The sequence below is a fragment of the Cuculus canorus genome, chromosome 10 (assembly GCF_017976375.1).
Source record: "Cuculus canorus isolate bCucCan1 chromosome 10, bCucCan1.pri, whole genome shotgun sequence".
In the NCBI taxonomy this organism is placed as follows: Eukaryota; Metazoa; Chordata; class Aves; order Cuculiformes; family Cuculidae; genus Cuculus; species Cuculus canorus.
The window spans coordinates 15,852,810-15,972,710 of NC_071410.1; the positions used below are offsets into that span (position 1 = coordinate 15,852,810).

Genomic DNA, 119,901 nt, shown 5'->3' on the forward strand with positions numbered 1-119,901 from the left:
AGTTTTGAAAATTATTAGGAGACGTGGGCTACAACCACCAAAGAAAACAGCCTGAATAGTTCTGTCTGACCTGGAAAATTCCAGCCCAAATACATGAAAAGGCTCATTTGCTCAGGGCCACGTGTTAGTGGCAGATAGGAATGGTTGGACTCAATGATCCAAGAGGTCTTTTCCAAGCTGGTGATTCGATGACTCTATAAAATTTGAGATAGCAGGTGAGAATACGGTGTACCAGTCGCTGGCAAACTCGTTAACGCAGCACTACGCTGTGATTTACGAGCAGGGGCTCCAAAGCAATTACAGCGCGGCCTGGGCCGTGTCCGGTGCCGTTATGGGTGGGCGCCTCGTGGCGAGCGCCGGGGGCTCCGCGCCTGGTGGGTGATTTCGCAGTTCCCTTGTGCACCCGGTTAAGAGAAGCCTATAAATGTCCAAACGGAATAACCACACTGCCATGCAACGCGTCAGCCGAGGTGGTTGTCAAGAAATGCACCTCCTCAGGGTCAGATTTGTGATTTCATTGGTACTGATCTCGCTGAGAGCATCCCAGGCGGGACGGGGGCTGCGAGCCCCGGGCTCTGCCGCGTGGAATCACACAATCACAGCCAAAACTCTTGCTGGTTTGGAGCTTTGGCTCCAGCCCTGCCTGACTTTGCATTTGAGACGGGAAGGAGGAGGGAGAGCAAGGGAGCAGCCCGGAAACCGCTTGGAGAACGTGCTGTGAGATGAAGGGGCTGCTCGAGATGCTGAGGGAGGAGAGGCGCCCTCCGACGCGGCTGGGAGGAGCTGGGCGGAACGGAGATGCGCCTCACGGCTGCGGCCGCTGCGCCCCGAGCCCGCCAGGGGGCGCTGCACCCCACCTCCACCGCTCCCTCCGAGCCCGCCAGGGGGCGCTGCACCCCCACCTGCGCCGCTCCCCCCGACCCCCCCTGAGCCCGCCAGGGGGCGCTGCACCCCCAGCCCGCCGCTGTCCCTCACCCAGCCCGCCAGGGGGCGCTGCACCCCCCCCCCCCCCCAGAGCGTCCGTCGGGGCTGCCGGGAGCCGCCATTTTCTCGGCACGCTGCGCGCTGCCCGCAGCCGGCGCGGAGGGGACGCGGTGAGTTGTCGGGCTGGGCGCGGCCCCCGGCGCCCCGAGGCGGTGGGCGGGACGGGCTGGGCTCCCCCGCAGCCTGCTCTGGCGGCTTCGCGGGGCGGGGGTCGGGCCCGGGGGCGCTGCCGCCTCGGCCTGTCCGGGGGGGGGGGGGGGGGGGGGGTGAGGCGTTGCCATGGGAACGGGCGCCCCCCCACCCCCGCGCTGGGCCCTCAGCGAGGAGGGAGCGGGGATGGAGGAGCCTGAGGGGAGAGCTCATCGAGCCCTGCAAGGAGGGTGTGGAGAGGTGGGTGTAGGTCCCTTCTGCTCCCGAGGGATGGGTGCCTTCTCCCCAGCGATAGGCGATAGGATGAGAGGGAATGGCCTCGGGCTGCACCAGGGAACGTTCAGGTTGAACGTCGAGAAAAATTTCTTCACCGAAAGGGCTGTCGGGCACAGCTGCCCGGGGAGGTGGTGGAGCCCCCATCCCTCGAGGGGTTTGAAAGGCGGGGAGATAAAGTGCTCAGTGTTTTAGTAGTGGTTTAGATATGGTTTAGCAGTGGACAGGGGCGGTTGGATTCGATGAACTCAAAGGTCTTTTCCAACCGAGCGATTCTGTGATCCCGCTCGGGTCCCCGCCTTTCCGTGAACGGGACATTTAATTCCGTGTTCTCCTTATATAAAGAAAGAAAAAAATCGTTGTGTTAGTATGGGTTTTTGTGGCCACTCTTGTTCTTTGCACGTAGTTGTCTTGCCTTCCCTTGCATCCACGCCCCCTTTTTTTACTAGACCTACCGCTTTCTGCAATGCGCTTTGTGGTGCTTATTAATAAAAACGCAGTTTTGTTCAGGTTTTCTATGGTGACAATTAAGTAGTTACTAAGAATTCTGCAGGAAAGAGTTCGCTTAGAATGGGGTTTTTTTCAGCTGTCATTCAAACCACTTCAAGCAGTTCTCTTTTGCACAATGACTATGCATTTATGCTGATATATTTCTCTTTAACAGTGTTTTTCTATTCCTACTGTCTCTCTGAGGCTCCTGTCTTCCTTGTAGAGGCCTTAAAAATAGGCGTAAGAAACTATTATTAGTCTTGGTAATTTCTATCCTTTTACAACTGTTATGAATCTGGATCTACTAAAATGTATAAATTTGTTCTTGAAATAGCTTTTAGATATTTTCGTATAACTGCTTTGGTGATCCCTTCATTGCTACAATCTTACACTGCGATTTTAGTACTTCATATAGCTAAGAGAGAAGATTTTGTTTCCTAAATGAATAATTAGAAACTACAAGATCTTAGTGGTAGACCAACTTGGAAGGAAAAGCAACCAGCTCGAGGGGACTAATCACTTTTTGATCAAATACTTTTTAAAATCTAATACCTTAATAATGAGCACCAGGATATACATTAACTTAATCTTTTTGTTTATCGTGGAGTAAATCACGTAACAGGAATGACAACAGTAAAGTATTCTCTCTAAGAAAACAAGTTCTCAAGTGATGGATTTGTTGATTAAGCTTTTGTTTGGATATTTTTTATTTTCCTGAGTACTTCATTTTGCTCTCTAGTTTATTGCTTTGCAGTTTAGTTTGAGGCCCTTTAAAGAACACCCAACTGCTTCATTCAGTAGAATGAACTTGGCACCTGCAGCATTAAACTAGGAGGGCAGAAGAATAAGTTAATGATTGCTCTGTACGTCCTCTGACCTCACCCTTTGTAACCAGCGGCACAAGTGAAAGAGTTCTGATGTGGGTGGTGGCTTGATGTGACTGCTCACAGATATGAAGCAGACTCACATTTGTTATCAGAACAGTAAGAAAATGTGTGTTCGTGTCTCAGTTTTTGAAGTATGAAGGTGGGTTTCATTTCAGGCCTCTGGGTACCTGTTGTAAGTGCTTCCACAGCTGTTGCTGTCCTCCTAGGGTGGGCAAGGCAGCTGCAGGGAACTGAAGAGTTTCAGAAAATCCAATTTATAATCAGATGCAGAATTTCCTAGCAGACACAAGAGAAGGCTGTATCCTTGCATCTTATTCTGTCTCGTGCTAGAGTTTTTCTCCTTTTCGCTGTCCTCTAGATTTTAATTCCAGAGTTTTGTTTTGCCCTCTTTGGATCTTCTGAAGTCTCCCCAGTGTTAGGTCCCTTCCTAGCTTCAGTAAAACATGTGAACCTCAGACTTTCCCTGATCTCAGATTCTTTCACCTTCAGAGTATATTTTAATTTGGATTTCTTGGCCAAAGGATGGAATTATAATTTTTTTTTTTTATCATGGTTTTGGAGTTGTGCCTTTGTGAACTGTGCTGAAGGTTATGTGAAAAGGAAAATTTTTAACCTTTGATTTTTTTTTTTTATTAACAGGAGTGTAAATCTTGATTTTTTTCCTAAAGATTGGTGGAAAATAGAGATGAAGCGAGTATCTGCCTTAATTAATCTATTACTAAACTTGATCTGATTGGATACTTTCTTTGGGGAAAAACTACTGTAAGTACTCTTTGCATTTTTTTGGTTTGGGTGTTAACAGAGTACAGTCCTTTGCTGCTTCTTATTTTTCTTAGTGTATGGCCTGTCTTGCAGGGTTCTAATCCAAAATATTCTGAACATGATGACTGAAAGTCAGGCTCCAGAAATAGCAAGATTTTTGTATGTGGAAAGAAAAATGTAACTGTGCATGAAGGTTGAAAGTATATTAAGACTGAAGAAGGCATGGTGCGAAGCTTCAATTGAAAGTCACTCCTGTCATATAGGATGTAAAATGAAGCTGTGCTGATCTTGCAATTCATTGCCCTTCCTCGTCTGTGTTTCAGAGAGTTTCTTATTAAATAAGAATAAAAGGCAAACTAAAGAAAGGCAAACTGAGGGCTTTCAACAGGTGCAACTTTCATATTTCACTTTTGGTACAATATTGTAATTAAAATTAAACTCCAAGTCATCCCAATTTCCTGAAAACTATTGAAATACAGAGGATAGTTCAAGAGAGATTTCTAAGTTTGTAAGATCACAAGATGTGTGTATACATGTACATATATGTGTGTGTATATGTAAACATATATATCCAAATTCACCTCATTCTTTAATGCCAAGACATTTGTTCTAGTGACACCAGAAGATTTTGTGATGGTGCTGCTGCATCAGGCTGAGTTAAATGAACATGAATAATGAACTAAGCAGGATTGGCTTAATTCAGTAGTGGTCAGGAGTCTTAGCTGGGTGGAAATGAACCTCCTCGCCAGTGACCGAGGCAGGAGATGACTAGCTTTTGATATTTGTGTGGTTTTACAATTTCTTTCTTTAGAGTCCAGAAGATTCAGCGGTTTTACGGTGGTATTAGTCATGTAGTTGAAGTTCGATATCATTATGTCTTCTTGATAAAAGACACTCGTTTTCCATGTTTTTCTTAAATTAGAACTTTAAGTGATTTGTAAAAGTATGTAAGACTTTAGAGCTGGAGCACCGCTTATACTCGGGAATGGATGTGTATCCCAGGACACTGCAGGTTTTGCTAGGCATTTTTTACTTGTGGCATTCTACCTAATATACCCCTATTGATGGGGTAGGTTTTTTTTTCTTAACCTGAAGAGCAGCAACTTGTCTTTTAGGGATTACATTTTTACAGTGATACACTTCATAATCACAGATTTAAACTATTTATTTTATTTAGCTCATCTGCTTCACAGTTGATAAAAGCAACTTGTTGTTTTTCTTTTAGGAACTGCATAGCCCACAAAATGTATTGGTAGGCTTTCCTGGATGGAAGTATGCTTCAAATTTTATTAAATACAACTTCCGAGCAGTTTTCTATTAGAGGTGATAGTTCTGGAAGTTTAGTCCCAAGGAAGAACTTGAAGCTAAATCAAATTCCTGTTAATAATACAGCAGTTAATTAATTACATGTTCTAAAGTTAAAACATATAAAAATTATATAAAATGTAGATTTTATATCACTTGGCTTGTACGTCTAAAATCAAAGTGTGTACTATAGAGATGAATGAAAAGTTTATTCCCCTCCTCGTATGGTAGTGTTGTAGTACTGAATTTAAAATGCATTTTCATAGTGAGTTGTGTAAGAAGCCTTTTATAACAGGAAGAACAGTAGAATAATTAAACAAATTAAGATATAGGTAGGTGATATGGAAACAGGATGGAAAAATAATTGGCTGATTTTCCAAAGCGTTGGCAGAGGGGAAAGCCAGATATGTAAAAATTATTATTTCCTTATGATTTGCCTGAAAGAATACTTACAGAAGAAACTCGGAAATCTTAAATGGCACAATTCAAGCTACCTTGTAATTAAAAATTGATAGCTAAATCATACACAGACTTCTGTATGATTTACAGAAATACAGTGCTTTTCACTAAAAATATTTCATTATATTCCTGCTTATGCCATGAATAAAACATGCATTTTACTGGAAATGCTAGAGGAATTCGAGCCCACCAGGATTGCTCCTTCCTTTTTTGTAGTTCTGTTCTGCTTTAGTGGAGGGTTATTTGAAGTGTTGTGCTCTTGGTGTTGGCTCTTCTTTTACCTTTAATCTCTCTTTCCATCTCTTTCTCTGTATGCTTGAGGTTGGGTAGGATTTTTTTTTTTTTTTCTGTGTTGGTTTGGGGGTTTATAGTATGTTTTGGTGGGTTTTTTGAGTTGCCACTCCCTGCCTTTGTCACTTGTAGACAATTCATTTCAGCTGCAGCAGCTGTCAGAACTAAACCTTTGCTTTGTACACTGATTTATACATCCTGTAATGGCTCTAATTATGTCTTATGCTTGACCTTTGTCATCTCTGTAGGCCCTTGTTACTTAGGCTACCACGTCTGGTTTTTTATTTAGCAGTTGGTATTTGCTCCTTTCTTCTCATACATACAGCTAAAACTCTTCTGAAGACATTCATCTTGCGAGTTCACAAAAACAATTTATTTTTATCCTCTGCCCTTGGCAGATGCAAATTCATTGCACTCTTATCTATTGGGACGACTGCCGTTAATCTGTTCTTCTTGTTCATTGCTCTATTCTATACCTGTAGGACTCTTTCTTGAAGAAAAACACAGTATGAAAATCATTCTGAAAATGGTATGTTTCTATTAGTCATATTTATTTCTGAGATGTAGAGTGTGTAAATGTCTTTGTGACTGGAATGAAAAATTAGGTGGATTTAATAGCCTATTATAAACTTGAGCAGCTGACTGACTTCCTGTGATGATAAATCCTGGTGGGAAGTTAAGTAGGACCTGTTTGAAAAACAGACAAATGAAGCTGAGGTGATGGATTTATGCAAGCTTTGGCACTGAATCAAAAGGTACTGTAGCTGGTACAGACCCTCTTTATAAAATGAAGCAAAAGACTATATGTAGGCAGGTTGTTTTAAAAATTACATTAATAATTTGTTGTAAGTATGTTAAGATTTATAAGCACTGTTTAAATAAATCCTATGTTTCTTGTGGTTTTAATCTTCATAAATACACTTTTAGCTAGCAGCGTGCCCCTTCCTTGATCTAATTACAGGTGAGCATGCACAAAGTGAAATGCAGTGAAGTGACGTGCGCATAATCTGGGTGTCAGCTGGTACAGTATGTTCTTGCTGCACTACTCTCGCATTTCAAAACGCAGTCAACAATAAACATTAGCGCTGCTCTCGTAGTCAGTATGTCGAGCAGTGGAAGCTCCATGTTCACGTACGCTTTGGTCAGCAACATGAGTCTGTAGAAGTAGGATTCTGACTTGGAGGTTACTGCCATGCTTGTCACGTGGAAGAATTAAAAATAACTCCTTATAATGCCAATCTGCTTTAGGATTAAGGATGGAAATACGTTTAATAAAATACACTTGAAAGAGGAAGGTGGGATCCCTGTTTTTCCTTTGAAGCATTTCGGATATAGGTAATGCAGTGATGTTGTATTTTTGCAAAAATCATGCCTGTTCATATTTTTAGCTGAATTGAACATGTTTGTCTTGCAAAGCCACAGTGTACAATTTTGCAGTTTTCGTAAGTTAACATTTTTTATATGAAATTTTACATTTTATTTTCCCTTATGAAATGTGATCAATAGACTATAAATTGGTACTTCAGCTTGAAAGTGCGAAGTGCCTTGTAAGAAATACCTTCAGTTGTTTAAAAGTGGGATTAAATTTGGCTCAGTTTCTGGAAGTCTTTCAGGCTAAAACAGGCTTTGTTTACACACTGCATATATAAGAAGATACCTAATGCTTCAGTAATCATTAAAAAAATCTCCTGGGTTTTATAAGTGAAGTTTAACATTTCTGAACCTTCTACTTTGAATTCATATGCAATTAATTAAATCCATGTTCAAAGGCTTAATTGACTTCTGTGTACATAAAGTATACTCTCTGAACTCAAGTTTGCTGCTGGTATGTATTGTAAAGTCTTGTGTAAACTAGTTGTCTTAGTTGGCTGCTTTTTGTTAATATATGTTTCTCAGCCATAGACCATTCAAAAATTTACTTTCAGTTATTTTTCTTCTGCAGTTAGCCTTTGTCTGAGTGCTGTTATGGGGCAAGGTATTGTTCTAAGTCGTTATTCCAGCTAACTAGAGGAAGGCAACTGTTAGAATACCTGTGTAGAAATTCTATTCCTAAGCTAGTTTTAATTTTACACTTTGAACAGCTGACAGTTGTCTGAAATAGAAATAATTGAACTCGATGTTGCATTTGAAGTACTACTAACGGTGTATTTAAAGCAGTACTTACACAGGCAAAAAGTTTGCCTCAATGCTTAATAAATACGTTAGTGTCTCTTTCTTGTAGATAAAATTATACTGAAATGTACACTATGTGGCTATGTTTAGAGGGCCTGTTGTAAGGAAAGGGCTTCATAATGCGAACGGAGTGGTGTTAAAGCTAGCGGGTACCTGTGAGTGATTTATCCTGCTTCCGTCGTTGCAGTATTTAGATATGGTTTTGAAAGGCTTCTGGAACAACGTTTGAATCTTTCTGTTCCTAAAATTCAGGAGTAAATAATGTGATTGATATAATTTGAGACAACTACTTCATAGTAAAGAACTGATCTGTTGTGATTGGACCTTCTGTCAGTACTTACTGCTCTTTTGATGGGGGCTTTTCATGCTGTTTTGATTGTGAGGATAGCAATAGATTGCTTACCTCCAAAGAATCCAAATGTGGCAAATATTTTGATTGTCATTGTGTTGAAGGCATAATTTTTTTATTCACAGTGTTAACAAGAGGTGTATTTCAAACAGTAGAAAATACTGTTTGAAAGAATAAAGCTGCTAATCTCGATGTTGTGAGTGATGAATGCCTTATGTATAGGTTTTTTAGAGTTATCCTTATGCTTATTTCCAGTTATATTTTTCCCTCGGTTGTTAGAACTTCCAGTACAGTAAATAGAGATTTTTTAATTTTTTTTTTTTCCTGCTTCAGGTACTGCTGTGTACAGATACTGAATTGTAGGTTGTTTTGTTAGTTTATTTTTGCATAGCATTCACAGTTAATTAAAATTAATCAATAAAACTGAAAAAGCACATCTCAGTTACCTGAATACCATCTCCATCCTGATTTATAATATTTCAGTTTAGTCTTCGATCCTCTTCTTCCTCTTTTTATGTCTTGCTCAAGTGTTTCCTTCTTGTAGTCATTATTGTAGTGTGTCGTCACCCCTCGTGTGTCGTGACCCCATATGGCATAAAGAACAAAAAAAGCACAAACCAAAGATAATCTTTGTATCTCCAGTAAATTCTTGAGGTCTGTCAGGCTTGAACCTTGGTCTGTTGTTACCCCTGATTTCACTAAGGTCAAGGGGGGCAAGTTGCAGAGAACAGCTGAGTCGATCACCTCTGATTTGGCACAGTTATTTCATATGCAAGAGATTGAAAGGGGATGTAGGAAATCTACTCTGATTTTAAAGTAAATATAAACTGAAAAAGTTAGGCATGTAAAAATTTAAGTAGAAATAGAAATGGAGATATACTGCTATTCATACATTGAAGGCATATGCATTTGTTTTGTCTCTTCAATGTACATTCTGAAAAAGTCTCTGATGGATGTGACCTAGGCTTTGTTTGCCTTCTTGTAAAAAGTCACAACATGACTCAAAAGGCGTGCAAACAAGGAAGACAGTACGCTGCTAGTGGTATTTGAGTAATCCAAATTATTCTGTGAATGCAGTGCAGCACTGATGGTGCTAGAGCAATAAGGTCACTTGAGATCTTTACAGAAACGGTCTTAGGGAGTTTAAAATAAGATTTTAAAAGGAAATAACATTAACTTTTAAACTTTTGTTATAAAAATTGATTGTTTCTAGCATACACGTGTTGTGACGGCTTTCATATTACTACATGTGTTTACAGATATTTTCTTCTTTGCCCTTCAAAGTCAAAACAAGCATGTAGGTCAGATTTGTAGGTTAGTCAATGTAATTTATTCAGAAGCTATTTTTGAATTTGCTAAGCTAAACCAGAAGACCATAGTATAATTTCTAGTGTTATTACATTAGTCACAAACTAACTTACAGAAGAAGCTAAAGCTGGTGCTCAGAAGGAGTCCTGTATCCATGATAACATGAAGCAAGCATGCTGGGTCTCTAATGTCATATTTTCTCAACCTGCTTGTAGGTTAATTATCTTTGTCATCTTGGTAAAGAATGCAGTGGTCCTGCAGTGTGTAGTAATGTAATTTTCCCTTCCCCCTTCTGAACTTTAAGAAAAATTTTCTCCTTCCAGTAGAAGCAAACTCTGACATTAATTAAGTAATTATTATAATTGTAACATCTGTATTGACCTTGCAGAAAGTATAATCAATATTAATGCAGGTATTGAGGAAGCTAAATATTTGCCTGATGGCCTACCTGACAAAGGTGGGGATTGGAAATAAATACATTTCAGGATTCGTATAGAAACAGGAGGAGGACACTTGTTCAAATAAATACATATTCTGTTCTTCCTTATATACATTTCTTTTTGCTAAGTGCTGAATTACCAATGCTTCGTGCTAAGAAGTATATTTGGGCAGTCTCAAAATAATTTAATTTACCATATAATACAGGCGTAAGTTTGAGATGTCTGTCAGCAATGCCCTGTGTTGTACCCAAGGCTTTCTAAGTCAGTAATATCACTGCACTTGTCAGGACAAGAAATGAATTTTTATTGTGTTCTGACTTTATCCGTCTTGGGCTGAAGGCAATGACTGTGTCCGTTTGTGGATCTTGCAAAGGAGCTGTGGGAACTGAGTTGTTTCCTTTCATCCTTGTGAAAGAAGGGGGTTGTCTGAGTGCTGCTAGCAGCCTTCGTCTGCAGAAGGGCATGGGGCAGGACTAACAGTCAGTATTCACCCTGGAAAAGTGTAGGCAGGGATAGGAATGTGAGACAGGTGGTAAGGAGAATGACATTCGATCAGGGAGGGAAGGGATGGAAGACTGAGGTGGTGTCAGAGACACAGGAACTTATTTGATAGAGAGTGTAGGCAGGACTTGGGAAGGTGAAAGCACTGTGGTGGGCATGATTGCGAGCACTGAGTAGTCCCAAATGCTGATATTGAAAGCAGAGCACAGTACTTTGCTAAAATGCCCCAGTGAAACATGTGATAATTTCTAATTCATGAGATATTTTGCTAAAAGGAAAACAGAGATGTCCATCTTTACAATATAACACAAGTCCAAAGGTTTTTTTTCTTTTTGATGATGTTTTTGCCAATGGATGTCCATCAGTACTGGACATGGTAGTCATGGCCTTAGTACAGGGAAAAATAAAGATAGTTGTGTTTCAGAACTGGACTGTAAAATCTTGCAAATGTGGTCTGGCTTAGATCAATATTTTAATTTCAGTAACTTCTCATTTCAGGTTCAGAAGGCCTTTAGGCAGGGTTTTTGCCTAGAGATTTTGTTAAATATTGTTGATTTCATTCTTTCAATGTTTAAGAAGTAGAACGTGCTTTTAAGGCTATAAATAAATAAACAGACCTTTGTGTTTTCCAGGTAAGCTTTTATTGGCCTGTAAGACTTGATGATTTTCCTGCCTTTCTTTATAGATATTTTTATTTTGGTTTTAATGTTCCGATGTTTGCGTAGTGAGGAAGGTGGGAAAGAGTGAGATGGGAGGGATGAGACATTATTTTAATTCATCAAAGATGGCTAGTTTAATTCAGCCAGTTTCTGGGCTTGCATACAGGTATGATCTGTTCTTCTGTCTGTGAAATTAAAACATCTATTCTTTGTTTAGGATATCTGAAAAGAGAGCCCTACTTAAGAAGAGATGACGTGCAATGGCCCGTATAACTCAGAAGCTTGTGCTACTCCAGACACGGACCATGACGAGGAATGGGCCCAGGAACACTACAGACTAGGAACTTTTGTTGGATTTCCCCTTGACTGTCCGATTTCAGTGTCAGCACTAGCACGAGCTGGCTTCGTTTATACTGGAGAAAGTGACAAAGTGAAGTGCTTCAGTTGCCATACAACTATTGAAGGATGGGTGCCTGGGGATTCTGCGCTTGAGAGACACAAACAGCTTTCCCCAGATTGCAAATTTATTACTGAATCTACTTTTCTGGAAAATAACATACATCCTCTCGCCCAGAACTACCGGCATAGAACTGAAAATGGCTCCAGCAATTCAGCCCTGCCTTGTACACTAGATGACCAATCTGATGTGGAGGCAGATTACCTTTTGAGAACTAGGCAGGTTGTGGATATGTCAGATACTTTGTATCCTAAAACCCCTGCTATGTGCAGCGAAGAGACAAGGTTAAAGTCTTTTGAGGACTGGCCCCCTGATAGCCAGTTGACACCAAAGGAATTAGCTAATGCTGGATTCTATTATACAGGTGTTGGTGATCAAGTGGCATGTTTTTGTTGTGGTGGAAAATTGAAAAAGTGGGAACCCAGTGACAGAGCATGGTCAGAACACAAGAGGCATTTTCCTAAATGCTTTTTTGTCCTGGGCCGGGATGTTGGAAATGTTCCAAGTGAATCTATTCCTGCTGACCTTGGGAGGAGTGGTCTGAACAATGCAGAGCATCCCAGGAATCCATCTATGGCAAAATATGGAAGACGCTTACAAACATTTTTAGCTTGGATATATCCAGTTAACAAGGAGCAACTTGCTGAAGCTGGGTTCTATAGCATAGGTAAGCCAGACCTTAAAATGGCTAATATCTTTTACAAATAAATTTTGTATGGGTATCTTGTTATGCAAAAAAAAGCATTTTTTTATTCTAGTAGACAATGATTTGCCAGAGTTTCTTTACTCTATAAACAGATTTTCATAGTTCTCATGTAAAATGATATACATTATGTCAAGTATTTTTAATAACAAAGTATGAACTCAGTCATACATTTATTTTTAGCAGTAAAACATAGAAGATTCCTTGCCTGCAAAATGCTTCATAATACATCTTTCACAATGGCAATTATGGAAGTTAATATTTTTTAGCAAATGAAGCGCTGTCCTTCAGATATCTACTAGATGTCTGAGGAGTGGGCTGGTGACCTATACAGAAGCCTTTGAACAAGACAATCAATCCAGGTCATGTGCTGTTTTATTTTGTTAACACGTGTTTGCATTATCATAGCATTCAAACACCCCAAACTAACAAATACCTTTACCATTACAACCTGCTGCAAAAGGTTTATGAAGACAGTGGCTCCAGTGAAAGAGCTTTTACTCCTAGACATGTAGAGTATGACTTCGATAAGGCCTCAGTGTCTTTGTGCATTGGTTTCCCAAACAGATTGAATTTCACGGTGCCTTTAAAGCTCTTTGAAATTCTTCAGTGAGAGATGCTGTACAAGTGCAAAGTGTTGCTATTATTAGGTCACAAAGAAAAGGGGATTATCTGGGATAATGTCTTGCTCTCATCTTAATTGGCTTCTCTCTTAGCAGCTCTCCAAAGAATTTTTAAATTTTGATTCCATTTGTTCCACTTGTGGCCATAAATAACACCTTTGATATATTCTTGTACGGATGATATACAGGCAATGCTTGTACCCTGTAGAACTGTGTTTATTGATTTCTTCTTGGATTCCTAGAAGTACCAAGCTTCTGACAGCCCACCGAGTTCTGTACGTGGAGGTGCACTAAATGGGCACCAGCTTAACAGACCGCATGCCTGCTGAAGGGTCTTCTGTGAAGACTGTTTCCTGTGGCCTGGGAATGATTTAGCTCTGTAGGGAAAATGTGGCAATACCTCCTTTCATTTCAATGAACACAATATCTAAGCAATTTCTGGCACAATCTTTGATTACAGTAGACCTAGAACTAGAACACAGGGAATACGATTTCTCCTAACATCTACTCAGTCTGTTGACTTGAGTTATGGAAGCATCTTTAAAGCTTTGTGGTAGACTACTTCATGGCTTGTTTACTGCTGGATTGAACTACTTGATAACAGATTTTTTTTTCCCAGCTTTTGCTTTTCTATCTGTACAATTGCTTGCTAAAATAAAATTCAGGAATATTTCATGTGCCTCTTGTATGGTATTTTTTTAAGCTCAAGACTCCTGAACATTTGTTTCTAATCATGTCCTCATTGAAAATGGAGAGGTTTTTTTAGTTTCAAATACTAATCAATAAAAGAAATATTTTTTGTTAATAATGTAACATTTTAATTGAAAAATTATTGTTATGCCTACTAGAAGTAACTTTATTCTCATGTTTCCTCAGGTAATGGTGATCATGTTGTGTGTTTCCACTGTGGTGGAGGATTGCAAGAATGGAAGGAAAATGAAGACCCATGGGATCAACATGCCAAATGGTTTCCCGGGTAAGGTGTTTTTTACTATTTTCTTGCTGCATTTCTGAGTTTTACATACACTGTATTATACTTTAATGATAGAGCGTACTAATAGAGGTCTGAGAAGGTTGACGATGACTTAATATTGTTAAGACTTCTGAAAATAAATTAATTTCTTTTTTTAATTGTCCTCTATTACCTTTTCCTTCATTTTTGTCATCAAAATACTCTGCTGCATAGTTTTCAAAGGTTGAGGATTCCAGAACCAGAAGTATTTTTTAGGAAGACTTCCTATTTTGTCTAAAGGCTGCCTTGAGGAATGGAGGAATAGTATATGACTCATGCCTTGCAGGTAGATAAAACTGTCCAAGTACAGTTTGTTTGCATATCAGCTTCAGGGGCAGCGTATCAGTCTCACAGCATGCTGTCTGTGTCCATGAACTGCTGAGGGTGAAGTAACTGAGGCTAAAGCTAGAGCACTATTGACGAGGAGCTATAGTATTATCTAAATCCTCTGTTAGGGAAGAGCTCTGCCTGGTGGCTAGGACTGGTTGGGAAACAGTGAAAGCAAGGAGGTAAGGCACCCATCTGACCAGGGACTGCTTTTCTTTATTGCAAAAGACCAAAAGAATCAACATTTTAATGTAAAGTTTTCTTTTGTTGGAGTCTTTGCTTTTATAAGCCTGTGACATCAGCTGTCATGGCCAGCAAGTCTTAGGTTTCTGTTTCACCAGAAATGTGAAAAAGATAACATCTTAATCACTTCAGTAGTACTTTTTAGAAATGTTTAAATTATGTTACTGATGTTTGTCTAAGCATTTAGAGATTTCAAAAGTAAGCATTCTGTATGATGTAGGAAATGTATCAAAGCTCTATGCAGTTTTACTATAACTAAGTATTTTCATTTATAGGTGCAGATTTGTGAGAAAAGAAAAGGGGCTAGAATTTATAAATAATGTTCACTTAAAAGATGGATGTAGGGATTCAACAGTAAGTGTCTTGCTTATTAATTAAATCTAATTTTATTAAAATAGGAAACAATGTTAATAGTTTTCATGTGAAGTTACTCTTCTAATTATCTGCATATCATTTGGTCCTCCTGCTGCTTCTTTCATTGGCAAAAAGGGAAAGACAGCAAAGTATGTTTTCGTTCTGTCATTCAGGGCTCACAGATCTCTCAGTTACCCTTAGATGGGTTATGGATCATGGGTAGGGTAACTTGTATACGTTGTGTATTTGATACTGAACAAGTGCTGGGTTTTTTTTATAGCCTGGGAACCTAAAGCTTATGATGAATAATTTCCTTGAAGTGTAGTAGATAATCTTTCTTTTCTTGTTGGTAGAGCATTGTTAAACTTGGATGCAGTCATTAAAAAGTAAAACCAATGTTACTTTAGAATTTGGTAGACTAAGAATCATGTTGATACTATTATAGCAAAGATGAGTTAAAATGAAATTTAAAGCAATACGAAAGACATAAAACACAGATCCCTTTGCAGCTGTTCAGAGCAGACTTAGTAGTTTTAGTCATTGAGGTAACTGAGAGCAAGTAGCTATTTTCTGTCTTGTAACTGTATAGTTTTCCATCTGCCTTCTGAACTGTAATTTTTTCTGTTTATTTTTCACTTCTAGACAGAAGCTGCTGAACGGACAATACTTCCTGAAGGTATTTGTTTAGAAAGAAAACTCAAATCAACCAGCCCCCCCCCTATTTTGGAATATCCATATTTGCACGCATAGTAAAGGAAATGGTTAATTTTAAAAATAACCCTATTACATTACAACAGATTGTTGGATAATACACTTCCATTGCTTCATTGCTTCTAAACAACTGTGGAATGAATTTTATTTCTCTTAGGAGAAATCTAATCATGGTTGTTGGGTAAATATTGTAAAGATTGTAAACCATGAAAGAAGTATGTATAGGATGCAGTCTTATTTTTATAGCTGGTAAGTATGCGTCAAGTATTGAATTAGTAGTGCTGTGGGATGAATGTTAAAGAACACTGAAATGAAACAATCGTTGTTGCTTTGCATGAGGCAGGAAGAGATTGTCTGTTAAATGTCAAGGACTGGGAAGCTGAGAAAGCTTAAATAGCTTGTTTTGTGTTCCAATATTATGCATTCCTGCAATGCTTTTCACGAATACCAAGCAATAAGAAGACAAGACAGTTAAAGGGGTAGTAGGAAGACAGTCAAGCAGCTTAATCACAGGGAATGATGGCTGCTCTTAATAAGAGTGCTTACACAAAAGAGATTATGGAAATCTCTCTCACACTGCTCATTTATGGGAGTGAAAATTAGGTTAAAAAATTTTGCCCTTAGAAGAATCTTGTTAAGTAAAGAAGAAATTAGTCATTTACATGTAATAGAAGAACTGGTAATAAGACACTGCTTACAAATCTATTAAAAAAATTACATTGAAAAGGGGAAGGTGGAGGTCCCAGAGACTGAAAAATGGTTTCCCAAAGTAGTGTTGTGCGTTCTCATGGGCAAGTTTACTTGCTTGCTGATTGTGCTGTGTTTGAAGTTTCTAAATTCAAAGTAGTCATTAGTTTCTCTCAACATATGTATGATTTTTATTTTCCTTCTCTGAACTGAATTCAAATTAATGTAATGTTACCAAATACTTACATGTCTATTGTGCCTTGGGATTTCGGATGAATTTCAGTTAACATTCAGTTATGGAATTTGTGATGTTATCTATGTAAGACATTTTATTCAAGAAATTGAAGTAATTGATTTAAACAGCAAATTTAGGAGGATTTCTATATTATGAATATATGAAGGGAGACTGGGAAAACTAGGATGGAAGAAATTTCAAATCTGCAGTATTTGGTGTTTGGACAATGCTGTTCTTACAACTAGCAAAATTCTCAAATCAGAAATACAGTTCCTTTGGCTACCTATTTGCAAAGGTGTCTTAGAGTACTGTTGTGAATACTGTTCGATGATCAGACTCATCCTTGTTAAATTGTTTTTTGTTGTTTTGTTTTTTTTTCTAATTTCTTGTTTTAGATGATCTCTTACAGAATCCTTTGGTACAAAGTGCCATAGACATGGGTTTCAGTTTGTCTGAGATTAGGAACACGATGGAAAAGAAATTGCAGATGTCTGGAGAAAGTCACACATCTGTTGAGGAACTGGTAGCAGACTTAAGTGCTCAGAAAGAAAATACAAGGGAAGAAGAACCAAATGAAATCCCAGTTGAGAAAGATGAGCTTATTCACTTACAAAACCTCTGTGTGTACTTTCATATTAGCTCTTTAGTTTATTTAATAGATCTTATTGTTATCTGTCTATTCTGCCCTCTGATACAGGTCTTAGGGTGAAGTTAGAGTATTGGAACTTAAAATTCAAGAGTTATTTTTGGACATAACCCCCCCTCACCTCAGGAGACTTGTAGTTTAAGACAAGCATATGAGTGAATCCAAAGGGAAAAGACCATCTGGTTTATGTGATAGGCAGATATCTTACCAGCCCACTCTTTTTAATAAGACTTTTAAGGGACATCATGGTGGGAAGACACTTGCAATGAAAATAGACATTTTTGTGTTTGGCTGTGCAGAGCTTTCCCCAAGTGGCAGGGGAAGGCAATTGAAGTTTGTATTTTCAGATGGAGTGTACTGGAATAATAAAGAGCTCAAGTACAATGCAAAATTGATTCTGTATTACAAATTTTTTAGCTTTTGAAGTATGGGCATTCTGAAAATGGGTGTAGGGAAGGAAATCACGTCCTCATTCTTTTCCTTGGGGAAACACTGGGGAAAAAATCCAAATTACTTAAGCAGTATCAACGAGCCTTTCTTCCACCTTTTCTATCAATTTTGGGAAAGCTGTCAATGAGAAGTCTGTGCAAAGAATGGTTCATGATTGAAATATGCATATCCTAAATTCTGTATCGATTTCAAGCTCTTGCAACATACATAGCTGAATTCCCTGCTTGCATTGGCCTGGGAGATGTAATGAGATGAGATAGGATTTCCTATCTCTTGTAATTTTTTTCTCTTTTTAAAGGTGTGACCTTTAAATCATATGAAGAAAACCTTATCCCTGTATGTAAATTAAAAAGAGAGATTCAGTGCTACTAAGGATGTTAAGGATCTTTTATGTGCTTATTTTCCTTAGATCTCAGTACTGAAGAAAAGTTAAGACGCTTGCAGGAAGAAAAGCTTTGTAAAATCTGTATGGCTAAAGACATATCAGTCGTCTTCATTCCCTGTGGTCACCTGGTTGCCTGTAAGGAATGTGCTGGAGCACTTACTGAATGCCCTGTGTGTCGTACAGATATTATGAAGAGACAGGAAGTTTTTATGTATTAGTGAAATATACAGCACTGTGGATACAACTGTTTCCTGCTTCACTGCTTTAAATATGTGTAATGTAACGTAAAAAAATGCAGTGAATTCCAAGATGCAATCATATGGCGGCAGCTTTTTGGGCTGTCAGGCTTTACTTTTAACATTCTAAAAATTATTTTCCTTAAGTTAATTTTTTGTATGTAAAAATCAATATTAAAAGGCAAATATATATCTATATTCTTGAATTTTTAACTTATGGACCTGATTTGGGAAAGCTGAAGTCATGCAAAGCTTTATTTATGTGACCATTCCTTTGCTTCACTTCAGTGGAACTCTGCACAACTGATGATTATGCAAGTACATTTGCATAAAGAGTCCACACTGTATAAAATTTGTAAATAAGTAAGAGAATTTTACAATTATTATATATATGTACATTGTGTCTGAGATTTTTAGCTTCTCAAAACCGCTATGAAAGATTGAAAATGTTACCTTATTTCTGTAACTTTGGTTGTGACATAATTCAGAGAAGGCATGTAAACCTCCTGCTGAAAAATCTCACCTGTTTGCTGCTCTAAGTTTGTCTGCTTTGATACGTAACTCCTATCTTCCCATTTATTTTTTTTCTGATTTAGATATATAAATTGGCTCCGGTAAACTGGTTTTAGCTATCCATTTTTCACAAAAATCCCTAAAATGTATATTTACTTCATTCCTTAAGAGAACTCAATAGGAATGAAGGAGATTTTACATACCTTGTGCCCTTCATGAAAGGAGCAGTCTCGTTTTAGAACTGCCCCTCTACTACACAGGTGTTTGTTTGATTTTTTCCTTGTGCTTTTTTTTGACCATTTAGCACTATCTTTCTCATTTTGCTAGTACTTTGCAATGTTCTCTTTGTCTGTGTTTTCTTAAGAGAAGATTAGACTGTATATGCTTGAAAATGTTTTTTTTTTATAATTTACAAAGAATATTAGAAATGGCTCTTTTTTGTTCTTGTCCGTTAAATTAAAAAGAACTGTCCTAGTGAGAGTACCTTAAAATAGAGAATAATCTATTTCATATTAGACTGATCTTTAATTCTCCAATTAAAAAAATTCAACAGCTTTGTGTTCGAGTACAGCTGGTTTACGATCACTCTGCATAATTATGTGACTTCTTTCTTTTGAGGAGCTACTACTGTGTTGCATGTATATATTTTTGTCCTTGAATCCTACACACTAATATATTTAGAATATAGAGAATATAGTTTTTTCACATGACAAAAGTTTTTAATCGAACAATCAGAAATTTAATGTCTACTTTTTCTATTTTTTTAAATACGTGCTGTGATTATGTGCTGGTGTAATGTCGTGACTATTTAAAATAAAGTGCAACCCAGTTGTCCCTTGGATCAGTGTATTCGATTTTCACATGCAAAAAAATCCATAAATGTTTTGTTTTGTAACTAACTGATTTAACTCTTACTAATTTAACCTAAGTGTTATTAAGGATAATAAATATATTTTAATTGGAAAATAAATGAAATATATTGTATAAATGAAAAGCTCCTGAATTGTAAAATTAAAATATTTTTGCTATTTTTTTGTAACTAATCAGAATTTGGTTCTTAGCAATACGTGGTGACTAGAAATTCATAAAGAATTGAGCACAGAGAAGTTTTTATTTTGCCTTTTTGTGCCTTTGTGCAGAGCTGAGTGTTTCAGATGATTCACAGATATGGGGATTTTTCAGGACAGATATGGACTGGCAGTCTTGCCAGGCTTGTTTCTACCTCCTGTTTCCACTTACAGGGAGGGATTTCTGTGCTTTCCAAGGGAAATTAAAGGGCGGAGGGGAGTGTTTGCCTCTGAGCTGGTGAATCTGGCCTGAAATAGTTTGTTTAGTCAGCAGATGGTTTGTTACCTAACCTTGACCGAAGTCATGTGAGAAGGACTACTGGGTGAGCTGGATCCAACTTGCAGCCTCAGAACTTGGCGTGTGGTGCAACAAAGCCCTGTCTGGGGTAAGAGGTGGACCAAATTTTACTTAGAACTGTTACAAAACTAAACCTATGATTTTGGATGCAAGTAGACCATGTAAACTCTGAGAAAAGCCTGGAAGTCAGTCACAAACTACCTACTAAACTGAAATGGAGAGCAAACACATTGATTGTCCAAATAATATGCAAGCAGATAGAAAAAATGCTTCATGTTAAAGCTTGTTAACTTTTAACAGGTGTGTGGTATCTCTTACTGTAACTTTTTGATACTTCTTAGAAAAGATACAGCTGCAATTCAAATGTTAATTCCTTGGGAGCATTAAAGGGTTAAACGCCTGCTAGTAAGATGACAAAAAGGTTTAGGGCTTTTAAAAAAACTACAATCAGAGTTCTATTCAGAGTAGATGTGAAAAAATAATTAGCATAGTCATCAGATTTTGACAGCTTGAATTAGGAAGATCTTTGTTCAAACTGCTTTTGATTTTCAGTATCTTAAAGAAACAGAAGAAATTCCACAGAGACAGATACTGGGCTGAGCGCTTAAGGAGACTGAAATGAAGGGTGTAGATCAATGGAGTAGAAGCTCAGGTGCTTTGAAAAGGAGGTACCAGGGTGTCTTGGGAGTTCATTTATATAGAGTTACTGGCAATGAAGAGCTATGGAATATATTCATGTGCTGGTATTCAGTAAGTTTCTTCTAGCAGCTGCTATCAAAAAGCTTTCTTCCATTTTTACTTGTGATGACAGAACTATTTGCTGCTCTAGATGCATGGGAGGCTTACAAAGGGTTTTAATAACATGTTCTGGAATAGTTTTTGTTTAGAAATTGCATGCCTAATTTAGGGACATAAGGCTAAAATAAGGGATACCCAAAGATCCAATTTTTTTGTTACACATTTAGCTTTTTCCCATTGCCTTTAAACATGGGGCTTGAAATAACACCAACCTACTCTGCTGGTTGCTGCAGCTTGTATCCTACAGATACTTAGCTGTCCCTACTCCTTTTTCAGAGCTCATATCACAATAAAAAGATTTGCTATTGGAGTATTTCAACACTTATTTTAACCTTGCCTGGTCAGTTTTGACCACAGAGCTGTAATGTTTATTTTTGTAGGCTGTATCTGCAGCCTGAAGCTACAGGACAAATAGTTTGTCAAAGTTTTCAAAGCATTTTTGTTAACCTAAGGCATGGATTTTTAAAGTCAGCTTTTATGCTTGTTTTTATTCAAGATTGACAAAAAATTAAATACAATGGGTTGTTAAACTGGAATTGTAAGTGGGTAGGAGGTTACTGCGGACTCTTGATGACCGTGTTCATGTGAAACTTCAAGCGGCAGTGGTGCACAGGAGGATGAGGCGTTACAAGGGGCAGGGGCATTTGCTGCCACAGTACTTAGTAACTGCTTGAAAGAAAACCTGTTCTGCCTTTCAAAGCATGCAAGTTCCAGTGTATGATGTTGTAAGGCCTACCCCAAGGGAAGGTCGGCTCTTCATGGAGCAACGCAGGAGCTAAAGATTTCTCTGGCTTTTGCAGTGTTTGTTTGTAGGAATACCAGCAGCTAGCTGTTGCCTTTTGGAGCCTCTTTCGTACCCTCTGCTTTATGCACGACTGACTCAGATCAGCAAGAAGGTGAGGTGTCATGGAACAGGCTAGGGAAGCGCTGCCGCTGCTGCCCAGAGGCTTTGCCTTGTGTGTCTTGGGCAGAATGGCTGGAACGGCCTTAGATCTTCAACCTACCATGTGAAGGGTGATGGTTGGCTTCTCCTTATTGTCCAGTGACAGAGACAGTTTAGTGAGATCACCTTCACTCCTCATGGAGCAGAAGTAGGAGGAAATACTCTCCCTCTTGCTTTTTTTCTTTGTGTATTTTACATGCATAAATGTCACTGAGTAGCTTGGAAATTTGATCAGAAAAAAACTTTCCTCCCCAGCGCCCCTGCCATGCCTCCATAGTGATTGCAAATGCTGGAAGCACTTTGCCATCCTCGCAAGTGCCACCGTGTCACGTTGCTTCAAGAGATGTACTGATGCTGCTGTACGGCAATTAGTGCTGCCATAATTACCATGTGGCTTTCTGTGAGGAGGCAAATGACCTGTGATTATAAAGAACCTTTGCTGAAATTCAGGTTTTATGTTTATCTTAACCAGGAATTCCTATTAAGCAATACTGACATCAATGTTACAGTAAACCTACGAGAATTAATACAGAGAATATGTTTTGTGACCAACTTATCAAAAGAACTTGCTTTGTCCTAGGACAGGCAAGAAGACAGCATGTATTCAGTTGCAAATGTCTTTGATAAGCAAAACCCCAAGGAAAATCCAGGGAAAAAAATGTTATTAATTATTTTGTGATTATGTAATATCTCAAATTAGGTAAAAACTACTTTGTTGCCTTTGGATAATTATTAATTTACAGTTTTATAGCCTGGACAGCTATTGATGATGGCTAAGGTAAACTGCTCAATAAGTTAGACTGTCTGGAAATGTATTGGAGAGAGAGTTGAATTAGAGTTTTGCTCCTTGGCTGAAAAAAGTTTTACTATCAAAAACTGAAAAGCACTTTTGCAGAGTTCCGCTGTGAAAACATCTAGGACAATAATTAAATAGCTGCTGAAAAGCCAATTTCAGTAGAAACACATAGAATCACCTGCAAATTTGGAGAATGAATTAATCTAACTTCTAGAAATCACCGAGACTGCCAGCATTAAAATTTATTCATGTTGTATCTCTTTGATCTTACGAAGTTAGATCTTGCTATAAAACTCTTGGCAAAATTTCTCTTACATCACTTAGTTGAGAGTCATCACTTAAGCCAAATAGTTAATTTTCTAAATACAGCTTTTTGAGGTGGGTGTCAAGCTCCAGTAGCCTTCTCCTTTTAACTCTTTCATAACAGAGTGAAGCTTCTGTGTCTGGGATTGATTTTCCCTCCCTTTCCTGCATCATCAGCCTGTGTGATGTTACTGGAGTCGACGTAGGGGCTCTGTTGGAGAGGATAAGCCACCAAGAAAATAACTTGCTTCAAATGTCTCTTTTGGTGTTTTGCAAAACAGAATGTACCAGAGTAACATTAATTTGACTTCTATCTCTACACCACAATTCAGCCCTTTTATAACTTGGTTAAATGTTGCTTTGTAAAGGCTTAATCTGCAAGTTTCTGTAAGGATGAACCATGTTCCAGGTTTGAAGCTTCACCTCTGCTGGAACCAGCAGTATGGAGAAAGGAGAGTGGTGGTCATTGGGAATGCTGTCCTTGGCACTTGTGGCAAGCATCCCAAGAGTGAGTGCCTTTTGCCATGGAGGGGAAACACACTTTGGTTGCAGCTGCTGGCACTGAGGCTTTGCAGGACTTCTACAATCGTGCAAAAGGCAGTTACAATCTAAAAGAAGTATTTTTATCTTAACGGTTTTGAACATCTGTGCAACCCACCACAATCTCATTAACTCTTGTGTTCCTTGCCACTTGTCATGCATTGTGCCACTTACAGAAAATCTGAATCGTAGCTAAAGACAAGATAGCGCTTTGCTTTGCTTCCAGCTCCCATTGTGTCAAAGAGCTGAGGCAGCAAGAAAGGTCTTGAGCACCAAGAAACCTTGAAGTTGGTTGACGATGAACTCTAAACCAAAGGAAATAGTGTTAGGTGTACGTGTAGGATCTTGAGAATGGGGTAGGTCAGCTGCAGAAACCCATGCAAGCTCATCATCTGAAAGAATAATCAATTCCTTGACCTTATCTGTCATGTAAGCAAGAACCCCTACTGCATACACTGCCACTTCAGCCCTCTAAGTGGTAGCCTCAGTAGTTCGTGGGGAAAAGAACAAGATAAACTGATCCACTGTCATCAACCACACCTGCTGTTTGCTGTCCCATTTATTTGATAGAGGATTTTCTTCAAAGTTTAAACATAAATGTATTGGGTTTTACTGTTTATAATTGTTTTGCTCTATGGTCCTAAGCAGAGTTTGAGCTGAATAGTGACACTTCTGTCCCAGTTCCACTCCAACCTCCTCTAACCACAAGCCAGCCTCCTTCCTCCCCTTCTCAGGCAACCCCCCAGCTCCATGTCAGAGTCTCAGGGGGGCTGGAGCCCTGGGAACTCCAACCAGCTGAGAGCAGCTTTATGTTCTGGACAGGTGAGTTGCCCTACACACCAAAAGTGTGGTGTAGAGTCACTGGTTCTTCTTCAGCTGTGGTTTAGCTAAAGCTGCTTCCTCTGCTCTGTGCTGTTTGGCCCACTTGACCTTATTTCAGTTCTTGCCTGTTTCTTGCCACAGTCCTTTCTCTGTCATACCATCTGTTCCTTCCTGCATTTAGCCATGCCCTTCCACTTATTCAGCTTACCCAATACGAAACACGTTTATCTGGTTCCTGTGCTTCTTCCACAGACTTTGTCACTGACGCTGTCATGGTGCCTGATTCATAAAATGGTCCGTGATTCATGATCCTTCTGCCTGGACTTAGCAACAGGACACAAGCATGTCTTGGTCACGTCTCCCAAACCCCTCCTATGTCTGGAAACCGCAGCAATTCATGTCCCAGATCCAAGAGAGGTGGCCTGGATGGTTACACTTACTCTTTTCTGTACGTAAGGTGAGGTGGTGCCTCGGGTGAAAGCAACTCTTGACTGAAGTTAGGAGAAGTGCAATTCATTATTTCCCACCAATAACTGGAGTGGCCTTTACAGGGTTTAGTGATGAAAACTTTAGAACACGGCTAAGGGATTTTTGGCCTCCTAGCAAGAGCACCCCACATCAAATAGGGGAAGGAGTGCAGGGCTCTGGGTAACCAGAGGCACAGCTGACTGAAGAAAGCTGTGGACAATGCGATCAGCAGGAAGGCATTTGCGACTTTCTGGGGTTCTACTCATTTCCAGAGCTGATAATGAAGGTGTTAAAACTTCCTTCGTTTTTAGTGACATAGGACAAACTGTGATTCTGTGTTCCTTTACAGGTGTGACAGCATGGCAAACAGAAACCTACCGCATCAAAGAAAATTCAGACTTGAGTTAGGTGTTCTGGAAAGACCTGGGGTGAGAAATAGGGGCACACAAGGGAGATTTACGTAAACCACAAAAAAAGGAAGAAACTATTCACAGAACGGGGAAAGGTCTAAGCAGCTACTCATGTGCAGTCTCTCTCCTGCAAATTATGGGAAAGTAACCCATTTTTTGGTCTTTATTTTTGTTTCTTATGTAATAGCTCATCTCCAGAAGGATTTAGAGCAGATTTCCCTTGGGTGACTAAGCCAGTTTCAAAAATCTGGGAAACAAAATCTGACCAGGAAGACTGCTTTTCTACTCTGTACCCAACTAAACAGATAAAAATATGGCTGTGGTTTATTTCAGACAGGCCATCAGAGTTACCACCTCACCTTGGAATGAATCCAGTATTCGAATTCTGGTTTATTTTCCAATTCTTGTAAGCAAACACTTTTCAAAAATAAAAGGAATGGTAAAGGATTGTGGCCTTTTTTTTAAATTTTTTTTTTTATACAAATAGAAAAGAGGAAATGGAGCTGCAGAGGGGGTTCCTATTCCACCGTCCTCAAAGAAAAGGAAGCAGCATGAGCATGTATCTCCTGCCTGGAAGAATGAATCAGCCATCTGGCAGCTTGAGTTTATTCTGATATTCTCTAGTGCTGAACCTCTGGCCATTAATTCAGGCATGGAATCTACCCTCTATCTACCCTCTCTTTGCTCAGTTTTTTAACCATGTGACTGATCAAGAGCTCTCTTTGGATCAAGCATAGTGAAAGTCCCTGTTTTAAAATCTTTGTTAAATCTGTGAATTGGGCTCTGTATCAGAAATGGTGGACTTTGAAGCTCCTAAAGAGTATCTATTACGAGAAAGGTGCTGTAATCCTGTAGAATACTTTCTCCTGCAGTTTTCCACAGAACTTTATATCAGATGCCAGTTCCCTCTAGGAAGGTCAGAATTTAAAAAATCTCTATTCCATATTACACTTGGATAAAACATTTTTTTCATCTTTCACATGTTTTCATTGTATTGGAAAGGATGCTAGAGTGCCAAAACTGTATAGAAATTTCAGTATGATCTTTGATTTCTTCCCAGAGTCTGAACAGACGGTACAAACCTATTCTGGAACTGTTAGCTTAGAAAGAAGTGATGTGCTAGCAGAGAAAATGCTTTTCATCTCATCTTCCCTGTTGTATCAACTGGAAGGCTCAGTCCCAGAAGCACAATCAGTTCATGGGGAAAGTGCAGAAGGCAAGCTCTTCAGAGAGCCAGTTTTGTCCCCTATAAAAGACCACAAACACAGTGGTTAAGAACTTGTTCCACTTTTCTGCCCCCTGCATTCCTACTCACCATTTCAGGGATTGTTGCATTTTCTACCTAGGTGTGTGCTCTATAAACTGGCTTATGTATTTATTTGCACGATCCAAGTGTGGTGCTATGTTAGGAATCCTCCCAGGATACAGCTAGCTTAAGAAATTCCTACCTTCTTGTCAGTGGAGCAGAGCAGAAGCATTCCTGGCTTCCATAGGAGCATATTGCACCTTCAACTTCTTCTGTCATTGTACTCTAAATAGCATTGAGAAATTACCTGGTTTGGGGAGTAAAAAAAAAATGGAACCAGTCCCTTAGAAAACAGATGTCCCTCCCCCATCCCCTGATGAGGCAACGGTTTTGCTTAGACAGCAGCCGGGCAAATAGCCGAATGGAACAACTGGGAGAGAGGAAATGAACTGGAGAATGCAAAATCCTCTTAGCTGCAGGCTCTGCACCAACGGTTTGTAACGTGCTGCTGCACCTGGAGCCTGGTCTCCAGCGATTCCATGCTTAGTTGTCGCAAGTTTAAAACAACGAATTCCGTCCTGTGAGTCAGGGCACCTGGAAATGCCATGAATCTGGGCTTCCCTGAGTCAGCTTGGGAAATACGCTGAACTCTACCACGGTAGGCACATGCGTGCTCATTTCTTCAAGAATACACCCTAAAAACTATGTCACATTTTCTTCTGTGAAAGACATTTACCTAAAAAAATTCTCAGCTGTGAGGTCAAGAGTGAACTGTGGTGGTTTTGGATTAGACTAAATATCTGATGCACATGCTAATGCGTGGACTCCACGAGCAGCTCGCTCTGAAGCTGCCTCTATGTTGTGCCTCTGACAGCCCTCAGTAGGCTACTCTAATTTTACTGAGTTTTGGATTTGAATTGTGACACGAGTGGCTCTATTGCATCTCAAGCAAGAGGATACGTTACTGGAATCCCATGTGCAGGCAAGATAGTAGTTTTGGAAGTGTGTAGTTTATGTTAATGGAAAAGTTCTCTACCTGGCAGCTGGCAGAAGGTGGCTTTGCAGGGAAGGCACAAATGGACCCGGCTCCTTTCCATCTATTTCTGTCTTTTAACAACCATCTAAATCATGGGCAAGTTTAAAATTTATTTGAAGTTTCATGTTGTTTTTTTTTTAAACATATTATCTTTTATTCACAATTCTTCTACCATTTCCAGACAGAAGTTAACAAATTCACATTAAAGATCAGCATCTGCAGCTGTAACTAAAAACTTGAATGTAGTTTTATGAGTAGGCATCCAGGACACTATTTTAAAGCGTTCCCTAAAAGGGAATCTTTTCTTTCTTATTTTTTACCCCAACCTTGACAGGAGGTGAAAAAAAAAAAAGTTCTGAAACACGAATTCAAGCTATAGAATACAATTTATTTTTGTAAGTGTGTCTCATGTACCAACTGACAGATTATATCTTGAATTGCTAGATGACTGATGTCAACTGATGTTACACTGGTTTTTCTATTTTTAACACTTCTTACCTGATCAGAATTTCCATTCTAAGTGTCATTTGCTCTGGATGCCTCATCTCAGTTTTTAAAAGACTGGAACTGATGGATACTTTTCTCTAAGTGTCCTGCCTTTGTTAGGCAGGTGAGCAGCTAACTCAGCTTAATGCCTGCTTAGTTATGCTAACCCAAAAATTAAAGTAGGATGATTAGAGACTAATTACCAGGACAAAACTACTCTTGTGCTGACTGATCTAACTATGAGCTTCTGTGCAACTATTCAGCATGAGGAATGTGCTTAGCATCACACAATACAGGGAAGAAAAACATAGAAGGAACTACTGAATTGTGTGTACAGAAAAATAAGCTTCACACAATTTATATCTGGTCACTCAAAGTGTTCTACACTGCTTATATGTGATCATTACAGATTTACATGAATCTTCACGCAGGGAGGAAAAAGGAATTGCACTTAGAGCCTAGGAGCAAAAGCCAATTTAAACTGGGATCTCTCTTCGTGACGAGCAGAAGGACGAAACATTCCATAACACTCCCAACCACAAGAAAAGCCAACACTGCTGCTGTCTGCATCGCCTTGTTCTCCATATGAGAATTAATGGATACGTTTTTGCTGCAGCTGGTTTGTATGTTTAATTATCTTGTAATATAAATCTGTCTTGTATCAAGAGATCATATGCAGACAATCTCCAGACATGGATAAATCATAGAATCATAGAATAGTTTGGGTTGGAAGGGACCTTAAAGATCATCCAGTTTCAACCCCCTGCCATGGAGAGGGACACCTCTCACTGGCTCAGGTGCCCAAGGCCCATCCAACCTGGTCTTGAACACCTCCAGGGATGGGGCAGCCACAGCTTCCCTGGGCAACCTGGGCCAGGGCCTCACTACCCTCACTGTGAAGAAATTCCTCCTTATGTCTAGTCTAAATCTGCCCCTCTCCAGTTCGTAGCCACTGCCCATAGGAACCTGAAAACAAATATAAACATACATAAAATTTATATGGACATAGACATATATATTTTCATATAATATTCATAGTATATACTATATATTTATAATAGAATATATTATATATAATATATAGTTTTATATTTAATATAGTTATATAATATGTATTTTATATATATATATGGATTTGAATTGCAACAGGAATGGCCCTATTGTATCTCCAGCAGAGCATACATTACTGGAATCGCATGTGCAGGAAAAATGTTACTTTTGGAAGTGTGTATTTTATGTTAATGGAAAAGTTCTCTATCTGGCAGCTGTATATTTATATATTATATATAACTATATAATACATAAAAATATATATATCATATAATCACAGAATCATAGAATAGTTAGGGTTGGAAGGGACTTTAAAGATCATCTAGTTCCAAGCCCCCTGCCATGGTCAGCCACAGGCAGGGACATCCCACTAGATCAGGCTGCCCAAGGTGCTATCCAACCTGGCCTTGAATTTTTTTGAATCAAGAAATTATCCTCAATGCACTGCAGGAGTCTCCTGGATTGCCTACAGCTTGCCATGCTAGCTGTATAATAGAATAGATATTACTTATATATTATATATAAATAGATAACTATTTATAACATACAAATAATATGCATTATTTATATATTGTATATTATAGAAATAATATTATCTATTATTTGTATATTATATAAACATATAGCTATTTGTAATATATAATACAGAATAGTTAGGGTTGGAAGGGACCTTAAAGGTCATCTAGTTCCAACCCCCCTGCCACAGACAGGGACACTCCACTAAAACAGGCTGCCATTATGGATTATGTATTTATATAATATATTTTATATTATATATAACATATATGTTATATAGTATATACATATAGTTATATTATATAGTTATATATTATATAGCTATATATTTATGAATATGAATAACCTGAAAGAATAAACACACTCTTAGAGTTGCAACAATGTGTTGATGTGCTTAATTGTCTTGTTGGACGCAGTTGTCTGGGGTCAAGACAGACCCTGCAGAGAGTCTCCAGCGGGGGTTGGATAACCTAAGAAATAAACCACCTTTGAGGAGTCAGACGGCTCTTTCTCTATAACTGTCAGATACACGCACTGCTGTGGCCAGACGGGACGCCTTGTTTGGAAGGGCACCCGGTTCAGCGCTGAGCTGTAAAACGACGATGACGATCCCGATCCCGATCCCGATCCCGATCCCGATCCCGATCCCGATCCCGATCCCGATCCCGATCCCCCTCTGCCCGCGTCCCTCCCGCCGCTCCCGCTCCTTTTAGGGCCGTCCCCGCGCCTCAGCTCCCCCGATCCCGCCCCGCGCGCGCGGCCCCGCCCCCTCCTCCTCCCCCCGCCCCCGCCCCGCGCACGCGCCTCACGTTGTTTACGCCGCTGCTGGCGGCGCCGCACGCTCCGCCCGGCAGGTGTCGCCCCTCGCCCAGGAGAGCGGGCGCCGCCGCTTGTCCGCCAGGTGGCGCCCGCGGCCTCCCCTCGCTCGGCAGCCGCCGCGCAGCGAACACCCCAAACAATCCCCCGCGCCGCCGCCAAATTAAACAACCTGCCCGCTCCCCTTCGCCCTCCCGAAACACCCTCCCCTCCCCCCGACGAGACCCGGGCGCCGGGACAGGACGGGCCGAACGGCCGGCAACCGCGTCGAACGGGAAACAGGAACGGAGCTACGGGCCCGGGGCCTGCTCGCCGCTCTGCGCCCGCCGCTGGGGAAGGTAAGTTAGAAAATGGCGGCGAAGCTTCTGGAAGTTTGGCGGGGGGACTGGCGATGGCGGCGACCGGGGCGGCGGGGCCGGGGGGGGGGCCGCTGAGACAAGATGGAGGCCGTGAGGCCACAACGATCCGGCCCCTCGTGCTCCCCCCCCTCGCTCCGCGCTTCCCCCCCCCCCCCCTCCCCGCCAGGCCTGGCGGGGGGGGGGAAGCGCGGAGCGAGGGGTGGGGGGGGGGGAGCGCGGAGCAGCCTCGGTGCCCGCCCGCAAGCGAGTTAAAATGGAGAACCAGCTCCTCCGCCCTTTTCCCGAGCGGAGCGGGGGCTGCCGGCAAGATGGAGGCTCGGGCATTGTGTGTGTGTGTGTGTCTGTGTGCGAGCGAGCGAGCGAGGGCAGGCCGCGCGGCGAGGGAAAGGGGTCGGTGCCCCATGGAGGAGGGCGCTGCGCCGCGCAGCAGAAAATGGTGGGGGAGGCAGAGAGGGCAGAGCTGCCCCGCTTCCCGCCGGGCGAGACCTCCCTGCGCAGGGCGGGGGGGAGGCTCTGAGCTGGCTAAGCCGAGTGGGGCAGCTTCGGCCGGCCCTGTCCCAGAGGCTGGGACGGGGGTTCTGCGGCCCCGGTGAGGAAATGGGGATAGATTCCGTGTCTCTTGGAGAGGCTGGGCCGGCGACGGAAGAGTCCCCGGCCCCAGTGGGGACTTGGGAAACCAACCTCCTGCCTCCCTCTGTCCCGCTGGAAACCGACACGCTGCCTTCCCCTGCCCTGATGGGGACTGGGGATCGACTCGGTGCCTTCTAGAGAGGCTGGGCCGGCGAGAGAGTTCCCCGGCCCCGGTGGGGACCGACCCGCTGCCTCCCCCTGCCCCGGTGGGGACGTGGGGAACCGACTCGATGCCTCTTCCTGGCCCGGTGGCGACCGACCCGGTGCTTCCTCCTGCCCCGGTGCGGACGTGGGGACCGATCTGCGCCTCCCCTGCCCCGGCAGGGACCAACCCGCGCCTTCCCTGCGGAAGCTGCGGGACCCCCCCCTGCCCCGGTGGGGACTTGGGGAACAACCTGCGCCTCCCCTGCCCCGGTGGGGACGAGGGGGACCCACCCGCTGCCTCCTCGGGAAGCTGCCGGATCCCCCCCTGCCCCGGTGGGGACTTGGGAACCGACCCTTGCCGCCCCCGCTGAGCCCCCGGCCCGGCGCCCAGCTCGGGGCAGGGCTTTGTGGGGCGAGGTTTCCCCCCCCGGGTGCCCCGGGGGAAGCTCCCCGGCGCTGCCCGCGCACAGGAAGAGTTGTGGCAGCTTCCGTGCGCCTTTCCCTGTTTGTTTTTTGTAAGGAAGGGGCCTTTGCCAAGTTGCGCGGGGCCGCCCGGTGCCGGGAGCCGCGTGTTGCAGGAGCCCCGCCGGGCTCTCGCCGGCCCTGCTGGGGGAGGGGGCAGAGGAGGAGGAGGAAGAAAGCTCCTCACTGGGGGGTTTTGGCGCCACTTTTGTTTTAGATAGCGCTTCTCTGCCCCCTCCTCCTCGGCACGCACTGAACTGAGCTGAACCCTGCCCAGGTAGGAAGCGAGACCTTTCCTGGTGTTTCTCTTTTCTCGGCGCTTATTTTTTCTACATGGGGTTTAAGAAAAAAAACAACAAAAAAACCCAGCAAAACCAAACAACCAACAACAACCCCCACACAGTTGTTGCCGTGCTGAGGGACCTGGAGAGACAGGAGACAAGGAGCGGGGACCTGGCTTTTGCGCGTCCCTGGTTTTGGGGTGTCCTGGTTTTCTCCCAGGCCGTAGGGAGGGACCTGGAGGGGCCGGGTGCGAGCGACGAGCGGGCCTGGCGCTTTGGGGGGGCCCCGGCTCTGTCCCAGCCCCGGCCGCGGCGAGGGGACCCTGGAGGGGCAGGGAGCGAGGAGCGGGCCCTGGCTCTGGGGCGTCCCGGTTTTCTCCCGGCCGCCTCTGGCCGGCCACCCGCCCGATGCGATTTCTCCGTCCCGTGGAAGCCCGGGACCCCCTGCCCCCGGATTTTGTCCTCCGCGCGGAGCGGAGGCGCTCAGCTGCTTTTTGTTTATTTCTTGCGCGGCGCTCGCCGCCCTCCCCCGGGCGGCGGCGCCGAGAGTTAACGCGAAGTTTCCGCCACCGGAGTTGCGGGCGGCGGCCGGGACCGAGTCCCTCCCGGCCGCGGTGCCCGGGGCGGGGGCGCCGGCGCGGCGGTGCCCCGGGGCGGCGCCATGGCGGGGCTCGCGTTCCCCAAGTGCGTCACGGGCGGCCCCGCGCCGGGCCCGGCCTGCTCGGGCCGCCGCCGCCCATTGGCCGCCCCGAGCGCTGGCGGCGGCGCCAAGGTCACCGTGCGGAACGGGCTCTCGGGGAAGGGAACGGCAGGAAGACGCCTTTTGTAGCGTTTCCCTCGAAGTCCTTTACGGCTGGTTTTGTGCTGTCCTGTTTTAAATTACCGTGGGCTGTCCTGTGCAGGCAGAGGGGTTGGACTCGGTGATCCTCGTCAGTCCTTTCCAGCTCGGGTCATTCTGTGATTCTGTGATTCTGTGACCGGGAACAGCATTTCTCATTGTAAGGGGTTCCCAGATGTAGGTCTGGCTGCTAACTCCTGGCAATTCAGCCTCCATTCGTGATTGATGATTTTTCTCGTTTGTAATGCTTGACTATTTAAAACAACTTTTCCGCTTTTCCATGGTTTCTTTTCTGCATATCCCTTGTCTATTCGTATATTATTGTTCCTGCAGTGTTTATTTGGTATTGAACTCAACAGACTTACAAAACACGAGTGGGCAGGCTGGTTGGTCATGTGCAGGTAAATAAATACCACGAGGGATTGTGCAACTGACGTACATTACTCTGCGGCTTTTTGGTATTGCTTGCTCATTATCCCCGACTTTTGATTTTTCCAGGAAAATCTGAGTGGTGGTCAGTCGCAGTCACAATGCCACAGGTCTGGTGTGGGTGGTTTTTCTTTTTCCCTTTGTAACCATGATAACAAGGAGAAGATAGCTGCCATGCTGGTGGCCCTGGAGCTGAATGAGGTCGAATGCCCACCGCTGGTCTGAGTAATTCAACAAAGGCTGCGAAAGCTCCAGAGTTATAGAAAGGAGTAAAATACGAGTTAATTCCTAGATCTAACATAGACCTTGGTCTGTAACTGATGGGACTCCTGTTGTCCTTAGTAAAACCAGTGGCATCTTACCGTGTCACCTACAGGTGGGTTTTATGCAACCTGTGAGAGAAATCCGTCAGTTTCTGTGGCTGTTGTTTGTATGAAGTTAGCTGTGGTCAACTTAAAGTTGGATGTTGTATAAGCTTAAATTCAAACAAACAAAAAACCCAGGCATGGAACTGGGGGATAGGAGAGACTTTAACTTTCCCGTGAAACTTCCTGGTGCTCAGCTGTCTCCCCAGTTATATACTTGGCCCAGAGTTATGTTTTTGGAGCTTTTTCATCAATTTACAGTTTCAGGAAGAGACTACTGAGTAAAGTCAATGGTCAGTGTAAGGATTTGTTAAACTTGTATTTAAGTAGGCTAGTTAAATTTTATGTACAATTCTTTTCTTTTAGTCATATAGTCTTGATGTTTTGCAGCCAAAAGCTGACATTATGGGTTTAAGTAAATTGGTTCAAATTAATGCTGTGATATTAAATTATATTTAAAAAAACTGTGTTCTGTAAAATGACAAAAAATGTGTGGGTTCATGGCTTAGTAAGATATTGGATTTTAAAATGCTTTGTGCTGCTTCAAGAGTGTTCAATTTTTAAAATAGGAGTATTCAGTTAGCTGGCCATTAATTTAACTTGAATTCCATGAACATATCACATTCCAGCTTTATGTGTTGAAGTCTTCAAAGGCATAAATGTGTGGAATGAAATCATTTTTACTTGGAAGGAGCGTAAATAGAATTGTCAGTTAAATGTTCTCTTCAGTTTTATTTTGTTTCAGTGTGACTTATCAACAGCAACTGAATTATTTTTTAAAAAAAGTAATGCAGACAGTGTCTCTTGAATATTGCATGTTACTACAGACTCCTGTAGGAAATAGCTGCAGGCACGAACTATTGAGAGTGCGTGCTCTTGCTGGTGGGAGCAACTGCATTAGACTTAGTCACATTGTGAAATAATGTTAGCGCATCAGAGCATTATGAACTTTTTTTAATTAGATGGCTCTTTGTCACTTATGGCTCAAATTTAGAGTGATTTGAGAGTCCTCATTTGTCGTATTTATTTGTGGTGCTACTCTCTCGGCTGTTTTGCTGCAGGCAAATATCATAGGAGAGATTAGGTTTTCTGGAGCTTATGTGCTGGCATAAACGGGTTGTTTAAGGTTTCTGTAAAACACTTTGCTTATGTTTACTGAACGAATCCCCAAAAGCAAATATTTCTGCTGGTTACTTAATGCTTCTTGGTTTTGTTACTGGAGTGCTGTGTTTTGTCAAATGAGAACTGTGCGATCTCTGCCTACACTGTGACCGTTTCTTTGATTAGTTTGGAAACTTAAGAGAATGTGTTGAGTGTGCAAAATGGTGCTGTTGGGTTTTAGTGTTGTGTTGTGCATGCGTATAATTAACAAAACATACTGGAAAAGAATGTGTTGTAGATTCTCTTGTCAGCTAAATGTTAGAATTTTTCCAAGAGCTTCATCTGCTTCAGTAATTGTCTTGTAATGGAAAGAAGTGATTGATAGCAGCCATCAACATATCAGTTTAATATTCTTAAATAAGCTCTGCTCGCTTTCTTAGTATCACTTAAACATTCACGTACTGACAACTTCAATTTCCTTGTGGGGGGGGAATCATTGATGAACAATGGGAGAGCATGAAGTGATAACTTAGTTCTTGGGAAACTGGGATAAGCAGAGAATTGGAGTTTTATGTTGAAAACCAGGAAGCTTACAGAGACATGGAAATAGCTGTTTTCCATGTGCATGACGAACATGTAAATGGTGACGTGTAAGCTTATTGCACTGGTTTAGATCTGAACCTATCCAGTGTTTTAGATCACCTCCACTTCTGCAGTCAAAGGGCAAGTAAAAATGGAAATTCTTCGTGGTCCCAAAGCTCTTCTACCACTGTCCCTGGCAGTCCCACAGTTTGATCTATTCTTCCTGCCTCCTGACTCTTCTGTCCTTTTGGCTATGGACAGAGGTGGAACTAAGTGGAGCTACATGCAGATTAAACGTTTTGGTTAAGATACTGGATTCATTCCTACCAGGCAGGAGTTTCTAGTGTGCCAAGTCACTCTCCACAGTTGGTTGGAGTTTGGGCTCCTCCTGGAGTAGGACCTGGATCTGCCGGGTGGGTGGTGGTTGTCCATGGCCTCGGGTTGCGCTGTTGCAGTGGCCGCCCCCGCCCCCAGGGGGTGCTGTGGGCCGGGAGGTGTGGACCGGGCGGGAGGAGCAGTGAGTGCTGGAGACTTTTGGTGATGTTTGTGGTGTTGCAGCAGCACAGCCAAAGCTGTGGCACTAGCATTGTTTTTTCCTAGAAGACCACTTTCTGGAGTAAACAGGTTAAACCCTTCCACTGTTCTGTGAACAGATTTCATGTTTGGAGATGAGTCCAGTGACTTCAGTTGACTTTTGTATTAGGAAAAAATCTGCTTTCAGAAAGTCACGTATCTTTGCGGTTTAAGGGTAAGCCTCAAAATCTGATGTGACTTTTAGCAATGTTCAATACTTACTTATGAGTGATATAGCGAAAACTTCTGTTATTGGAGTTGGAGAGGAAAAATGTACTTTTAATAGTATATTGCTTGAATTAGAATATATTTTCTTTAAGTTTTCTCATGTTGCAGTTCATAAGAATCTGATGACGTTGCTTTGGTTTTTTTATTTTGCTTTTAAGTAAGGCAAACTTCTGAAGTCAGCCCTCCTTTAGGTCACCACAGACAAACGTGGGGCTAATGCTAATGCCGACTTGCACAAGTTGGGAAGCTTAAGGGGCTATTCTGTGGTTGTGTTCTCGCTGGAGGAAGATGTTTCAGTGTTCAGGTATGAACATGAAAACTGTGTTCTCTTTTCTTGATCCTCTCAGTTTGATGCCAGGATAACTTAAGACTAGACCAGAGTCCTACATTGAATGGCTTGTGTCATTGTCATATTTCACAGTATACTCTATCCCTCTTCAGTAGTAGGTCTAAGTGTTGCACTATTAAGCAAATACCAGATCTGTGAGATAGTGGGTAGGAAAGAAGGAAAGCGATAAATTTCTTTCATCTCTTCAATGTTTTCCCTTGGCTGGTCGGATCTGAGGAGAGACCTGGCACCCAGTTTTGGAGGCAGGAATGTGGGAAAATCTGATCCCCCCAAGGTAACTCCTTGACTTTCACGTGACAGCTCTTTTTTAGCCTTCACTAGGTGCAGAGTCGAGCGGAGGAGCACAGGCATAGTCTGGTTTTAAACTTCTTCATCCCAATCTGAGTCAGAAATGAAGGGCACGTAGGACTGCATTTGTATGCAATTATCTGTTACTGTGACTTCAGAGGGAAATTAAGTTAGCTGTCATCCAACTGCTTTATTCAAGTATACATTTTATGTTCAGGTATGTACTTTATTGATGTCTATTATGTATATTTTTTGATTGTGTAACTACCTATAACTTCCCCCTCCAGAGGGCTTATTTTTGAAAAAGCGTATAATGAGAAGAGTGAGTAGATGTAAGAAGATAGGCATATATTTGAAGGTAGATTGTGATCTGTGATTGGAAACTTAACCATGATACTTGCCCCAAACCAAGTATCTAGAGATGAGTATGTGTCTTAGTTGGGTTTCTTTTTTAGGTAGATGAATGTTTTATTGGTTGGTGTATACTACAGGCCACCTGATCAAGGTGAGACAACTGATGAAGCCATCTTCTTCCAGCTACAGGAGGCTTTGCGCTCGCCAGCTCTCATCCTACTCGGGGACTTCAGCGACCCAGACATGTGCTAGAGAAGTAGCACGGCAAGCTGTAGGCAATCCAGGAGAGTCCTGGTGTGCCTCGAAGATAATTTCTTAGTCCAGCTGATAGAGACCCTCACCGGAGGAGAAGCAATACTGGACCTTATCGTCGCCAATACAAGCAAACTTATCAGTGACGTTAGGATTGGCGGCAGCCTGGGATGCAGTGATCATGCACTGGTGGAGTTCACAGTCCAGAGGGATATGGGACAGGTGAGGAGTATAGTCAGGACACTAAATTTCAGGAAAGCAGACTTCCAGCTCTTCAAGGAATTACTTGGTAGGACCGCCTGGGAAGTGGTCCTCTGAGAGAAGGGAGCGGAGCAGAGCTGGAAAATATTTAAGGAAGCTTTCCACAGGGTGCAAGAGCACTCAGTCCCCATGTGTAGAAAATCAGGCAGGAAAGAGAAAAGACCAGCGTGGCTGAGTTGAGACCTGATGGTTAAACTAAAGAAGAAGAAGGAACTGCACAGGCAATGCAAGCAGGGACAGAGTACCTGGGACGTGTATAGAGACGCTGCCTGGTTGTGTAGGGATGAAGTCAGGAAGGGCAAGGCGCAGCTGGAGCCAAAAGAAGGGCTTTTACAGGTACATCAGTCAAAAGAGGAAGATCAAAGAGAACGTAGCTCCACTGATGATTGGAAATGGAGATCATGTATCAACAGATGAGGAGAAGGCTGAGGTACTCATCAACTTATTTGCCTCAGTCTTCACTGATAACTGCTCTCATCACCCCTCCTGGGTCATGGGACAGCAAGATGGTGACCCTGGGGGATAGAATTCCTCCCACAGTAGAGGAGGATCAGGTTCACGAACACCTAAGGAACCTGAACATGTATAAGTCTATGGGTCCTGATGAGGACCTGATGAGTCCTGAGGGAACTGGCAGATATGGTTTCCAAGCGACTATCCATGATATTTGAAAAGTCATGGCAATCAGGAGAAGTCCCTGGTGACTGGAAGAAGGGTAGTGTTGTGTCCATTTTTAAAAAGGGTAGAAAAGAAGACTCTGAGAACTACCGACCTGTCAGCCTCACCTCTGTGCCTGGGAAGATCATGGAACAGATCCTTGTAGAAACTATGCTAAAGCACATGGAGGGCAGGCAGGTGATTTATGATAGCCAGCATGGCTTCACCAGGGACAAGTCCTGTCTGGCCAACTTGGTGGCTTTCTACGATGGGGTAACTGCAGCAGTGGACACGGGTAAACCGACGGGTTTGATCTCTCCAGACTTCTGTAAAGCCTTTGACACAGTCCCCCACAACATCCTTCTCTCTAGACTGGAGAGATATGGATTGATGGGTGGGCAGTAAGGTAGATAAGAAACTTGTTGGATGGTCGTATTCAGAGTGGTGGTCAGTGGCTCAAAGTCCAGATGGAGATCCACAACAAGTGGTGTCCCTCAGGGGTCTGTACTGGGACCGGTGCTGTTTAATATCTTTATCAATGATATTGACAGCGAGATTGAGTGCTCCCTCAGCAAGTTTGCGGACGACACCAAGCTGAGTGGTGTAGTTGCCACACCGGAAGGACAGGATGTCATCCAGAGGGGCCTGGACAGGCTGGAGAAGTGGGCCTCTGAGAACCTCATGAGGTTGAACAAGGCCAAGGGTAAGGTCCTGCGCCTGGGTCAGGGCCATCCCCATTTTCAGTACACAATGGGGGATGGTGTGCTTGAGAGCTGCCCTGCAGAGAAGGACTTGGGGGTGCTGGTCGATGAGAAGCTCAACATGAGCCGGCAGTGTGCGCTCGCAGCCCAGAAGGGCAACTGTATCCTGAGCTGCATCAAAAGTGTGGCCATCAGGGCAAGGGAAGTGATTCTGCCCCTCTACCCCTCTCTTGTGAGACCACATCTGGAATACTGTGTCAAGTTCTGGAATCCTCAACATAAGAAGGACATGGAGCTGTTGGAACGGGTCCAGAGGAGGTCTACAAAGATGATCCGAGGGCTAAAGCACCTTCTCTATGAGGACAGGCTGAGAGAATTGGGCCTGTTCAGCCTGGAGAAGGCTCAGAGGAGCTCTTATAGCGACCTGAAGGGGGCCTACAGGAAAGGTAGAGAGGGGTATTAGTAAAGGCTTGTGGGTATTGGACCAGGGGCAGTGGGTGTAAACTGGAGAGGGGTAGATTTAGACTGGACATTAGGAAGAATTTCTTCACCATGAGAGTGGTGAGACAGTGGAACAGGTTGCCCAGGGAGGTTGTGGATGCTCCGCCCCTGGAGGTGTTCAGGGCCAGGTTGGATGGGCCTTGGGAGGCCTGATCCACTGGGAGGTGTCCCTGCCCATGGCAGGAGGGTTGGAACTGGATAATCTTTAAGGTCCCTTCCAACCCTAACTATACTATGATACTATGATTTTTTTAATGGCTCTGAATCTGATAGTTTATTAGTCATGCCCTTACACAACCTTTTATGCATTTTACTTTCCTGTGCTTTTATTTCAGTAAAGGTTGGTTGTTGAATTAGAGTGAGGAACTATGTGTGACACTAGAAGTCAATGGAAGAATAACTTTTTGTTAGTACTTCTGTGTGGCTTCTAGAGGGTATTTTTGCATCTCTTCCTATTGTTTTAGGGTTCATAGGGCAAGCCTATGACTTTTGCTTATATTTTGAAATAAGTTCTAAGTGGTGCGTATTGCTGCATAATATCGATGGCTGTGGTGGTCTAGACTGATAAGTAGTGTAATTGGAGTCCAAACTTCAGGATTTTCTCTTAGCGGGCTCATGGAAAGAAATAGAATATATTGATATTTCAGAAAACAGAAAACGTATCTGAAACTACTGGCCACTTAAAAAAAAAAACCCCAGCAAGCCATAGGAATGCATGCTTTGTTTAGTTGGGATTATATTCCAAAATTGGCTTAGAGTTGCTGCCAGGGTTTGGTGAAATGCTGCTCACCTAGCTGGTGAGTGAGTTTTGGGAGACCTGCAGGACAGCTGACCTTACCTGCAGGCTCCTCTGCATTCATGTCTTCCCCAGTTTTTCCCTGCTCCCAATGAGTGACAGGCGTCATTTACTGTACATGCTTGTCAGCGTGATGCTTCCTGAGAAGATGTGGTGTAGTACATGTCATCACATACAAAGAGGGCCTAATTGCAGTTCTTTTACTATTGCTTGATACATGTGGTCTGCTTAGAAGAAGATGGATATTTCTGATTTGGAGGTGATGTTGCATTTCTTGGTTATGGCTGAATTTTTTTGTTTTTTTTTTTTTATATAAGGTTGGATTTCGGCCTAAGTTTTATGAAATAATATTTTCCTTGCAGCATCTCATCTGGGGAAAAAAACCGTCAACTTTTACTTAATATGCAAAAAAAATAATTAACCTATTCAAGATACTGCTTTTCTGTCTTTCATGCAATTACCTGTTGTTCATTCAGGTAAAATTCCCGGTTAGTCCCATAAGAAGGACCAGATCTGGAAATTTCGACTATATCAAACCTTAATAAGCAGGTAGTATGCAAGCAATGTAAATAGCTGATTTCATTTGCCAGAGTATGATCTTGCAGCCTGGAGTGTTCAGAATGAGGAGAATTTGTGGGGATTAGGAGTGTGAACATTGGAGATGTGAATTTTTTTGTTACTTTTACGATCGTACTATGGACAATGGAAAATATAGGTGACTGAAGTTACTAAAAAACCCAGTGCAAATCATAAAAGATAGTAACACAGTTTTATAATTCATGTAGCGTGCATGTGAAGTGTCACTTTTAATTTGAAGGTGATTTTACATAACATGAGTCCTGGAATAAGATTTTTTTTATAGTTGTGGATATAGTTGCCAGCTAATTTAATTTGAGTAATAAGCGGTACATCCTGACCACTGGCAATATTTTTCATTTCAATTCTGATCTTCTTTGAAGCAGAGAGTTGATTAATTGTGTTGTTTTTTTCAAGGGAGAAAACTGTGGAAACTTGATAAGGACTTTTTTCAAAACAAGAATGACCACTGGCTGCAGTCAACATATGGCAGTGCTATGTTTGTGGCAGGCAAATAGGAATTAAAATTTATATGGACTGTTGTATTCAATTTAGGATATAGAATACAATTTAAATATAATTGAAAAGGAAAAACTGCAATATTAGCAATTTAAGGTCAATGACACAAGTATTTTTAAGATTTTATTATTTTATGGTCTTCTGGGATGGGAATAACCTTACAGGAAAGTTCCAGTGTGGATGGCTTCTATATACTCCGTTTTTTTTTTTTTTTTTTTAAATCGTTGCTTTATGTGTATCCATTTGAAAACTATGAACTCCACATAAAATGAAGGTTTGCGTTGTGGATGGGCAGTTGCTTCCCAGAAGTGATGCTGCAATGAAAAAAATTGTGTTCTATGTTACAGTATTGTATCAGGGAGAGAAGGCCCTCTGGAGGCTTGGTCCAGCCTCGTGCTTACCTCGCTTGTCCAGTTAGACCAGGTTGCTCAGGAATTTGTCCAGTCAAGTTTTGTGTATCTCAGAGTATGGCATTTCTACAACCTCTCTGGCAACTTGGTATGATCTTTTTATTGGAAGTTCTTTTTTTTTTTTTTTTAATTTTGGATGCTGAAGTAATCTTAAATTCTTAGAAAGATTTATGCCCTTCCATACCCAGGTGTATGTTTGGAAGGTATTCTTGATGATGGAGGCCTGGGAAGCTAATAAGCTGGTTTGGAGCTGCTTGTGATTTTTGTTGGGAATTATTGAAGAGAGAGAGAGAGGTGAATGGCTACAGAATGATTTTTTTTTTTTTTTTTTTTTTTTGGTGCCTTCTTTCTTGTCCCCTCTGGTCAGGTTTACTATGTTTATTCTTCTGCTGTCCACATTAAAGCTTCGCTACTGAGTATATGACAAGGGCTTGTAAATAAAACTTCTTTCCCGAGGATTTACCTGTTTGCTTAACTGTCATTCATGCACTGATTAAAATGATTGTTCTCGCAGTTTTCATATTTAAGCAGTGATATTTTTATTCCTTCTCGTAAGTATTCTTAATAGAAATCTACAGTTCATTTGAAACTATGGTAACCAGAAAGCAAAGCTGCACAATTATCTGTCGCATCTGTGGTATAGGTCTGTCATTTCTTGCCTGATAAAAAATTGGCCAGAAAAAGGTGAAACTGGCTTTTGCATATTGATTTACCAAATGTAGAAATGGTTTGTTAAGGCAGATACTTAAATGAATATGGAAAAACATTTTGGTTTTTTTTTTCACATATGCTGCTGGATTACATTTTTGTCTTCAATATTCTGTGTTTAAGCTGCTCTTGTTTTATTAAGTGGACTTCCATTTGACTTTGGTAAGCTATATTTTCAAAACCAATGCGTTTATATTGATATTTGTTTAATTTTTAAGATGTTCATGAATTAAAAAATATTGGTTATGTGTCAAGGTGTGTATGCTGCATTAATGCTCTACTGTGAAACTGAACAGCTTTTGTAAACCAGAAGACCTGTGGCTTGACAGTTGAAAAACAATCAGAAAAATCAGCCTTTAGGCATTTTATTTCTCTTGCTGTGTTGCATTGTCTTTCTGGTTATACTCTTCAATTTCTATTCAGCAATGTAATGGTTTTCTGAAAGTTAATAAAGTTGTGTACTTCTGAGAGTATATTTGTGCCTCAGAGCAGTAGTCGCTGCTAAGCAAAAATTTCCAAAGGTGGTTGTATACATCAGTATGATAGAAAAGGTCAAAAACATTTTTAGAAACTCTCTGTTCAGTAACACTGGATAGAAGAAAGTACAAGAAGCCACACTCTTCATATGCTGTGTGTCGGGCATTAGGATTCTTTATGCTTATGCCAAATGCGGTAATAGTCTCTGTAAAACTAAATTCTTAAGTTTTTCCCTTTTTCTGCTAAGGGGGCATTAACTATATTAAATGCATACTTGACATTCAAAACTGGTTAGGGAAGTTTTGTATACATAGAGGATTTATGCATTCTTGCGTAAACTTGGTCTTAGCCTTTCCCTGTCTCCAGTGAAGAGAACATGGGAAAATCCTGACAGTTCTTGGGTGCCAGATTGAGTCCATGTTCTTGATAGCGTGGGGTTTTAAGAAACTAATGAAATTTTACAGTTCCTTTGCAGTAAGGACTATTTGACAGTGTATAAGGAATTAAGCGTCCTAGAAGATGCACTTGGATTACCAGGATGGAGGGAAGTGTAGGCATATGTTGGTGCTTACTAGAACCATTTCAAAAATATGTTCTGTGTCCAGTTGCATCACCTTCACTTTTTTGTTTCTGTTGTGGATTACGTTTGCACCGAATTATTAGGTACATCAAGAATAAATAACTACTTTTATGTAAAATCTTAATCTTGGAGTGCATTGTTCTGTCAGAGTGGAAGGTGCAAATGGTTGTCTTAAATACTTGGTCAAGTTAGGGATTAAAAAATAAAACGTTAAAGCCTTTTGTTGTGGGTATCTGGAGGAGAGAAATCAGGGTGGCAATCTACTGAAAACAAAGTTGTTTTTTACCATGAGGATAGTTGATTGAGAGGCTAGTTACTTATCTGGTGTGAAAGAACAGAATTGAGCAGTTGGGTAACTGGAAATAATTTTTGAACAGAACTCCACATGCAGAGTTTCCTCCCTCTTTCATAGACTTCTTCCTTCCATTCTTGTTCCCTTCAAGCTACTGAAGCGGTTCCTTCCCAGAGTCGCTAGGCCAGTTCAGTGGCTTACTGCTGCTAAAAAGGGTGGTCCTGTCTCTGTGGTCTTGTCACATGCTTCTGCAGTTTGCCTTGAGCCTGCGCTTTCTGTCTGTTTGAGCCTCATAGGTGAACTGCCCTAAAGAGCTAAACTGCAAAGAAGAGGAGTTTTCTGTGGAGTCGAATGCTGCTCCTACATGGGGATGAGTACAGGAGCTTTTGGCCAATAAATGTAGAATTGAGGAGGGTTGCCCTTTTCAGCAGTTGAAGTGTTGTGTTGATTGCATGGTCCAGCAGGAGTGGCAATGTTTTCCACAACTGTAGGACAGGGAAAATAAAACTTTACTCCTGCTGTCATGTGGTGCTTTTCTACCCAGTTTTACTCTTAAAAACCATCTGGACAATATGCCAGTTCCAAAAGTAATCCACTAATCTTTGCAGCAATATGAGTTTTACCTTTTTTTTTTTCTGAAAGGTTGCATCGTCTGTCATAGATCAATTAGAGCTCTTAAAGGAAATTCAGGACTGCTGTTGATTTACATTAATTTATGCAGGCATGAAGATCATGTACATTTTTCCTTGGTTTCAGTCTGTGCGCTGGTTAGAAGTTGTGCAGCTGCTACTTGGAATGAAGTGGCAGCGGTGAGAGAAGATCTAGGAATGGTTAAAGAAGAGTTTCCTCCCCTCAAGATTTTCTTCCAGCCTTAGCATGGTTAATCAGATGCTGTTGTCAAAACCCTGCAAGACCTCCTCCTTCAGTTGGATGCTTACCAGCCTGTTGTGGTTAGATCTTATTATGAGCCTTTGCTCTCTTGAGTTTTCCGTGGTTTGTGGAAGCTGTAGTGCCAGTTCTGTACGTGAGATCTGTCTTCGTCCTTTCTACAGAATGTGGGACATCCTATGCAATGATCTTATGTCCTGTCCCTCCCAGCTTGCCTCCCTTCCAGCTTCTGAGTTTCCTGGGGTGTGCTGAGGCTACAGGTCTCAAATACTCTGCGAGTATTTGGTAATTGAACCAGATTTGCCCTTTTTTAATATCATAAAATATTAATATTGTCCTTCAGAGATACTGAGAAAGAGACCCTGGACACAATGCCTGCCTCTCCTTTCTACCTCACTTTAGGGTCAGTTCAGAGCATTTTGTTTTCTTCTGGTCTTGGAGGAAAACTTGCAGAGTGTTTTTCTTATTTATAGCGTGGAATCCTCTGATTTTTTTTTTTGCAGCTAGCTAAGAAGATGCTGGCTTTCTTTTTGAGGTGTTCAGGGAGAGCTTTACTGTTGATCGATCAGAAACTATGGCGTGGTGATTCAGTGCTTAATTTCTCACCATTTTAGAATTTAAATATGGGGAAACTGGTCAGCCAAGGCAGAAGCTATGTTTTGTTGAAAACAAGTTTCTATGTGAATAATCAAGCTGACAGCTACACCGTAGGCCATGATTTTGTTTTATGAAGCTGTGTTCTGATCAGAAATACTAGACAATGGAAAAGCAACACATACAAATTTTTTCGTGTTCCATAGATTGTTTTACGTACAGAGGGTCATAGAGATTCAGGTTGCTCAGCATACTTTCATATAAGCCACATTGGAATGGGAGGTATTTTTTTTGGTGTGGAGAATTTGTAGAAGGTGGCAAGCATGGCTAGTGGGCATTGGTTCTTTGCAGTTTTGCAGGTGCTCCTTTGGAGGACTGTTGTGAATATAGCCATAATTGCCTTAGCGCTCTCAGTTTCTCTTTGCTGCTGTTGAAATGTTTCTGTGGGACTTCCCTGCTTGGAGGCATGCCAGAATGAGTGTGTGGGAAGACTTAATACTTGCTACTTACATAGCATTTTCTGTGTTCAAAGTCTTCTGCAAATATTAACTAATCTTTATTTAACATTTGGGCCCAATTTCTGTCAGTATAAATCAGCAACAGCCAGTTATGACCCCTACTTTTTTTGATGTCAAAAGAATGAAATACTGTTAACTAGTGTAGTTAAGAACAATCTTTATCATCTTATTAACATACTGTTTTTGTCACTTTACCTTCTGGCTTATTCCAGTGTAGAGAAAAGTTATGAATAGAGTATAGTACTACTCCTCAGGAGGTCCATGAGTTGTAGCATGCTGACTGCTGGAAAGAATGGCATTTCGTTCATTTTGCATGTGGTGCTTCAAGCTTCTCTGTGCTAGTTTTTGTTTCTGCTGTATTAGGGTTTATTTCTTTCCAGTTTGGGAAGCCATAGCGTGTTCATAATAAGTGATGCTTGTTCATTCTGAACTCGCTTCTTAAGAACTGTCATTCATCTTAAAACGTAGTTTTAAGTTGAATTTTATTTTACTTGCTGTATACCAGTACTGAGAAGATATTGAGGCTTTCCATGTCTGTGTTCTGACACTACAGGTAGTATTTTTCAGGTAACTGATACTTATTATATGTAACTGGTATGACAAATTCATTAAGCTGTTAGTGTTTTGACTACAGTGAAGTTCTCACAATACCAAACCCAAAGTAGCTGTGTACATTTTCACTAGGATTCTGTATTCTGCTTTGAAAATTACTATTATGTTGGGGTTTGTCTATGCTGTTGATCAGCTGCAAATGACTTGTGTGTTGCATGAAGGTATTTTGTTGCAGCAGTGTCTGAAAAATCAGCATATGGACTTAAAACAAATATTTATAATTAATAAAAATGCACCTTTTGAGTGGCAGTTTTTATAGAAAGTTATGAAGTTGTAGCTTTTACTACCCAGGTTTTCTATTGCTTGTTTTTCTTCTGAAGAGATTGTAAAATATTCCTCAGGTAGTTTACAAGTGTAATATGCATGAATTGATAAATATGTGCCTTTGCAAATTGGATTGGATATGTTTCCATATTAAGCTTCCTTTTAAAGAGAAGCTTCAGCAGTTCTGACTTAAGCTTCAAAGTTTTGTCATTCCAACTTTTCTTTAGGGAGTTAAGCATGAAAACTTGCAAGAATGGTTTTGTCTATACAGTAAATAGCATGCTGTAAACAGTGTGGACTGTTCAGGAAGAAATACTGAGATCAGGGCCATCTTAGTACAGGTGGAGTACCTTGCTAAGTGCTCTCTTATTTTCTGCACCAGGACTGGTCTGGATACTTTCTGTGGTGGTGTGTGTTGCACCTTGGAGACTTACAGAGAACATTAAGGAAAATGAAGTGGTGGATAGGGTACGTTGGCCATAAAAACTTTTTAACGGAGCAAGCACAAAGAGAAATTTCCTGAATCAATGTAAATTAATCAATCCGACATTAATGAGTTGTCTCTGGAAATACACAGTTAGCAAAATTTTGAGACGAAAATACTGTTAGTCTGCAGGCAAGTTTGAATTGTAACATGTAACACAATTAAAAGCTAACTGTAAATTTCTAAAAGTCTGTAGAATGGCTGATCTCTTACTTCCTTAGATATTTGGTTTTGACCAAACAGTTCACCGTCTTTAAATGGTTTGTTAGATATTAATTCACTATCAAGTTTTAGTTAGTGTGATTTTTGAGTTTTAGTTAATGAGGGGCTTTTTTGTTTGTTGTAAAGTTCAATAGGTTTAGAAATTAAATGGCTCTGGGGCTTTTGACCTTTATTAAATGTCTAAAGGGTAGCTGGCTTTTTAAGAAAAGTAGTATTGTACAGAAATTAATAGCGTGCATCAGTATCTTATGAGCAGGCCTGGTACTATTCTAAGAATTCTTCTCATCTTAGTTAAAATGGAATAAAACTGTGTTTCTATTTGATTATCTGACAAAATGTTAGCCAAGAGAAGTGGGGTATGAACACAGTAAAAATGTTGATTTTGTTTGTTTTCTGGTAATAGCATGTTTTTTTAGAAGCTACACAGATGAATGAAGGAAATCATTAGAAACAGAACTAGTTCCCATTACGTACTCTTACATTATTAAACTGCTCAGTGGTAAATGCTGTCTGTAATTGAATAAAGCTAGTCCTGGCTTTATGTAGAGTAATGGCAGATTGTAATCATGTCTGATATGCTGAAGAAACACTGTAATAGTAATGGATTATGGAACCTAAATGAGACCAGTCTTGGCTGTACTCGGTAAAATGAGCTTGTAGTTCTTCATTCAGTGGAATGTAATGTCTTTCTATTTCCATTGCATCTTTGCTGCTTTCACTGCTGTTTTATGTAGGATTTAGGTAAAGGTGATCAACTACAGAACTATGCAGATAGCACAAAACAGAGTGAGTTATGAATCGATGTTGTCAGAAAAGCAGCACATTGGGCTTTTATGTTTCATAGCTGGCTAGATAACACTTGGTACTGGTATCTGGGTGCTGTACTAAGTATGCATCATAGTGTGACAGCCGTAGAGGTTAAGCTAGATTTGGAGCAGCGTGTGGTGACTTTTAAAGTATTTGTAGCCTACCAAAACGGTAATGGCTGTTCCTTTGACGTAATTTGTCAGTCAGTCATCTCTGCTGTGGTGTCTCTCACTGATTTTGAAGAGGTGTTTTTTTACACTAGCCACAGGACTTCAGTTGAGCCAACTAAACTTAACGAACTGTTGGAAAGCTAATTCATTCAAAGAGAAATTAAGATTGTTGCTCTACAAATGGTCTGAGTGTCCTTGGCTATCAGATATGGACAAAAGTAAATGTAAGGAGAAGGGAGCAGTGGGACTGTTCCTTTCACCCGTAGCAAATAATCTATTTTATTATATTATCAAACTACTATGGGTATTGTTAGTAGTTTTTCATTACTTAGCAAAAAAGAAGGTAGATGCAGTTAATGCAGTCTGTTCAAATGTGCTCTCATTTGGTAATTGATGGGAATACTGGAAAAAATTTTGCAATTACTAGTACTTGGCCAAGTTGTTCCCATTGAACAGCTTCTTTTTTTCTACAGGTGAATGGCAATTTGAGAAGGCATATAAAAGGCAGAGATTGTGAAATCAGGGAGCAAGTGGAACTACTGGAAGTGCTTAAGATTGAAAAATGTATTTTGCATAATGTCTGTATAACACATTGTTTATTTTAAGTTTTCGGTAATAACAGTGTAAAACCTTTCACTGCTGGAGACCATGATGGTTTTAAGTATATACTTAATGTTTAGGAATTGGTAGTTTCTATACAAAAGACTTAAGGACATTTAGAGTTGAAGGGAATGTGTTGCAGGTTGTACCTTGTAACTTGTGTAGTATAGTAGAACATAGCCTGTGGAATAGCATTTAAAATCTGGGGGATCGGTGCTCAAGTGTTTCCCTGAGCCACTAATGTGGGAGTAGATTGTGCCCCAGATAAAATGGAGGAAAATTCTGCAGTTGAAACATGCAGATGGTGGAATTAATCAGACACGTCAAACAGTGTAAGCTGCGTGTTGCTCTAAAAATACTGCTTTTTTGGGCATCATGCAAAAGTTTCACTATTGCAGTTGTGATGTGCAGAAGTGATAGCAAATCAGAACTGTTAATATAATTTTATGATAATAAGCAACAAGTAAAAACTGTTACTAGAATGCAAAAAAAGTTAACTTGAAAAGTATATTTCACCGGTGTTGTTACTAGATCCTCAAGTCTTGAGAAAGCAGTGCTGGGCAATATCTGTAGATACATGTGGAATGAGATCAAAAGGAGAGGAAAATAAGTTGCTTAGTTTGAGAGAAATGTAAAGTACCACGGAACAGAATTGTCAAAAATGGTAAGAAAATACACGTTCAGTATTGTTTACAGTGTGATGATAAATGAACATCGACGGAAATGCAAACTTAGGGCAGTAAGGAGTGGCTTCAAGAAAATGTTGCAGAAGGTATTTGGTAGCATGATTGGAAATATTATTTTGCATTGTTATATATGATATACTGTAGCATATACTACAGTAATTATATTTTATTTCTCTTTATTTTGCTTATAGTCTGTTGTTTTTAATGGACAAAGAATGTGTTTATCTTTACTTCTGTAGATACTGTGTCCTGGGATGTATATTAAGATTGGATTTTTTTGAAATACCATAGTGTTTTAATGCTTTAGAGTTACAGTCGTGTTTGAAGCGATGTGCTCTGTGCCACCTTTTGCATCCCTTTTCCCTCCTCTCCTTTCTTGGCTTCTCCTACCCCCAGGTGTTCTTTTAAAGAAAGCACTAAATTCAACCAATGCTTGGTAAAGTAGGGGCCTTTGTCGTCCCTAATGCTTAATGCTGGTTTTAATATTGCTTCAGCGAGTTACTGTTTTTATACTTTACAAAACAATCATATTTTGGTGCCCACCTTTTGTGAAAAGGGTCTGACAGCACTCTTAAGTATCAGTGAGCCAAAAATTCCAAAGCCACGTGTTAAGAAGGTGCTAATTTATTCTGCTGGTTTGTAAAATCTACCTGTAATTCTCAATCAGGTTGCATAATGAATCACACATTTTCCTTCCAGGACAGAGCTGGCTTTATGTGTTCATGCAAAATGATCAGCAATGCTGTTGCGTGCCTCAGTGTAATCTATGTCCAGTTTCCATGACTGGACGATCTGGTACTGCTTTGTCCAAGCATGAACAATAGTGCTACTGCTGTCAAAGGACTCTTGCGGTGTAATTCTGTGTCCTATTGGCATAGAAGGCGGATGTTTTTGCAGGATCCTGAGAGATGGTGTGATTTAAGTATCATGCTGCAGTTTTTGATTGTCCTGTAAATTAGATCTTCTTGTGCTCAGGCTCTTCCCCATGTGACTTAATTTTGGAATGAGACAGTTATTTATTCAGGAAATACCATACAGTTACTTGTATCAGACCAGGTTATTCTTCCCTTGAGTGCTTGTTCCTTGTGGACAGTTGCAGTGTAGGTGGTTGTATCCATTGGTGTACTGTATCTTCCTGTATTGCTTTATGGGGTACACAGTGAAATTCCTACGTTATATTGAAGTTTCTAATAACTGTGAATTATTACTAGAATACTGAACTTCTCTCCATTGACAGCCTAATTGAAATAAAGGCACAAGATATTGCAGAAAAGTCAGTGCTACTGATTTTGCTTAATAAATGCTAAATTATATGATAGGTAAATACTGTCCATTTCGTAATGGCTGAATATTAATCTTATTCTAATTTGGTAGCAGTTACCTTCCTGAAGTAATTCTTTATCCATACCATTTTAATTTGTTTCCTCTGCCTCCCCCAATGCTGCCTCCACATATTTAGATTTATGAATAGCATCTGTCTTTTGACACTGTTAAGTCCTCTTTTAGAATTCTCTGGAAGACATGGTAGTGCTGCCCTATCTAATTGCATTAATAATAAAAATAATCATCTTTTTCTTGCATTGATATTTGCTAATTATTTGTGAGGTAAGTGATCTTCAGTGTAGCAAGTAGAAACAGGAGAGTTGCAAATAGTGGTGATGTAGGCTAATGGGTTTGCATTAACAACTGCCTCTGACAAGGCAAAGGAAAATCCATCAGGACTCATATAAAAACCTCCTACACTGAAGAAAGCCCAGGTGAGACTGGTTTTTAGGGACCCATTCGTAACTGTGGAAGTGGACCTGGTTACTTAGTACCACTTAGGGCAAAAAGGCTGGAAAGGGAGAAGTAAAATGTTTTCCCTGATTTTCTGTCACTGTTTCTTGGTTAGATGTGCAGCTTCCTGTGTAATATAGCGAAAGTACTTTTTTTTTCTTTCTTTTTTTTAAATACATTGTTAGGCTTCTGTAGATTTCTCTGCCTCTTAGAAGCGTGAAGGCCCCAAATCAACTTAGCTGTAAGTTCAAGTTTATCAAGGATTTCTTGGACTAAGATTTCATTTTGGCCTTTTGATGAAAGGATAAAAACCAAGCATTTTTTTCACGGTCTCAAGAAAAGGTTCCACATCAGACCAGTGAACTTTATTGAAATGATTAATTACTTTGGAGTGAGAAGTACGGTATTGTACTCGAATAAATATTTGTAAGAAATTTTCTGTTAGAATAATTCTCCTTTATTTTTTAATGTGTATAATCTAAATTGGATGTGCAGTAAAGTACGCTACATGAACTGTGCTGCGGAAACACAACCTGGGAGAATGGAGGCCACAGGTGGTAGGTGAGCTGGCACGTTGCTGGGTTTTGAGGCATGTGGGGTTTGTTAGGGTTCCTGTGCTCGGGCAAAGCTGGTGGAGGAATTTTAAAAGAATATGTGAGCGTTGGTGATCTTGCTCTTTGGGCTCTGTATTTTTAGTGAGGGAAGCTTGAAACTGGGCTGTGCTATGATATTTCACTTGTTCTTTAGAGTAGCCAAAACCACCTTGGTAGGTTGACTGCTTTTCTTTGTATAATATACCTAGCTTAAAGGTCTGTTTTAGAACTCATATCCCTCTAAGAAAGTCCTCTAATTTCTTGTCACTAGCATTTATTCTGGTAGTTTTCAGGAAACTACACTGAAGTCCAGTCACGGGGAGAAAAAAAATTGTATGTATTTGGGTTCTTAATTTTTTCACATGACTAAAGCATGTGAGATTGAAGTAGGTAGCATCTTGAAAAATGTTCTGGATTCCACGGTATTCTTTGCTTAAAATAAAAAAAAAAAATATTTTTTGTCGTACAGCTCTTGTTGAGCACACCGTGGCTTTTTCAGGGGACAGGACAAAGCTTGCCTTGTCTAAAGGGTAACTGTTAGGTTAATAGCCTGTTTTAAGGATTCAGTTTGATGTAATTAAAAACCTGTCTTTTTTTTTTTTTTTTAAATAAGTAAGGGTTACATATTTGCAAATACTTGTGGTGAGCAACTTTTTTTAATAGATACACATTCTGCAAGTGGATGTCACTGAACATCATCTAGCTTGCAGCCTGAGGACTGTGACTTTTCTTCCCAACCACAGGTAAATCTGCTGGTGAGTTACTGCCTGGATTTGGGCTTTGACTGCCTGTACCCTCTGTGCTTATAGGATTTTTAGTTCTTTAGAGAAGAACTGTGGAAGCCTTCCAGAAATTCCAAACAGTTGTCACAGGTTAAAGTGAGTTATAAAATTTTGTAGAAATTCACAGCTCATGATTTCCTTCTGATCAGTGTTGGATCACAGAGGATGTGGGGAGCCTGTCCTACAGGGGTAGATAGATCAATCGTTAGAAATGCAAGTGACAGTGCTCTGTATATGTTAATACTCAAGAAGGATGTGAGAACTAGATAGCATCTGTTATGATGCATTGTCCTTTTTTTTGTTTCTCCCCACATATGAAAGCACAGGCTGTCTGGAGTAGACACAGCAGAAATTTTGTCTACTATAAAAATGCTGGGGGAAGACCAGGAAGGTGAATACTTTTTATTCATCTCTGCAGTTTTCTTTGAGTTGTGGATGTTCATTATTTTTTGTTGGTTTCAAGTGCAGTATTTGGAAAACAGGTAACCTGTATCCAATGTCAAGAAGTTTCTCATCTATAAAAGTTTGTGAAAGGTTTGTTTTAAATGACTGGAAATTTAATATACTAATGATAAAATATTCAGTCTTTCTTGAGAAGTAGTGCTCCTCAAGAGTGATTTTATGTCTGTAGTAAGAATACTCAAATACCAATATTTCCTGTGAAAGAGGGGAGTTTTGTTAATTGTGGCTGAACAAATGTTTTTAATAGTAAATTCACTCATGACAAAATGCACATGCACCCTTTCATTCACATGACTGAGGTGACTGGAATGCTGCAATACTGCTGGTTCATTTTTGTTGGCTTTTAACTGCTAAGGTTAACGTCAGTCATGTGGTCTTTTGCTTTTTCCCGTCTCACCAGCAGTGCCGGGTGCTTGTTACCTGCCTGCACAGAGCTAGATAGGCGCTATTGATGCTGCTTTCATCAGCCATAAGCAGTTTCTGGAGAACATCTTGAAGACATATTGTTTCCTTGGGGATTTATCGCATTTGCAGCATCACACCTCTCTTCCTGCTGCTTACAGAAGAGGATTACCAGCCATTAGTACTGAATATTTAAATGTGGTCACTATATAGTGTCTCACTTCTCATATGTGGTTTTTATCCTGATCATTATTAAGGTTCTCTAGTGTGTTTTTCTTGACTTCTCTCATGGTCTGTGTTTTTTGTTTTTTTTTTTTTTTTTCCCCCCTGTACTCCTCATTGCAGTTTAAGTTCTGTTCAGTTGTTGGTCTTGCTGACAGAAACGTTGATAGATTTATACTAAATGAATTTTTCTGCAAAATGTTTTTTCTTCATTTTTCTGGGGAAGATAAAAGTTCCTTCCTTCTTCCCTCCTTCCCGTAGTCATCAGTCAGTCTCTTTTTTTAAAGATATATTTATGATAGGTGCTTTGTATTGTTTCTCCCAATTTTGTGTCCCCAAGAAAACTGAAAAATCCATCGGGAGTTTTTGGGTTTTGGCTTCACATTGCCTAGATGAGAACTGTTAACAGGTATCATGCCATTTTGCACATCAGAGGCTATGTGATATGTAAGAACAAATGGTATTTCAACCAATGGCTTTTAAACCTTTGTTTGGTTTTGTCTGTTACTTTAGGCATACTCTCCTACTGTCATACTTGATTTACGTTGTGCCATTGTGCAGGAGATGGACATGTTTTAAACCATTGCTTCTCCTATAAAATGAGATTTAGCACAGGGAATAGTCCTAGTGCATGAACCTCGATGTGTTAATTGCTCAGAGATTTAGTTTAAACAGGCAGCTAGAGCACTTCTTTGTCACGAGTACTTGCTTCCATTTTGAAGAAGAATATTGCTTTGGTTAAGGGAAACCATTTAATGGCATTGTTTTATTACTAGTTCTTGAGCGATGTAAATATTGCAATGCAGCAAACACTTGGAGATCTCTTCAGCTGAAAATTGCTGGTTTTGTTGCTCCAAGGAGTCACCTCACGTAAAGTGAATTGCTTGATGAGTACTTCACTTTTTTCAGGGCTATTGGAGGAAGCAAAAGTATTTTGGTATCTGCGTCTGGAAATAATGCTGGACAATTGTCTTTTTCACTGCAAAATTATCTTTTCCCTTCTGTTTAAACTCAAGGAAATAGACTCTTGGAAGCCAGGTGAAGATACATTGATACCATTAAAATTCTCAATTTATACTATATGGGTTTTCACCTATCAGAGTCAAACTGGTTTTAATTTTCCCCCTAATGTGTACTTTTGAGGGGATTGAGTGGGCTACCTGTGATTGCACTTCTAAAATGTGTATACTCAGTTGGGCTGTAATACAGAATTAAATACAGAAGTACTTTAATGTAAAGAATGGTTAAACCTTCGCTGCTGTAGAATGTTACTTGTCTGTAATCATTGTGCAGTTAATAACATCATTATATGGTCTGATAGAGAATGACATACAATTATTTTGCTTGGGAAGAAGAGATTACTTGTAAATTATACGGAGAATTTTGATGACATTATGTTAGGCCTAAACTGGTGAGATGTCCTTTGTGTTTTGGCTTTTTTTGTAGTCAGCGTAAAAGGCCAGAATTATTTCCTTAACTGTTAGGAAATATATGTTAGGAGTTTTATGCGTTTGTGAGAAAGCTGTGTGAACAAGAATTTGGATGGAGTACTTTCTGTTTCTCCATGCGAGTACTACCAGGATGAAAAGGCTTCTTTAGAGCTTGTCATTGGTAATGTGCATTTACTGTGTGTAAATTCAGTACTAAGAATTGATATATAATTTTTAACACTTCCTATGCGTTCTCGTTTATATTAATACACATAAATCTTGATTGGAGTTCTTTCCCTGGGAAACCTGTGCAAAGCCCTGTTAACCAAGTGATACATCTTTGTTTCCTGTTAAAGCTTTTTTTAATTTCTCAGATGGTGTTTGTGTTTTGTCATTTCATTTTGCTGTTGAAACAGCTGTGACTTTGCCACTCTTATGCTTTAGTTCTTCAGATGCTCTAGCGGTGTTCTTAGACCTTCCCTTACCATGCAAGTTGGAGTTCATCAGTAGTTAAATACCGCATGTTCTGTGGTCCATCATTGGTCTTCTCTGACCTTTTTGAAGGTTCTGTGGTCCTGTCTGGCTCCTTCTCTGCTGTTCTTACCTTTTTTCTTTCCCTGCAGCTAAGACTTGCAGAAGAGGATTTCTACTAGTTCATGGCCTAGCAAGTGTGTCTTGCTGTGATCAGCTGCAGAAGGTGTTTACATACCTTTGGGGTTTTTTTTCCCTTCAGCTTTGTTTTCTTAGTGGGCTGTGTATCGCACCACATTCTGTGGTTCTAGAGTAGTATTTATGCTTATTGTAAAGTCTTAAGTTAATTCACATACTAATAAAATTTATGTTCTGTAATTAATTTTTTTTGGCAAGCGTCTATTTGACAGTAATGAATTGGTAGCAGTTCCTAAAATGTCTGTTGACTGTCTAGAGAATTGTAGGGAAGCTGGCATTTTAAAATGTTTCTGTTAACTGAAAGAAGTGGGCAGTGTTATATTAACCCATCTTCTCTCAGAAAAACTTCCCAAACTTACAACTGAACTAAATATATAAAAAATGATGGATTATTTTTCTTTGACTTCTTAGTTTAAAGGGTAATTACTTACACTTAATCTCAAAACCACCCTTAAATTAAAATGCTGTGGGTAGAGGTAGCAGGTTTTTTTCTTAAAAAAAAAAAAAATACCAAAAAACCAAAAAACAACGAACTGCCAAACAAGAAGCCCAACTTGACGTGGTGTGATCTATTATCACTATTGTCTCTTTGGCTCTTAATAGCAGTTGAAAATGATGGCTCTGATTGCAGGTTCATTTTAGGTTGCTTGCAAGATGAAATTCATAGCATTTAATGATCTAGGATTTTCATACCCTAGGGCAAGATTATAGTAAGTGGAGGTCAAGCTGAACAACTGCCAGACCTAATTTGCACTCAGATAAAAATGTTCTTGTCTAACAATTAGATTGAATGTTATTACCTCTTTCCCTAACTCTTGCTAAAATTTGGTTTATATTGTTTCAAGACCATGACAGTCTGATGCCAAGAAAGCATCCTCTGAATGGAATATTAGTCTCACCTTTCGAGTTTATGAAATTGGTAGGATCAAGTATACATATTAATGGCCCCTAGCATAGTTGCTGGGGGGGGGATAGGCAACTTATTCCAAATACAGTCTTTCCTTAATATATATGCTCTTCTTAATATGATGTCCACAAGAAAGCAGTAACCAATGATGCTGAAACAGAGAGAAGAAAAGAAACTTGGAACAATGTAACCCCTTCGATTATTTCCACTGGAGTCTTCCAGGACAGATGTGATAAGTGTGTTTCTGTTGGTCTGTTATAGTTCTTCAGCTGATTTGTTAGTAACCTGTGTTTGGTCACCTGTGTAATAGATCATGACTAAAATAGAAGTTTTTTCATATACATTAGGTGAGGAATTAAATCTTACTCTGAAACAGTAAAAGTGACTACACTTGGTTGTATATGGGCAAACAAAGGAAAAGAAATATGGGAAGTAGATTTCAATGGAAGCCTTCTGTTACATGTAGCTGTTTTGTTGGGTGATGCTGATTTCCAGTGCCATGGCTGTAGAGGAATTTCATTTAAATATTAAAAAAATTTTGAGTGCAAACCTGTTTGAAACCCGTTTGAAAGATATTATACTTGTAATCCCAATAAGCTGTACAACAGCATGAGAGTTCTATACTGCTGATTGATTTTAGGAGCAATTCTAAACATAAGTGGCTTTTTGAGTAAGCAGAACACAATGTTGGTAATTTGCATTACTAATGTAAAGAGATTAATACAGCAGCTTATTGCTGATCCAGTTGGTGCCTGGGGCATTAAAATCATGACTTGAAAAAAATTACTTGGTGATACTTAAGTGTAGTAGGTTTTTTTTTCTGTACAAATGTATTTTAAACATGTACGAATCCTCATCCAGTTACTTAATTTGTAGTCTGTTCCCTTTTCTCCTAATGAACAGCCAGCCTTGTGCTAACAAACTGTATGTAACAAATACATTTTTTTTTAAAAAAGAAAAGCCTTGGTTTCAGGAGCTGTGAACTTGCTGTAAGTAGTAAATGATTTTGCAGAATCTTACCAGATGGGGGACTTTTTATTTGCCACTAGATGTTATGATTTGGTGTTAGAATCTTGAGTGGCGATCATAAACTATTCGTAAAAATAATCATTGAGAACAAAATCTGTTACCCATAAGTAAGATTGGAGTCCGAGTTCAACACTGGACTAGTAAATATTATGTCATTGATGGCTAATTAAGCCAAAGAAACACTGCTCTTGAATAAGCAGCAAGAACAACTGAATAACTTAATGAGGGGAATTCAACTAGACTCAATTTTGTGTTTCAGAAATTAAAATATGTGGTTTAGAGAAAGCGTATTGACTTATCTCAGTACAACGCTTGCATCATTGTACAGTGTAAAATGGAGTAGAAAGATTAGAGCAATGGGAAGGAGATAGTTAGACAGAAGAGGGGTTATTTGAAATATGCACTGTTTAAAACAGATGGAATTATTATTCACTGAGAAAAGTCAGAGAAGCTAAAGCAGGACTGAACCCCCCTGTGTACATTTAACAGTACCTTTTGTTCTTGCCTGCTGAGTTACCCATTTCCAGTTTGATTGTGGGGAGATAAAGGGATATCTGTGAATTTGGTACCAAACAGAGGAAGAGAAGCCTGCCCTAAGAGTAGGAATGCAGTTTATTATGAAGCCACAGTAATTGTTGGGGAAGATGTGTGGATAGATACAGCACTTGCAATCTAGCAATTCTTGTTTTAATAATTAGAGGTCATTTCATACTGCTAAGTCAGATGTGATCAGCAGCTGAAACCCGCAAGAAGGTGATGCAGTTCAGGTAGTAAATTAAAAGCTGAAGCTGTAGTGAGTGACTGAAGCCTTTTTTCCATGTCATTGTTGGACAACTATAAGAGTGGATAGTTGAACTCCTGAGGTTTCCATCCCTCTATTGGAGGTTACCACCCATGTAAGAAAGTCAACAAAATGTGATTTGTCAGCTCTTTACTCCCTCCCTATTTGTGGGTCAGAATATTGTCTTTGTCAGTGAGGATGAGCTGTCACCCATAGATCTGGCTTGTAAACCAGAGAACATGAAATGTGAAAAACTGTTTTCTCTTGTTGTTTTGGGTTTGTTGTTGTTATTTGGGGTTTTTGTTCAATGGAATGATGATATTTGATGTAGTTGGGTTTCCCCCCACGGCTGCGGCTTCTTAAGAGCCCTAGGAAAAGGTTGTTCAGCAGTCCGTTTGTCTGAATTTGCCACACAGAATCACCAAGTATTAAAGTACTGTATGAATTAAAATACACATGCTGTAAACGCAGTCAGCACGCAGTGAAATGTTACTTTGCATTTTACTTGTACATGGTGACTGATTTAGCAGGGAAAACCGGGTTTGCTATGTCTTGTATTAAAGGAACTGGTAAACTGTGATGGCTAAAGGGAGGTTCTTTTGTTTGAGGTAGGGAAAAACAATTGCTTGAATTCTTCGCTTGTGCCCAAGGTGGCATTCTTGTCTCTGCTGTGAGGAAGAAAAAGAAAAAAAAACCTGCGCCTTAGCATGTGAGACTTGTTTTCCTCTGCTGGAGGTGAGGGCGTTGGTGAGCAACTGGGACCTCGCAGGCCTAGAAGACTGCTGGGAGTTCCATGTGATCCCAAGAGCATGGGGCAGGTCTGAGTTCAGCAAACTCGTACTATAGGGTACACCCGGTTCCAGACTGCCTCTCTCGGAGTGGGGGAAGGGGGAGGAATCATAGCACATGTAGCTTATTTAGGAGACATCTGGCACTACTGCGCTTTTTTTTTTTTTTCCCTGGGAAGAAAATACAGGAAAAAGAATGAAAGTAACTACCTGGTCTCAACAGCTTGTACTGTGTGGCTGGACTAGGCAGTGGGATAGTTGTAGATTTGAAAGTATTTTCTATGTCTTGAACATTGTTCAAGTAAAATATTTACTACAAATTATGATACTCACATAGCCTGACTAGTAAAATTTCAACAAAATACAAATTTAGCTGTAGGCTCAAACTGTCTCTTGAAGGAGGAGGGAGCTTCTAGCTTTTCTTACATGATGAATTTACTCAAGAACAAACATGTAAGGGCATAGCTTTTTGATGTTTTTTTTTTCTCTATAGATTAAGTGAAGAAACCAAATGTTTAATTTTGGTTGATTTAACAAGCTGTAAATTTCATATTTTTAAATCTGTATGGAATGGATGCTCCTGCATCCCTGTGGTGCCTAATGCATGGTATTTGAGAGACTTTCAAAGGAAGATAATTTCAAAAGGAGAAATCTCACTAACCTTTGCTTCGGAATACTTTATACACATCAAGAGTTTCTCAGCATTTGTCAGCTTACTTAGTAAAATGTTTAGTTTCGTCTCTAAAAAAAAAAAACTGGGTTTGATACTTTTTCTTCACGTTAGCATTCCTAAAACACAGTATGGTATAGCTCTCCCAATTGGCATAATTTATTACCTGCCACAAGTAAGCAATTACTGAGTTGAAAGAACTTGTTGATTTGAATAATGCCAATATTTTTACAGTGTTCTTAGGACGTGTGCAAGTGGCCAAGTGGTTTCCTCTGGATGTTGATGAATGTCAATAGCTAACTTTAGGTCCCCATAAGTAAGGCATTAGCACCGGTCATCTCTCCCACAAGATTTTTTAAGAGGGTTCTGATTTGGGATGAAAAAAAGAGAGAGAGTGATTTTTAGACTTAGTGATGATAATATGTGTGTTTTTTTAATCTGGTAACAAATTTATTAATGGATTATTAGCCTTCTGCATTGGGGATATATTCAGTTCTCTAAATTGTGTGTGGGAAAGCCATGCACGTCACAATTGCTGTTTCATATAAAATTAGTATTCAGTGCTGCAAATCTCTGAACAAACCAGTTGGGATTTTAGCCCAAATGTTATGAGGGAGAACAAGAACAAAATATTGGGTATTAAAAATCTTCAAGTTATGACTGAGGATGTATGGAGCACAGATGTTCTGAGGTTGGCAGAATTGCAGAGATAACTTTTTAATGCAAGATAACAAGGTTTTTATGTCTTCTGTTTTAGAAGTGAAGCCAACTTTTGCATACATGAGTAGTTGCTTGAATTTTATTTTGTAAGGATGGTTATTTAGATTGATTGTTGAAAGAGCCATAATCCACTTATGAAAGGCTTAGGTTTTAGCTGTCATACTGCTTGGTTTGGATGTAGCATGATGTTTTTATTCCTTGTTTCTTATATATTCCTTTCCCTTTCGGATGTCATAGATTTTCATTTCAGCCCTTGAGGCACAGATGACTGCTCTTGGTTATTTATGCAAACATCAAGGTAGTGGCAGGTTTTGGAGCTTCACTGTGGTTGGTTTTCTATAGCTGTTGTGAGGCTGACAATGCTGGTGGTCATTGGGCTGAGGGTGCCAGGAGAGCATACTGCATCTGGGGTGCAGGGCTGCTGTGGTGCTGCAGGTGGCCCTTAGGATGCCCAAGAAAGGGATGCCGGTAGTAGTCCAGCCCTGTTACAAAAAACCCTGTGGGCTAGTGTGTGGGAAGAAAGCAGGATGGAAGGGGAATGGAGCATGAAGTGTTCTTATATGCCAACCACCTCCATCCCACTCCCTCCACTCTCTCTGCCCATCCCCTTCCCCCCACCCCAAAAAAAAAATATTTTAAATATCCATTTTGAGACTAATGCACTTTGACTTGTGCTTGTATGCTTTTCTGTTTGTTTCTGTGCTGGACTTAGTTATTCTCTGGAAGCAATTCAACCATTTTTATGTAGTGTTGAAGCTTCAGCTAATAAAGTCTGGTGCGTCTCAGCTCACAAAATGCAGAACCGAGCTGGTTCTTCTTTTCTCTTCTCTTGGAATGCTTGGGATTACAGGGCATAGGAGTACAGTGGGCTCTTCAAAGGACTGTCTAAAGTGTGCTACAACCTGGGCTGATGTGAGCAGACTCTGGGAGATGGACTTGAGGGATTTTTACTTTCCACTCTTCAGTAATTTTGTTTTATAAGGTTTTCCCTTATTTCAGTCATCTAATATTGACTGTATCGTACAGTAGCAGCTGCTGCTATTGCAGCATGTACAGTGTAGTCCCTCCTCCGGAATTTAAAATCAAATGCAGTTCTTAGAAATGCCCTAGCAAAATTTTGAGGACAAAGCCCCACTGACCTGGACTTTTCAAAGAGGAAAATCTGTGTGGTAGGAGGGGAAGCTGAGGCGTCTGTAAAGCAAGACAACTTGCAGGCTCACATTGATCAGTGGAAGAACAAAAAATAGAAGTTGCCAGATGGGATACCTTATCGGTTGGAAAACCCTGCCTCTGTGTGTACTGAAGCAATTCATCGGTGCTGGCTGCACATTTGAACCATGCTAATCCTGTTCTAGGCTTTTACTGTGCAGCTGGTTACCTGCTTACTGTGAACAGTGCATGTGCATCTTCATCCCTAGCTTTTACAAGAGTAAAATTTTTGAGGCATCATGGAAAGGACTACATTTTTAAAAAAAAAAAGTAGTCTGGAAAGGAACATATTGATCTATTCTGTAGTTTAGTTTGGAAAATTAGGGTGTTTAGGCAGCTGGGAGGTATGCTTGTCTTGTATTATAAATGAACTAGCACTCCTCTTTTGGCTTGTTTAAGTAGGCATATGTGACTTTTTTTCTTCTTTCCTATTTTTTTAAAAATCTTGGTTGTCATCCGACTTGGCTTTTATTCTTCCTGAGAGTCTCATTTTCCATGCAGTTGGACTGCAACATCTGGAAGCCATCTCTTCTTTGGCAGGGAAAGACGTGACAGACACAATGAGGTGTAACTTCTACTTTTGTTATCTTACCTTTGCCTTTTTTGAAAAACATTGAAACTCAAACCATTTTAAAGATGTATGGGAATTTCAGGTGTGTTTCAGCAGAGCTCAGGAGTACGGCTGAGCAGAATCACTGGAGATTAATCTAGGTATAATTGTCTTTACTAAGGGTGATACTTAGTTTATTGTACAGGTGATAAATATTTCAGTATTTAGTAACGGTTATTCTACGTGTTTTAAACTCATATTGTACTGTACAGTATAGATTGCTAAATACTAATATAAAAATCTTATGTTATGATTCAAACCATAACAATATATTTGTATTTCAAAATAGTATTTAACTTACTGCAATAAAGATGCTGACACTATTAATGGTATTTTAATGAGTAACCCTATGACTGTGAAGCATTGTAGCAAGTTCTTTTGCTTCCATAATAAATGTTGCACATATTTATTGAATAAAAACAGCAGAAGTTCAAAAAATATTTTAATGAGAGGGAGAATACGTGATGATGAAGTTGAGGTTGGCAGAGTTATTAGAGTGGCATTTGCACCTTACTCACTTTCAAGTCTCCAAACTTGGGGTGAAGTCTCAACCTTCACTTTAGGTTTTAGACTTTTTTTGATATGCTTTTCAAACCACCCTTTGCCTCCAAATAAAGCCTATTTAAGCTTTTGCTGTCACAACATTAAACAGTGAAAACAAATTTAGCTTTCTGTTCACATTCCCTCTGGGGACCTGTGTTTTCCATGTTTGGTTGTTCCCTGGCTGTCTGTGTCTCAGGTTCTGGCGATCACCATCAGCTGCTAGCTGGGCTTCTCATCTGAAGACTGTTAAGCAGCAGCAGGTTATGTAGGTATATGTGCAGTCTGCTATGTAATGAAAATGTAGGGATTGTGCTTGGAGAAGGAATAAGGAGGATGCTTTGAGATGGCAATAACGGAGACTGAGCAGGCGCCTGATGCATTTTCAGGTAGAACATGCTTGTCTGCCTTCGATGGGCTGGTCACAGGATAGGTGCTTCCCTGCAGGGCCACCTCTTCCCTTGGCAGGTAGCTGGGTGCACAAGTGGGAGCCCAGCACAGCATCTGGCTTTGCCTCTCCAGAGCCACACAACAACCAACGGTTGGCTGCAGCCACCCACCAAAGGAAAGGAGAGGAATATTAGCAGTAGCTATTGCAAGGACTCCAGTTTGCCACTTCTCTTCAGTATCTCAGGTCCTGCTGGTGATGCGCTGGTAGTGGCAAAGCTAGTCATTGGTGTTATAAAGGAGTACAGTTAGTCTACTTCAGATACTGCATCCAGTGACTTGTGTGGCTGCAAGAGGCGTTGATTCAGTTGGCTGATCCAATGGAGACCGAATTGTTGGGAAGGAAATTGTTTTGTTTTCATAACTTGCTTGCTGCTGGTTCGAGGTATAGGAGGGAGCAGAAACTTTCCTCTGTGTTTTGGGTGTGGGAAGGGAGAGTACTGCTTTCAGCAGCAGCCCACAGTGTCAGAAAGCATGTTCTGAAATGGCTGTTAATCCCTCAATCAGCAGACTTGATGCGTGAACTAAAGAGCAAATGTTATAAAAATTGAATAAAGAGCAGGCCAGGCAAGAAAAAAATGGTAGTGTGTTAGCATAAAATCCACAGCCACTGTAATGTTGCTTTTTCTTTTTTTTTTAAAGATGAAAAGAGGTGTGTGGAGAGACGTGATGGGGGAGGGAGGGTGTAAGAGCTGGAAGTTTAGAAAAAAATAAATTTTGAAGAAAGAGACTGAAAAGATAAGACTTGTGTAAATTAGGTCATTTAGGTTCTTTTTTGGAGTGTTAACTGTTCAGTGACTTCGACACCATGGACTGTTGTTGTGGATACAGACCATGTCTCTGCTGGTAAGCACGGAATAATGTGGATTGATGATGTCTAGTTCAGGTCTTCTTGTAAAGGAATTAGAGGACTCATTCGTTAAGTAAACAGCACAAGAGCAACCACACATCTGGAGGTATTAATTGCATTATTGTTCAGTTTAGTCTTGATTATGCTATCATAATATGATCAAAACTGCTGATACAGGTGTAATTAAATCATGTTAAAGTACAGTTGTTACAATACAGAATGCTACTTGAAGTATGTTTTCTGTATTTTACTCAAATTATAGGATTGCTTTAAAGCTTATTGGCAACTGAAATATTAGGTTGTGTAATATTAGTAGGAGTAATACACTTAGAAATAACACAATCTTTCAGACTCGTTGGGAATGTCATGCATTTCCTCAAAATCTCGCTTTAAAGGCAAGATGAGTGAAAAAAAAAATGAAGAAACAAACTTATTTTGGGGGGAAAAAACTGCCAAACCTTATTTTACATTTTAAACTTTATTTTGTAAAACAAATTTTAGATATAGTCTAGTTTCTCAGAAAAGGAGTGAGGGGCATAATGTAGTTAACAGCTTTCTCTTCCAAAATACTTAAGGGAAGATGTTGGGCATGCTTCCGATCCTTTATTTGAATTTGATCTGACTAGTATTGTAGCTGTTGAGGCTGCATAATTGGTTCTGAAACATCAGCAGCTCTCTTTCATGGACAGATAAATAATTCAGGGATGAACTTTAGCCACACACTTGAGCATCACAATTTTAGAAGTTGTTGTTTTCTGAATTAAGCAAGTGAGGTCCCTTTTTTTTTTTACAGGTGATGAACTGATTTACAGGGAAAAATCAATACATCTCTCGACAACCATCCTGCATTTCCAGAAATCTTTGTCTTGTCCACATAGACATTTCTAAACTTTGCATCTCTGCCTTGCCCAGAAAAATAACTGCTTTATTGGTTTGTCTTACAAAACATCCAGATAATAGATGCTGAAAAAGCACCTTGCTGTGAGCTTGATAAGTGCTACTCTGAGTACTGCATGTACACAAGCGTGTGAAACACAGACTTCTCAGATGAGTCTTGTGATTCTTTGTATTTAGTGTGTGTATGCTTATTCTTTTAAGAAAGGCTGCTTGTTAAGATATATTCATGTTTGTTTAGGCTGTTCGTGCATGTAACAGTAATGGTGACAGGACAGGTAACACTCAGCAGCTGCTTATTGCATATGTGTTATTGTGTGAATCATGCTGGTGAATTTTGTCACTTTTTTGCCAGATACCAACATTTGGCCCGTATATTTGAGTTGATCACAACCACACTAATTTAATTATTCATATGTTAGGGAAAAATGACCTTCTAAAATTTGAATCTGTTTTTCAGTGAGGACATGTTTGAGTTCTTTACAGTGTTTCCTTCTTAGCTCTTGCTTTTATCAGTCAAACAATTTAAATAGAACTCCTCTTAGATGAAGAGTTGGTGTCATTATATATATCATGAGTTTTCCTGCACTACTACATTTGTTCCAGTGGTTTTTAGTTCATTAATGTTTTGTTAACAAAATTTTAAATGGCAGGGTACAGTAAAGGGATACATGTTTTCTACTTTTCGAATGGGTTTTGAAATTCTTCTGCTTGCTTTTGAAAACTGAATACTGAGACAGGTCGTACCACAGCAGCTGTGTATGCATTTCTGTCTTTGAAGGAGTCATTGAGTAAAATGTATGTGCATTTATTTTAGAAGAAACGCGGCAATCTTCTGGAGTCTTTATGTGGTCTAAATATAAATCGAAAGGAAATGTACTACAATGTTATTGCAGTTTTAGCAATCTATTATAAAGTTTATTGCATAGAAATAACTAGGTCAACCTCTGGATGACCTGTCTTCTGGAGTTTCTTCAGTTAGCTTTAGGCTAGAGCTCCACCTTGTGATCTTTCAGCAGGATACATTTTCCTTTTATAGTTAATAATTTAATTATGATTTCACAAAGTTGAGTGACTTCAGCAAGTTTTCACAGACTTAAGAGATTTCAGTATCTGCTTGGGCAAATAAAAGTTGGAATTCTGTGAGCACACCAAAACGAAACTGAAGCAGGGCTGCCTTTAATGACGCCTTTCAGTTTAGATTTAACTTATTAAAATCATCTGCGTATCAGAGCACATTTAATATGTAATGTAGGCTTTCATTTTTTGGAAAGACATCTGCAAGAATTTCACTTTCCTCTTTCAGACTTCACTGTGGTGAACTTGGCATGTTTTAGAAGTTCTGGTAGGATGCTCATATGGACTGTTTTCCTTTCTCATTGACCCCAAACCGGGTGTTTTGAATGAGTCAAGTCTGTGCGTGAAGAATATGTGGCTGGCAGTCATCCTGCATTTCCAGAAGGCATTTACTGACATGACGGATAATGGGGAGTGACCAGTCCCAGTCGTTTCCCATACTAGAACAAGAGAACATCAAATAAAATTGGAAAGTGATCAAGTCAAAGTGAAGAAGGTTCTTCTTGGCAGTATGGAGTTTGGCTGGGGGAGTTCTTATGTGGAATGCCATCACTGCTGGATATTGAGTTCAGAAAGTAATTGGAAATTAATGGAAAAATATTGATAAGGGGTTGTAAAATACAGGGACAGCCTCACTACCTGAAAAAAATCCCGAGTTATTTCTGGATGCTGGGAAGGGGTGTTTAGGGAAAACATTGCTAATAAGAACAAAGCAAATGTGTTCTTTCTTGGGCAGCTTCTGTTGTCCCCTGCTAGAGAGGACATGCTGGACTGGGCTGGTCCTGCTGTTTGAGAATAAACAGTCTCTGTCATGTCCGATAGATCTCTTTAAAATTACCTTTACTGGGACAAATGCAAGGGGTTTTTTTGGTCATTGTGGGAGTTTGGGCTTTATGCTGGATGTACTTCACAGTCTTATTTGTGTGTTTTTGCAAGGCGTTTATCTGTAGCTACTGTTTTCTGTCATACCAGTATATGGTTGAACTCATGAGGGCCGAGTTTCTTCTTCATTCAAGAAAAACATCTCTGGCTTGCCTAGAAACTCACCAGTTTACTTGAAATGTAAAACAGGAGCTTAATGGTTCAGTATCCAGCAAGAACTGGATATTTCTTTCCCATTTTATGAGGTGATTCTGACCAACAGTGCCATGTTTTCTTTTATGTTCTGTGGTTTGTACTGAGAGGAACAGTTCTTACGAGAAGTTCAAGTTGGTGTAAACTGCAGCTGGCTGCATTTGTCAGGTGGCTTGTTTGACTTGTTTGATGTAAATAGTATCTTCCTTAATTGTTTGCCTGTCCCTTTTCAGAGTTTTGTTACTAATTTTTTTCTTAAAAACATTTCTGATTGTAAGAATTTTATTGCTTATGTTTGCAAAATTTGATAGGACAATAGATTTGCTTTTCATAAAGGGAGCTAAAATATGTTAATTCTGTGAACAAGTGGTCAGCTTAGCACTTTAAAATTTTATGGAAAAGTTAATTTTAGTATTGTAAGTAGGTTGTATTAATGAGCCATAATATGGTATTTGCATGTCAGTATCCCGATCCTCACTTTAGTAGATTTGTTGCTTCTCAGCATTGAAAAATGTAAGCTAGAAAAAAGTGAAATAACGTGTTGAGAGACAGGCTGAACTTGAAACTGAGCAGTGCAGTGCAGGTTTTGAAGTTTGCATCTTTGCTTTGCACTGAGACTGAATCACAAGGATGGCCTCCAAAAGAACTTTTGTAGCTGGATCCCTTTCTTTTTTTATTTCTTTTAATTTTTTCTCCTGTGTTCCTTCCCCTGTCCCGTGCCCAGATGCTAGAGCAGGTGCTGGCCTGATGACCAAGGCATTGAAGTGCACTATGGTTCTTTCCAAGCTGAAGTTGCTGACAAGAATCAGAGCAAATCTTGTATATATGAATGTATGTGTATACGAAGTATTTGTAATCCATAGAGTTGGGCATTTTGATGCATCACCAACTGAACATATAGTTTTACAGACAGCCGGGATGGTATAATAGCTCCTTGCCACCAAAGAAGGGACTTTTCCCTCTCGTGCTCATGGCTCCACAGTCTTGTGTCTCCCAGGCATTGGCTCTGGATACCTGCTGTTCAACCAGTTTAGCTTGATAATCCAGGGAAAAAAAATCTTGAGGTATATTTTGCCCATTTTATTGGGGAATTTAATCAGGTGATACTGAATGGCAGAGGCAGCAAAGATAAATGTCTGGGACAGGGGTGTTAACCCTGCCTGTGAGTGATGGTTTGCTAAAGAGAGTGTATAAATGGAGCAGAAGAGGAGACACGCTTTTTATGTGTCCATGTGGTTTTGGAGAAGAGCGGAATGGGGTGACAAAGCAGTGATGTTTTTGAAGCTTTGTATCTTCTGCTGTGTTTGGGATGGAACATGCTTGAGCATTTACAGACCGTCTTGAGATTCACCTGTCTGTCTTGGACCTCGCCTCTTTTTGCCTTTATTTCTTTCCATTCTGGTTCTCTGCTTTTATGTAATTGTGTGAAATGTGAAGAAAGAGAACATAGTAAGTTCAGGGTTTATGCTTTCCCTCAGCTCTCTGAATTCTGGAAGCTACAGTGGCCCCTAGCATTCAGAATAAGCACTTGCAGGAAAAAAAAAGTCCAGCCTCTGTCTACATGCTCGATTGAAATGCAGTCTCTGAAGTACGGCTACCAGACATTGAGCAACGTGTGCTTAGCATGCCAAAATTAAATCTTTCCCTTAAATACCTAATCATTGCACTAAGCTGTAGAGTCAGCAGACTTCGACTCTCAAGGTTTTTTTTCCTTGCTGTTCTATCTTTAAAACACCTGAACATCATGCTTCCCTAACTCAACTGTGTAAAAGTTAGCCTGGGGCAGTTGGCATAGAAAACTTCAGCCTGCATAGTTAAATATTGCATTTGAAGTACCCAGTGAGTTTTTCCCCCTTAAACACAAGAAAATTAGATAAATAACAAAGGTTATGAATAGGTGGCAATAAGTTGAAAAGCAAGCATTTAACAGTCTTGATTAAATGCTATGTTTTTTTCTAATGTTTTTCTTCATGACGTAGTATTATCTTCCTTGATGTTCTTAGAGTCTTGTCAAATGCTTTAAACGTTATAAATGTTGTAAACTGGTCCTATCAGCTCTTTAAGACAGGAAGTTGTGAAACAGGTGGTTATAAGAACTTGTTATAAGAGCTTATCTTTATGGAAAATTCATGGAACTTCATAAATCAGAGATACAAAGGCTATATATATAATATCCTTAAATGTACACATACTGTGCTTTAAATTTAACATATATTGGGTTTTGGTTTGGTTAAAGAGAAATATCCTGGGGCTGGGAAACCTGGGCTCTGCAGTACATGGTGTTACAGGTCAAACTTAAATCTAGTATATATTTAGAAATATAAACTTCTTACTTGCAAGATGTTAATGAGAACCATTCAAGTTTGCTCATCCTATTCAAAAAGTTTTTTTGCCAAACACTTTTTTTTTTTTTTTTTTTTTTACTGTGATGCTTTTAAGATTTGTTGCAGTACTTTGTAGTAAGATCACTGAGGGAGTCAAAAATATAAAATCTTTAAATAGGAAAAGGTTTGATTGGAAATAGGGCAGCGTAATCTGATGTTTTGTTTCCAACTTTCTTATCCCTTCATGTGTTGAAAAATTTTCACTATATTTATTAATTTCTTTTATTGTAGAAGTTGTCCACTGCGAAGGAAGAAACAATAGTAAGCGTGTACGACTTCTGACCAGTTTTTAAACATCTTTCTAATCCAGTGGTGTTCCAGAAGATGATAAAGAAATGATAGCAGCTCCAGAAATACCAACTGATTTTACTCTCCTTCAGTAAGTGTTTTAAAAATTTCTAGTTTCATTTTTTAAATGTGCTGACTCTTCTCAGTGTTAATATGTATGGTTGGTTTTCTTTTGGAAACAAGGAAGCTAATCTAGAATGGGATAGAGTTCTAGATTTTTTTTCCTGTTGAGATGTTGATGCAGCATTGACTTCCTTGGATATTGAAAGCATTGATTCTGGAATATTGAGCATTAATTAAAATAAGTATTTTAGAAATGATTAATTATTTTAAATAAATTTTTAAACTTTGCTAGTAGGAAACCATTGTGACAGACACTTGTTTGTTTGTTATGTATTTCTCGTGATTTTGTTTTCCAAGTAAGGAACTTCTTTATTAGGAATGCCAATAGAAGTTTCCTTCATTAAAGCGTCTTTACAGAGAGAGAGAGGAAGTAATTGAGGTGTTTGCCCTTAATAACTGTGGCAGGACACCTAGTATTTAAAACGCCTAATTCCAGATGCTTTAGTTAAAGCCAAAATCTTAGCATCGCTCAGGCATCATCTGCTACTTTTATTAGCTCACTAGTCTTCCCACAGTTGTTAAGAAACAGAGATTTTTATATCCAAGACTTAAAATTGGGTATAGATTACATTTTGGGTAGAGCAATAGAACTGTTTGTTTTAAGGGGACCAACAGAATCCGGTTCCCCACTTTCTAGTTGCCAAGAAATTGGCATGCATCCATTTTGACAGTGTTGAAATCAATTAAATTGGTATAAAAATCTAAAATCAGACAGATTTGTGTCAATGAGGTTGGTTTTATGGGTTTACTTCCTTTAATGAGATGTAGAGGTAAATTGGAAGATGGTTTAATAGGAAGTGCTGTTTTTACACCTGTTTCTAATGCTTTTTTACTCTGTTGGGACAGTTCATTGCTTAGAGATATGTTTAGAATTTGTGTTCTATTTTTTTCTGTGAAAATAAGAAAACTTAAGAAGTTTTGAAGAAGAAATAGTTCTCACCTTTTTCTTTCTTTCTCCTTGACCATGCCCCAGGTTGGAGACTTCTTCAGTCCACATCACAGTACACAGCCAACAAAACCAGAAATTGCAAAATGCATGTTAGAGGGCAGAAAGCTCCTGTCAGACACTTGCAGCACTGAGAGACCTTACATTTCTGGATTACTGTAAAATGTTGTTAAAAAATTGATAGGAATGGGTTTTCTCATGCCCCTGCCTATCTTTGTGATTGCCTTGTTGATTGAGTCAGGCGGTGTGTATCAGGAATTTGTGATAGCAGCTGGAATTCATCATACTGCATTGCATGTATGTGTTAAGATCTGGTAGCATCATTTAAGTGTATTCTACACGAAATGTAGAAATAGAGAACGCTTAGCTTATGCATTCTCTAGTAATAATTCTCGTGATTTCACATGCCACCCCTGCTCCAGTCAGTGTTGGCAGTAAGGGATTTGTATATCAATGCAGTGTGTTTTAATGATGTAAGGAAATAAACAAGTGAGAAAGTTCATGTGTTGCTTAACATCTTTTTATCTTCTGAGCATAAACAAAACTACATGCTATCTTCTGGATGAAGAAGTCTCATCTGAACTTTATTCTGTACCTTTTAACATGTGTGTACCTCTTCACTGTTTACTTAGTTTCTAATAGCATGAAGAGATCTACCAAGATGCTTTGGTTATGAGGGAATGTGTGGTTTCTTTTTTTGCTGTTGGGTTTTTCCTCTCTCTTTTATCTTGTTTTAAGTATTAGTGGCAGATAGTTATAGTGCTCTCTGCTTTTTGAGATGGTGTGGTATTTGTCACATGCCAAAAGCAAGGTTCCCAGCCTGTTGCTATTTTCTACCCACCTTCACATCTTCTAACCTTCTTCGCAGGTAAATTGTTTGGAGAAGGCAGGGTAGGGTTTGAGTGTGAGGATATGCTTTAACCTGTTCCTCGACGGTAGACTTGGACAAAAGAAAAAAGCAGTTTTGCTATTAGAATTGACTTACTGGGCTGTGAGCATAATGTGACTTCATGTAGTGCATTTAAGAATGTTTCTGATGAAATGTGTAAATGAATTGTCATTTTATCCTTGCAGGGAGTCTGAAACACACTTCTCTTCTGATACAGACTTTGAGGATATTGAAGGAAAAAACCAAAAACAAGGCAAAGGAAAAGTATGTTCAGTTTTTAGTGATACTGAAACACTTCTACAGTTACCAATTGAAGAGTTCAGCACTTGCTTTGAAGCTGAGTGAGCTAGGAATCTTTTCTGAAAACGCGAGTGTTCTGTGAAGAGTTCCTATTTGTATTTGCATTGAAATGCTTCATCTTGAGTATTTGCAAGAAATTTCTTTAGTGCTATGAAGGCATAATGGGAGGTGTGGGAGAAAAAGATTAGCTTTGATTTGATTAGTCTCTTTGCACGTGTTCCATCCTACACAAATTTGGTGCTCATACAGCCTCTTTTGGTTAGTTTCATTAGTCTTGTAGTTTGATAAGTGAACAGAAACCACTGAGTCAATTAAAAGGGGTGTTTTTATAGGTTGCAGACAGTAGGTTATACTCCCTCAGTAGGGGGGTCTGACCCAATGAACGGTGCCCTCCCACCTGGGTGGCTCCTGCCGTCTCTTGCTTGGCACAGCCACAAGTGGCTCCATTGCTCTGATGCAGGCAGGCTGCTGCATGCCTGCTGGCCTGGGCTGTGGCTACCTCACTGGACACCCTGTGTACCTCTGCTGCTACAAAGCACCTGGTTATTATGGGTTTTTTTACCACAGCCATTTAAATTCTGTGTAAATTTTTTTTCTTTCTGTAAGTCATACTTGATTTAGGGAATCAAATACAAAGACTCCTGTCTGCTCTTCCTCACCCCAACTTGCCAATGTATGCTCAAATTAAAAAACAAAAGGTTAATGAATTGCAGGAGAGACTTTATAATGGGACATGTTAAGGGAATTGCCATAGCTGTTTAAATAAGATATGTATAATCTATTTTGCAATTTAAACAGGAGAATAATATTTGTGTCATACATTGTCATGAGTTGTGTTTTTATTTGCCGGAAGATTTTAAATTAGTGAAGGAGGGAATGGAACCTGTGCAATTCACATTAGTCCTTGTATCCATCAGGATCAGCTATTATTCTTAACATTTGGATTTTAAGTCTGGTTCCTGAAAATAAGACCATGTATCTAGTTGTCACGGTAGGAATAGTAATTTTTTTTTCAAAATTACTACAATTAATACCTAATTGAAACTTCTCGTGTGCGATTACAGACCTGTAAAAAAGGAAAGAAAGGACCAGCAGAAAAGGGGAAAAGTGGGAACGGAGGAGGGAAACCTGGTGGTCCGAATCGGATGAATGGACATCACCAACAGAATGGTGTGGAAAACATGATGCTGTTTGAGGTGGTTAAAATGGGCAAGAGTGCTATGCAGGTAAGACTTGGGATATCTCTGTGACTTGGATGAATAAACAATTTAAATATAGCAATGTTTTCATGTATATGTATTTTAATTATAAATAAAGCCTAAAGTTAATTTTCTTTCTCCAATTTGTAATTTTTAGTTCCCGATTAAGATTTTTAAAAGCGGTTTTGCACTGTTAAGATTTGAATTTTAATGAACTGATGTTTCATTTCTAAATGTCAGGTGTGAATAATCACATATATAATGAGGAAATTCAAGCTATGATTTAAAGTGAGTTTTCAGTGTCCTGAATGAAGAAAGGTTATTTTAGATTACATGACTTTAAGTCCGTCTTGTGTGGCTGTAATTAAATACAAATGTGCTTTATGTCTATAGTTGTCATGGAACTTCAGAATCTGTGGTTTGTATGTCTTCTCAGAGCTTAGATTTTCTGAAAAGAAACAACTGCTTTTCTTCTCTCGCCCAAAGTAAAATCACTAGTTAGAATTTAAGACTACTTTTCAAGTTTCCCCTGGGTTGACTTGGCTGATGTATATTGCAACAGTCAAATGGACTGGAGTTTAGGTCAAGAGATTTTAACTTGTAAGAAGGCTCTGCATTGGGCGCTATTTCCTCTGCGTTTACTAACAAGGCTGGAGTCAGTCTAGTAAGAAATATAGCACTTCCCCCCCCCCCCCCTTAAAATTAAGCAATTAAATCAGTGAAGTGTTTGCTTGGCTGTGAACCTTCGAGTGGTGAGGGGTTAACACGTCAGCCTGTCAGCCATGAAGCTTTCCTGCTGACTCACTCATGTGACTTCTCAAAGCCTCCCAGAAAGACTATCTTTGGGGTTGGAAACCTAGAGTTTACAGCTTCTATGCTACCCGTGCAGGAAGCTGGGTCTGTATGCAGTCCTCAGGCTCCTGCATTAGAGCTGGAAACTTTGAAGCCCGAATCCCTTAGCGGAAATTCAGTTCAGACTTTTAAAAAAGAACAGACTACTTTGATGTATTTGCACGGAGAAATTGTAATACTTCCATCATTTGTGGTGTTCTGCCATATTTTGAAGTGAGTGGAAACACTGCACTTCTCTAAGTGGTGTTGTGTGTGCGCTGCGTTTTCAACCAGTTATCAGCAATTGTATCTTTGTGGTATTTTAACTCTTTAAAATTATGTACAGTCAAAATCTTCTACTTTACAAGAGCAAAAGGGATTTTGCCAGTCCTGATTACTCTGTTCAGTTGGAGAATTGATACCTGAGTAATGGAGTGAATCTTAGTCTATGTTTTTGTCAAAATTAAGGAAAAAAAGAAGTCTCAAATTATTTCAAAAGTGAAGTCCACTTCAGCACTCATTGGAAAAGGGTTTCCCTGTGGCCCTCAGCACTTGCTTACCTGAAAAGATTTTTATAATAACTTTTATTTTATTGTATTTTATTTTACATTCCCTTCCATGTCTTCTTCTAAGTTAGTATTCTCTGGCAAAAACACACAGTTCATCTGCTGAGTTTCAAGAAACTACTGTTTTGCTGGAAGTTCTTTATAAATACATTCTGAAAACAGGGCTGTCTTACTGTTTGTCCTGTTCCTATCATTATCCTATTCTTGCATAGTGTGCTTCTTTATAAGCAAAATTTGAGATGGTTCCTAGGTTATTTCTGCCCTCCCCACGGATCAGTCAAGTCAATTCTAGTTTGTAGGTTCTGCTCCTCTTGGGAAGACTCTGAGTTTCACTTAGAGTTTTGCATTGTTTTCGTCTTGCTGACTAAAGTTGTCTGTCATACTATAAACGATCTTGAAATTAGGGAAGAGGGATTTAGCTATATCTCTATTCAGAAATTGTTCTGCGTGTCTCCATGCAACATATTAAAAACCTCAAAACTGAGAGTTTGATACTGAAGTGAGTCTCTTGTGCCTTTGTTAATAAATTAATTGTATGGTGTATGCTTTTATGACTTGTGCAGAACACAATTTGTACTGTATACGTGGATGATGTAAACATAATTGCATGTAAATTCTGTTTTCTCAAAGCCATTATCACAGATTTCCTATTAATTTGCTTCCCTTTAAGGCATTTTTAGTGAAATGCCCATGTTCCTATTTGGTTTAGTGAATGCAGAGTAATTAATTTCTGTGCGCTATTGGGCACTGCTGTTAATTCTGTCACAGCTGATGTGCTTGGAGCACAGCTTATCGCAAGAGCAACATTTTTTTGAAGAGTATGGGGAGTTGTATCTGTTGTAAGTGAATACTTAATGGTATATATAGAGACAGGCTACTAGGTTGAAGGGAAGAAAAAAAGAGAAAAAACCCCCCGTTTCTGTGAAATAACCGATTACTTTTGCATTCTTCCTCAAAAGAATTTACTCTAGAACCCTTTAAGGTATTCCTGTGCTTCGTGCTTATATTTAAGTGTCAGTTTCGTACACAGAGTTCAGGTTATTTATGGAAAGAACAAGAATCACTTACTGGAAAGCAGTTAAATAGCACTCACTGTCTTCAGTTTATGAAAACTAAAAAATTACTTTGTTTCTTTGTTTCTTTTCAGTCTGTAGTGGATGACTGGATAGAGTCATACAAACATGACAGAGATATAGCACTACTTGATCTCATTAACTTCTTTATTCAGTGTTCTGGCTGCAAAGGTATGATGCTGAAATGTTTACTCATCTATTTAAATAATAGTACATTGTGATTGTCATTCTTTGCTTTTATACCACGTGTTCTATGGGACTGCTCCATCACTGCAGCTACTTTGTTATTAGGTTCTTGTAGTTAAGCTGAAGGTGGGAGCAGGAGGTTTAGATATAATATATTGCACTTAGAAACATAGATTAGTCTTTTGTATTCACATCAGAGAGAGTGCAGTACTGGTACTTAACTGTTACTTAATCTTCCTCTGCTCCTGCTGTTATTTCAGAAAACCCCCACCTCCTCCCTCCCCTATCCACACTGATAGCTTGGCTTGTTTAGTCTTGGAATTCTAGTTTGGATTTAGGTACTTAATCATTGAATCTGTTAAGTTTGTTTCATAGCCTTTGTAGAAATGTTTTATTTAAAAGATATTATGGGCGGCTTCCTGGTAGCTGGTCTACTGTAAAGATTATATTGCCATATTTTTTCTTATTTTCTGGTTTTCTTTCCTCATTTCCACGTCTTCCATTCTTTTTCTTCTCGCCTCCTTTTGAAGAGGAGAAGGCAACTTACCCTGCAGCGTCACTGCAGTAGAACAGGATGTAGTTTGTTCTGCTCAAGCGTTTCTCTGTCCTGATAAACTTCTAATGTGCATAAATCTCCAGAAAGCTAACAGCGTTCCTCAGAGGTTATCCGTGCTCTCAAGAGCAGTGACCTTTTGATTATTGTTACCAGATAAAACTAAAGAATCTTTTAATGCTTTTTCGAGGTAGTCCTTGTCATGAATTTTGCAGTAAACTTTAGAAGATTTATTTGGTTTTTATGTCACCATTCATGCTCTAACAATTTGAGGCTAAGATAAAAAGAAATTGAGTGAAATCACTGTGTTTATTGCAGTGCAGAAGGTAATAAGTAGCAATAGAACTGTTCAAAATTGTCTTATACCATTTAGAATCTAGAATCTTGAAAGGTCACTTCAGATTATTGTAGTCTTTCAGCTGATGAAGAGGTCTGGCACGAGTATCTCTGACTTCTAAATACAAGTGAATAAGTAAATTCTAGAGGTGTGTGTATATGCACACAAATACACTTGTAAAAGAAGAATAATAAAAACAGTGTATGTAAGGAAGAAAAATTATTGGTGCTATAGTAAAAATGTGTAACTTCTTAAAAAATGCATATATAATTGCAGATTATCTGACAATTGATAATTTTTAAATGGTAGCAGGAGATAAGGCATCTACTATCTACCTCTTTTGTATTAAAAGCGCTTATAATCTAATATCTAAATTGTAGGAGTTGTTACGGCGGAGATGTTCCGACATATGCAGAATTCTGAAATAATCCGAAAAATGACTGAAGAATTTGATGAGGTAATTTAATGAAGTGCTGATAATGTATTGATATAAATTTTTCTTTTAATCTCTGTTAGTCCTTTTGGATTATGTTGCTACAACTTTCTTTCAAGAGTAGGGTCGACTGTAAGAATGACAGGACTTTCATGAATGAAAATGTTGAACTTCCTTCTTTCACTGAACTTCTGAGACTAGGAGTAAAGCGCTGCTTGTGTATAACTTCATTAATGGTTTAAGAAGTCAATATCGACTTTCAGTTTTTGAATAGCAGGAACTCCCCTGTATTGTGGGGTATGTGGGATGCCTCCCCGTTCTTGCTGCCTATGTAAGGCTTTTAAGTCTTCTTTTACTTTCAAAATGGTTGCTAAATTTATTCTTGTGCATTCATTAATTACAAATCATTGGGATTTGAATTTGATTATTCTGCAGTTGAAGACTTAAGGCTTTGCCTTTTGTAGGGATTGTGACTTTCTTTTTCCTTTAAATTGTCACTTTCTTGCTCTTCCTCCTAGTGTTGGGGTAAATGACAGACATGCATTAGCTTTTTGGGTGATTTTTTGTGGGTTTAGTTTTGAGTGGCGTTCCTTTCATGCTGTGTTCCAAAAAACATAATGGTAGCTTTAAAGCTACCTCAAATTTATCCTATACAGAAATAATCCCCTTCCCAATTAAAATCCAGAAAACACTGGTAACTTTACCGGGGTAAAAATCTAATATGTTTTTCTTTAAAATGATTTTAACATTCCTTAGAACTATCTCAGTGCGTGAATATATTTGATTACTGTAAGGCAATATTGTATGAAATTTATAAGGTAGGACAGAAAGAAGAAATTAGTAGTTATTTCAGAATATCTGGTTTTGTGTGTTTTTGATGATGGGTTTTGTAGATTGTCTCTGCATGTAACAAGCCTGAGCTGCAAAGTAGTTGCCTATTTGTGGAATCCGAAGTTTTGGCTTTAAAGTTGTACCCATCTTTTTTAAATCTTTACTTAATAGAATAACTTTAGAGATGTTTGAAAGAGTTTCCTGTTACCCTTTTTCTTTTTTTAATAGGATAGTGGAGATTATCCACTAACTATGGCTGGTCCCCAGTGGAAGAAGTTCAAATCCAGTTTTTGTGAGTTCATTGGAGTACTCGTCCGACAGTGTCAATATAGCATCATCTATGATGAATATATGATGGATACTGTCATTTCACTGCTTACGGGGTTGTCAGACTCACAAGTCAGAGCATTTCGGCACACTAGCACTCTGGCAGGTCAGTGAATTATATTTATCTGTGTATTGCTTCCATGTTAACGTTTTGTGTTGCACAGGAAAGAATTGTTCGACTTCAGTTTGTTGATGTTCAATATTCAGTGTGTATTTCATTGTGTGATACAGTTTTCATTCAATGCAACTTGTTTTGGTACAGCTTCCTTGTCTTTATTGGTGTTTCATTACTGAAAAACAGACTGTTATTTAAAAGCATTCTTTACCAGCTGTCTAGTACTTCTTTTTTTGTTAGCTTTGAGTCTAATAGAAAAAGTTAAACAGAAGGAAACTTTTCAATTGATTCTACAAGTTTGTCTTCCATTATAATAAGGCTTTAGGTATCTTTTTATCCTCAAATGCAGTTGAACCTGCTTATGCTGTGCATTAAGTCAAGCAGGAGTCATATTTTAGATTGGTTGCAGTTTTTACTACAAATTTAAATTGTGCTGTATATTGAGGCCATGGCACAATGTAATTGAAAGTAACATTTCCATTAATTGCATCAGAAATAACTTTAAATAATGCTTCATCAGGGATACAGTCACAGTTACAAAAGTTCCTAAGAAAAGCAAGTACACTATTGTCCATTTCTGGGTTCTTGGGGTGGGCACATTCGCCTGCACTCTCTTGAAATGAGTTGATTCAGACATAGCAGCACACAAAACCCCCTGCCCAAGCGTGTTTTATATTTTGGTCACTTCATTGGCTTCTGTTTGGCTAATGCCTTTCTCTGCTTTGCTTTGGCAAGTAAAGGAATATTTAAAGAAAACTGCCCTTCCTAATCAAGTTGAGAGAGAAAAGAGTGGTGCTATATGGTGGCATTGTTGTTTAAGACGTTTCCTTTTGAAAGAAGAAACCTTGTGTATTTGAGGTTGAATAATTTGGTAATACCAGTCTTGTAAATCTATGTAAATCTTGCATTCCATCTTCATGGTTGCGGGGAAGCACACCCTATATCTCAATTCAACAATAATAGTTATTGTATTAAAAAATTGACAGAAAGAAAAGAAGAAGTGGTGAGTGCTTTATCTATTGTGTTGATAAGCAGTGATGCAGGACTTAGTAAAACATTGCTCAGGTCCTGAAGTTTGCATATCAAGAAACTTACAGTGATTATGTTGTCATAAGAAAAAAGACAGAAGAGGTCGACAGGAGGACATATCAGTATTTTTATCTGTTTTCATAGATCAGGTAACCTTTTAAATAATTTCTCTCACTTCTTTGTAGCCATGAAGCTGATGACTGCTTTAGTGAATGTGGCATTAAATCTAAGTATTAACATGGACAATACACAACGGCAGTATGAAGCAGAACGAAATAAAATAATTGGGAAACGAGCTAATGATCGGCTGGAACTCTTACTACAGAAAAGAAAGGAGGTTTGTGCAACTGTCTGTAGCTGGTGTGCATAGGAGGAGTCTTGAAAAATGTTCTGTAATTTTTTTTTAGTTTGTAAAGGTAATTGGTAGCCTGTTTCATTCTTTTAAGTGCTAATGTTTAATGTTTGAAAAAAATTGGTTACTTTGAAAGGTACTTTATACCATCTGTTTTTCTGTAAAAAGAGAGAAGAGCAGACTCCTAGAAAAAATTTCAGATAGTGCCATCATAGTAAAGTTAGCAAAGGAGACTTCAATCAGTAATGAATTATTTTTTCTTGTATTCCCTGACTAGTTTCCTAAACTGAGCTAAATTATGTAACAAAAATTACCATACATTGTCTGGTTTTTGGCTTCTAGAGAATAACCCAATGATCTTGGGGCAAATACTGCTTTTATGAAGTCAGTACTGATCTCCAGAGAAAGTGTGTTTAAAGGCTTTAGATAAGGCTTTTTCTTCTACAGAAAACACTATCAAAAATAAAATGCAATTACTTGTATTTTCTTTCTTTCTGTGTAAAAGGGACTTGCTGATTCACTGCTGACAGCAGTGTCTTGTTGAAAGCCCTAATTCATTCAGATTTAAGGGTTTGTTGGGTTTTTTTTTTGTTTTTTTTTGTTTGGTTGTTTTTTTTTTGAGGGGAACTAGTGTTTTGTTTTGGGTTTTGTTTGTTTAGTTTAGACATTAGAAATAACCTTCTAGTGAGAGAAGGAAACATCTCACCTTTGCTCTTCAGCTTTTGTGTAACAGCCTGTTAATGTTTTTACTTTCTTGACAATTCAGATAAATTAACTTTGTCCCCTGTTCATCTCACAAAGATCTTGAGGTTCGAGTTTCCCTCTTCCTATTTCAGAGGTCACTGTGAGCAAGTGTTAGATTTAGGCCCAGACCATGTTTAATACTTTGCTTTATTAGTCTTTTTCTCCTGCTGCTTAGTTTTTTTCTTCCAACTGTAGGTTTTCCTTTCTCCCACAAATTCCTAAATCTTATGATACTATGGAAACTGTTCTTGCTGGTTTTCTGAACTTCTGTACGGGAGGTCCTTTTAGCTTTTGTATCCATACCCCTGCACTGCACACTACCTCCCCTGCAATCTGGTATGTCTCTTGACGGCTTCTGTAGGGGGAAGGATGAGTCCTTGACTATTAATCATTCAGTTGTCTCAATTTGTCCTACCTTTAAAGTTCAAAATGCAAAAAGAATGTACTTTGCTGACAATATTTAGTTGTTTTCAAATCTTTTAACTGACTTCCTTGCGCTTTCAAAACAAAAACAGTGTTTAAAACACTGCAGGTATCACTGTGCAACTCATTTTCATGCCTTGCTCTTGTGTTGTTACTCTGAGACTGGATTTGTTTCCTCTGTTATTTTTCAGCTCCATATTCTTAAATTAACATTTCCTGTAATACCTTACTCAGTTTGTTGCATTTTTTTCCTCTGTAAGTAATTGATGAGGAGGGAGGAGGTATTCAAAACAGTTTATGCTACTCATGTAGGCGTGAAGTTCATCATCTGTATCTTGCCTGTTGAGATTACAAATCCTTTAGTGTATGGAAGAACCTCCTTGTAATGGAATTCACACAATTTCAGTATTGTTCTAGTAATATGTTCATAAAAACATAGTAAATGTATTAAAAATCAGGCTGAATATTGGGCTGAAAAAGTTACTGGAAAATTAAATCAAGTTCTCTTAAAATACTTTAAGAAGGAGCTTGCAGAAACCTAAGATGTCTTTTACAGCTGAAGAACAGTTTTCCAGTGGTCAGAATTACTGAAATTTTTATGCAGTTGTCTGTTCCAGTTCCATTAATAATAGCATATAGTACTGTGAAACTGATTTGTGAATATTTCAGGAAAGGATTTAGTGGCCACACCTGCGAAAGTTAACCTAATTTAGTTTGTGTAGTGTCAGCACCATCTGATCTGACTGTAGAAATGCAGCTCACTGTTTATGTACTCTTCTTTCAGCTTCAGGAAAATCAGGATGAGATAGAAAACATGATGAACGCAATATTTAAAGGTGTTTTTGTGCATAGATACCGGTAAGTTTCTCTTAGTAAGTAATTTGTAGTTTCATTGATTTATTTTGGAAGCTGATGACAAGCTATTTCTAATTATTCATCTGGTTAATCCTGTTGCCCTCTTCTCTCTGCAGGGATGCAATTGCTGAAATAAGAGCTATCTGTATTGAAGAGATTGGAATATGGATGAAGATGTACAGTGATGCTTTTCTCAATGACAGCTACTTAAAATATGTAGGGTGGACTATGCATGATAAGGTAGGCTGCATTGGGGAAAAAGAACCGCATAACTTTACGTTTCAGCTGTTGATTTGTCAGGCTAAGTTTTCTTAACTGTTTTCATCAGTCACTGCTTTTCTTAACACTCAAACATTGGCATTTCAACATATATATATATATATATATATATAAAAAATAGACTTGAATATTTTGAATGGTTTTAAACAGTATATATAGGTTCTGAAGGAAATGTTATTTGTAATAAAATGGCTTTTTCTGTATATTTATTGTTGATACAGCCTACTACTTTATATTACTTAACTATATAAAATTATTGGCATGGAATAATCCAGTCATATAGCCTACCGATATCTCTGTTTTACTAAGTTAATAAACTTTTTAGCATTCTCAGCTAGCTGTAAAAGGCATGGGAAAAGTCCTCTTTTTAGCTCATGAGTGTCTCAAGCTGCTACCAACTGCCAGCTAGAGGTTATTCTCTACTTAGAGTGGTCAACAGATACAGCTTACAAATACTCCTTGATTCATTGTTGAGTAAGCACATTGTCTCAGTTATTGTGCTGGAGGCTTCAAGCTACTGAATATGAAATGAAACAGATGAGGAATGCTCACTCATGATATGATGTTCTTGGGTTTAGTATCAAAAATCAGTAACCTCTGGCAGTGGGGTGGTAAGCAGCTGCTAGTTGTCCGAGGCTATTGCAAAGTACTTCTGTATCTATACCTTAAACGGTGTTCTCTGCTAATGTAAATCTGGTACTTCAGGAGTACTGTTTCTCTCCGTAACTACTTGGTAATTCTGATCTAGCAAGAGGTGGTGGCTAATGATACAGACGTTGTCAGTTCTAATTTAAGTGAAAGGAAATGCTTGGAATCCTACTTAGAAGTATCTTGAGCATTAGAGTACATCTTTAGGTCAAAGTACACTTATTTTCATTCTTTACAGACATTATAACTGTAGTTAGACATTGGTGGGGTTGGGTTTGGTTTTTTCCTTCATTTGGTTATTACAAACAAGGGCATGTTCTTATGTCATTAATAAGATTATTCATAGTATATCTTGACAAGATTTAATCTTTGTCTTTGAATTTAGACTGCAGTATATGATTTGAAGATCACATCTGTTCCTATACTTGACTTTTAATCCAGTTCTTAATTTTATTTTAGCAAGGGGAAGTGAGACTCAAATGCCTAACTGCTTTGCAAGGGCTTTACTATAATAAAGAGCTTAATTCCAAATTGGAACTCTTCACCAGTCGGTTCAAGGTTAGTGTAACTTCGTATTTTTAGGTACATATGAATATTTTTGAAGTTGTATTACACTTCTTTCCTCTTTGAAAATACTTTCTTTTGTGTTCTTAGGATAGAATTGTGTCTATGACTCTTGACAAAGAATATGATGTTGCAGTCCAAGCAATAAAATTACTCACTCTTGTTTTACAGTAAGTACGTGTGTATCTCCATATCTGACCTACAACAAATATTAAAACTTAAAAGTATTTCTCATGTCTGTGGGCGAGGACAGCAGCTTGACAGAATTCAGATAATCCAAAGTCTAGAGAAATGTCTCTGCATCTTACACTTGAAAAAATTGTAATTTCAAAAACAATCTGGCTAGATGGAACAGTGCTGTTACTTATTTACCACAGTTAAGTGTGTGTCAAGGCTAGAAACTTAGTATTCAGCCTCCCTGATTTCTGGCTGTCATGGAATATTTGAAGTGAAGAAATATGGGATGTCTTGAACATCACACAGTAGTTGAACTTTAGACCATAACCTTCTAACAAACGTTCCTGCTTCAGCACTAATTTTTATTTAGGCTTTGGGACTAAGCTATCTTGTTTGGGGTTTTAGGGTGATATTGTAAGGAAAAGGTTTACATTCTTCATTTTCATCTCCCTCATTAGAGTTCGTGGTCTTCTTGACTCAGCATTTTTCTTTCCTTCCTCCTGTCCCCACCCCTAGGAGTAGTGAAGAAGTTTTGACTGCAGAAGACTGTGAAAATGTCTACCATCTGGTTTATTCAGCTCATCGGCCAGTAGCAGTTGCGGCAGGGGAGTTCCTGTATAAAAAGTAAGATGGAGAAATTATGGTTAACTTCTTGCTCCTGTAGATCTTACTGTGCATTAATACTGTGATTCTCATTATTTTTAATTAAGAAAAACTGAATAATGAAGTAGCCTTAAGAAATAACTTGCATAGAAAGTAACACCACTGCGCTTTTTGAACTGTTGTAGTTTTTCTGAGTGGAAAATAGAAAGTAATTTCAAAGGCTGTGCTTTAAAAGCTACAGGGAGTATAATACAAATGTCCTTCTTATCGTCTTTGCTGTCCTTCGTGTGCTCTGTGAAACGTTAAAATACATATGTAGTTTGGTACCTAAAAGTTGTGCTTGCATCATAATGAGTATTTTCCCATTGATAGTTCCTCCGTCCTGCTAAAGTCGGCTCATATGACTGTTTCATGAAGCATTTTTATGCTTTTGAGGAAAGGAAGAGAAAAAAGAGAGATTCAACACATCTGTCAGCTGTGTAGGGAAACAAAATGGTTTCCATCTAATACTTTTCAAACCTTCCAGTATTTCTTTCTGCTTTAAAGTCTTGCGTGGGGAGGGTCAGAAATGTAGTTTGCTACAGAGGAGCACGAGACCTGAAGCACCTGCAATTATCAGTGATTTTTGTGATAGTGTGTTCTACTACAAACAGTCAGTGAAATAGAAACTCAGCATATATAAAATTGTTCAAATGATACTTGTCCCATGTTACTTCCTTTCAAAATAGAATGTGGAGCCAGGCAGCGTGGTATTAAGTACGTGTCTGTAAAAAGCATCATCTTGATGTGACAGTGGCAAAGGCCATGAAGAAGAAATTTATGCTGAAGTAATTATTTTTCTTTAGGCTTTTCAGCCGCAGAGATCCTGAAGATGATGGAATACTCAAAAGGAGGGGAAGACAAAGTCCGAATGCTAATCTTGTGAAAACATTAGTGTTTTTCTTTTTGGAAAGTGAAGTAAGTTGAGTTTCAGGGATATGCATGGTTTTGTGCTGTGTGGTTTGCTTTTCCCCACTTAGTGGTTAATAATGATGGATCTGTCCTGGTTTTCCTATTATTTGAGCAACTTGGGGATCAAAAGCCTATTTTATGTAGCTGTGTTTATTTAAAGGATCTGCCTAGTACACAGTGTTGAGACAGGCTGTGGTCTCTACTCTGACAAATATTCTTCCATCGTTCTTCAGCCTAATGTATAGATGGAAAGAAATTGTAATTTAGGAGATTTGTCAGGGGGGAGGTGGGAGTGAGGGGAGAGAACTGCAAACAAAGAACCTCACAACCCCACCCCACCCCCATCCACCAAGTTCTGACAGATCTTGTGGCACTGCCCTTTGTAGCAGTTGGTCTGGATTCATCTTTTTAAGTTACTTGGGAAGTGAGGCTTTTGTTGAACCAAAGAGCCTGAGCGAAATTTTCTGTGTTATTTTTTTGCCACAGGCAGGAGGCAGGAGAGAAAAATACCCTGTATTATAGTAAACTCTGTAATGAACTCTATTGCTGATAAAGACTTAATCTGTTCTCATTTTAGTTGCATGAACATGCTGCTTATCTTGTGGACAGCATGTGGGACTGTGCAACAGACCTCTTGAAGGACTGGGAATGTATGAACAGTCTTCTATTGGAGGAGCCTCTCAATGGAGAAGAACGTAAGACAGTTTTGCAGTTCTTTCTTCATATTGCTATATTGCATTTATGACTCCCCAGGTATTCTCTATTTTTACATGAGTACAATACATCACTAATACTAATTGCAAAACATGAGGAAGAGTTCAAAGAGATCACTTCTGGTATGGAAGTGAGGCACAACAATGGTGGGAAGAAAAGAGACAGAATAAGCATGCAGTGTTCAGTTTGCTTTAATGTTCCATAAGCTCAGACTGCACTTCTGACATTAGAGAAACTAAGTTGCTTTTGAAACTGTTTCATTTATTGGGTGTTAAAATGACCCTGTAGAAGACCAGCATTATTTCTTTAATGGCAGTAAAACCAAACCAATACACTGGCATAATTCTGTAAATGGACCTAGGAGATGGACCTCTGAAAAATGAAGAGGAACAAAGTTTATTATAAACCCTGGTGTTTGTTTTGTCCTGTCCTGTGACTCATCCAGTGATATTCCCTGTATTTTAAATATTTTCTTGTGTTGTTTTATAAGGTGCTTATCGTCTCTGTCCCTTGTGCTACCCTCACCCCTAGAAATGAGCTATTGGCCTAAATGCCTTCCTTTATTTCTTTAAAAGAGCTGAACACACATTTTGATCCTTAGATACTAATACTTGTGGAAAGTGAAAAATCAAGCTGTGTATTAACATCTGTTTCTTGAATTTCAGCTTTAACAGATAGACAGGAAAGCGCACTGATTGAAATAATGCTTTGTACAATTCGTCAAGCAGCTGAATGTCATCCTCCTGTGGGAAGAGGAACCGGGAAAAGGGTAGGAAGCAAAAAGCTACTTGTCTAGAGATGTGGGAATGGCTACTTGTCTAGAGATGGACAGTGTGGGAAGAAGGAAAAGACTGTAGGCTGTTGCTGCTGAAGGTGCTGGATTCATAAATTCAGCTTTGGTCTCCACAGCATCCAGTATCTGACTACCCTGGCTAGTTCACTTTTCCTGCATTGTGCTTAGTACTGTTTGGATGACTGTATTTGTTTTTACTATTAAAACAGGAAATTGATTTTAAAAGAATTGTGGGTTGGAAATGAGAACAAAAATCAGTATTTAGGAAACTTTAAAATATTTTCAATTTGAAGGAGTGAAATTGGGGGCGTATACCTCATAGTGTCTTTGGAAGGAGGACAGTGCACCAATTAACTTTGATTACATAGAGTTTAGGCAGCCCTCCTGTATTGAGGCATTAAGCAGATTGAATACTTATATGAAGTTCAGATTGACGTATGAATTGAGTAAATATCTTTAAAATGGTAAGCTGAAAGGTTTGCTGTTCTTTTGTTGTCAAGGAAAAATTTGGATCATGATACTTTGTCTTACAGAAGCAAACCTTTTGTTCTAGATTGGCAACTTCTGTTTTCAAGATAATCTCAACAGTATTAAGTTTAACTTTGAATTGCATTTTTTGAGTGCTGAATATTTTCAGTAGGCCTTTTTTTTTAACTTTGATATTTCACAGTGTTATTAGAAGGTCTGTGTACCTAATTGTCATTTTATTAAAGACAGGGAAACTTTACACTGGAAGTTTTATTTGTAAAATCCTCACAATACCAATGTTTTAGGTGCTGACAGCAAAGGAGAAGAAAACTCAGTTGGATGACAGGACAAAAATTACTGAACTTTTTGCAGTGGCGCTTCCTCAGTTGCTAGCAAAGGTAGTTTTAATTGCACTTAATTAAAACTAATGGACAACAAGTATAGTGTCTGTAATTGACTGTATGGCATGCACAAGTCTTCATTTTTTCTTATTACTCTTTATTAATAATATTAATATTAATAATGTGATTTGATAATGAATTGTGTTGTCCAAGACTTTTTCATTAAAACTTTTTTCCTTGTCTATTTTACAGTATTCTGTAGATGCAGAAAAAGTCACCAACTTACTGCAGTTGCCACAGTACTTCGATTTGGAAATCTATACAACAGGGCGATTAGAAAAGGTAAAGTAACAATCAAAAGCACTTGACACAAAAGGAGAAAACACAAAATTTGCACTTAGTCACTGGAGTTTTAGTCACCATTGTAGGTGCCGGTCTTTGTGTAAGACTTAGTTTATTGTAACCCTAATTGAGAATGAGACCTCGACTTTAGAGCCATGACTGGCTGCTGTTCTTAGATGTACAGAAGTTTGAGTTTTTTAAGGCGTGTCTGCTGAGTTTTAACAGTGTCTTGCCAGTTAGATAAACTTCATTTGAGAGTATTTATTGTTGGGTTGTGGTCATGTTTGGAGGTGTGCTGCCTGAGAGATAAAGATTGTAGAAATAGCTTGGTAATTTTTCTGTTCACTAAAACTAATAAACCACCATGCTCATTGCATGAGATGCAGTATGAGATGAGAAATTGTGTAGTTACTGCTCTTATTTTGCCTCTTATTTTGATGAAGTTGGTGTGAGCTGCTCTCATCTCTTTTTCTCTGTCTCAGATGTGCTGTTTTGCTGTATTGTGAAGCAAGTAGATGATCATTAGGGTCAAAAAAGTAATAAAAAGTTGAGTTCACAGCTTAGCCCAGCACTGATAGGTCAGCAGTGAGCAACTCAAGTTGAGGGGAGACACATAAGAACAGCTGAAGTTGGTTTCAGTGCTGACACTTAACTGTTATGAAACTAAATCTTCACTTGGCCCAGGAAGTTGTGGCTGCCTCATCCCTGGAAGTGTTTAAGGCCAGATTGGTTGACGCCTTAGGCAGCCTGATCTAGTGGGGTGCAACCCTGCCTGTCGCAGGGGGGTTGGAATTAGATAATCATTAAGATCCCTTCCAACTCAAACCGTTCAGTGATTCTATGGTTAACTGTACAGCTTTTAAGGCTGTGTATAAATGTTTGTGTAGGTCAGAGATAAATGCTTCTGTGTTGTTCAGCAGTTGTCATTGAAAATTCAGTTGTTGGATAAAACCATACTGACAATTGCAAATTTTTTATGACATATTTTAAAATGCATTGGCTCTTTAGCCTTCGATAAGCTCTTACTTCATTTTTGCTGAGTAGGTTTTTAATTTACTGAGAAGTTTCACCGACTTTCCAGGAGTGTTTTGTGTTCTGTGTCATAGTTACGATAGTAATAACTTGAATTTCCCTTTTAAAATTAATCAAAGTTTATTAAAAGTACATAATGCACACGTGTGTGTATTTATATAAATACAGGGTTTTTTTTTTCCATGCCTAATCTTTCTTGTAGCATTTGGATGCCTTACTGCGACAAATCCGGGATATTGTGGAGAAGCACACAGACATAGATGTTTTGGAAGCCTGTTCAAAAACATACCACGCTCTCTGTAATGAGGAATTCACCATCTTTAACAGGGTTGACATTGCAAGAAGTCAGTTAATAGATGAATTGGCAGACAAGTTTAATCGACTTCTTGAAGACTTCCTGCAAGAGGTATTTTAGTGTGCAAGATCAACCTTTCCTCCCCCTGTAAATATTTCCAGTGTGTTTTTCTGACTTCCTATGCAAGTCATTGAATTAGGGATAGGAATTATACCTCTGACTTACAAAACTGTTAAGCACAGTAACAGAACAATGTCGTTGCTGTGATTATGTGTACTCAGACTGGTGTTTTGTATTAGAGATAGTGAGTTTAATTTTCATCTCCTTTTGACAAGTGTCTTTTGGGAATTGAGATAAGTTTCAGATAAACTATGAAATTACATAGACTTTTCAACTTTAGGTTTTGAAGTTCATGTTTTTGAGATACGGCATTGTAATTCCACTAGGATTCTGTTCAGACGGACTCATGTTGCTAGCCTATGTGTTGCTGTTGATAAATATTGGAATCTCTGGAAAACACTCCTCCTCCTTCCTGAATACAAGCAGATGCAGTTAATAGCTTAAAAATCACTTTGTTCCCACACTGTGCTAATCTGAAGAGTGAGAGTTTTCTGATACAGTATTTAACTTCACTCTGATGTCTTTGACATTCAGACAAAACTTGTTTCTCTTCCTCCTCGTGTGTGATAAAAATCATGGGAAGTGTCTTTTTAATGACTTCATTCTCCACACTTTCAGATACAGACTTTTTTACCAAGCTTTGCTCCTGTTAGTCTTCCTTACTGGCCTGAACGAGGACTCCACTGTAGAAACCCTAGATAGATCTGGGCTGTATAAGAAGTGCACCTAGTAATCCATTTACTTCCCTCTTTGTGAGTAAAAGAAAGAATGAGAGGTAAAGTGAAGAAATGAAATCTCAAACAGTTGGCTTGAAGGAAAGTGGCAAATACGCTGGTAGTGGTGTTGAAATTCAGTTCTTCGATAAGGTTGTGCAACTACAGACCAATAAAACACGTTGGACTTGCAGTATCTCTGATACACTGAGGAGGAGTTTCTGTGACCTTAGATAGTTTATCCTCTGTACTTAGATACGTTTTGGACCCTTCCCTTTTTTAGTCCTTTCTCCAAATACAACTTTACCAGAACTTGTGGGAAAATTGAACAAAATGTTGCTTACCTTTCTAAAGACTCTTTTGTGATTAAAGTAAGACTGGGGTACTGACCTGTCGCCCATCCGGTCCAGTATCTATTGTCTGACAGTGGCCTCTGCTGGATTCTTCAGAGAAAATTGAAGCACCTACATAATACATTGTATTCTGCCAGCTTAGACTTCTCTCTTCCCCCCCCCCCCCCTTCTCCCTCTTTCCCCCACTGCTTCTCCTTGCACTGTGAACTGTTTCTAAACATGATCCGCCACCTTCTCTCTCACACTAACTCTTCTAAAAACAAATGTGTGATAGATGAAGATGCAGTCCTCTTTTGTGGTTTTCTTTTTTTTTTCGGTGGTGATTTGGTTTTGAAGTTTAATGTTTGGGTTTGTTTTTTGATCTTAAGTTCCCTGGTTTGCTTAGCATACATTGATCTAAGTGAGATCGCTATGTGATTACTGAATAGGGGGAAGAACCTGATGAAGATGATGCTTATCAAGTCTTGTCAACACTGAAGAGAATCACTGCGTTTCACAAGTAAGCAGGCTTCTGCAAGCATCTGTCAAGGTTTGGGAGTGGGGTCTTGTCTGTTGTATTTTAATTTGGTATTTCGGCTTTTTAATCTGACTTGGAGGGCTTTTTGTATAGTGTGAATGAGAGTTGTGCAGAACGTGATGCATATTCAAGAATGTGAAGAAATATGTGCAAAACTGAAATATTGTGGAGTTTTTTTGCTTTGGTATTTTTTGTGTGAGTTTAGGGATTTTGGGGGAGGAGTTTTTGTTTGGGGTGTGTGTTGGGTTTTTTGGTTGTTTTTCTGGGGAGTGGTTTGGGTTTTTTTTTTTTTTTCATTTTTTGACCAGTTAAGACTTTAGTAGTTGTTAACATGAAATTGCAGAAATAATGTTAGTTAAATTAAAACTTTGCTTTATTTCTAATGCTTCCAGTGCTCATGACCTATCAAGATGGGACTTGTTTGGCTGCAACTACAAGTTATTGAAAACTGGCATTGAAAATGGAGACATGCCAGAACAGGTCTGTAGTTAAAATATGTTTTTTAGATGCAATATTAAATAGCTTTTGTTGCTGTCTTTTGTTGCCCTTTGTCATGTGATGCATTTTTTCCTTTTGGTTTCAGATCGTTATTCATGCACTGCAGTGCACTCATTATGTAATCCTCTGGCAGCTAGCAAAAATTACTGAAAGCAGTTCCACAAAGGTATGCCTTGTTCCAGTCGTATGAGTAAATAAATATTTGTACAGTCCTGCAGTGTCATTAAGTGGGATCTGTGATGGAATTAATTAATACTAAGAAATTGGTTTTATACTCATACCTGCCTTTAAATTTGCATTTCTAGTGAGTTCTTCAGAACTCAGTTTTAGGAGGGGGAAAAGCTTGACTTTCAAACCTAGTATTTCTCTAAATTGTTACATTTTTATTTAAATGTCAATGTTGTGTTTAATTTGACAGACTTTTAAAGTAACTGTAGTAAATAAATGCAATACCTATTAGTGTAGCACAGTATCAATGCTAAGGAAGGGTAGAATATCACTTATGAAACACAGTATAATCAGTCTTACTGCTCTTAAGAGGTGGGTTTGGATTTGTTTGCAAACTGTGAAGTATAAGTGATGAGCCAGTGAGATGTAAGTATTTGCACACCACTGTGGTATTCTTCTTGCTCAATATGTTGCAATCACTTCGCTCTTCATCAGTCTTTTAAATGTGTTGTTGAAGACATGAAAGTAAGTTAAATTTCAGACTTCCTCAGGGAATCAGAAGGCCTCTTCTTGTTCTATGTATAGTAATCCTGAAGGGCAGAGCACAGGCAAATGTCATCTTTCTAATTTCACTTCTTGAAAAATCTTGGAGGAAGGATTAAGGTTTCTTGTATCCACTGGACGGTGTTGCTTAAAGAGGGTGATTATGGGGTCTGCTGTGCTAACTGCTTAATGGCCCTTCTGTAAAGGCCACACAGTTTACAACAGAGTTAGAAAGTGCTGAAACATTTTGACGATTTTAGTGTTAAAAAAAAAAAACAAAAACCAAAAAACCCAACAAAGTTAAAATCAAACATACTTTTTCTGGAAGCCTTCCATGGTCTTGTAAGTAGGGAGCATTTTGTGCTCTGTCACCAGAAATTTGTGCTGGAATTGCACTTTATTATTGAAGTTAGTGATAACACATCCTTTATTTATGTCAGAGTTGAAATACCTAAATTATTCATTTTTTTTTTAAATGCTCTGATTGCCATACTCTAAATAATATAAGAAAAAAAAGTTAGAGGCATCAGTCATAATTTACTGAGGAGTGAACAAAGAGAACTCATTGCATTACATTAATAATTTATGATCAGTAGTTTGTAATTTGTATTTAATAAATGATCCATTATTATAATAAACTTATTTTAATGGGAGGATGTATAATTTTTTTTTTTTAATTCATCATGTTAACACTTCAATAGTCCAAGGAATAGTTGTGGCTTCACTGATTTTTAGTAATTACCATCTGAAGGTCTGCAAATGGGAACTTCTTCAACACTGGCTGACTGGCTAGTTTACCATCTAGGTTTTAATGGCTTTTAACAGTTCCAAAACCAAAATTATCAGATATAAAGTGGATGCATAGATTGTTGAGAAATACTAAAATGAATGAGAGGGTGCGGGGTCCCTGTTAGCTTAGTCTTCCAAAGGTAAACAACAATCAGTTGTTCTTAATAGCGAATAAAGATTTATCATGAGCCTGATGTCAGAAGCTGAGCTAAATACCAAAAAATTAGGTTAGAAGTTAAGATTAGCTTAGCTGTTTTGCTGTAAAATACAATTTGTAATATTTTGGACAGGAATGAAAAGAACTTGTTTGAAATGTGATCCTTATATTGAGACTGTTTTCTGCCCCTGTACAATAATATTTGGTAAATAGGAGCTTTCATAGGTTTAAATTCTGAGCAAGAACTATTTTATAATATTTAACTGCTTGACCGCTGCCGAATATACCAGATATGTACTGAAGTTCCATTGCTTTGTGCTCAGTGCCAATGGAACATAACAGCAAAGAAGTTGAAGCACAAAACTGAAGTGACAGAAGTGTGCTGTGCCTAAAGATTTTATTTTTTAAATTTTTTCCTCTGTGACAGAACTAACTGCTCACTGCATGCTGTTTGTGAACAGGTTGACTCTGTATGGGTGTTAGCTTTGTAATACAGGCTGCTAAAATAGAAGACTACATAGATAGTTCTGGTTTTATTAAAATTTAAATTAATACTTCTGTATAAAGGAAAGAAAATATTTCCATATGTAATTTTCTTGACATCAGTATAATAATCTTAGTGGTAAATGTTGAGAGAAAAGGTTTTCTGTAGTGAACGTGTTATAAAACCATATTATAGTTAAACTCATTGCTAAGAAGCAGCTGTTGCTTTTGTGATTCCTCTTAAATGACACATTGTACCAATGTGTTGCCTGCTTTCTTGAAGGAAAACTTATTTTGGTTTAGGTTGCATGGATAGTTGTTAAACTTACCGCACTTTCTTTGGCTGAACTGATGCTGGTCTTTTGTAATATGACTTGCCCAGTTCTACATGGGCTGGTCTTCTCACATGATTGAGTAACACTAACTGTGCCACGCATGCAGATGGTATTTGTACTAACGTAATCCTTCATTTGTTCAGTAATCTACTGTTTTGGGAGTTATTGCCACACTTAAACTACCATTTATTGTCCAATGGAAGAAGTGAAGAAAATCACAACTCTCAATTGACTTGTTACTTTATTCCCAAGGATTGAGTTAAAAAAAAAAAAAGACAGCAACATGTAGCCATGTCTGTTTTCAATAGTTACCTAGAATCTATCCTCTAGGTTGGAAATACAGATATTTTAAAGAGAAGACATTTTATACTCTGGGTTGTTTTTCTTGGGCGGGGGCATGTTGGTGAGGTTCCTTTAGGCTTGGGTTTGGGGGTTTTATAAATTCACTATTTTCGCCCCAGCTTTCATTTGTTTTTGCAGTACACAGGATGACAAAGTTGAGGAAATTGCTACCCAATATTTTTATTTGTAATGGCTAATTTTAAGTAGTGCTGTAAATGAACTAGAATGTTACAACTATGTACGAGTTCTGTGGTGAATAGCTCTCCGAAAATGCGTACACTAAATGTGACTATAAAATTACAAAAGCAGAACTGTTACATGAAATCCTTCTCTTTAAAGGAGGATCTTCTACGTCTGAAGAAGCAGATGAGAGTGTTCTGTCAAATCTGTCAACACTACCTGACCAACGTAAACACTGCTGTTAAGGAACAGGTTAGTGACTGTTCTTTATCCTTCTGGTCTTCTAATATTATTAAGTAGTTGAAAAGTTTCTTTTGCTAATATTTTTAGCGTTTATGTGGGAATGTGATGTGTCTTGGATGTTTAGGCTGAGTGCCTTTTCAGTCTGAATACATACCATACTTGACTGCCTGTCCTCCTTTAGGTAATTTAAATTGGGTTCAAACAGAATTGAGACATCAGCTTGGGAAGTACTTGTCTTGAGTTCTGAGGGCAGTGGGGTCCAAGGAAGGAGGAGGTTAGGCTGTAGAGGCTGCGTCTGTCTCTTCAGGCCTGTGGTCAAACAGTTCTCCAGACACTCATACGAAGCTTCAGGTTCTGGTGAAGAGCACAGGTTACTGATAGCGGGATCAATTCTAAGTAAATGCCATTAGCAACCTTTACAATGCTAAAATCGGGACAAAAAGCATCTCTTTATGGGGGCGGAACGAGACTATCTTCTGGGTATGCTTTTTACTTAAACAAAGAGGAAGCCAGGAGCTTTTTTGCTGCTAAAGGTACTAATAACCTGATTGAGCTTGAAGTTGAAGATCTGGTCCACTGAGTCGCACAGCTGCAGCTTGTGAAACCCTTGCTGTAACAAGAATATTCCTGGAACTGAATAGGCACATCCTGTGTCGGAGAGCTGTCTAGTGTCAAAATCACAATGTGTAGGATGTGAAAGTGTGAGTTACAAAAATTGCTGAAGTTGTGAGTAGGTCTCTTTAAAAGGCTGTGTAACTGTCTTAGACGAATGCTCTAGAAACAAGTGCTTTGGTCATATAGGGTACAATAGCCACAGTTCTGCTTTCCTTCTCTAATCTCATGAAGAGGGCACAAGGGACTTCAGAGGACCATAAGCATTTCTGTGACCAGGAAATTAGTAGTGTTTGCTTCGAGGAGTTAGAGAACAGATCTGTCCATTAAAATGGAAGTACTTAAGAGATTAGAGTCAAAAAAAAAAAAAAGAGGTGCAACACTAAGCAGCGTGTTGCCTTGGTCTGTGAGTTTGAAGAGTGTCAGTCCAGGTGCTGATACATTTAAACTTTCTGGGGAGGTGGAGTACAAACATTTATACCTCATGCCAGATGCCTGAGATAGCCAACAAAATGAAGAGATGGTTGCTTTTTTGGGAGCAAGATGTAATTTATGATTTAAAGAGATTGAATGACCTCAGCTGTTAAATGTTTTACAAATGTGATTGAAGCATTTCAAAAAAAGAAAGAAAAGAGCAAACTGTAACATTGAGTGGTGTACCCAGAGCTCTCTTGTGACCTAATGTAGTATACATCGGGCAGAATTTCAGGCTGCTCGTTTGTTCATATCACAGTGTTTTAATATTTAGCTGACTTTGTGCAATATTTTTATTTGGAGACCCACTGTTGTTACAGCAACCTCCTGTAAGAAGCTGTATGCGTTGTGACTTCCAGTTGGCCTGTGTAGTTGACTAGGACTTAAATGGCTTGTGTACATCATTGGCCTCTAACTATGTTTTTAAGTGGGAACGTTATTCTAAATACAATCCAATTACCGAGTAAGTCTTTATTAAGGTTTCTTTCCAATAGGCATTCACAATTCTCTGTGATGTGTTGATGATCTTCAGTCATCAGATTATGACAGGAGGACGTGACATGTTGGAACCACTTGTTTACACTCCTGATTCTTCATTGCAATCCGAACTACTCAGTTTTATTTTAGATCATGTCTTCATTGATCAGGATGATGATAATAATAGTGCAGGTTTGTAGAAAACTTCCATTTCCTTTTATTATTTGCCTTCTAACTAATACATTTGTTTGCTTATGCTATTTATTTTTTTTGTGGTTTTTATTTTCTTTTTTTCTGACGTTGAGAGGTGCATGGGCATAAAAAATGTAGGTTTGCCTTTTAAATGTTAGCAGTTGATGGGGGCTAGCCATCGGGGGGGGGTTGGAACTAGGTGATCTTTAGGGTCCCTTCCAACTCAAACCATTCTGTGATTCTATGATTAAAGCATTTCATGTTTCGGAGACACAGGATAATCATGGTAAAGGTTTGGTGTAATTGGCAGGATTACGTATGTCTGTATCAGGAAGAGAGGTTTGTCAGTAGGAAATGAGGTGCAGTGCTGTCAAAACTGAGATTTGATTTTCTGGATCCTGACCGTCAGCCCACATCACTTTGTATATACAGGTCTTAAATATGTAGTATTGAAACCTGACATTTTTCATGTTCTGAACTCTTTCTAGATGGACAACAGGATGATGAAGCTAGCAAAATTGAAGCATTGCACAAAAGAAGAAATCTGCTTGCAGCTTTCTGTAAACTCATTGTATATACTGTGGTGGAAATGAACACAGCTGCGGACATTTTCAAGCAATATATGAAGGTAAGTCTGAAGCTTAGTAGTGATACTTCATACAACTACTAGAATACAGTAGCTGTGTGGCTTTTTATTATTATTTATTTTTTTACTTTACAAGGTTACAGATTCAAAATGTGGAGAATTCAAGACTCCAGGTTTGGTAGTTTGTAGGTCCTTAAAAGTTCTTTTTCCATAGAAGGGAAACAATAGCAGAGACTGGAGCTGTGAAACCAGTGAGTTGGGTAGCAGGGAGGGAGGAAGGAAACCTGATAATTATTTTTACTTTGTTTTTAATAGATTTATTTTCTTATCCTGATTGATAGTGTATTTTTAACTTAGTTATTAGTTTAGCAGGCCTCTGGAGAATCTTCTCAGGACGACTCTAGCCTCAACAAATAATTTCAGCTTAAACTTTGTAGGAGAGAGAAAAATGTTCTGTGAGTTCCATCTACCACCTGCGTGCTTCCCTAGCAGTGTGTTCTTTATATCTGTTTCTGTCGTGCTTAAATATAAAAAACCCTTCTTGGCTCCTGGGATTCACAGCTGCACAGTAATATGAGTTCTCATTTTGTGAACATGTTAAAGCTTTGCTCCTTGGTGATTACCTTAAAAAAATTAAAATTTGGGCAGCCTGCTTTTGCCTGAGTGTCCTACATATATTTTGAATCTATGAACAACTTACTGGGTCTTTATTGAACCTGAAATACTTACAGAACTGAACAGACACTGGAAAAATTATTATCCATAAGTGTTTACTTTCAGAGGAGAAAAAGGAAAACTCCATACCAGTTATAGAAGTTAGTAAAAAGATTAGAATCTCGTCTTGTACCCTGAAGGGGTGAACACATGTCACTAACAAATGTGAAAATTTGAAATTTTTATCATTTTGGAGGTGCGTTAAGATATCTTTTTTTGATGATACAATCAGGAACATGTTACATATTTTCATTATAAAAATATGCATTATTTTTTCAAGCAGCAAATCCTGCATGTTGTTTTCTGAAGAATTCAGTAGTTGTAATGTTAACATTTTTTTTTTCCTTTTCTTTTCTTGTAGTATTACAATGACTATGGTGATATTATTAAAGAAACAATGAGTAAAACAAGACAGATAGACAAAATCCAGTGTGCTAAAACACTTATTCTTAGCTTGCAGCAGGTAAGAATTATTTACAATATTTTTATGCATGAAATTCCATATTGTAGATCACATCCTGTTTAACAGCTAATGTGAGGTGTTGATGGAGAAATTCTTTTGTAAGGTCTAAGTAGGGTAGGTCTAAATTTAAACACATTTTCTGCAGCTATTCGAAAACTGGCAGAAGTCTTCCTATACTTACACTTTGTATAGCACAATATTTGGTATGTGAGAACCTGATAAATACAAAATGAGTATAACTCTCTGGTACCTTCCTAACTCTCAGAAAATCGTCTGAGTCAGGTATTCAGAAATGTCTTATCAAGTTTGTAGTTTACTTATTCATGAACAGGCAAACGAGGGAAAACACATCCAGCCTGTGTGGTGGGGTTTTGTGGTTTTGTTTGTCTTTGGGGGTTTTGTTTGTTTTGCTTTGTGCTTTTGTTTTGTGGTGTGTTTTTGTGTGTGTGTGTGTTTTGTTCTATTTATTTTTATAAACTATTCTGAGAAGTAATGGGAAGTTTTAGTAATTCGGTATTTCTTAATGTTTGGTAGGGGCTTCACCCATCTTTGAAATTAAAACATGATTTAATGCTCTCTTCAATAAATGAGCTTGTTTGTGTGGAGACCTGATGAATTCAGTGGAGGTCAGAATCGGATTCATCTGCTCACATGAACCATCTGCATGAATCTTATTTACAGGATCAGAACAATAAAGCCTTATCTCTGCAAACCACTGTAATCCAACATAGATCTCTGCTATTGTTAAAAATGCACCCTAACATGTCCTCCCTTTCCCCACCCCTCTTTGTCAGTACTAGCAGCCATAGACCCACTTAGTGTATACTGATCCTGGTTGAGAACTAATTAGAGTCCTTAACGAAGACCTTAAGCTGGTGTATCTGTATGGATATTGCCAATGCAAGGGAGGATGGGGCTTTACCTTTTGATAGCAGCATGATTTTGAGTAGCTGGTGGAACTGCAGCATATAATATGCAACTAAATACTGAGTTCTACAGTTCTTGCTGACTTTTCACTGGAGTTCACAGATATTTGTCGTATTGAGTAAATGCTATCCTTATTAATCTTTTCTGTCTGATGAACAACCATCCCTTTATATTGTAAAGGGGGGGAGACGGAGGAAGTGAATGTACTAGGTGCAGTTATGCCCATAGTAGAGAGGTAGTTACACAACCTTTACATGGAAATAAGAAAAATAACATGAGGAGACCCAAGTACTATAAAACAAACAAAATAAAAAAAGCACATGTTAAGTTAAACATGAAATTAGCCTTTTTTTCCAGGCAAATGCCTTTAAAAAGAAACTAACCAGAAAAGGAATACCACAAGTGATAGTGCATAAAGGAAATAACTTAAGAGCCAGTGAGGTACAGTGAAATAAACCAAAAGTATGCAACTATGGGCCAAAGCATAAATAAAAAGTTAATGTTCATAGATCTAGTAAGTCTGGATTGGTTCATTCTGTGTTATATGAGACTGCGAAGGGTGTGTGTTAGACAAAATCAGAAAATAATAGAAAAATTGATTGTTGTTAACTTGATGTAATTGTAAGGAATTACAGTCAAATTCAGTAAGCTGAGAAAAGGATTGGTCAAAGAAGAAAGATTGTAAAGTTCAGGGTGTTTGTTCAGCTTTGCCAGCTTGATGAATAGTTAAAAGTCTAATCCTCAGTGGCAAAGTTTCTGCTGTCTTTGGAAACTTCCCTGTAGACCTGTTTCCATTTCAAAATTTCTTCATTATACTTTGTATTTTGAAAAGATGAAAAAAAGATAATTAGAAAGCAGTAGTTTGACAAACTGTAATAATAAAGACCAGGTGAGAATTTACCCCATTTATTTCTTCTCCGTTCATGTACGTATCTTGGAATCCTACTCATTTTTAATCTTCTGAACTATAGAACACCTTGTTTAGGAAAGTGCTGAAATCTGTTTTTCAACATGTTTGCACTCTGCGTGCTTGGACACTGCATTTCAAGGATTAACTCTGAAGCGCAGACTCTTCAAGAGTAGCCTTCACTTGGCTTTCCTAAACCTCCATGTTTGTCTTTTGGGGTTGTCGAATTAAGAAAAAAACGCTGTAAAACAATTTAAAAATGAAACTTAGCTCTCTGTTGATTGGTCCAAAGTTCAGCATAATCTTCTAATAAATGAAAATCTCCCTTTTCATTTTATACAGCTTTTCAATGAAATGATTCAAGAAAATGGTTATAATTTTGACAGATCATCACCAACATTCAGTGGCATAAAGGAACTTGCTCGACGTTTTGCTTTAACGTTTGGACTGGATCAGTTGAAAACAAGAGAAGCCATTGCTATGTTACACAAGTAATTGTGTGCCTTTGCATTATTTCCCTTTTTTTGAGCACTTGTTGACTAATATTAAAGTATCTTTTCAGTCTTTCAAAATTAGCTTGCTAATACAAAACACATAAGCACTAGAAACTATATAGCCCATTTATAAGTTAGCAGATCATTGTAGTTTTGGTTTTGAATTAAACTGAAATGCTAAATACCGTTGCCTTTGGCATAATTGTTAAAGATTGTAAATGATAGCAGTGATGATGTTATCATGCAAAGTATTTTTAATGTCTTACCCATAACAGTAAGATGTGACCCACTTCACTGTTAGTAGTGGTCATGCAGAAAACTTGCAATAAAAGGTAGAAACATTATGATAGAAAGAGTCCAGATTCAAATTATGAATAGCATTCACTTTTTTTGTGAGACTGTGGAAACACTTAACTGCATTTTGATGTAGACGAAAGGTTTTCACTTTTGACAGCTCTCAATGCTTAAAGCTTTTTCTTATATTTTATGTTTTATGTGATTTAATTTTAACTTTTTCGTAGGGATGGCATAGAATTTGCTTTTAAGGAGCCTAATCCACAAGGTGAGAGCCACCCACCACTAAATTTGGCGTTTCTTGATATTCTGAGCGAGTTCTCCTCCAAACTTCTCAGACAAGACAAAAGAACAGTGTAAGTATTTTCTTAATTTTCTTAATATTTGTAATGATGACCGTAAAAGACATGCATTTGTATAAACACATATTTATTAGGTATATTGCATTCACCTGAGGTGGAACCCTGGCATATTAAGATGATTTTACACTAATCCAGTCAAGTATAGTCACAAAGGGTAAATTGTTTACCCTTCTTATTTTATGGTGGATGAAGAGATATTCATATACCATATTCTGGGTTTGCTGTTGTCAGGCCTTTTCATTAAGGAGATGAGGATCATTGGGTGTTAATTTCAGTAGTTACTTATCTTGATATGTTAACATCTTGTTACAGACATTCTGCATCTTTATATTATTTTTTCCATTTAAAGGTATGTTTACTTGGAGAAGTTTATGACCTTTCAGATGTCTCTACGAAGAGAAGATGTGTGGCTTCCTCTTATGTCGTACAGAAACTCTCTGTTAGCTGGCGGGGATGATGATACTATGTCAGTGATTAGTGGAATTAGTAGTCGAGGGTCTACAGTAAGAAATAAGAAGACAAAACCAGCAACAGGGAAACGGAAAGTACCTGAAGGTAGGTAGAACTTTTCTTACCTTAAAATTTTCTAGAGTAGATGTTCACGTAAACTATTATGTCGAATGCTGTTTGTTACCTTGAGTGAATTTGTATGCTTTAAGGAATTTTTTTTTTAAATGGGATAACTTCTGTGCATATATATATGTGTGTGTATATATCTATATCTATATATATATTAGTGAGAAAACTACTCATTTGAAGAATCTGAATAACGTAACACTGATTCACAAAAGGAAAAAAGGCACTACGCTGCATTAACTGGCAGGATATAGAAGTGTTTCAGATAGTCTAGCCAGTGGTTATACAATCCAGGCCTTTGGGACACATGGAAGACTAGCAAAGGGTAAACAAATTGAATCTTAGTAGCAGAGAATACGCATATTTAAGTCAGGTTTAAACATTCAGTTTTAGACTAGCTTGAAGAAAGTTACTGATGTCCTGTGTTTCATTGCAGCTGAAGAAAGCAGCAGTAGTGACAGTATGTGGCTGAACAGGGAGCAGACAATGCACACACCAGTCATGATGCAGACACCTCAGCTAACTTCCACAATAATGAGGGAGCCCAAGAGATTGCGACCTGAAGACAGTTACATGGGTGTCTATCCTATGCAGCCTGAACACCACCAAGCTCCACTCGATTACAAGTACGTAGATGAGTAGATCTGCTTTGTGTTTGTGTTCATACACAAAACCAGTTTGTGTTTAAAATAGAATAATGGTCTTTTTAAGCACGCAAGTAACGTGGATGTTGGCTCAAAGGCAACAGGAAGAAGCCGCGCGACAACAACAGGAGAGGGCAGCGATGAACTATGTCAAGCTGAGAAGCAACCTGCAACACGCTATGTGAGTGAAATGTTCCTTCAGTGTTTTGGGGGAGGGGAGAGTTTATTAAATGCAATGTTACTCCTGTATGTTCTAAGAGGGGATATGTTCTTATGTAATGTTGTTAGGTGTCTTAAAATTTTCGTTTGACTTAGAAACGCAGTGGTAAAAGTGCATAGTGAAGCATTTAGCAGAATAGATTGGTTTGACTTCTTCCTTAATTTTGAACTTAAATTCTAGAAAAATTAAATAGTAATGAGCATCGTAATAACGGGAACTGGTTATTGAATTGAATGCTGCCTGTAGTAGATACCTTCAATCAGTGCAATGTGTGGAAACATCCTTATAATGTATTCCTAACTGCAGAATCATTTTTAGAACTGAAATGCACTTTAAAATAGATGTGCAATGTGTAAAGCAGAAAGTTTCCATTCAGTTTAATTCTACTGGTTTTCTCCTTTGACTTCTGGGTTGTAAGTTTACAGTTCAGCTGCTTTTTTTTATTAAATGCTGAAGACAGCATTTATGTGATTGATACAGATTTTGTCTGACCTAAACTGACACGAATGTTGAGAGGAATTCTGTAGTACCAGTTTTTGTAGAACTTCCTAATCCAAACACACACGTGAACAAAGATGAAGACAGCCTAATTTTTCTTAAATGAATTTTGTCCTTTAGAGCTCATACATTCTTACCGTTGTGGTGTCCTTTATTTCATCATGATTAGTTGCACATGCATTTTGACATGAATGTTAGGGAAATTATATTCCAGAGCTGAGTTAACCTGAGGAGGCGAATGCTAGTTTTAGAAGCTTTCTGCTTTAACGAAGACTTTGTTTCTGTAGAAGAGAAAGAAGTACAAGTTGTGCAAGAGAACTGCAAGTTCTTTAATACCAGTATTTCATGTAACACAGCAACATAGTGACACTAAGATAGTTAGTGTAGTTATCCCGACTCTTTACTTTTCTTGTGAGGTGTGATTGTTGCTTGTAGAATTTGGGAGGAAAGAGGATTAAGGACTGTCTGGGAATGTCTGAAAATGGATTTAGGCATCCGCTTCATCACAAAATCATTCTTCCTTGCCTTGTCATAAGACAGGAACAGTTTTTCTTTAGGAGGCAGAATTTTTGTTGTTTCTTACTTGAGCATAAACAATTGCATGGAAATCTCTGAATTAGGTGTGATTTTAATCTCCTCATCAATTCCTGCAGCATCTTGTAATGCCTGTTTAGAGATGTACCACAAAGTTCCATAAGTTGATCTTTGTTAGTCATGCTCCCTCACTCTCTTAGTATCCTCTGCCTGGCTATATGCCAGCCTTCTTTAATGACAGTTATGCATTTATTTGCTTTATTTTCTATCTAATGGAATTCCCATCTTTTTGGCAGTTCCTTACTGAATATTAGCTTTCGAAATATTCAGATGAAACTTGACTTGATTTAGTGCTAAATTATATGATTTTCATTTCAGTCGACGTGGTACAAGTCTAATGGAAGATGATGAAGAGCCAATTGTTGAAGATGTGATGATGTCATCAGAAGGGCGTATTGAAGATCTCAATGAAGGCATGGATTTTGACACCATGGACATAGACCTAGTAAGAAACTTGTTTGTCTTTTTTTTAGTGGATTTTGGATTTATATTTCTGCTTTTACTGTAAGATCTTTGAATCAAATATTCCTTTTGGTGAAACAGAAAATTTGTTCTTGTTGATCTCTGCATTCTTAAGTGGCTGTGCCACTATCTATATGCAAGTGCCATCTGTTCAAACTGCCATACAAAAAGCAAGAACACTTCCTGTAACAATAATCAGAGAGATGTACATTTATCCCAGCAAATTCTTACACCTTTAGAGTTCAGCTTCATTTATAACAGTTGAAAAACTGTTTTCTTCTGATATTACAGTTAACATGTTTATTTGCTTGCTTTCTAAAGCCACCATCAAAGAACAGGAGAGAAAGAACGGAACTAAAACCAGATTTCTTTGACCCCGCTTCAATCATGGATGAATCGGTAGGTTAACTTACATAAGAGGAAAATACTGTAAAATCAGGTTACAATACTCTTTACTTCAAATTTTGAATGGAAAGAAAGCAATCTTTAGGTTGTCTTCATTAGCTTATTTTGGCAGACTGGTACAGTCAGTGAAATATTTTATGCTGTAATTCAGCTTCATAAATTTTAAGGTATTCTAAGGTGCAAGTTTATAGGATTTTTGTTCTTAATACTTTATATATAGCTATGTAAAAATCAAAAGCCTTTCAGTCTATGAAGAATACAGATGTGTGGAAAAGACCATTGCAGAAGCTGGTAGCTAAGAGCTTTAAAAAAAAAAAAATCAGTTGTGCATACAGCATATTAAAGATGAGCTTCCTGTTGTGATGAGCTTAGCTGAGTGACTTTGATGGCATTGCCAATTGTCAGCATTGGATGGTTTGCAGTTTTGGCATTTTTTTTTAATTGGCATATTTACTTTGTGCATTAGTAAGTTAATGGAGAAAATAGGTAATAGAGATAATGCAGATACCTGTTTATAGAGATGAGAGGTATTTTTTCTTTCCGTATGAAGTTTTAGGTCCAAACCATCTGAAGCCTGTAGTTTCTGCTTGCAGTTGCCCTTTTTTCCGACTTGATAAATCTGCAGTCTCTATTCTCTTTTAAAAATCTGCATGAGGGATTCCTTCTGTCTTGAACCACTTGTAATGTATGCAGCCATTTTTGACCTTGCATAGCTGGTAGAAAATTACACTGGAAATAACAAGCTGCAGCCAGCCAGCAGAGGACAGTACAACAAGGCTTCCTGGGAATCTTGGACAGCTTGGTGGAATTTGGAAGACGGTTATGTATTTTTTTACAGTATTGTTGCAGCGTGAACTTGTTATGGGAGAAAGAAGTCAAATACTGTTTTAAATACTAATCCATATATTTTGTACCAGTAGGCCTTTGCTTTAGTAATGATGAATCAGATTAGGTTATGCATCTACGTGTTGTGTGTTCTGTTCTTGAAGTAGCACCAAGAAAGTATATCACCTGTCTTCTGGCATTCTGTTTTAAAATAGTTCTTGCCCTCCTCTTCCTGTCAGTTGATTGATCTGTGAAGTGCCGGTCATCTTTTATTCCAATAATGCTGAAAATATGGTCTTTCACAGGTGCATTTCATTCAGAAACCGTTCAGCTTTTCAGTTTCCAAACCTAATTAAGAATACTTTCAATAGGTTTACTGTTAGCTAGGTTTCTTTCCTCTGACGTTTTCTCACTCATCACCCCACATGAGCCCCGGCTTTGCCAGGCGCTCTTTAGCTGCACTGTGGGAGTAGCACCGCAGGATGGCAGCCGGCTACAGTCGCATCTCTCTCTGCAAGCTTACGGAACCGTGGCCGGCTTCCATCTGCCAGCAGAACAGATGCGGCTCCGCAAGGAGGGAGCAGGGTGCTTTACAGGCACGGGGGTACCAGCTAGGAAACCTTTCTGCCAGACAGGACACAGCAAGGGTGGGAATTCTGGAAGCAGGACTGCAGAAAACGGTTGCATCACAGAACACAGCTGCTCTTTAGCATAAACCCCGCTGAAATGAATTCAGCTGCCTAGACAGGGAAGGCTCTGGAGTTTAGGAGACAAGATGAATCCATATTAAATCAGAGCTGAATTTTATCAGTTGATATTTTAAATGTAAAAAACCAATTCATAAATGTAAAAAATCTTCTCTGGATAAAGTTAATTTGCTTTATTCATGTAATTTATTTCAGAGACCCATTGTTCTGGGAATTGTTGCACTTGTTTTAAATAGACCCAGACATAATAAAACTATTCAATTTTTTTCAGATGCACATGATTTATGATCAAAATTTTAGTCTTGTCTTCTCATTTTCTGATATGTCCAGTTATTACTGGCACCGGAGGCAGTTTTATCTTAGTGTGCTGTATTGTATGATGCATCTAAACTGAATTTAATACCAAGAACAGTAAAAATCATTCTGTAAACAGATAAATGTGAACAGCAGTGTTAAGGTTCAGGAAAATTAAGTCTCCCGTGGCACTTTCTGATTTTATAAAGTCCTATAAAAGCTGGGACAGTCACAGGATCTGGATCTCTGGATTGGGGTTTTCCTTTGCATCTCAGCGGTGATACCTGCTTTAATTGGCGTAGAAGACTATATGACTTGCTCCCATGTTGGAAGTGGAAGCAGATTCTTCATTTCAGGAAAGCTTTTTCTACACTTAATCACACAGTCTCCTGGAGGACAGCAATTTGATTTTTACCTGATTATTGTTTGATTTTTCACTGTCTTCCTGACAAGAGTTGATATATTTAATAGGAAATATTAAGTTTGTGTCCTGGCTAGCTGCTATGAGCTTGCCTGTTGTTTTTATGAACACAGACACAGCAGCAGCCAGCATACAGAGTGGTTTGTCCCAAGCTTAGCTGCTGGAAGCTACACATTTGATTTGAGGTTAAGGCCTGTAGAATGCCACCGTCAAAGAATTTGTGAGTTAAGCAACTAACTAAAAATTATTTTGCAATTACTACCTAAAATAATTAAAGCACAGTCTTTATCACATTCCTACTAGATCTAGTTAATTTCAGATGTGGAAAAAATACTTCCTAATGAATGAGGTGCCCTTTTCGTATTATTACATAAAATCAGATGTGTGGTTAATCTGGTTTGGAAGAAAAATAAACTTATAATGCCTTAACATATCTTGAAGTGTCTTAATCTTAAATCATATACTAATTGCTTTGTTTTTGTTAAATGTGTAGTAGACTACAAATTGACACCATTTCTAACTTTTTTTTTAGGTTCTTGGGGTGTCAATGTTTTAATACCAGAGCAGCAAATAAATCAGTGGTGAAGTCATTTTCTAAGTGGAAGAGGAAGTTTTTCAATACAAAATTGTGATAGATACAGTGAAATTCTGAACAGATTTTTCTCTAAGGAGAATGACATGCTTTCAAGATCAAGTGCATTGAAGGGGCAGTTTTGTTTGCCTGAAAAAAAAGAAATGTAAAGGACAAGTAAACAAATTGAGGATAAGCTACACTTTTTGTTGGGAAAAAAAATTCAATATTTTATTTATGTGCTTTCAGTTTATTTCCGGATCATAAGAAGTATTCCCTCTGAGTTTTAATCTAACAGTCTGAGAGGTGTTTGGTACAGATTTGAGCTCCTCTCTGTACATTTGCTGGCTATGCTAAATAATCATGAGCTCTGCTGGATTGCTGTTTACATCCGTGAACTGAAATAACAGGTGAATTGGTTTTCTCACAGTGATAGAACCAGAAGAGTGTCAGTATTTTAAATTAAATGCAAACTTCAGCAACAGAAGGTTTGTATTAATTAATCATGGGAAAAAAATTACATAAAACAGAATTTTAACAGCTTTATTAATCTAAACCACACTTTTATTCTGAAAGCTTCATGCTTGCCTTCTCAGAAAAGTGCATAAACTATGAACTACAGCGAAATAACAGATCTCAGTCATGCTTGCCCATTACCAACCCTGAAAGTTTGCTTGTCCTTTAAGAAAAATGTAATGTTGTGAAATTCCTTCCAGTAGTGCCACTGTATTTTGTCTCCAAATAAAAGAAGCTTATTGTAGTATGTTTGCAGAAAAATTCTAAACAAAAATTATACAGCTTATTAGAGTGTGGGAATAGGGATCTAAATTTTAAATAAAATTATATATATATATAAATTGGTGCTGATTTTATAATTGCGCAGTTTGTTTAGTTTTTTCTTACTTTTAAATTCCAACTTAAAATTATGAGGTTTCAGAAATATATTGAAAGTTTAACAATGTTTAAAAATAGAAGAGCATGAGAATTCATGCTTTAAAAATGATTTTTAAATTTGTATTTTATATTGTTTTATCTATCTGTCTTTGCAAGCAGTCTTCAGGTTAAAGATACTTCTAACAGGTTACAGTACATTTCCTCTGTATGTAAATTAGATTGGATAATAGAAATTCATAAACAACCCATAATATTCTTTGAAAGCTAAGCTTTAAACTTCATTTTGTGTCCATTCACAAATAAATTAAATTTGGTCTAAAACAGAAAGTGGATCTATGCCATTTTGACATCAACTCATTTTGCAAGGCTTAGGCAGCTAGACATCATTTTAAAGGAACTATTAACTTATATTACATATGTATATTTTTTGTCAGTTGTCTCTCAGTTCTTGAGGTATATTATTTTAATCATTCCATGCCTTAATATGCTTGCAATACAAGAACCTCCCCAAATGGGTGAATACAAAAAGGCTTCCTGTTTTTTAGACTCAGAAATTAAACATTCGGCTGTGGTAGCCAAAAACCATAGATTATCTAAAGGATCATGATAAAATATAATTATTTTACTAAGTCATGGGGTAACAACAAACTCAAAACTAGATCTGCCTAACTCATTTTACATAAATAAATACTCTCATGTCTAAAAGTACTGCCTATATTGTTTTTCACACCACTGCATTTAATAGAACTGCTGAGAGGACTGTATATATGATTTTAAACTTAAGTTGATTTTTCTTACTCTTGAAGGAGTGTTTCTTTGTGAAAGCAGTTCTTACAGCTTTGTTTTCAACCAGCTAAAAATGTTTTATATATTTACCTTAACCTGTTGTCCTCCACATTCTATTGTCCTAATTGTACTGTTTTCTGATTTGTATTTATGTCTTGAGACAGTAACTTTTTGAATAAAAATAAACCTACAGTATGTTGTATGTTTGATCTTTTTAAATCGGGGTTAGGGGAGGACAGTGAAGAAAGGGGTATGAGTAATGCAAATGTTATGTTTATAGAAATCAAAATCTTTTTCCATGTCTTTTAAGTGTTTGTCTCAGAGTTGGGATAATGTATGGAAAACTGCACTGTTTTATATTTGTAATAAATTGTACAAGTTTTTAAAATGTGAATAAAGCACTAATTGGGTAATAATTTAAAGTAGAAAAGTTAATGCAATCATGATTGTTTTAAATATGCTTTAATTTGAGATAAACTTGTTAAAAGAATTAGTGTATATACAGAGTGAGTTTTTTGAGAGGTTAGTACCTGCAAATAAAATTTTTAAAATTTGTATAGAACTTTTAAATGCCAAGAAATCAATGGTTAATTATTTTGTGTTACGTTTTCTAAAGGTGTATCAATAGCCTTTCTGTTGGTTTCCTTTTCCTATTAACTTTTATCTGACATTATTCAAAATGCTTTTGGTTCAGACATTGGAGATACTGTATATAGTCCAATTGAGATACCACTGAAGTGTGTGCTACTTTCCATTTGTTACATTTATTATACACCTGCTGATAACATTCTGAGCTTAGTTGGCAAGATGGCAAGGAACTGAGGGGAGAAACCCTAAACAATCTCTTCTCCTCCCATTCCCCCCTCCACAACTACTGAGCAGCTCTGGCTGTGTAGTAAACTCCTTTCTGTTACAAAGCTTTTTAAAGGAGTCCTTTAAAAGTCTTAGAGAAAATGCTTCTAATCCTTGCTAATGTAACTTTGGATGGTTTTTAAAAGTTATTATTACAGATGTTCATTCCTGTCTCTTAAGTCCTGCTGTAAGTTCAATAGTATCTTGTGGAAAATGGTTTTAGTGGGTTCTAAGTTTATAACACAAGCAAAATTCCTTTGCTATACAATGTAAATCTGTTCTAGTTATACCATTTTGGTACAGAAGCCTGTAAATGAAAGAAATTCAAGTTTTGGAGATAATAAAAATGTAGAGAACAACAATTCAGAGAAATTAAAGCCTGTCCTCTAGTTTGCCAAAGAGGCCACAGCGAAGATCCTGACGTAGAATGAAATTCAAAGGAATAGTCTTCACGTATTCTGTAACAATTATTTCTTGATATTAAACAACCAAAGACAATATGTAAGAAGATAGCGATTGCTGTTGTTTGTTTGTTTTTTTCCTTCGGATGGTGTGGTGCTGGTTCCTGTACCTTGTTAGAGGCAGTAAGTCCCCATCTTCTCTAATCTCAGTATAACTAAAGAATTGCCCTTGTAGAATTTACTCCTGTTCGTTTTCCTGGAAGCTTACACATACACTTCTCCTAGCATGGGATTGCAGGGTGCCGACACTGTTAACTTTTAACTTCTACCCATAAAAAACCTTAAGGTTTTTGAGACTCTTTGATTCACAATAGCGTTGTTCAGCTTTTCAACCTATAGCTACTATTTTTTTACTAGCCTGATGAATGTCGAGGGCTTGTTCAGTCTTGAAAGCATTTGTCAAAACTGTAAATTAGTGCTTCAGAATTAGTTCTTTAAAAATATACTCATTCCTACTTTTAATTTAATTTTCTTTAATCAGTTCATGATTCTGAAACAGTTTATGCCATTCCCTCATTTTTCGTAATCCTAAGCAATCTCTAGTGCTGAGATTGTTTACTTCTTGGTATTTATTGGCACCCAGAGGGGATCATCTCTTCGCAGGAGGTGGATGATGATGTGGAAAACAAGGTAATGTAGGACAGTACTGCTTTATAATCTATTAAAAAAGTAACAACTCGGTGTCAGTTGTGCCTCTCATTTTCCTTGGTCGTCTTTCTGTCCTGTATCCCTTTTTCATGTTACTGAGCTTTCTTCAGTGTATTTCTTCAATTAAATCTTAATAATTTCAGAAATTTTTAACGGCTAAACTTGAGTTGTTACAGTTTCTTTGTAAACGAGTGCCTTCCAAGCAGGGATTCAATTGCTTATTTTGATGCATTTTTTGTAGCTACTGCAAGATTTTGTAGGTGTAAGCTATAGTGGCAGTACAGTGGTAGGAAGTGATAACTCTGCCCCCTAAAATGATCCAAAACGTGTTGTGTTGTCTGGCAGTACACTGCAAAGTTCTGTTTTCCTAGAGAATATGTGTGCTGCTTTGTAATGTAGTCATGCTTCCGAAAACTGATTGTGTTATTTCTGGTAAACTTTTCCAAGTGTTTTTTGATTGGAAAAAGAGGAAAAAAAGCTGATCATATTTTGCCTATATTAACTATTTTTGTCAAAGAAAAAGCTGCTGCTACCACTTTTAAAATTGAAATCTATGTTCAGCTGTGGAAACAGCTTGAATTCTACACTTTTGGAAGAGCTAATAAAAAAAAAATACAGTAAACTAAAAATCAAAATGATGAAACCTGTAGGGGTCCTGGAACATTTCATATCAGGAAGAGAAATGTAGTTGGTTGTTAAAGTCATGAAAGCATTCAAGTAAGGTTTCGGAGAAATAGATTAATTAGTTTGGTGATGACGGGTCCTTGCGTGTTGAAGTGGGAAATGGGCAGGTCAGATTGATGCAAACAGCGGTGTTTTGTTTCAAGTTTGCCAGACTGTGGACATACCTAGAATGCTCTCTTGATTAAGTAACCAACATCCTGTTTCTTACTATTCTCTAAGAGTGCCTTTGAGAAAGCCTTTTTCCCCCTCCTCCTTCCTTTTCACCACCCCCCTGTACGGTTGTGATTGATTTGTCAGAATTTCGGGGGGAGGTGTCCTTGTGCCTATTTCACTTTTCTCTAGACTGCTTATTAAATATATTTGACCTGAATTTGCACTATTTCCTCTGTACCTTTCTCTCAAAATTGCCCGTAATGTCTATGAACAGGCATTGTGTGAGAGTGATTCCTTGGGAATTGATGTGAACAATGTGCCATAGTTAATGCAGTCAGTGGTTGGGTTGGGTCAGAGCTGTGGTGCATATGACGGAGCTTCATCTCAGCCTTCTGACATTGCTCTGCTCAGCCTGAGTGTCCGATAGAGGGCTTCAGCCGGAGTTCTACGTTGGCAGCTCCATGTGAAACCTCTTTTCTTACCACACCATATGGCCATTCCAGGAAGCCATGCAATTTGTTGTCACTTTTTAAATAGCAGTTAAACCGCAGTTCTTGAATGATGTACGCGCATATCTCTTGTGACTCTTCACAGGTTTATATTCTGGTTTTTTTTTCCTTAGGCAGCTGAACCTCCACCAAAAGCAAAAAAGCAAACCACATCCACTTGTTTTTCTTATCATGTGCAAAAGCACTAAAAGATACGGCATATCTTATATTTAGCTTGCTCTTTGTATTTTTCATCTTAAAATACTGAACTGTCTTTTACACAGCTGTTCTTACCTATCAACTGACAAAACTTGTCTTTTCATTATTTCTGTTGCTGGCTCATAATCTTTTGCATCTTGAAAAGCAGATTTTTTGGGGCGGTTTTTGGACTGAAGTCTTCCATTACAGCCAGGAATTGAAGTGCTCTACGAGGCCGAGAGTGAATTAGGGAAGAGGCTTTGTCAGTGAGAACACTATCTTGTCACTTCCATACTTTGGAGACACTGATGTTATGGTCTGAGGGCATATTGTTTAAATACCTCTACTTGGAGAAGCCTACAGATTTGGACTATCCATTTTTCTTGTGTAGGAACTGGGTTTTTTTCTTGCTCAAATCCATATTTTGTTCTCGGTGAAAACAACTTGTTTGAAGAACCACAAAGCTAAAAGGAACAGATGTTCTATTTAAAGTTGCTTTCATTACAATTCAGTGTTGTTGGGTTTTTTTTGTTTGGGTTTTTTTGGGGGTTTTTTTGCAACACTTCATCTTCGGCTTCAGAACATCTTTTAACTTGTGTAGTTCTCTAACTCACCTGGGTTAGATTCATAGATCTGACGGAAAGCACTGGCGCCCTGTAGAACAGAGACTGCCAGGGACGTGATTTTGGCTGTCTGCATTACCTCTCTTTTCCTGAGGTTTGTGTCAAGTTAACCAAAGAGAACAGCTCGTTTATGTTTGTCGTGGCATGCTGCTGATTTGTCCTAGTTTGTGACAGAGCCACAGATTCAGTGGATTCAGACAGTTCAGAAGCATCATCTCTTCACACACTGTTCCTTTTGTTAACATTAGATTTAGGTCACTTGATTCATTATTAAAGTTCAAAAGACGTCTTTTAGACTTTTCTTAAAACCCTATCTGCAAGGAAAGTCAGATTTATTTCAATTTTTTGTCTTTAATTTGCTGTTGATTTTCTGTTCATTTACCAGAAATGTGTGGCGCGGTGCGTAGAACCAAACCACACCATGCAGTGGTGCATAAACAAAAACATTCTAACTTGAAAGGACGACGTGTGTGGTCTTGCAGGTGGACAGTGACTCATGTGCTACCAAACACAGACACACATGCACAAAGCACGGCACCAGGTCTAGTTTACACCAGCCTGGGACCAGTCAGCGTGCTGGGCTGCTGGCTGACAGCTTGGCCACAGCACGGTTCCTCCTCGAGCTCTGCTGCTGGATGGTGTCAGACGTGTGGTGCCCATCTCCTCTCTGAAGGGTTAGTTGGTTACTCCTCCCTTAGCTCTTCACCAAGCTGCCAGTGGCCTTGCAAGTCCTGTAACGCTGGGCCAGCCACCTTTTGTCTCCTCCGAAGGAGTTGCCTTTGCTGTCCAGCTCATTTTCCGTTGGTTGGTGTGGTCAGCTTGAGCTCACCTGCCTCGGGGAGTGAGACACTACATTTTTTTTTTTAATCAGAAAATTACAGAGAAATAAAGCAGCTTGGGTTTGGGCCAAGGCTTTCAGACCACTCTGTTGTAGGAACAAAAAGCCAGATTTGATGCATCAGCGTTGGGGAGACCTCTTGTCCCTGTAGGACCTGCAGGGTGAGGAGTGGGGCCGCTTACGCAGCTCATGGTTTACCAGAGACATTGTTTTTTGAAACACTCGACTAGAAGCAGTCGTAACTCATTCCTACTTAGCTTTGGAAGAAGTCCTTCTGAAATGAGGACCAAAAATGTCACTGCTTTATTCCCTGGTTCCATGTGAGTTTAGAAGACCCCTCTTACTCCACTCTGTGTCCCCGATTTGGGGACAGGTATGAGCCCACCACCATCTCCGTCCTCGGATGCTGCTGTGGGTGATGGGCAGTGGGCAGAAGTGTTGAGGGAGTTGAGGTGGCAGACGGGCAGATACCAGCGCACCCTCTTTCACCTGCATATGTTGAGAAGGCTGATTCTTGTCTGAATTTAAGAACAGTGATTCTTTCCTGTAATGGTCGACCATTTCCGTACAATTCTGAGGTATAGAGGAGGATGTGTTTTTTGGGAATTTGGGATGAATCATTTGGGGAACTGAGCTTTATCTTTCAGGGCAGATGCATATTGGTAAATACAGTTGTGTACAGCTGATTACAGAGAATTCTGCTTTCAAAGGATGATGCTAGCAATTATGCTAAGTGAAGCTTAGGTCAGTAATACGGTGCACATCAGTGTGATGTTTTTAAAGTGATTCCTTGTAGCTTTTGCAAAAGTCAAATTAAAATATTAATTCTGTTTTCATTCTAGTACCGTAGCATTCAGGATGAGACTTTGCTCGCTTTGTATGAGAATCAGATCTGGATAGATCATTTCTGGTAACTTATTCATAGAGTTTGGCCTATTTGATTTGTTCAAACGCTGGGTGAATTTGTTCAAACATTGGGTGTTTTTTCAGTTACTTTTGTCTGCTATCCCTGACTGAGATGCAGGTGGTTTTTTTCTGCCATCCTTCTGAAATATAGGGAGCTTTTTTTGTCCATATTGCCTTTTTTTTAAAAATATATATTTCTTGGAGAACCAAGGCTTTTGAGCACTGTTTCAGTATAGTTTTTCACACCTAACATGTTAGAGCGAGGATAACCTTCATCCTAGCAGACAGCTTGATGCTTTTATTTGGGATAGCCCTTACTGTCCAACCAAGCGGAGGGAAAGCTGCAAATATTTATTTACACCATCCAAAATGTTATTGAAGCAACAAAATTTTGTTATAACATAGTTATACTGTTTAATTAAAGATTGTAGAATCATAGAAATGCTGATTGGAAAGGATCTGTAGAGATCATCTGGTCCAGCATCCCTCTGAAAGTTCAAGTCAGCCAGTTGAAGTTGCCCTAAATGGAATAGCTTTTTTTTGTAGCTAAGCTGTAAACCCTGTGAAGGATGGGAGGGATTGTGGTGCCCTCCTGGCTCTGTTCTATGTCTGTCCCAGCTGAGCATCCTCAGCCACAGCTCTTTTCCTTGCCCTGGCCCGAAGGAGCTGGAGCCCAGTGCCCGGTGCTGAGCTCCCAGGGGCCGCTCCCATTTGGAACCCGCACAGCCTGGCTCCCTTGTCCTTTCCAAGTGGGTCGTGACCCCCTGGAAGCCTCCGCTGGGCTCTCCCGGTTCTTGGAACCAGAGGCCCAGCAGCCCCCACGCTGCAGCAGGTATGACCTGGCTGGAGCAGAGACCCCGCGGGCTGCCCCGAGGAAACGGGTCATCTTTAATCGACTTAAGCCAGGATCAAGCAGTTTTCACATTCAGCTGTCTCAGCAGGCATTTCCAGAATTACGAGGCAAATCTATTTTACTGTACACCGTATTAATATTTTACTCCTTCAGGGAGTATTTAATATTCCGTGTATACCTGTTTAGTCGCTGGATCTGTGTCAGCAGAGATTTACTCGGTTGGTATGAGAGGAGGTGACGGTCGGGAGAGATGCAGAGCATCCCCAGCCCCACAGCCTTCCCACTTTCCATCTGGTTAACACCCATGGCAAGACTAAGTGTGGTAAAATGATTTTAGGATGAGGGAGTGTAGAAGGTGGGGTGTGGCGCGTCCCCTTCTTTGGGGCCCTGCGGCTGGGATGGACCTGAGCCCGTGGTGCCGCACTCGCTGCCGTGCTTGGAGGCCTCGGGGTTTTCTGTGGGTTTTTTTCTCTTCTTCCACCCTCACCCCCCACGCTTTGTACCTGCAAATCATCACAAACTTTAAATCTCTACAGGAAGAAACAAATAAGCAGAGCTGATTCTGTTGCTTTACTGTAACAACAGAAAATACCTTTTTTTTTTTTTAAAGAGGAGAGAAGGTCATGATAAGCCAGTTCAGGGTGAAGATAAAATTGGTTAACAAGCGTCTTTGTACAAAGTGCTTCATGTTCTCCTCTCCCAAGAACAGCTCTGCCGTGTGCTCCCGCAGCCTTCACCTCTGCAGAGGCGTTCACCTTTCAGCAGATGGAGGATTACCTCTGTGCTAATGAACAAAATGCCAAGTACTGTTGGAACCAAAAGGAATTAATTTCTAGATTAAAATGGGCTGAGTTTTCTGTCTGAAGAAAATACTAATACGTTAGGAAAATATTAAATTACAGGAGCCTCTAATAGAAATAAAGGACCTGTCAGAGTAGAAAGGTAAAACATGAGATGTTTACATGGTTTTAGTGACTGAGAAATTTGAGAACAAACTGTACTTTTCAGTACTGTCAGGGTGCGATTTACAGATGTTCTGGTTTGGATGTGTAATGGAAAATGTGTTTTAAGTGCTGAAGCATCACTGTGGGGAAGAATGCTGTACTTCCCACCGGAGGAAAAGGTCAGGGAAGTGATGTTTGGCTCCTGGGGAGAAAATTTCATTGTTCTCTTATTTGCCCAGAAAGTTGGGGAAGAGAATACTTTTGCATTCAGGCTTAAGTGCAGCATAAACATAGCTGAATTTATTCTAGTACCTAGAATAGCCCAGGAGTGTAAGTGGTGGTGCGTTACGCTGTGCAGAAGCTGTTTGTCTCCCCTCCAGTCCTCCAGTAGCCTGATATTCGCCTGTCGTCTGCAGCATAAAGCGATCCACTCCTGTAGTTCATCCTTGTGCTGGTTTTCAGTAGGTGCATGGCAGCAGAAGGGCTGCCGTAAGAGGCTCGAGCCCTAATACGAATTCCACACTGACCATAACGCCGTCTGGGGAAGTATTTGGGCTCGTTTCAGGTCCTTATGACACCCATCACTACGGGTCAGTGGGAATGCATAAGCTGGTTATTCCATTTCCATCACAAGGACCACTCTTCCCACTTTCTCGTGTAGTGCCTTTCTTAAGATAATGTCCTAAGGAGGTCCTCACCGTACTGGAGTGATCTCTCGTTGGGGCTTTGGGAAGGGGTTCTTTCTGAATCATCAGGGGGAAAAAAAAAAGCTCTGCATCAGCCTCTCTTGGACTGTGTTTTCTCCACTAGTGTGTCTTGCTGTGTCCTCCCAGTGGCCCTCCAGCTACAGAGAGAAATGAATTCAAAGGTCTGAGCTTGTTCAGCGGGAATTTAGGATGGAAGTTCTACAAAAGCCAGTTATCCAACTTCCCATATTTTCCCCAAATTTCCATTTTTTTAGGTCTTCTGAATGGATTTGTCATGGCTATAAGATTTTTCAGCCTGGAAAACGCTGTTCTGCTTTATTTTTCCCTTTCTTTCCCTCTTGCGGCTGCCTGACTTAGCAGCTGGGTCAGTGCCTTGCAGAGTGGTGTCTCGGCGTGTTCCTGCCCTACCACCAGCATCTATTTCCTTGGCCCCTACAGGGGCATCGTGAAGCATTCGGCACTGCGAAGTGGGTACCAGTAAAGCATAAAAGCAGTAATGTGAGATACCACATAGTGACTGCCGTATTTTAGATGATGGCATAAGATATACATGTATATAATTTCATTGACAGCAGTGGAATTGGTTGTTTTCACCCTTGGGTATGAAATGGGCAGTCTGTCCGAAGTGCTGTCCTTGACTCTTTTTATTGACTTTTTTTCAACTAAAAGTGTAACAGTTTCTTAACTTATTGCACAATTGATTGTCAAATATGTTCTTGGGATAGAAAAAGAAAAAAAAAAAACCAAAACCCAAAGCCCACAATTTTTATTTAAAATTTGAATATTTTTAACTGCAATTTATTTGATTTCACATTCAGCTGCTGTAATGCAGACTCCTGCACCGATTAGGACTAATCAGTGTCATTTTAAAAGGAATTTAGAATCTATCAAATTTGATATGCTTTTCATTAAATGATGAATATCTCTGTCTCCACCCTCTTTCAGTGGTAGTTGAAGTCTCCTTGGTGCTGTAGGTGGATTTGTTTTAAGCCAGGCTAAAAGTCCGCAGGCTCTTCCAGTCAGCAAGGCATCGTTACAGCGATAAAAAGAAATGCTCGAGGAAGTGGGAGCAAAACCCCTCTTCTTTCTCAAGCTATGATCATAAAACCTCGTCTGAATCGGTTTTCTTTGCCTCCTTTTTTACGGTTCATGTAGCTCTGTACGCCTGAGTTATGTTTTCCAGCATCTCTTCAGTGGTGGCTCAGCACCCGTGTGCTCCCCGGGGCCAGCGCCGAGGAGGGGGTGTGGGCTGGGGAACCACAGAGGAGGGAGGGAACTCACTGGAGATGGAGCGGGAGTGGATGGAGAGCTGTGGAAGCACAGGAGTGGGTGTCCTTTTCATCAGTGAGGGAAACCAAAGCCTCAGAGAGTGTCTGCGGTGCCCAACAGGATGGCTCTGCTGGTGGGTCCTCGCTCCGGGGGTGGTTGGAGGGTTTTCAAACTGAGCCTTATGGCTCTCCTTGCAAGGAAGTGCGAGACAGTGGTAGTGCTCTGGGAAGGGCTTGTGTTGGGAGCTCTCCGTATAGAGGAATTTTCACCACCGCATTACATCACATTCTGAGATGGAGAGGCTTCTGCTTGCCTTGTTTTAAGAGATGCTGTGTGTTAAGCAGGGCAGTTTCTCACAGAAAGCTTCTGCAGCAGAGATGGAGGTGCTGGAGGGGAGGGGTGAGGGTTTGGGCTTCTAAGAATAGGTCTCGGTGGGACCACGAGTCAGGTGCTGCCCTGCCTGACACCAGGTAGAACGTTTCTGCACGAGCACTGTGGATGCAGACATGGAGATTCACGCGAGGAGATGGTTGGGTATTTGCTCAGCAGGTGACATCGGCTGTCTCATATGCTCTGAAGTGGAATTCTAGCAAAAAGAGGATCCTCTGTCACTGTAACTGCTCGACAGAAGGCTGAGCTGTGGGGACCGCAGAGCAGGTGTCTGACTTAGAGACGTCTTCTCTGGTGCCAGAACGGTGTCTAAGCTGTTGGACAAATTTGCTGGAACCATTCTATTATCTTGCAGCATTG

The 119,901-nt window shown here is 39.1% G+C and overlaps 3 protein-coding genes and 1 long non-coding RNA gene across 14 annotated transcripts; 2 read left to right on the forward strand and 2 right to left on the reverse strand.

Moving 5' to 3' along the window:
* The first annotated feature begins 1,015 nt into the window (after positions 1-1,015).
* On the forward strand, positions 1,016-25,509 carry XIAP (X-linked inhibitor of apoptosis). Of its 8 annotated transcripts, none has more exons than XR_008451557.1 (9): positions 1,016-1,094; positions 3,423-3,545; positions 11,247-12,153; positions 13,689-13,788; positions 14,670-14,748; positions 15,391-15,424; positions 16,777-17,001; positions 17,887-24,635; positions 24,996-25,503. XR_008451557.1 is itself a non-coding variant. In XM_054076068.1 (8 exons), exons 3-8 carry the CDS (start codon positions 11,280-11,282, stop codon positions 18,078-18,080), a joined length of 1,506 nt encoding a protein of 501 aa, XP_053932043.1. In that variant the 5' UTR covers positions 1,016-1,094; positions 3,423-3,545; positions 11,247-11,279; the 3' UTR covers positions 18,081-25,507. The 8 variants fall into 8 exon arrangements, 6 of the variants coding, with proteins under 6 accessions (XP_053932043.1, XP_053932049.1, XP_053932045.1 ...); XR_008451558.1 differs by having other exon boundaries at positions 17,887-24,626; XM_054076068.1 differs by having other exon boundaries at positions 17,887-25,507.
* On the reverse strand, positions 4,732-9,705 carry LOC128853219 (uncharacterized). Its single transcript, XR_008451559.1, has 3 exons — positions 8,568-9,705; positions 7,926-8,013; positions 4,732-4,922 (listed from the first exon to the last, which is right to left on the reverse strand). It is a non-coding gene; the product is annotated as an uncharacterized LOC128853219 (long non-coding RNA).
* A 4,307-nt stretch (positions 25,510-29,816) lies between the features above and the next one.
* Positions 29,817-33,136, reverse strand: LOC128853188 (collagen alpha-1(I) chain-like). The gene is made up of 4 exons (XM_054075845.1): positions 32,966-33,136; positions 32,235-32,872; positions 30,799-32,130; positions 29,817-30,636 (listed from the first exon to the last, which is right to left on the reverse strand). The coding sequence occupies exons 1-4, from the start codon at positions 33,134-33,136 to the stop codon at positions 29,817-29,819; spliced, it is 2,961 nt and encodes a 986-aa protein (XP_053931820.1).
* On the forward strand, positions 30,298-110,910 carry STAG2 (stromal antigen 2). Of its 4 annotated transcripts, none has more exons than XM_054076067.1 (34): positions 30,298-30,544; positions 70,312-70,459; positions 72,512-72,590; positions 73,691-73,852; positions 76,370-76,466; positions 77,752-77,828; positions 78,864-79,068; positions 80,292-80,443; positions 82,410-82,483; positions 82,597-82,720; positions 83,867-83,965; positions 84,062-84,141; positions 84,665-84,772; positions 85,597-85,708; positions 86,280-86,397; positions 87,082-87,185; positions 87,983-88,075; positions 88,271-88,360; positions 89,595-89,798; positions 91,302-91,372; positions 91,783-91,870; positions 91,974-92,054; positions 95,045-95,137; positions 96,709-96,883; positions 97,372-97,511; positions 98,545-98,646; positions 100,823-100,971; positions 101,496-101,624; positions 101,980-102,185; positions 102,643-102,832; positions 102,948-103,031; positions 104,481-104,607; positions 104,946-105,023; positions 107,809-110,910. In XM_054076067.1, the coding sequence occupies exons 2-34, from the start codon at positions 70,416-70,418 to the stop codon at positions 107,830-107,832; spliced, it is 3,759 nt and encodes a 1,252-aa protein (XP_053932042.1). In that variant the 5' UTR covers positions 30,298-30,544; positions 70,312-70,415; the 3' UTR covers positions 107,833-110,910. The 4 variants fall into 4 exon arrangements, with proteins under 4 accessions (XP_053932042.1, XP_053932039.1, XP_053932041.1 ...); XM_054076064.1 differs by having other exon boundaries at positions 102,918-103,031; positions 107,809-110,897; XM_054076066.1 differs by lacking the exon at positions 107,809-110,910 and adding an exon at positions 105,580-107,802 and having other exon boundaries at positions 102,918-103,031.
* The last annotated feature ends 8,991 nt before the right edge of the window (positions 110,911-119,901 follow it).

Excerpts from the sequence above, each read along its gene's own strand:
- STAG2 (XM_054076064.1), top strand. The coding sequence starts at position 70,416 with ATGATAGCAGCTCCAGAAATACCAACTGATTTTACTCTCCTTCA. Across the intron at positions 84,773-85,596 it reads GGGGAGTTCCTGTATAAAAA|GCTTTTCAGCCGCAGAGATC; the intron begins GTAAGATGGAGA and ends ATTTTTCTTTAG. Across the intron at positions 92,055-95,044 it reads CTGAAAGCAGTTCCACAAAG|GAGGATCTTCTACGTCTGAA; the intron begins GTATGCCTTGTT and ends TTCTCTTTAAAG.
- LOC128853188 (XM_054075845.1), bottom strand. The coding sequence starts at position 33,136 with ATGGAGGCTGAATTGCCAGGAGTTAGCAGCCAGACCTACATCTGGGAA. Across the intron at positions 32,131-32,234 it reads GTCCCCGCTCCTTGTCTCCT|AAAAAATAAGCGCCGAGAAA; the intron begins GTCTCTCCAGGT and ends AACCCCATGTAG. Across the intron at positions 30,637-30,798 it reads TTTAACTCGCTTGCGGGCGG|CGGCCCCCCCCCCGGCCCCG; the intron begins GCACCGAGGCTG and ends ATCTTGTCTCAG.
- XIAP (XM_054076068.1), top strand. The coding sequence starts at position 11,280 with ATGACGTGCAATGGCCCGTATAACTCAGAAGCTTGTGCTACTCCAGAC. Across the intron at positions 12,154-13,688 it reads AGCTGGGTTCTATAGCATAG|GTAATGGTGATCATGTTGTG; the intron begins GTAAGCCAGACC and ends ATGTTTCCTCAG. Across the intron at positions 17,002-17,886 it reads TATTCACTTACAAAACCTCT|ATCTCAGTACTGAAGAAAAG; the intron begins GTGTGTACTTTC and ends TATTTTCCTTAG.